Source organism: Salvelinus sp. IW2-2015, linkage group LG26 (assembly GCF_002910315.2).
Source record: "Salvelinus sp. IW2-2015 linkage group LG26, ASM291031v2, whole genome shotgun sequence".
NCBI classification, from domain to species: Eukaryota; Metazoa; Chordata; class Actinopteri; order Salmoniformes; family Salmonidae; genus Salvelinus; species Salvelinus sp. IW2-2015.
Window position 1 is genome coordinate 30178188 of NC_036866.1, and position 119494 is coordinate 30297681.

Genomic DNA, 119494 nt, shown 5'->3' on the forward strand with positions numbered 1-119494 from the left:
CCGAAAGAGGAGATGGAGAGAGAATCGAAAGAGTGACGATTTAGGGTCGAGCTGCGCCTGAACACAGAGAAAAGACAACCTGACAGAAACATTCCAGATTAAAAACAACAAAGTAAAAAGATTGAGGAGAGGTAAGAGCAGCAGACGGAGAGAGAGGAATAACGAGAGATGCATGAGTCAACGATACTCATGCTGATGGTAAGACTATTCTCCGTGAGCTGCACAATGTTTGACATAATTGCGTGAGTTGTTCTAGGACATTCTGGGTAGACACAGACAGACATCACAGAGCAGTAGATGTGAGAAGAGTGGCACCTGTGGTGGTGTCAAAGTGTTGTCAGCTCATACGTTGCTGCTGAGACTCTGGCGTGTGTATGTGTTTGTGGCGTGTTTTTGTGTTTGGGAGTGGTTGTGTGTGTGTGAGTGTGTTTTTTGTGTTTTGGTGTGTGGTTGTGTTTTCGTTGTGTATGGTCTGTGTGTGTTGGTGTTTGTGTTGTGTGGTGTGTTGTGTTTGGTGTGTTGGTGTGTTGGTGTCTGGTGTGTGTGTGGTGTGTTTGTGTTGTGTTGTGTGTTTGGTTGTGTGGTGTGTGTTGTTGTTTGGTTTGGTGGTGGTGTGGTGTGTTGGGTTGTTTTGCTGTTTGGTGTGTGGTTGTGTCGTGTGGTGTGTGTGTGTGTGTGGTGTGTGTTGTTGTTGCGTGGCAGGCAGGGGGATGCATCTCTATTTGTATGATTCACAGCCTGTGCCTTTCCCTCACGTGCCTCCTTCCTCTTCTCTATCCCCCCTGTCATTCCCTTTCTTCTTCGCTCTCGACGCTCTATTCTCTCCCATTCCTCCATGTCTCTCTGTCTCCTGTCAGTAACGTATAGCTAGTTCAGCATACATCCCTCCTACTGCAAGTTCGCAGGTCTCAGCACAGCAAACGAACCTCCTCTCCTTCTATTCCCCTTTTCTCCTTCTGCATAATTTCCGCCCCTCTTCCTTCCTCTTCTCCCTTTTTCTACCTCCAGTGGTGATCGTCGTTGTGGTGTCTATTTTCTAAACCCACGTGTACTGTGCACAACGCCACGTATACACACACACACACACACCACACACACACACCCACAACACACACCACACACACACAAACACACACACACACACACACACAACATCACACACACACACAGCACACACACACAACACACACTACACACACACACTTTAATTAATTGAATACACAATGAGAGTAAAGAAGAGGGAGATCAAAACTACATCAAATTAAATATAATCCATTACTTAGCAGGGATGCAGATGAAAAGAGGAAGTAAATGGTTGATGGACAGTTGAAAACACAGGTGGTATTCTCCTTTTAAATCCCTCCCTCTCACACTGGCTTTCTAAATGTGTTATAAACCTGACCTTGACCCATTGTCTGTCTCTCTCACAGGTAATCTCCAGAGTGTGTACAGAGCCACGCCCAATACACATGTCGCCACAATGTGACAGCGACTGTCTGACCACAGAGACCGTCACCTAGACAATCCACAACACTATACATTCCTACAGCACTGTAACCTGGCAACAGTAGATTCCTACAGCGCTATAACTTTGTAACAACACTGAGTCACTCACCATTGAATTGCTGCCGCTGAATCAACATCTCTGAATCAACTCCTATAGATCGACTCCTCTGAATCAACTCCTCTCTGCTGTGAGGATGCTGAGGGTGTCAATGGTCCTACTGAAGAGGCAGCTGATCCTGTGGGTGTGGGTGTCCAGTGCTCTAGTAGTCTATTCCCTGCCATGGCGGGTCTCCTGCCCGACAGGGTGTGTGTGTCAGATGAAGCCCTGGTTCTCCCCCCAGTCAGTGTCCTGCGAGGCTTCTACTGTGGACTGTAACAACCTGTTCCTAACCCAACTCCCCTCTCCTCTGCCCCCAGACACACACACCCTCCGTCTGCAGAGTAACCTGCTGTCTGCCCTGGAGATACCACTCTTACACACACTCCCCAACCTCACCGAGTTGGACCTGTCTCAGAACCGCTTCAGCTGTGTTAGAACCCTAACCTTAATCCAGCCCCAGGCTGCCTCCCTGCCCTCCCTACTCTCCTTGCACCTAGAGGAGAACCAGCTCTGGTTCCTGCCCCCTGCCTCCTTCTCCTCCCTGCCCGCCCTACAGGAGCTTTTCCTCAGCCACAACCGGCTGTTCTACCTGGCTCCTGGAGCATTCTCCGGCCTGGGCTTCCTGCTGCGCCTGCACCTCAACAACAACTACCTGACCTCAATTGAGCCCCGCTGGTTCACTCCCCTGCCCCGCCTCCAGGTGCTGATGCTGGGGGGAAACCCAGTGGAGGTCCTCCCTGACCGGGGATTCCAGGACCTGGGGTCTCTACACAGCCTGGTGCTGGGGGGCATGGGGCTGAAGGGGCTGACTGAGAGGGCCCTGGAGGGGCTGGACAGTCTGGAGAGCCTGTCCTTCTATGACAACCTCCTCACCACCGTCCCCACACAGGCTCTGAGGAGGATCCCGGGCCTCAAGTTCCTGGACCTGAACAAGAACCCTCTGAGTGTGGTTCAGACAGGGGACTTCAGGGACCTGGTCCACCTGACAGAGCTGGGTCTGAACAACATGGAGGAGCTGGTGGCCATCGAGAGGGCAGCCATGGAGAACCTGCCTGAGCTCACAAAGCTGGAGATCACCAACAACCCCCGGCTGTCCTACATCCACCCCCAGGCCTTCCTTCGGTTGGGCCGGCTAGAAAGTCTGATGCTCAACTCCAACGCTCTGAGCGCTCTGCACCAACACACTGTCCTGTCTCTGCCCAGCCTGAGGGAGGTCAGCCTGTACTCCAACCCCCTCCGCTGTGACTGCCTGTTCCGTTGGGTGGCTAAGGAGCAACCTCACACAGATACACAGATGCCGCAGGCTGTGAGGTTTATCCAGCCCCAGGCCACGTTGTGTTCTGAGCCTCCAGAGCTGAGGGCTCGTAGTGTGAGGGAGGTGTCAATCACCGAGATGTCAGCCTCCTGCCTACCCCTCATCCCCCCTGGTATCCTTCCTCACTACATGGGGGTGAGAGAGGGGGAGAGGCTGGCTCTGCACTGTCGCGCACTGGCAGAGCCTCAGCCCACAATCTATTGGGTCACTCCTTCTGGAATGAGACTAGGACCATCCAACCACACCCACAGCACCAAGCCTGCATCCAGCCAGACATCCTCTTACCATTCCCCATCACCCAGCCGAGCATCTGGTAATGCCTCAGTCCTCACCCCTTCCTCTCCCTCCTCCACTGCCTACCGGCTACTGCCAGAGGGGACATTGGAGATTGTCATGGTAACGGCCCGGGAGGCGGGTCTGTACACCTGTGTGGCTGAGAATACACTTGGGGCCGACACTCACAGTGTGACTGTAGGGGTGCAGGGGCAAGGGAGGGGGGGTTTGAGGCACCGGATGTTGGAGGGGAGAGGATAGGAGTTGAAGGAGAGGGTTTTGAGGGAGGTCAGGGCAAGGGTTAAGACAGCAAGCATGATGAGAAGCACACACACGAATAAAGCCTAGCTATATAAATAATTGATGATATAACAACACACACACTTACTTGCAGTCCAACGTTTCCAAAGATAACGGGTTATAGGATAGATACGGCTACCGCTCTTGGCGGCGGTACCATTGTAGGTGGTTGTGAAGCCCGATCCGGGAACCACATGTCCTGCCGGAGCTGGGACATGTTGGTTCTGAATCTGGAGCTGCTTGCGGGAATGGTTTGGGAGCAATGGGGCCTGTAAATAGAACATATGACAGGGCAGTGATGTACAATCAGATATGTATTTATATTACAGTATATATGCATACACATTGACATTGTTTGTGTTTGTATAAAGAGGACAATCAAACTGCAGTACTGCTTTCTATCCCCAGAACCTATCCACCTAACCCTAACCCAGCGATTGAACTTCAGGAGAGGACTCTCACCCTCTTTACTTACACTAGGGCACAGGCATTTTCTAAACAGTGCCGTTTTATGGTAGCCTATCCTTGCTTTCTTTGAGGTTTTGTAAATCAAAGTGCTTAATGTGAGCAGCCCTTTCTCACTCCGCCCCTTCCCTTGGCTCTCTATCACATGACTTTATTATTCTATCCAACTGCCTGTACATACCATGAACTACTTTTCCTACCCAGTATACCACTTCTCTTTCAAAGATGATTTAGATGTATTCAATTCTATTTTGAGCTATTATTAAAACATTTTGGACTGATATGCTGATGGTTTGTTTTCCTGACTATTAACCAATTCCCTTATCGCTGGAGGCATGTGCGGAGGCAGATGAGTGCAATAAATGATTCACTCTCCAAAACGGTAAGTTGACTACATTGAATTGACCACAATCTTTCTATCCATCTTCCTACGACAACTTAAATTCATATTCAATTACATGTATAACCTATACATTTCTACTGGCCATGGTATGTATTAGCAATATTTCCGGGGTAATTAAATACAATCTCAGATCATAACACCCTACATAATTAGTATGCTGTGCAGAAGAGCCATAGTGTTTATGCTGAAAAAGAGCACAAATACAACTGAAAGGCTCAGAAGTGTATTACTCCTCATTGAACACAGACACAACTTAACAGAGTCGATTGAAGGAGCTCAGTTGTTAGCCTCTCACCAGGTCTTTGTAAACAAGTCTCAGGAACAGCTTAATTATTATATAGCTTTTTCTCTTTATTCCTCACCAACAGAGTGCCTTTTACCGAGACAAGGAACTTTGCTCTTACTGAAGGCATTGATTAATTATTTTCTGAACAGTCCTGGTTCTGCTTCTGGGCCCATCACACAGTACTGCCAGTGTTTCCCAGGACCTTGTACTTGATGGGGTAGTAGGGGTAGCACTGACTGCTGTCAAACACAACAAAAACAGTAGGATTCTCCATCCGATTCACACAGGAGTCATAGTGATCCCGTCCAGAGCTTGTTTGGTTGGGGAGTCGAGGGGGGAGGGACGTAGTCCATCGCTCCTAATCAGGTTTTACCCACGTGAACCCAGCGTCTCGGCCCTCTGACGAAGTAGCGGTGAGCTTGCTGGGCAAAACGGCAAAGTAAATGCTATGGCTGTGACGGCTAGTGGGTCAAGCCACACGCGGTTTGAAGTTCTGTCCGGAGAAATCCTCGACGGCACTCTCTGAGGTTCCATGGAACAYGTGTCTCTGCAGGACTGTGCCAGGATCCACCTGCATGTGTTGCTTCTGCCAAGGGAACACACACAACACACTGTCGAAYATTTACTCACACACAGAAAATATGTGCATTTTGAATATATTTGAAGTGCTCAATGTTAGCGMGGACAAGTCTTACATTCTATACTTGTCCCACTGGAAGGTGTTCTGGACCTGCTGCAGGCTGATGATCTGGGCATGGCTCTCTGGCATTGTTCTGTAGAACTGGTCATGGACCGTCCTGTAAACCAGTGTCCCAGGGGGAACCTTCAGCATGCAGAAGGTGTTCCCTTGGCTCAGGCTCCAGACTGGGGAGTAGTGGAGGCTGAACACACCCACATCTGGGGGTGTCCTAAGAGATCACATTCACATTAATTAATGTCCTTATTAGTAATACTGGATATAATAATAAATTTTCACATTGTGAGGTAATTAAAGTAAAAGACAGTATGAACAACATCCACAGTGAAATGTGATATTAACTTATGTAAACATTACATCAACAATGTTTTTTAACAGAACAATTCCATATCACAAATGTAATAGTGTATTTTGAATTGGTTTGATTTGGTGAATGCCCTCCAGTATTTATGCTGCAGTAGTTTATGTGTCGGGGGGCTAGGGTCAGTTTGTTATATCTGGAGTACTTCTCCTGTCTTATCCGGTGTCCTGTGTGAATTTAAGTATGCTCTCTCTAATTCTCCTCTTTCTTTCTCTCTCTTGAGGACTGAGCCCAGGACCATGCCTCAGGACTACCTGGCATGATGACTCCCAGTCCACCTGGCCGTGCTGCTGCTCCAGTTTCAACTGTTCTGCCTGCGGCTATGGAACCCTGACTGTTCACCGACGTGCTACCTGTCCCAGACCTGCTGTTTTCAACTCTCTAGAGACAGCAGGAGCGGTAGAGATACTCTTAATGATTGGCTATGAAAAGCCAACTGACATTTACTCCTGAGGTGCTGACTTGCTGCACCCTCGACAACTACTGTGATTATTATTATTTGACCATGCTGGTCATTTATGAAAATTTGAACATCTTGGCCATGTTCTGTTATAATCTCCACCCGGCACAGCCAGAAGAGGACTGGCCACCCCTCATAGCCTGGTTCCTCTCTAGGTTTCTTCCTAGGTTTTGGCCTTTCTAGGGAGTTTTTCCTAGCCACTGTGCTTCTACACCTGCATTGCTTGCTGTTTGGGGTTTTAGGCTGGGTTTCTGTACAGCACTTTGAGATATCAGCTGATGTAAGAAGGGCTATATAAATACATTTGATTTGATTTGTATAACCATATCCACGACTCTGTGGAAGATAACCTGTGACTATGTGCATGCTACCTGAAGTGTGGTCTTGGGGGGTGTTGTAAGTAGGTAGCGGGTCTGCACCTGACCCGGCGCGTGGAGACTGTGGTGTAGTTCCACGGGGTCATGATGAAGAAGTACATCAACAGCCAGTGTTTCTGCAGCCAGAAGCTGTCCACACCCTGTCTATAGTTCGCCTCAATCTGATCAGTGCCCTCCTGGGTGGTACAGGGAAYTATGATGAAGTCAGGCCCAAACTACAGATCTAGGATCAGATCAGCCTCCAACTAGTCCTGAACATAATCAATAGGCTGTTGCAAAGATATCTGATCCAGTATCAGTTATTATGGGCAACTTCTACCTACTTCAAAGGAAGACATGTCCCAGCAATCCTGGAACAGCCACCTCTCCAACTATCATTTGCATCATCTCTGATTTTAAAGTACTCAGTAGGTCAAAGCGGTATGGTGGAGATCTATCTAGCGCTATCACTCATCTGGGGCCATCAGGGGAAGGAGGACAGGTAATCTACGGACTGAGGACTCACTCAGAAAACATTCTCTAGTCAAACAAATAAAACATTTCAGACGGCCAGTAACCTTCTATACATCAGCCTAGTTAATTTGTGTCAGAAGTGAAAACTGAATGAGGTGCGATAACTTTCAAATCAAATTGTATTTGTCACATGCGCCGCCCTTGTAGGATTCCCAGTAGAAACGACAGTGGTTTGCGATGTAGTTGAGCCTGCTGACTGCTGTCCACAGTGGAATTATCCACCTTCATTGTTTTAAAGTTCAATAAGATTTTTTCCTCAAGGATCCTAGAAAAAGAGAACATGCACGCAGTGCCTCAGCCAAATAATGGTCTATCTACATTCAGATTCAATCATTGCCATTTGCCACACAACCACAGGGTGGTGCTGTTTGCTTTAGGTTCTTATTTTTGTTTTAGAAAAGTCAGACAAGACAGATCATGACAAGACTGATCATTTACCCTCACTTCTTGGACAGACCAGAGCCTTAGATATGTAGTTTTAGAAACTGTTCTTCGTCCTGTAAGATTTACATGGTAACACATTAATGTTGATAGCGCACAGGGCTCCGGGCCAGAAGGTTGTGGGTTCGCAGACCACGGTGAACAACAGTAGGGTTGGTAAGATCTCCTTTATAGTGAAATCATTATATCAGTGATCGTGTTTGTAGGTCCAAGAAAACGTTGCCTTTTATAAACATTTTTACATAATTGTACATATTAGCAGAATATTTTTTAATACAACACAAATTACCGAAATTACAGGCTAAGAATGTACAGAAATATAAACCTATATTTGTTAATCGTATCATATTTCTCCAATGCCAAATCAGTGTGTCTTGTTGATTGCAACGAAACTGTTCTTGTTTGCAAATAATTAAATATGATATGTCATTAGGAATCTGAGCGTGGTACTTTCAAAAGTTAAACCAACCATTCCACCCCAGACAGAGTATGACGCAGAAAAATGTAAGCTACTTTTCTTCCGTGGTTTAACTAACCCAACGACAGAAGGTCACACGTGTTTCCCTAAAAGCTGTCTGGGTTTAAACATCTTCTACTGTACAGAAAGTGAATAGCTTAATCAATTGATAATGACAGAATTAGATTACTTCCCAAGCAAAGTCAATTGTTTGTCTCCTAGGCTATAGAAGGTTTTAGCTCAGCCTCTGAATGTCAAAGAAACAAAACAATGCTATCCCCATACGCATCCGAGTCATGTTTGTCCTGGGTATGTTGGCATGATTCTAGCATAAAGCATCGCCGACCAAACGCTGTTCACTTTATAAAATCGGARTTTCTTAAAAATCTTAATTAAGCTACCAAGGTGTATGCCTGTTCTTTTTTTCTTGAATAAAAAGTAGTCCTATTGCATTCCCTTAACTCGAGTCTTGGTTTTAACTTAACAGCCCTTCACTGACATGGAGGTAGACTATTTAAAGTGTATGGTGGGTGGAGGAACTGACCTACAGATCTATGGATATAGCAGCCCATAGCCTAATTTTGCCTGTCAAACAGGTAGGCCTACTTCTTATTTATTAAATAGGGAGAAATAGGCTCCAACACAAAGCCTTCTTGTTGTTAGTAAAGCATAATTAAAATGATGACGTTAACATTAATTATGCCTACTCGAATTTMCCTACTTTCAGCACCATGAGCTGTCCATTTCCAATTCATTGTGCTGCAGCTGCTTCAAGTTTCAGCAACAATGTAAGTTACTAGAAATCTGGCCTATTGTGAGGTCAATAGGGCCCAACAGTGGAGTCCTAATACCCATAAAACCTAGCGGTCAAACAGGGAAATGGTTCCAATCGTTTTTCCACCATAGATTTTTTTCCATAGGGGATTTTAGAAACGCTTAAAATAAGGGCTGTGTTTCGTGTAGGCTTACCCTGGCGTGACATTTTGATAAACATGTAAATATCTCTCGGACAAGGTGACGTTTATCAATATATTCGGTTCTATTTACTCTCAGATTCGAAAATGCTAATTAGCATTCAAGTAAACATCATGCAAAACTACAAATCCCTGCAAGCTTCTGCACGTTATCTCTAGCTGACACCTTTGCTAACAGGTATTGTGTCAATTTAAAAATCGCACAAGACAGTTCACAGAATTATTAATTTAAAGATATTTAGCCAGTTCCTTCATTACTACATTTAGCTAACATTAGTTAATCCAGAGATTCTTACAACTCGCCCAAGCCTCCCCATTTCTCCTTCACCCAAATCCAGATAGCTGATGTTCTGAAAGAGCTGGACCCCTACAAATCAGCCGGGCTAGACAATRTGGACCCTCTCTTTCTAAAATTATCTGCCGAAATTGTTGCAACCCCTATCGCTAGCCTGTTCAACCTCTCTTTCGTATCGTCTGAGATTCACAAAGATTGGAAAGCTGCCGCGGTCATCCCCCTCTTCAAAGGGGGAGACATTTTCTGCATTTATTGCCTTACCTCCCTTATCCTACCTCATTTGCACATACTGTATTATTGACTATATGTTTGTTTATTCCATGTGTAACTTTGTGTTGTTGTATGTGTCGAACTGCTTTGCTTTATATTGGCCAGGTCGCAGTTGCAAATGAGAACTTGTTCTCAACTAGCCTACCTGGTTAAATAAAGGTGACATTTTTTTTTTGCAGCCTCACCCAGATTATCATGGCATTTGTAGTTCTTTATGATAGCCACATTAGCAGCAATTAGCATTTCATTTTTGGGAGGGTAAATACAGGCAAATATATTGATATAAGTCCCCTTTCCCTAGAGGGATTAACACGGCTATCAAAACGTCACGCCAGACTAAGCCTAAACAAAACACCCCTTATTTTAACTATTTCTAAAATCCCCTATGCAAAAAATGTATGCTGGAAAAACGATTGGAACCAATTCCCTGTTTGACTGTTAGGTTTTATGGGTATTATGACTTGTACTGTGGTACTCTATAACTCTGATAAAGAGGCCTAAATCATGGGCAAGAAACATATTGTTTTTAATAAAATCTATTCTGGTAGTAGAAAGCTATCAAAGTTGACCACCGTCCTCATCTTCGCACTCTCTCTTCTAAAAACGGAACATAAGCTATAGGCTAGTCCGGCGTAAGATAGGCATAGTAAAAAAAAATGCAGTAATAAAAATGTTTTCTTTGAAGAAGCATTTGACTCTCGCCTATACAGCACAGCTATTGTTTAGGCAGCACAAAATAATGTTTTTGATCGGCAAGAGCAGTGCAGGCCAGGGCTAGAATATCCATTGCAGTGTGTGATGCAGCCTTTTATTTCCTCCATTACAGCAGCTATCTTAGAAATATAACTTTGCTCTGTGTTTCTCCGAGCATCCACTTAGTAGCCTATAGGTTATGGATAATTTGATTGAGACCACACTAAATAGCCTATAGGTTCACTTGATATTATGCACCCAGTGGAGAATCAGAAATGAGGGGAGGCATCGGGCACACATCAATATATAGCCTTATAAGCAACCAATTACAAAACACTGAGAAATATTGACATTTCATCAATTACATTACACTCCCCTGGACTAGATTAAAAAAAGACTAAACCCTCCAGATCACAACACTATCCACAGTGTCCATGTCAAGCTGCGGGGGACCTTGGAGCGGGGCACGGTGGCAGGGACAGGGGTTGTGAGGTTTGGTTAGGGGTGGGCGTAGGGTGTGGGGTTGGGGATAAGCGTGGTGTTTATAGGTGGGGTAACTGGGGTTACGAATATCGGTGGTGTCGTGGTGGGCTGTTCTAGACTCAGAGGCTGTGCTAGAGCTGAGGGTGGAGAGGTGTGGTGTTCTAGCCTCAGAGGCTGTGCTAGAGCTGAGGGTGGAGAGGTGTGGTGTTCTAGACTCAGAGGCTGTGCTAGAGCTGAGGGTGGAGAGGTGTGGTGTTCTAGACTCAGAGGCTGTGCTAGAGCTGAGGGTGGAGAGGTGTGCTGTGAGGGAGGTGAGTTCAGGACTACAGGGAAGGTGTTTAGGCAGGGCAGCAGGGGTTGCAGTTTGCCTGGTGTGTTTAGGTCCAGCTGGACGGGGCAGCTTGGAGCGGAGGAGGGTTGAAGTGTGTTTAGGCCCAGCTGGACGGGGCAGCTTGGAGCGGAGGAGGGTTGAAAGTGTGGTTTAGGCCCAGCTGGACGGGGCAGCTTGGAGCGGAGGAGGGTTGAAGTGTGTTTAGGCCCAGCTGGATGGGGCAGCTTGGAGCGGAGGAGGGTTTGAAGTGTGTTTAGGCCCAGCTGGATGGGGCAGCTTGGAGCGGAGGAGGGTTGAAGTGTGTTTAGGCCCAGCTGGACAGGGCAGCTTGGAGCGGAGGAGAGTTGAAGTATGTTTAGGCCCAGCTGGACGGGGCAGCTTGGAGCGGAGGAGGGTTGAAGGAGCAGGAGGGTGTGGAGAGGTGCAGCAGATTCAAGCAGGGGCTTTAGAGCATCTTCGGGTTGAGAATCGTGCGCTGGTGGAATGGGGCACTGGACCCTGGGCCGGTGGCTGTGTTACCGGTGCTGGATCCTTGTGTATGAGGGCTGGGCTCGAGATCAGTACCCTGGGTTTGAACACTGGGCCTCAGTCCCAAGCCTTTTCCTGGACAGATCACGACTGGTGGTTTTCTATCTGAGATCAACTTAATGAGAAACAGACAGTCAGTCAAGTCACTGGTCATGAAGAACCACTTATGCTTTGAGAGTTTGACGTATTTGCAAGTCTTGATTTCTGAAGTGATAATGAATAGCAACTGTATGCGGAACTGTGCCTGGCTGCTGATATGATTTAGGATTTTATTTTGAGGATGTCGGGGTTTCAGATCATTCAGAAATAAATAACATTCAGAACTTTCAGATAAATATTGTAGAAGCATACAAGATTCTATGGCAAGTGAACTTTTTTTTAAATCAGCAAATAGCCTATTTCTATTCTAAATATTTAAACCTGCTGAATAAGCCCCTCTATCCACGTAATACTGCTCGTGGTTTAGTGGCCATAAACGCTAGCTCGGGATAGTTCTTACTTGAGAGACCAACAGTTGTCTTCAATTTGGTCCAAAACAAAGAACAATTAGATTATGAAAAAAAGTAATAATCCAGTCTTCAGGCTGCCCACAATGCTGCACCTGCCAGCCCGGTGAAACTTACTTCCATGAATTTCCTGCCGTTTGCAGAAAGAAAAAGGAAATCGTAATGTAGCTAGCGCCCGCGAAGGTAAATGACTGACTAAAGGAAGATGACGGCGAAAATAGACAGCATGCGACGGCAGAGCGTGGAGGTCAATGAAAGTATGTTGAGCATAGCAGGAAAACAGAAAATTAAAAGATGGAAGAAGGAAACATCTACCACTACACCTGAGGAGAGATAGGATGGGTGGGAAGAAGATGACGACAAAGGAAGGGAATCCAGCAGGGCAGGAAAACAGAAAAAGGTGGAAGAAGGCAACATCTACTATTACACCTGGTGGTAGGTGTAAGACCCCAAGATTAAGCCTCGTCCTGATGATGATAAAGATAATTCTGGCACATTGGGTGTGAGTTTTTGGGGGGAGAGAATGGTGGTTCCATATGTGGTGTTAGGTTGGGTGGAGAAGAGGTTGGGGACTGTTGAGTTGGTGAAAGTAACTCGAAGTTGACGCATGATGATTTTTTGTTTTTCTACCATCCAGAGGGAGCGGGCGCTTCATACTAAACGCCTAGGGACAAGTACTGTGACTTGCTTTGTTCTCTGGAGCAGGGTGCCATTGAAAATAGTGATAACTGGGGTGCTGTTAAGTGTTGGGGAGGAGCAATTGYAATGGAAGATTCCCGGTGTCTGTGACGTCTGCCATTTGGTGCGACGCAGACCTGGTGGAGAGTGTGTTGAAACAGAGAAAACATTGTCTGTTCTGCTAAGTTTTGATGTGGAGTCTTTCACTGAAAAAGTTACGTTAGGATGTGTCAGTTACACCGTGAGGACTTTTGTCCTGAACCCATTACAGTGTTTTAGGTGCCAAGCGTATGGTCATGTTGCATCAGTGTGTAGGAGGGAGATTCCTAGATGTGAGAAGTGTGCAGGAGGGCATGAGACAAAATATTGTGTAGTACTGGTGGAAGAGGTTGTGTGTGTTAAATGTAGGGGTAAAAGAGAAAAGCAGGTTGAGGTTGCTACAGAAGGTGTSGTATGCTGAGGCAGTGAAGACAGTAATAGTGGCAGATGGGTCCAGGGTGAGGGATCCTAAGAGGATCCCTGTGAGTAGGCCGAGGCCAATAGAGAGTGATAGGAATAACATGTAGTTCAGTAAGATTGAATTCTAAGCGTTCATAGCCATGGTTATGAACTGTGCTGCAGAAATGGTATGTAAATCACAGAAAATAGATGTTGCGGTGGCAGCTGCAAAGAAGTACTTGGGTGTARYAGATTTAACTTAAGAAGAGTTACAAGCTGTGTTGAGCAGGAGTGTCCCATCCTCCCTGGCTGCCGGCCCGGTGTTGGATCAGATAGGGCCAAATAGTGGAATAGTGGTGTTTTTTTAATGGGTGTAGGGTTAGTTGGTAGGGCAAGTTTAATGAACGCACATTCCAGAACAGTAGGTAGAAACACAGAGCTAGATGAGAGGAATAGATGAATAGGGAGGCTGTGGATGGCCTCACTCTCCGGTACAGTAGGTGGCAGTGTATGCACCACATGGTCGCGATCTGTAAATAAAAATTTAAGAAGAAGCTAGCGCCCGCCCAGAAGACAGACACGTGCTGTTGATTGACAGATGTTGGGTGAAGGTGTTTGTTGTGTTGTGTAATAGGCTACTTCTTTAGCCTGCACTACATCACTCAAAGTTATGTAAACAAGTATTTCCCAGTCAGTAGCTAGAATTAGGCGGAATAATTAATACACGTGGATGCTCTGTTGCGGTTGTAGCCTACTACTCTTGCAACAAGTCAATTTGATGGAAACATCTCTGGTGGGAAAATGTGCATGTTGTTTTTATGCATATTTTTTAATATTCACATGAAAATCTGTCGACAATTGGATGGAAACCTAGCTAGTGAAAAGAAGGAAGCCTGTACAGAATACACATATTCCAAAACATACATCCTGTTTGCAACAATGCACTAAACTAATACTGCAAATAATGTGGCAAAGCAATTCACTTTGTGTCCTGAATACAAAATGTTTTGTTTGGGGCAAATCCAATACATCGCATTACTGTGTACCACTCTCCATATTTTCAAGCATAMTSYTGGCTGCATCATGTTTTGGGTATGCTTGTAATCGTTATGGACTGGAGAGTTTTTCAGGATGAAAAAGAAACAGAATGGAGCAAAGCACAGGCAAAATCCTAGAGGAAAACCTGGTTCAGCCTGCTATCAACCAGACACTGGGAATTAACTTTTCAGCAGGACAATAACCTAAAACACAAGGCCAAATGGAGTTACACTGGAGTTGCTTACCAAGAACACAGTGAATGTTCCTGAGTGGCCGAGTTACAGTTTTGACTTAAATCTACGGCAAGACCAAAAAATGGTTGTCTAGCAATGATCAATCACAAATTTGACAGAGCTTGAAGAATTMTTTAAATAATAATGGGCAAATGTTGCACAATCCAGGTGTGGAAAGCTCTTAGTGACTTACCCAGAAAGACTCATAGCTGTAATCGCTGCCAAAGGTGCTTCTACAAATGATTGACTCAGGGGTGTGAATACTTATTCAAATGAGATATTTCTGTATTTCATTTTCAATAAATTTGCAACATTTCTAAAATCATGTTTTCACTTTGTCATTATGGGGTTTTGTGTGTAGATGGATAAGAAAAATWATATTTCATCCATTTTGAATTCAGGCTGTAACAACAAATTGTGGAATAAGTCAAGGGATATGAACATTTTCTTAAGGCACTGCATTTGGGATGGAGCACTGTTAACTTCAATTCCTTACCTTTCACTCGAAATTGGAGAACCGGTTATTTGCAACACTGGAATATACTATAATAATATTCAATAAAACATTTTGTGGCACAATTCACTTTTAGGTCAAGAGTTCAAGACTATCTTGTGGAATTATGTTTCTTTTGTTGTCTTTTAATTTCTGTCACAATCAACATTTAATAAAGTCTTTATTTGTCAAACTATGCTGAACAAAATAGAAATATACATTTTCTTTGTGAGTCTTGGTAAAAAGGCCCTCTGTGCGTGAGGAAAGAGAAAGTCTAACTGTTCCTGAGCCTTGTTGATAAAGACCAGTTGAGATGCGAACAGCTCAGATCCTTCCATCAACTCTGTTGTGTCGGGGCTGCTAATATAAGTAATCAACTTTGTCTGAGTTTACACAGGCAGCCCAATTCAAATCTTTTGCCAATTATTTGCATATCTGATACCCATCTGCTCTTTTACCTAATGGGTAAACAGAAAAAAACACATGGAACCTGATCTTTGACTTCCGATTTATAACACCTCCATATGTGGATCTGAATCCTGTAACAAACATGATCCTCCATGTGACCTCTATGTGGACGCTCAGATCAGATATTTTTGCTCTGAAGTGTTTTTTTTGCACATGAGCATTACATATGTGTGCTACTTTAAATCAAATCMTATTGGTCACATACACATGGTTAGCAGACGTTAATGTGAGTGTAGCGAAATGCTTGTGCTTCTAGTTCCAACAGTGCAGTAATATCTAACAATTCCCCACAACTACCTAATACAAATAAATCTAAAGGGGTGAATGAGAAAATGTACATATAAATATATGGATGAGCGACAGCCGAGCGGGATAGGCAAGGTGCAATAGATGGTATAAAATACAGTATATACAGTTGAAGTCGGAAGTTTACACCTTAGCCAAATACATTAGAACTCAGTTTTTCACAATTCCTGACATTTAATCCCAGTAAAAATTCCCTGTTTTAGGTCAGTTAGGATCACCACTGAAATGTCAGAATAATAGTAGAGAGAATGATTGATTTATTTCAGCTTCAGCTTTCACATTCCCAGTGGGTCAGAAGTTTACATACACTCAATTAGTATTTGATAGTATTGACTTTAAATTGTTTAACTTGGGTCAAACATTTCGGGTAGCCTTCCACAAGCCTCCCACAATAAGTTGGGTGAATTTTGGSCCATTCCTCCTGACAGAGCTGGTGTAACTGAGTCAGGTTTGTAGGCCTCCTTGCTCGCACACGCTTTCTCAGTTCTGCCCACATATCTTCTGTAGGATTGAGGTCAGGGCTTTGTGATGGCCAGTCCAATACCTTGACTTTGTTGTCCTTAAGCCATTTTGCCACAACTTTGGAAGTATGCTTGGGGTATTGTCGCATTTGGAAGACCCATTTGCGACCAAGCTTTAACTTCCTGACTGATGTCTTGAGATGTTTGCTTCAATATACCACATAATTTTCCTGCCTCATGAAACCATCTATTTGTGAAATGCACCAGTCCCTCCTGTAGCAAAGCACCCCACAACATGATGCTGCCACCCCCGTACTTCACGGTTGGGATGGTGTTCTTCGGCTTGCAAGCATCTCACTTTTTCCTCCAAACATAACGATGGTCATTATGCCAAACTGTTCTATTTTTGTTTCATCAGACCAGAGGAACATTTCTCCAAAAAGTACGATCTTTGTCCCCAGTTGCAAACCGTAGTCTGGCTTTTTTATGGCGGTTATGAAGCAGTGGCTTCTTCCTTGCTGAGCGGCCTTTCAGGTTATGTCATATAGGACTCGTTTTACTGGTGGATATAGATACCTTTGTACCTATTTCCACCAGCATCTTCACAGGGTCCTTTGCTGATGTTCTGGGATTGATTTGCACTTTCCGAACTAAAGTACATTCATCTCTAGGAGACAGAATGTGCCTCCTTCCTGAGCGGTATGATGGCTGCGTGGTCCCATGGTGTTTATACTTCCGTACTATTGTTTGTACAGATGAACGTGGTACCTTCAGGTATTTGTAAATTGCTCCCAAGGATGAACCAGACTTGTGGAGGTCTACCATTTATTTTCTGAGGTCTTGGATGATTTCTTTTGATTTTCCCATGATGTCAAGCAAAGAGGCACTGAGTTTGAAGATAGGCCTTGAAATACATCCACAGGTACACCTCCAATTGACTCAAATGATGTCAATTAGCCTATCAGAAGCTTCTAAAGCCATGACATCCTTTTCTGGAATTTTCCAAGCTTTTTAAAGACAACGTCAACTTAGTGTATGTAAACTTCTGACCCACTGGAATTGTGATACAGTGAAGTTAAGTGAAATATCTGTCTGTAAATAATTGTTGGAAAATTGCACAAAGTAGATGTCTTAACCGACTTGCCAAAACTATAGTTACAAGACATTTGTGGAGTGGTTGAAAAATGTGTTATGACTCACACCTAAGTGTATGTAAACTTCCGACTTCAACTGTAATGTGATATGAGTACAGCCCAACACCGTGCAGGACGTTTGGCATTTGTCAGAGAACACCAAGATTGGCAAATTCGCCACTGGCGCCTGTGCTCTTCACAGATGAAAGCAGGTTCACACGCACATGTGACAGACGTGACAGAGTCTGGAGACACCGTGGAGAAGTTCTGCTGCCTGCAACATCCTCCAGCATGACGGTTAGGCGGTGGGTCGCATTGGTGTGGGGTGTCATTTCTTTGGGGGCCGCACAGCCCTCTATGTGCTCGCCAGAGGTAGCCTGACTGCCATTAGGTACGAGATGAGATCCTCAGACCCCTTGTGAGACCATATGCTGGTGCGGTTGGCCCTGGGTTCCTCCTAATGCAAGACAATGCTAGACCTCATGTGGCTGGAGTGTGTCAGCAGTTCCTGCAAGAGGAAGGCATTGATGCTATGGACTGGCCCGCCCGTTCCCCAGACCTGAATCAAATGAGCACATCTGGGACATCATGTCTCGCTCCATCCACCAACGCCACGTTGCACCAGACTGTCCAGGAGTTGGCGGATGCTTTAGTCCAGGTCTGGGAGGAGATCCCTCAGGAGACCATCCGCACCTATCAGGGCATGCCCAGGCGTTGTAGGAGGTCATACAGGCACGTGGAGGCCACACACACTACTGAGCCTCATTTTGACTTGTTTTAAGGACATTACATCAAAGTTGGATCAGCCTGTAGTGTGGTTTTCCACTTTAATTTTGAGTGTGACTCCAAATCCAGACCTCCATGGGTTGATGAATTTGATTTCCATTGATAATTTTTGTGTGATTTTGTTGTCAGCACATTCAACTATGTAAGAAAAAAGTATTTAATAAGAATATTTCATTCATTCAGATCTAGGATGTGTTATTTTAGTGTTCCTTTATTTTTTTGAGCAGTGTAGTTAGCTGATACGTAAAATACCTATCCGGGCGTTGTAAGATCTGTCAGGAGTCAGCAACACCTGGGCAGAGGAACAACCTGTGACTGACTAAAATATACATTTAAATAGGGGTCACATGTAAAATTTTGTGTGGACAACCAGGGGAAAAAAAATCTGATTTGGGTTCTTAGGGTAGCAGTGTAAACACAGCCGTTGTTATTATTTTAACTGAAAAACACAATTATGATCATCACATTCCATCTGAAAGAGCTTTTGTTCCCTCTTGTGGAGAAATAAAAACCACCATTTCACTCACTGGAAAGGGTGTAGCTAGACTAGAATTTAGGTCACAGGGGATAAATTACATCATCTTTATCCAGATTAAGAGATATTTTGTGACAGTGTATTGCATTTTTGTGCATTTTTCATATTCTTAACTCTGTAACTTGTGCTATCAATTCAGTTTGTTACTGTGATTTGCACACGTCTGCTTTGATCACTAGACATATTAAATCATGTGGATAAATAGTTATATTTAACGGCTCCAATGATTCTTGTAAAATTCCCAAACAAATTCCTTGTTTTTGCACTAAAAAACAAATGTGGTGTTCATAGTATTTACATTCATATTTTAGCCTAGAGAAAGGGAAGGACTGGGGGGGAGAGGAGAGAGGGAAGGACTGAGGGGGGAGAGGAGAGAGGGAAGGACTGAGGGGGGAGAGAGAGAGGGGGAGAAGGAAGGACTGAGGGGGGAGAAGGAGGATGAGGGGGGAGAGGGGGGAAAGACTGAGGGGGGAGAGGGAAGGACTGAGGGGGAGAGATGGTAGCTAAAAGAACTACGGTCAGTCAGGTGAATGAGTTTATCTTGACATCTTTATTCCTGCCCTGCTGTACATTTGCTATTTTGTTAGAGTAAATACATCTTAAATAGTTCAAACAGTTGATATTTTCACAATCAAACTTCCAAACCCACATCCTCTCTCGCTTATTCAAACTACAGTTTTACAGGGAGAAGCAAGCCCTTTATGTGATTTCAGTACTTGGGCAAACCCCCCCAATGTCCACGTTTTTTGTCCCCAAAATTGTCCCCTCCATTCAGACATGATTACCAGTGGCCTGCTGGTCTTGTATTCCGCTTGACGACAACTGATGTCCAGTTTGTAAGAATTTACCTTCAGATGTGTGTCCATAACTGCCTGTCAGTCAGTGTACAATATAGTACAGACAGACAAGGGAAATGGTAGAAAATAATTAACTGGCATATAACTGGCAACTATAGTTCAGTTAACTGTACAGTAAATGTCTTCTATCACCAGATGTTCACCTGATACACAAGTTACATAGCATGTCTGATTTGTTTAACATTACCCAGTAGATCACTATGTGGACAAAGATTTAAGATTGGTTATTTCTTTTTCAAAGTACAGAATAGATTTACTTTATATGGTTATGGAGTGCCATATATTAATAGAACAGTATTTTCTGTTAAAATGCACTTTTTTTTTCACAGTTTGATCAGTTTGACCCCCCCCCCCACACAAAAATGATTGAGAATCAACCTATACAGGGTCAACATCGTCCCAGTCTCAGAATCCCTCAGAGCTCCAGAATATAAWCTGTGGTCCACACAATGCAGTGGAGAAGTTATATCCAGACAGAGCCAGAATAAGTGTAGTGGCTGTCGTCTGAGGTTACGGTACCAAGCCTGTGTGCAGTGTCTTCATCCTTCGACCACAGCCCACCTCCATGACAGTTTGTCCATTCCCTGGATCCAAGGGGTCATATGAAGGGTAGCAAACCAGGAAAGGTGACAGGATCTGGGGGAGTCTTGTCTGACTGCAGGGCCCTCTCATGGTAGAGGGTGCAGGTCAAAAAGCCCTTATATGCCAAAAGGTGTTATTGTGTTCAGGCAAGATAGGGGGTAACTCAGCAGAGTGTTTGTTGGAGGAGGGGAGCTCCTGGAAAACCACATACAAGAGCACGTACTGTACATATGCTAAGGAACACCACTCACATGTATGATAGCAGCAAAAAGTCAGAGTGAAATTAAGCATTTCTAGAAACAAAAGAAAATGATTATTTTCCAACATTTAGGTCTATCTTCTATACAAGAGGTCAAGGGGTGTTGACTTGGCTTTGACAGAAGTCTAATGAGGCATCACAATGTTCTACTGTGGCACTGTGGCTGAACTATGGGGATAAGTACCTTCAAAAACAAGAGGAGGAAATCGAAATAAAGTGGCCCTTTTACAGTAAAAGAAACCCCAGAACACTTAATGAATTAAGATTGGAGTCACTAAACATACTTAGTTTGGACTAAAACACAAACAATCTAACTATTCAGACAGGGCATGCAGTAAAAAATCACATCTGGTTGGAGTGTTTCAGAGTTTGTTTGTGCTCCTTCTTTCCCTCCAGACATGAGGAAAACATTCTCCAATCGCCATAAGTCATTCACAACAACAGTTATCCACAGAGGAAAGCAGACACAGACCACCACAGAAACACTTGCTTCCGACAAACTTACTGCTCTAACATGTACAAGGCATGAAGTACTAGCTAACAAATAAGGCAAGTTAAACAGGACCAAGCAGTGTTCATTTGTATTGTCAGCCCTATGCTGACGTTAGTGTTGTAGAGAGCACAAAAGCTAGTAGTCCTACCTACATCATTCAATATTGAGAAAAATTACYAGAACCCCTGAAATGAAGAATGTTTTCCGCTGACTTTTCTTTCAATAGAAGTTGGCTCAGACATGACTATCTTAAATCAAATGATCTTCTCAGGGAACCAAATATCTTTCTGAGGCGGCAGTAGTGAGTAGAATGAGAGAGAGAAGGTTACTGTGGCCAAACAACCAGTTTTATCCCGCATATTAGCAGTAATTTAAGGCAGGTCTTGTGCATTACAATCTGTGAAGTTGAAATTCTGTCATTCTATCTTATGTTCCAGGATCAAAAGACGTGGCATTTCTGGACATGCCTATTTCCTGAGCCTTAATAAAAACACAGGGAAGACTGATACCTGCTATCTACAACTGGCAAACTATACTAAACACCATGAAGTTATTTAAGCAAAGGAACTTGAAAGAAATTAATGCCACCGGTAATCAAGCTCAAAGCACATTTTGTTCCACTTCCTTGAAAAGCTGTGCAAGAATCTTTCACTGCGTAACCATTCCATGATAAATAAATGGCACTGCATGGACCAAGCATTGACCTTAGTCTCCCAGCCTCCACCCACAATTCAGCCCAACCTTGAAGGCAACAGAAAGTAAAACATCACTCATGTACCACTCACTTCTCCACCCAAGACAGGTCTTAAAATGGCAACCTCCCATCACACAAAATAAACATCCTGACTTACTTTACAGCGCTGAGCATGACCACCTTCAATCACAACAAAAATCACATAGCAAAAACAATGCGTTTAAGAAGAAAAGAAAGTTAGGTTCGACGGCTGGACTAACCGTAAAAAAGGCACCATTCCTATGTGGTGTGTCTTGTATCATGCTCTGTCCCCTACTTGTATCCATAATAATGAGGTTTCTGCAGAGCCCCTCTAGAGTGGAACAGGGAGGCTGGGGGAGGTTAATTATGCATGGGGATATAGGCAACTACTGTCCACTCTTTTCAGGGGGTCAAATGTAAAATCTGGGTTGAGGTGTGAGGTGGTGGTGGGGGGACTCACCATGGGTTGGTGACACCCCCCTTTAAGACCAGTGTTGAGACTGTTAAACAATAACTTCGCAGGAACTCATTGGAGATGCTCGGCATGATCACACTGGAGAAAAACAGTCATTAGTGGTGTTGCTCTGGCAGACATGGACTCAAAAAGAGGGGACAGAAAGCCTAGTCTAGACGAGACTAGCATGGCACAGCCTGGCCTGGCAGGGGCAAGGTACTCCTCTCCCAAACGTCTATGGTACACAGATAGCTTGGTGATACATCTGCTTGCTCTGCCTTTCCTTGACCGTCCTCTTTAGTTTCAAAGTTTGTTGTTGTTGTTTCAGCTTCCACCGTCAGTCTTCAAGTCCATGCTGCCACTACGCGCCATAGGTCCACTCCTCACCGCGAATTGGTGAGCTGTGGGAGAGAAGGATAAATTATTAAGACATTGTGTAAGGACTCAGCGTCTCTGCTGTGAATAAATGAATCAAATGTATTTTATTTAAGTCATTTTAACAAATTGGCAGTTGTCACAAAGTGCTATACAGATACCCAGCCTAAAACCCCAATGAGCAAGCAATGCAGAAGCATAGTGGTTAAGAAAAATTTAGAAAGGCAGGAACCTAGAAAGAAACCTAGAGAGGAACCAGGCTCTGAGGGGGGCCAGTCCTCTTCTGGCTGTGCCGGATAAACTATATTGTTGATTATTCTTGAGATCAGATATGGGCAGTATTTAAATTACTTTTGAGTATTTTGTCATTTGTATTACACCGGGCTGAACTACAATGATTTTGTAACCAGATGCATTCGAGAGCTATAATTTACATATATTTTTTTATTACAGCAGTTCACAATTTTGTGTGCCCCCTTTCACCCTTCATTCGTATAATAAGTCTGATTGCACTATGGTGTGATCAAAGTGTCTGCTAAATTAATTAAATATAAATGTATATGTAAAAACGAACAACTGCAAAGCATGCTGAATATTATTCTAATGAGCCCTGCCCCCGAAACAAGGCCAAATAATAATACCGTGTGCTTTGGAGTTCATTTTGGTACGTTCATTTTCACATACACATTTAGGTTATTTACCAGAAATTCTTAACCACAGTGACTTACAGTCAAGTGTGTTCAACTAAGGTAGATAAAGAACAACAACTGACCTAGAATATGTGGACAACTACAAATACCTAGGTGTCTGGTTAGACTGTAAACTCTCCTTCCAGACTCACATTAAGCATCTCCAATCCAAAATMAAATCTAGAATTGGCTTCCTATTTCACAACTAAGCCTCCTTCACTCATGCCGCCAAACATACCCTCGTAAAACTGACTATCCTACCGATCCTTGACTTRGGCGATGTCATTTACAAAATAGCCCCCAACACTCTACTCAGCAAATTGGATGCAGTCTATCACAGTGCRATCCGTTTTGTCACCAAAGCCCCATATACTACTCACCACTGCGACCTGTATGCTCTCGTTGGCTAATGCTAATGACTGGAACAAATTGCAAAAATCTCTGAAGCCTTATATCTCCCCTCTAACTTTAAGCATCAGCTGTCAGAGCAGCTTACCGATCACTGTACTTGTGCTATTTACAGATTGGCTGTGTATATCTGACTACCTCATCCCCATATTATTACTTACCCTCTTGCTCTTTTGCACCCTAGTATCTCTACTTGCACATCATCATCTGCACATATATCACTCCAGTATTAATGCTAAATTGTAATTATTTTTGCCTCTAGGGCCTATTTATTGCCTACCTCCCTACTCTTRTACATTAGCACACACGGTACATAGATCTTCTCTGTTATTGACTGTACGTTTGTTTATGTGTAACTCTGTGTTGTTTTTGTCACACTGCTTTGCTTTATCTTGGCCAGGTCGCAGTTGTAAATGAGAACTTGTTCTCAACTGGCCTACCTGGTTAAATAAAGGTGAAATAAAAATAAATATCAGTCATAGCAAGTAAAACATTTCTGTAACCGTTACTGAGAATGTTGTTGCTGTACGGGCCGGCTACTTGCAAATGTATTTTAGTATTTTAAAATGCATGCATTTTAWATCAGATACATTACAAAATACAAGTATTTTGTAACTGTATTTTGTCATTTTTGCCCATCCCTGCTTGCAATAAAGTTGGTAATGGGCTGAGTCTATGACTGACCTCCATCAAGACACCACACAGCGGCAGCTCATGCAGTCCTGCCCGCTCTCGTCAGGAGGGTTGAGCTTCCTCAGCTTGTGTTGCCTGATCTCTCTGACTAGTGTGTAGAAGGCATCCTCTACCCCCTGCAAACACACATACACCTTCAGAACTACATCAATCTGCAAAGTGGGCATTACATATTATCAAGCTCATCAACATGACTTTCTCTATATTTGTTTGAGCAGTTCTTTAACAATGAAAACAAATGAAATCTCAAAAACTTGAGCTTTTCAAAGTCGGATCGGTATCACCATGGAAACGGCAATCACGTCGATGCAACCAATAGAACATTTGCAATGGTCGAAACGAGACAATGTGTGTGGAAGTGTACCTGTCGTGTCTTGGCCGAGGTCTCAATGTAGGGAATTCCATAGCTGCGGGCCAGTTCCTGTGCTTGCCGCGTGTCCACGGTACACGCCGGGAGGTCACATTTATTACCCACCAGCACCATCGGTACGTCGTCAGAGTCCTTCACACGCTTGATCTGTTCCCTACAGGAGGACAGAAAGACACTGGTCAGTACCTTACTTGGTCTAACCGGTTTCTCTTTTAACCTTCGTGTACAGGAATTAGTACCGTACTTCACATTACATCAACCGTATACCAGAGGAACTACCAGTAGAATTACTGGTGTAATGTCAATACCTTGTAGTAGAGTGGAATGCACTTGCAGCTATGGAGAACCTCGTCACGGTGACTGTAAACATTTTACGTAATTTTTTTMGTCATTTAGCAGACGCTCTTATACAGAGCGACTTACAGGAGGAATAAGTGCCTTTCTCAAGGGCACGTTGATAGATTTTTCACCTAGGATTCGAACGAGCGACCATTCGGTTACTGGCTTAACGCTCAATCGCTAGGCTACCTGCCGCCCTCTAGGCAAACACTATGCGACTGGCTGTACACATACCCACCTGTTACAAAGTCATTCCACAACTAATGCATTATGTAAAGTTGCCATAATCAATTCCCAATGAAGGCGCTCACTGCTCGTGGGTCATTTCACCCTTCTGTATAGGATCCTACCTCCCTCTCCTTCCCTCCTATAAACACCACCAGTCAGACAAACAAGGGGCTCTATGACACAGAGGAGCAGGCCTTGCTGTGCAGCACTGCTGGAGGGAGGTGGACAGCAGGCAGGTGGGCAGCAAACAGTATGACCTCATCTCTCCAGCAGCAATCTAGCTAGCAGGCCAGGGGAGTGTGAGCGTGTGAGGGGAGTGGGTCAGATCTATCCATCAACTCAGCTCGTGCCACYTCTCTATGTCCGTAACTCAGCACAGTCACAGGCAGGACAGCTAACACCAGGTGGAGGAGTTGTGGTGGCATTCCAGGCTGTCTTTATCCATGGTCGTGCTGTGAAAATAAAGACAACCTGGGCATGCTCAATCTCTATGGAGATGGATGGGAAAGGCAGGGAACATGAGCTCACCACTAAAACAGCCAGTCAGATGATTGTGTGACCGTGTGAGACCGAGGGTAATGGGTCAGATCTATATAATCACCCCCTTAATTTACCTTCATCACCTAGCAGTACACACAATAGCCAATGCAAACCCACCAACACCGATCTATGGTCCGTTTGGTGTGATTTGTAGATCAGTGACTCTGCATAGCGCTTTGGCCTTGTCGATTCCCTATATAGTGCAGGCCAAATGGTGGCCAACAGGCACGCTTCACCAATCCCACAGCTGGCAGCCTGGCATCAGAGCTGGAGTTAACACAGAGACACTGAACGAACTGCACCCTCCCTCTGTCTATCACATGAACAATACATCTTTAAATAACTTGACCAGTTTAACGCCGTAGTCATCCTCCATTCTGGCCCGGGATCTGGGATGGGGAGTATTATTACAGCATTGAGTGTCCGTCCATCTTTAGACAGTGATGTGGTGTTAACTGACAGCTTTGGAGCCTGGCACACCAGGTTGCCAGGAGTAAAACAGGGGGGAGACAAACGTGCTGTTAGCAGRGGCGACCCGTCATTCAGGGCAGGTGGGGTTTTGGGTTGCATGTTATTTTGGCATTAATACATGTCACATATCAGTTTACAAATAATGTGTAAAAAAAATAAGTTAATAAAGCCACATACACAAGAAAGCAAAAAAGAAACCATGTTTGTAAGGCAGCTCCAAAATGCAGGTGTTTCAGCCTATCTCAGTGCTTTCTGTGGTGGTGGGGCATCCAGCGGAAAATACGGAGCGTAGGGGGTTGGTAATGTTCTCTAGTTGTGCCGTGATTGGCTCAGTGTTCTGTCACTCATGGGGACACTACGTCACTGCCAAATCTAAGGGTAGAGTGCGAAAATTCAAGCCCCATGGGTGCTGCCATAGAGTTACATTAGAAGTTCCCATCCAAGAACGCTCGAGGCCACTAGCCGCAGATAAAATTACGTCAAATCACTTTAATTGAACAGTAGCTTTGATTGGACTTATGTCAACACCATACTTTCAAAATCTTAGCTAGTGGTCATCATCATGAATCAAGTCGACAATCTACTGGCAAATCCTTTTTAATCCTTGTCATATGAAGTGAAATAACGAAGAGAAATTCTAGATAAAACGTACCGGTGCTCATCGGCCATAAACATTACACAACAAGTTGTAAATCGCAAATTCGACAATGAGTGGTTTGGAAGTCATCAGTAGRTAACTGCAAGCATTGCAAAGCAATCACTAGCCTTCTATTCAGTGGAGTGGGTGTGTGGTGCCAATTCTGGGTTTAAGGGTCTCGTTTCCAAGCTTAAATATATATATWTTTTTAAACAAACATTGGCCATGCTGTCAATCCAGCATGATTTCTGCCGCGTTCAAAACAACTGGAAAATTCGGAACTGAGAAATCTGACTTAAATGAGTTCAAGACAACTGGGAACTTGGGAAAAAACGAGTTCTGACTGGGGAAATAAGTTTTGAATGGTCACCCAACACTAAATTGTAGGTTGGGAACTGGGGCCTCTTTCTAGATCACCGACTTCAACATTATTCAACCTTGTCCCCCCCCCCAGAGTTCCCAGTTGTCTTGAAAGCACCATAAATCCAGAGAAAGTCAGACTTTGATGACAAAACTTGCCCGCGAAGGATGGCTGCACCACCATGTTCAAGTGAGCACAGCACAAGGTGAGTCCAAAAATGTATTGTATGCTGCTGTATAAATGCTGTCTCTTATACACATCTAGATGTGTATAAGAGACAGATGTAATACTAAGTGTATGTTGTGTAGTAAGCTGTTAGTAGCCCATGTGCCTCACCCTAATCATTTGGTCTATTTTCCACTTTTAATTTTGCCTACTGTTCTGACTTGGTGGTGCACATGTAGCCTATAACCTGTTTTTAGAGAAATGTAATCATTGAATATTGTAAGAGCTTTCATTGTCTGCTTATATGCCCAGTTTATTTATCCTATGCTTCTGACTTGGTGTACAGGGAGAACACTAAGAACGGCCCATGTTCTGAATTCTGTCTCTGTACATTTCAAAAGTGCTGAACATATAGTTATTGACTACGTCCGTCCTAGCTCGCTCATTAATGTCTTAACCGGAATTTCGGATTGCCTCTTATTGTCCCCTTGTGCCATAGTTTGCACATCTCAATTATCAGTAGAAACGACATTTGTTTAAGCAAGTCAGCCATATCAGCTTTGTTTATAAAAAATAAAATAAAAGGTAGTAAATGAGGCTGAATGAACTGTTTCGCTGCCAGACAAGGCTCCGCTGATAGCCAGGTGTAGCAATGGTAAGGTGTTGGCCCTAACAGTTTGTGGGCACAGTTTGTCACCTTATAGTGCAATTCATGTATTGTTTAATGTTGTTTTGTGTCGTGGCTTTGCTGGCATGCATCCCCKAKWTTTTTTTTTAACATGCTAAAATCGCCACTGGCTGTTAGAGTGTGTGGTTCTGTTCTAAGCACGATCCCCAAATATAACAATCTTTCTCATTACCAATAAAACAAACAAGAGGGAGAGAGAAAGGTAGAGAGAAAGAGAGGCAGGGGTGGGGAGAGTGAAGACGCAGAATAGATTATCATCGTCATCTGGAATTCTTCCCTCCATCTCTCCCTCATCCTTGGGGGTGCTATCCCTCTCCTCTCCTGCTGCTCTTCTCTGGTCCAGTGTTCATTTGGCAGCTATTTTAGATTTAGTTATAGTCTTAAAATACCCTTTAGTCTTAGTGACATTTGAGTAAAGACTAAAATGCGGGACCATTTTTGTTTAGTTTTAGTCACAGACATTTTAATCACATAATAGTCTGCGTTTTTAAATAATGAATAATTAGGCCACCTCTAACTTCCATTATGTACATCCAGATAACCTTGTCCAACTAGGCCTACTATCCAGTAGTATACCTTAACTGGCAACATTGATAGTGGCAGATTGTAACCAATGCCAGCCATAATTAACTATATAGGCAACAAAAGTCTTGCCTACAGGTTAAACAATTTACAGCTCTGATTATCTCCCCAAAATAACCGCCAAGATGGGTAAATAACAGTTGTTTCCATGAAAAGGGGAGAATTTCAGCTTTACAAAAATACCAGAAGTTTCAAGTTTTAGTAGTCTTGTGTGGGATACAAATTGTATACATCATCCAACTAAATGCTTACTTGCAGGTTCCTTCGACAATGCAACAATAAGAAATAAACAATAAGAATACGAACATAAAGTAAATGGCTCAGTAGAATAGAATAAACATTTTAGCATAAGTATAATACAGTAAGGCACAATTTACAGTCCAATATTTACTTATGTATTGGGGAAGGGGGCAGTGTATAAACTAAGCAGRATAATAAGAGTCTGGTAGCAGCAGTTGTGATGTGTGTGCAGCATGAATATGTTTGTGTGTGTGTGTGTACACATATGTATATGCAGTTGAAGTCGGAAGTTTACATACACTTAGGTTGGAGTCATTAAAACTCTTTTTTCAACCACTCCACAAATTTCTTGTTAACAAACTATCGTTTTGGGAAGTCGGTTAGGACATCTACTTTATGCATGACACAAGTAATTTTCCCAATATTGTTTACAGACAGATTATTTCACTTATACTTCACTGTATCACAATTCCAGTGGGTCAGAAGTTCACATACACTAAGTTGACTGTGCATTTAAACAGCTTGGAAAATTCCAGAAAATAATGTCATGGCTTTAGAGCTTCTGATAAACTAATTGACATCATTTGAGTACCTGTGGATGTATTTCAAGGCCTATTTCAAACTCAGTGCCTCTTTGCTTGACATCATGGTAAAATCAAAAGAAATCAGCCAAGACCTCAGAAAAAAATTGTAGACCTCCACAAGTCTGGTTCATCCTTGGGAGCAATTTACAAATGCCTGAAGGTACCACATTCATCTGTACAACAATAGTACGCAAGTATAAACGCCATGGGACCACGCAGCCATCACACCGCTCAGGAAGGAGATGCGTTCTGTCTCCTAGAGATGAACGTACTTTTGTTCAGAAAGTGCAAATCAATCCCGGAACAACAGCAAAGGACCTTGTGAAGATGCTGCAGGAAACAGGTACAAACGTATCTGTATCCACAGTAAAACGAGTCCTATATCGACATAACCTGAAAGGACGCTCAGCAAGGAAGAAGCCACTGCTCCAAAACCGCCATAAAAAAGCCAGACTACGTTTTGCAACTGCACACGGGGACAAAGATCGTACTTTTTGGAGAAATGTCCTCTGGTCTGATGAAACAAAAATAGAACCGTTTGGCCATAATGACCATCATCATGTTTGGAGGAAATGGGGGAGGCTTGCAAGCCGAACACCACCATCCCAACCGTGAAGTACGGGGGTGGCAGCATCATGTTGTGGGGGTGCTTTGCTGCAGGAGGGCCTGGTGCACTTCACAAAATAGATGGCATCATGAGGCAGGAAAATGATGTGGATATATTGAAGCAACATCTCAAGACATCAGTCAGGAAGTTAAAGCTTGGTCGCAAATGGGTCTTCCAAATGGTCAATGACCCCAAGCATACTTCCAAAGTTGTGGCAAAATGCTTAAGGACAACAAAGTCAAGGTATTGGAGTAGCCATCAAAAAGCCCTGACCTCAATCCTACAGAAGATATGTGAGCAGAACTGAAAAAGCGTGTGCGAGCAAGGAGGCTACAAACCTGACTCAGTTACACCAGCTCTGTCAGGACGAATGGGACAAAATTCACCAAACTTGTGGAAGGCTACCCGGAACGTTTGACATAGTTAAACAATTTAAAGGCAATGCTACCAAATACAATTGAGTGTATGTAAACTTCTGACCCACTGGGAATGTGATGAAAGAAATAAAAGCTGAAATAAATCACTCTACTATTATTCTGACATTTCACTATTCAAAAATAAAGTGGTGATCCTAACTGACCTAAGACAGGGAATTTTTACTAGGATTAAAATGTCAGGATTTGTGAAAAACTGAGTTGAAATGTATTTGGCTAAGGTGTATGTCAACTTCCGACTTCAACTGTATGTATGTATAGATAGGTATACACACACACATCTATCTATCTATCTGTGTGGGTGTGTGCATGTGTGCTAAGGTGCAAAGAATCAGAGCAGGTGGTCAGTCCAGTTCAATTGTTCAGCAGTCTGTTGGCTTGTAGATAGAAAATGTCTGAGCCTGTTGGTATCAGACCTCATGCTCTGATATCGTCTGCCCCACGGTAGAGAACAGCTCGTGGCTGGGGTATGTGGGGTCCTTGATGATGCTGCATGCCTTCCTCGGGCACCGTTTCAAGTAGATGTRCTGGATGGGTGGGAGCCCAGTCCCAGTGATTTACTGACCCGTCTTCATCACCTGCTGGATGGTCGTGGACGGAGCAATTCCCGTACCAGGCTATGATGCAACCAGTCAGGATGCTCTCAATGGTGCAGCGATAGTATTAGGAGAGGACCTGGTATTACTGTACTCCTAATATTCAAAATAGCATTAATTTTTCCTATAGGAAAAAAGCTACCGCAACTCACATTTGCTGCAACACTGAAGATTGGGYAAAAAAACAGATGAAAAGGAGCTTCATGTGAAATTGAGTCTCAAGTGGAATTGTCACATTTGTCAATTAAAATTGTAATAGTTCACATTTTTCAAGGGCATTTCATCTCGTTATCGTCATAGTTTTAGTCAGGAAAAAGGTCGTTGACGAAATTAACACTGCTCTCTCTGGTCCAATTGAGTCAGGATCGATTTAATTGACAGCGTGCTGTAATCCCCTCAGTCACAGGCTAAGCTTTTTTTGTATAGCTTTGTATAACCCTTTGTCCTGACACACACACACACACACACACACACACCTGTACTGGTGGATGTCCTCAAAGGATTTGGTGTTGTTGATGGCGAAGACACAGAGGAAGCCCTCCCCTGTCCTCATGTACTGGTCCCTCATGGCACTGTACTCCTCCTGACCTGCAGTGTCCAGGATGTCCAGCAGACACGTCTCCCCGTCAATCACCACCTGCTTCCTGTACGAGTCCTAAAACAGGGGGAGGGACATCCTCCAGTTACACTGCTACAGACAGGCTGCCTACGTATTCTTTAACCAAGTGTGCACAGGAGCAATTATGGTTAAGTGCCTTGCTCAAGGGCACAGACAGATTTTTCATCTAGTTGGCTCGGTGATTTGAACCAGCGACCTTTCGGTTACTGGCCCAACGCTTTTAACTGCTAGGCTACCTGCCACCTTGTTAGGTTTCAGATGGCTGTAATCTGGAGGCGAAAGAAACGCACACCTTATTAGGAGAGGTGATGCAATAATTTAATAACCAACGTTGACAGACAAGCTGTCTTCATCATGATATAAAGACAAACACTGCAGGTCACTAGTTTATATAGTGTCAAAGGACACACACAGGTGTCTGTAATCATGGCCGGTTGTGGCCTGATATCATTGGTTAATTCTCAGATAAAAAATAACATACAAAACACATGAATGGATAGCATACGATCATATATACAATTTGGCTACATAGGAAACAAACAATAACAATAGCAAAATCCCAACAATGGCTTCAGATCAAGGTCTACGTTGAGACCGAGAGGAGCAAGGCAGCCTCTCGTTTTAACAATAAATTGTTGAGATCACCCCCTCTCCTAGGGAGGGTGACATGTTCGACGCCGATATAACATAGGGACAAAATCGAGTGGTTCACTTCCAAAAAGTGGGCCGTAACTGGGTAAGTCGAGTTCCTGCACCTAATGGTGCTACGATGCTCCGAGATTCTCACTTCKYATTCACGCTTTGTTTTACCCACAACATTTTTACCACGAGGACAAGTTATTAGATAAATAACTGCCTTAGTGGAGCACGTGATAACACCTTTAATTGGGATCTGTTTCCCTGTTTGGGGGTGTTTGAAGGATCTACATATATAAGTGCCATTGCATTGAGCACAGCCATTARACTTGTAGTTTCCATCCGGTCGAGGGCCAAATTGACGTTGTGCAGGGAAATTTTGGGGTGGTAAATTAGAGTTTACCAATTGATCTCTGAGCGCCGCGAGAATACCGATACTGTAATCGGATCTTAGAATGTTTGAACGATTCCTTTAATTTGTTCAGAGCACTTTGAATAGTGGGTAGTTAGAATGCAAGAATGCTTCTTTTTGCGAGACATGATCTTTTTCAATGACAGTCTCGATTTGTTTGGAATTTTCTCAATGGCGGTATTAATCGGACCATTTTTGTACCCCCTCTCCTTGAATTTTCTTTGCGTCTCAGCCATATTTCTGTCGAAATCTGATTGGGTTTTGCAAATTCTTTGCAAATAAATTCCATTGACTAAATTAACATACTAGCAATATGGAATGAAGTATAAGCTGAAATCCATTGATGCGTGTTCAATATAATAACTAAACATTTACACACGTCTCTCGACTAGGCCTAAAGCATGAGCCTGGGACCCACACATACACACACACACACACACACAGAGAGAGGAGTGTGCTGGTTGATATATACGCTAAATCCCTATGCTGTGTGACTGGCCAGGGAAGAGGTAGTGGTATCAAGAGGGCAGAGTAGCAGGGCAAATGTTTAGCGTCCCAACACACAGACACAAACATGTGGTGCAGGGCCTTTGTGTGCTAGTGCATAGGGGACAGGAATGCACACACACACAAAAAAGACATTGTCTGGCCAGAGGCAGGCGTGGTGAGAACGAGAGAGAGAAAGGGGGAGAGAGAGAGAGGGTAGTGGAGAAATCAGACAGACTCTCTCTCTCTCTCTCTCCAAATCTCTCTCCCGCTCTTATAGTGAACGGAGGGGAATGACATTAGGAGTAGCGGTGTAGTAAAAAAACAAAAACAGTTGGAGAATTGAATTGATAGTGAGTGGTCATATTTGGTAATGAGATTTTGTAGTGAACAGCAGGGACGGGACAATACCAGTAATGCAATAGTCGTTAGTGTCGTGGCAAGGAAACAAAARAAAGTGGTTTTAGGAAAACATCCCTAATGTTGGAAACAACATGTTGTCATCCAGAGTCACGTTGATTTATTTTCCAAGCTATAACACACTATTTTACATACAGCAGGTTTTAAACAGACCAAAGAGTAGTCTGCTTCGTGTTTTAATGGAAAAAATATTGCAGCCATAGTGAAGTGGTCTCTCCAACGAGCCAGCGGAGTCACACTAGGTTACTCTACTCCGTTCACTAGACCAGGGGAGGGGCCACATCCGCATGACATCACCCACAGTGATCAGCTGCAGACAGAAGCTCTGGACACATACCTCTATGGTGGGGTCGTATTCATCCACAAAGTGGTTCTGGATAAGCTGGATGGTGAGTGCACTCTTCCCCACACCTCCTGCCCCCACCACCACCAACTTGTACTCCGTCATCCTCACTGCTCCCCACACACACACACTTCTGCGAGAGAGAGGGAGAGCGTGAGAGAGGAGAAAGAAATAGCAGAGCAGCAAAAAAACAGGGAGTGAAGAGAAAGGTTAATACATGTTATGATGTTTTGTTATTCTTCAATGTACAGTATACATTTGGGGTACTGTATATTCATTGGCAGTATTCTGAGTCTGACATTAGCTTCCCTGAACTCCTACCTCACTATTCTGTTAACCACCACCTCTGCCCAGAGGTGAGATGTGTGTGTGTGTGTGTGTGTGTGTGTGTGTGTGTGTAGGGGGGCTGAGACCCCATAGGGGAATGTGAAAAATGTGCTGAAGGTACTCAATGTTTCCATCCACTCCCGCTCAACACGAGGGGGAGGGAGAGAGCGGAGGGSGTTTGACACTGGCAGAGTGCTCCTCATTGATGCCTTGTATTGCCTATCTCACAATCGGAATACTTTTTTTTCTCCATACAGCGTAAAGGTGCTGTTTCTCTGAAAGCCTGTATGTAGCCCATGCAGCTGTTGAATATACAGTACATGGTGGCACTGCAGCATTGATGGGCAGTGGAAAGGAGAGGACAGAGAAGGGGAGGCCCTGCTGTCAGGTTTTAGGACTACCATGTGGGTCCAGTTAACAGGCACAGCCATTACAAACGSCTGCCCTGCCAATAAATCATTGGCTCTCACTAAAAAACTTGGGTCGTATTCCTTAGTGCAAAACGTTTTGCAACAAAAGCAAGCGCTTCTTATTGGACAGGCATGTCCTTTTTTTGTCTTGTCTGCTTCCATATGGCTAATAGTAAATACGACCAGGCCTTATTCTCTTCCAGAACACATCCTTTCCTATTGTGATCTCACTTTATCTCTAGCCTGACAACTCACACTAAATTTTTCCGCTGCTCTGTCGTTCACTACATACTTTAGTGAAGTCGTTTGTGGTGATGAGGGGCATTGTACAAAACGTCAGCGATTGGATCATCTCTAACCAATCAGATTATCAAAGCTAATGACGAATTTTGAAACCGGCACTTTACGCACGTGTTCTGGCTCAACCCATCGGTTTCTGGACCAATCAGACAGCCCGGAATATGTTCACATTCGGTGAAAGATTGGGGAGGTACGTCCATGGGCGTGGCGCAGCGTTTGGCTGAAGCAAGGAGTCTGGGTAGCCAGGCAACTTCATCTCATCACTGATCTGACATGACTGGAGAGAGAGAGACTCAAAACAACAGGCCGTGGCAGGTAGGCGAGCGGTTAAGAGCGCTGGGCCGGTAACCAAAAAGTTGCTGGTTCAAATCCCTGAGTCAACTTAACCCTAATTGCTCCTGTATGTTGCTGCGTCTGCAAAATGTAAAAATGTCTGTCTTTAGAAATGCATTCTTTTGACAGGTGAGAGCTATAAYAAAGGTGGAAATCTACCATATCCAATCCATTCATTGATCATGAAGGAGAGGAGGCAAGGAAAGGGAGCCATAGGAGTATTGTCCAATACACAGTGAACTGTCAAGTGGAAGGGTAAACTGTCTGTACATATCCAATCGCTCACTGCAACAGATGGCAGAATGGAGTGTGTGAGAGGGATTCAGAGATAACCCACAGCATCAGATATGAATGTAGCCTTGATGACACTGGTGATGGTTTTGATCCATGTGTGTCACTACACACTAGCCCCACTAGCTCCAATCAGTGTGTCACCTGTAACTATATAACACGGTGTCAGACTAGTGGCTTACTTATAGGACATCAGTGCCGTAAAACAAAAAACGCTAACAGAAAGCTATCAATTTGTAATTGTCCCATAAGATCTCAGCACATGCATCCCAGGCCAGCCTTAGTAGACCGAGCCAACCAGTAAAGCTCTGAACTGACAGGGTCAAACCCAATAGGCCAGTGAACTGGGTGGCAGTGTAGCGTGGCTAAAACAGCCACACTGCTAAATTGTTGCCCCCTCCCAAAAAAAGATTAAACAAATATTCTTAAAAAAAATAAAATATATATCCACACACACACACACACAGTACTCATTCAAGAGTTTCTTTATTTTTACTATTTTCTACATTGTAGAATAATAGTGAAGACATCAGAGTTATGAAATAACACATATGGAGTCATGTAGTATGTGAGAAACCCAATTGATATGGTTTGGATGAGTTGGACCGCAGTGTGAAGGAAAAGCAGCCAACAAGTGCTCAGCATATGTGGGAACTCCTTCAGGACTGTTGGAAAGTTATTCCATGTGAAGTTGGTTGAGAGAATGCCGCGAGTGTGAAAAGCTGTCATCAAGGCAAAGGGTGGCTACTTTGAAGAATCTCAAATATATTTAACACTTTTGTGGTTACTACATGATTCCATGTGTTATTTCATAGTTGATGTCTTCACTATTATTATACATTGGAGAACGCAGCAAAAATAAAGAAAAACCCTTGAATGAGTATGTGTGTCCAAACTTTTGAAGAGTACTGAGATATTATATACACTCAGCAAAAAAAGAAACGTCCCTTTTTCAGGACCCTGTCTTTCAAAGAGAATTCGTAAAAATCCAAATAACTTCACAGATCTTAATTGTAAAGGGGTTTAACTGTTTCCCATGCTAGTTCAATGAACCATAAACAATTAATGAACATGCACCCGTGGAACGGTCGTTAAGACACTAACAGCTTACAGAGGTAGGCAATTAAAGGTCACAGTTATGAAAATTTAGGACACTAAAGAGGCCTTTCTACTGACTTTGAAAAACACCAAAAGAAATATGCCCAGGGTCCCTGCTCATCTGTGTAAACGTGCCTTGGGCATGCTGCAAGGAGGCATGAGGACTGCAGATGTGGCCAGGGCAATAAATTGCAATGTCCYTACTGTGACACTCCTAAGACAGCACTACAGGAAGACAGGAAGGATGATCATCCTCGCAGTGGCAGACCACGTGTAACAGCTGTACAGGATCGATACATCTGAACATCACACCTGCAGGACAGGTACAGGATGGCAACAACAACTGCCCGAGTCACACCAGGAACGCACAAACCCTCCATCAGTGCTCAGTCTGTTCTCAATAGGCTGAGAGAGGCTGGACTGAGGGCTTGTAGGCCTGTTGTAAGGCAGGTCCTCACCAGACATCACCGGCAACGTCACCTACGGGTACAAACCCACTGTCGCTGGAGCAGACAAGACTGGCAAAAAGTGCTCTTCTGTCGAGTCGCTGTTTTGTCTCACCAGCGGTGATGGTCGGATCCGCGTTTATRGTCGAAGGAATGAGCGTTACACTGAGGCCTGTACTCTGGAGCGGGATCGATTTGGAGGTGGAGGTCATTGCAGGCAATCTCAACATTGTGCGTTACAGGGAAGACATCCTCCTCCCTCATGTGGTACCCTTCCTGCAGGCGCATCCTGACATGACCCTCCAGCATGACAATGCCACCAGCCATACTGCTTATTCTGTGCGTGATTTCCTGCAAGACAGGAATGTCAGTGTTCTGCCATGGTCAGCGAAGAGTCCGGATCTCAATCCCATTGAGCACTTCTGGGACCTGTTGGATCAGAGGGTGAGGGCTAGGGTCATTCCCCCCCAGAAATGTCCGGGAACTTGCAGGTGCCTTGGTGGAAGAGTGGGGTAACATCTCACAGCAAGAACTGGCAAATCTGGTGCAGTCCATGAGGAGGAGACGCACTATAGTACTTAATGCAGCTGGTGGCCACACCAGATACTGACTGTTACTTTAGATTTTGACCCCTCCTTTGTTCAGGGACACATTCAATTTCTGTTAGTCACATMTCTATGGAACTTGTTCAGTTTATGTCTCAGTTGTTGAATCTTATGTTCATACAAATATTTACACATGTTAAGTTTCCTGAAAATAAACGCAGTTGACAGTGAGAGGACGTTTCTTTTTTTGCTGAGTTTATATAATAATTATACAAAAAATACATTGGGATGTAAAAAGGTCAGTGTAAACTTAAATGACTAAAACCAGATAGTGTTTAAGATAATGGAGCTATATATATTTWAAAAAATAAGATAATTGAGAACTAACAAATCACCAAAACAAAAACTAGACAGTCAGGGAGAATCAAAAATTCAAAACATGTCATGGCATGAGGCCCCCATTGATTTTGTTAAATTTTTTGACTCACTCGGCATAACACGGCATAAGCCATAGCAAAATGTGTAGAATCGTGTTTTGCAACATTATTTTCTGGATGTAACCAGGACCTCAGCTAACCACAAGATAATTTCACTGATGCTTCTTGGCAATCGCAGAACCCCTCCCTTGGTTACACAAATTCAGAGTGTTGTAACAGAGGACGTAGATCAGTGATATAGCATCTCAGAGCGGTTGTCAGATCTGTGGAGAGACTGGGGAAAACGTATAAACATTTCACTGCAAGTCAGGAGTGTGTGTGTGTATGTATGTATGTATGTCTCTCAAAAAGGCAATAAGCAGATGAGGAGACAAGACTGAACACACTGGTGGAATCAGTTCCAGTACGACACCCAATCCTCTGGCCAGCCAGCCAACCATCAAGAGGTGAAAGAAACGCACACCTATTTAGGCCAGGTGCTGGCTAGCGGAGTAGAACACTTTAAAAAATAAAGGAGAGCCGCACACTCTAGGAGTTCAGATGCAAAAATATTTATGTCCAACAGTTGACAGACAAGCTGTCTTCATCAGGGTATAATGAGCCAGCCAAACAACCCCTCCTACCTCCCACCACTGCAACCTAGTGTATGGATCTGCCCCACCTTTATCTTCTACTGTACCCACACAGATCACGTACAAACAAACAAACCCTGGATCTTCTACCCCACATATGCATACTCCTGTGGTAAGTACACTACACTCACCACAACCTTCTTGACCAACCAGCCACTGTACATCCTCACTGCACTCAGAAATATCTTTATTACGCAACAGCCCCATCCTACACTAACCTCCTGTCCTGACCTGTGTGTGCGCGGGCACGTGTGTGTGTCTGCCCCACCCTACCTCTACAGTTTGAGCTCCATGAAGCCCTGTTACTCCTCATGTGCTCATAAAACTGTACACATACTCCCTGTGTGTACACACACACACACATCTGCCTACACACAGCAGCTGCAGTGTTCCTAGAGGAGAGGAGTAACTAGTGACATCAACCTGGACAGTTTGATGAGAGCAGGATACATGAAAAAAATCCCCCAAAACAARCCATTTACAAYGCTAATGCAGTGGCGGGGAGTCAAAGGCAACAGAAACACACACACACCAAGTAACTCCTATATTTGTCTTGTGTATTAATAGATCATGCAACTCTGCTTCTTTGAGCCCCTATGTGTGTGTGTTGTCCAGACCAGGGGGACTTGTTGATTTTTATTTTTATTTTTTTTATTTCACCTTTATTTAACCAGGTAGGCTAGTTGAGAACAAGTTCTCATTTGCAACTGCGACCTGGCCAAGATAAAGCATAGCAGTGTGAACAGACAACACAGAGTTACACATGGAGTAAACAATAAACAAGTCAATAACATGGTAGAAAAAAAAGAGAATCTATATACAATGTGTGCAAAAGGCATGAGGTAGGCAATAAATCGAATAATTACAATTTAGCAGATTAACACTGGAGTGATAAATCATCAGATGATCATGTGCAAGAAGAGATACTGGTGTGCAAAAGAGCAGAAAAGTAAATAAATAAAAGCAGTATGGGGGGTGAGGTAGGTAAATTGGGTGATGAGCAGACTGACTGTTGGGTCACGGCAGGCTTCTTTCTGACAGAGCAACTGCCTTCTGCTCTGCTCCATATCAGACTTCCACAGGGTTTCATGGAAACAGGTAGCTCTCCAGATCGGCTAGACCATCACCAATGTCAACACTCACAGGCTTGTGAAAACAACTTGATGGCTATAATTCTCTCTCTCACACACACACGGCTATAATTCGCTGTCGCAACAGGAAGGGAATTACCACGACCTCAATCGTGTGGGCAAACATTTAGCTTCCTTCTTTCCATACTGTAAATAAAGTCAGTAAAAAACACACGTGCACGGAACATCCACGTAAGTGCATACATGCACGCACACTATTCTTGTCTATGCACACACAATGCACTAACATAACCAGTTAAATGCCCAGTATCTGGCTATTACAGCAGAGGTGGAGGACATGTTTTGAGGCGTCTCTTGGCTGAGCCTGGCCTGGGCTACCGTAGTGTTATCTCCTGAAGCAGGAGGCTGTAACAGAATACAAATCAGTGATTCATTCTATTGTGATAGAGGTCTGGTCCAGAGAGAGAAGCAGCTGCTTTGATCCATCCCTCTGAATCAATAGGGAAGATGGCTTCTRGCATACAGGCCATTGTTGCCTTTTCAACATGGAGATTTATAGCGGCAGATCTATCTTACTGGGCTGTCACAATCCTGACAGGCGGGTGGACACAACTACAGGGATGACAGAATAGGATGACATCACAGGAGAGGCACAACCAATCAACAGGATGGACTGGGCAGGTAGGTCAAATCAGGGAGACGGTGGAAAATGACAATTACTTCTCCTCACCTTCCCTCATCCGACTCCTAACCATTCCACTCCCTTGGTGCTCCCCCCCTCACCTGTTCCACCTCCGTTGTAATAAAATAAAACATTTTATTAAAGTAAATGTGAATAAATTATGGTTAATAAGTGATAAGCAGTAATGGGCAGTCGCTACCATCATGGGAATTGTAATTGTTAAATTCTGTGTTACAGCATTCAACCCACATATTGTATTTCATGTCTAAAACAATTCATCGAAACAGAAATCGAAAAGTGATGATCTTTTACCGAAACAGACCTCAAAAAGCATTAATTGCTCAGCACTAATAGTACCTTGTTTCTACGCCATATCAGGGATTGATCATGGATCGTTAAATTCTCATTATAATGAGAATAACAGTTTAACTCTGTAATGTGACATCTGTAGTCATATCATGACATCACTTTGAGGCGTGCCCACATTGGGAAGAGCCAATAGCGGCAGTCTAGGCAGATTTGAATTTTATTGTGGATGTTGGTAAGAGGAGCTGTCTATTACACACTTCTATGGGTGAGGGGAGACAAAGCCGTGCCATTCAATTACAATCTAGGCCACAGGTGTCAGTCATTCCATGTAGGGCCGAGTGTCTGCGGGTTTTCCCTCCTCACTTGTACTTAATTGATGAATTAAGGTCACTAATTAGTAAGGAACTCCACACCTGGTTGTCTAGGGCTTAATTGAAAGGGGGGAAAAAAATGGAAAAACCTGCAGGCACTAGGCCCTCCATGGAATAAATGTGACACCCCTGATCTAGGCCATGTCAGAGATTAATAATCCAGATATAAATAGGGAGATGATGATGATTTWAAAAAAATGTTTTTGCAGCCCTGCCTGCAGACTCCAGTACCACTTGTTGTCTGTAGGGATCTGTGCTCTTCTGTGGTGTTTGTCTAGGTACTACTGAGGGAGAACACTACCACGAGGGATGCCCCCCCACACACAGTTCCCTGTGCCAACCATACCCTCTCTCTCTCTCGCTCCTCTGACTGTTTGGTAATTAGTGCCACAACACGTTGGGTCTCTCTCCACCAGTCTTAATTAGCCCCTAAAGTACACGCATACTCCCAACACTACAGTACACAGACCGCAAATATAGTCACACACACACAGTCCAACCCCATCACTACAGTAAACACATACAGTCTGGGATGGGCACAGTGCTGGTGATCTTATATATAAATAAATAAAGATCACCAGCATATATATATATTTAGAAGCTTCCAAAAGCATTTGCTTTGGACCTTGCATCAGCACCTACATTAAATTCCACACAGCTCCAGAGGTCAAAATTGGAGGAGCAAACCTCATGAAAGCACTTTCCAGTGGGGACAGATAATATAGTCTACATACTCTGTCTGTCTTCGGCCACATCCCTGCCTGATGGCCTACTCTATACATGTGTAGGGTTATATATAGCCCACGGCCATCTTGAGCTGGGGGACATTAACAGTTTGTTTTGAAACCCTAGATCTTTGCCTAGACCATGAGAGTAATCTTACATGACAGTTTATTGAGGTTGGGAGCTGGGAGTCGCTGGACAGGGGGGGGGGGGGGGGGGGGGGGGGGGGGGGAGTCATCGACCTGAAACAGTCAGAGACATTCAACTTACCTTACTGGTATGCACTGCACCCCACGAGTTAGTCCTACATTTTGGACCTAGGAGGTAGTACTGCCTTACCAACACGTTCTGTTCATATACAGTGGGGTCTGAAATTATTGATACCGTCAATAAAGATTATTGCTAATTTCTGTATAAAATAAATAAAAATACTGAGCTATATTGTATGCTCCCCCCAAAAATTGGGAAATTATATTATTTTTAACAAATACAATTCCTCAGAGAGATTACTTGAACAACATTTTTTTGGAGGTGGGTCAAAATTTACACTTAAAGAATAAATAATTGCCATAAATAAAGTATTCAAAAATGTAGTATTTGTCTCAATGTTCCTAGCAAGTCATGTGACTCTGTAGAGTCACATCAAGCTTGTCACTCTACAAACTTGTTGAATGCAGTTGCAGTTCTTTTTGGATGTGTTTCAGATTGTGTGCCCAATAGAAATGAATGGTAAATAAGAATAGAATACTGTATGTTTCGAAACACTTCTACATTAATGTACCATAATTATGGATAATCCTGAATGAATTGAGAATAATGAAAGTTAGAGGGTCAAAGATCATATCCCCAAGAAATGCAAACCTCTCCTGTTATTGGTAATGGTGAGGTTAGGGAGGGAGGTTACTTGTTAAACAAAATCTCTTTCTCTGAGCAATTGTATTAGTATAAATTAAATAATGTAATTTCCCTTTTTAGCATACAATTTAGCTCAGTATTTTAATTTGTTATTTTTATACAGTTATTATTGCTCATCTTCACATCAAGGGTGTCAATAACTTCAGACCCCACTGCATAGAAACAGTACGCGCAGGCAGAAAATAAATTGTATTCAGCATTGATTTGATACTAGTAGGCTACTCTTTACCACTCAATCGAGTTTCTGATGAGAGGGAGACTACCTTTCATCCTGAAAACAAAGAATTGTCCTGCTGTCGGTCCCACCCATCCTATATCGAGGATGAAGAACTTAAGAGTGGACCTCCTGCGTCTACACATGCAGCCCCCTCTCTCAACTAAAGCACTTAAATTGGTTAAAGGATCCATATTGGCAGAGCCAAAAGCCCACTGCAGGGATAATAGATTTTTAATGGAGAGATGATTGTAAGGGGAACCTCTCTAGGGACGGATCACAATCGAACACAGCGACCACCATGGAGCCAAACCCCCCCCCCCCCTTCACACACACACACAAATGACTTCATCTCTGTAAATGGCATCTTTAGTGGGGCACTGGAGGAGACTTGGCTGCAATGCTACAACACAATGTAACCAAGCCTTGACACAATTTAGCTTAAGAAAATCCATCCATTTACAAAGGGAGATGTAACTAGCCAGGCCTTTCAGGTTTCTACACTAACTTTTTCCACTGGTGCTTGTCGCACAATTAAAAAAACTAAAACATAATGACCTGGCCTGTGTACCATAAATGTGCATGCATTCCATACAGAACCAGTGTTCTTACATTGATTTACTGTAACAGCAAAGTAAAGAGACTTTAAAATCCGCAATAAATAAATATTGCACTTTATTTTAAGAGCTTTGTGTTTTTTCTGCAAAATTGATACCACAGCAAAAAAATTATCAATAAAAAAAAGTGGGAAGGAGGTCTGATGTTTCAGGTTGACTCTCAAAATCACACTTATTATTTTTTTATAGAAAAGTCCACAACAATGCTTAAACCTTAAAAATGAGCAATTTTGATTTTTTTGGTGTAGTTAACCTTTAATTCAGGTGTGCAACAGCCAGACAGCTGTGTTTGGCTAGTGGCATGTCTTTAGCCACATGTGGAGTTTTCAAAACAAATGGCCATTGGATTGATGCAAATAACCATGATTATGCAAGGTTGGCATAGGCTACTTTGTAGTTACCTTTTAATTGCCTTTGCATCTAACCGAAAATGGTTATGCTATCATTAGCCACGCTAACGGCCACGCAAGTGGTAGACATGGTGGTAAACATATAGCAGGGCTTGATATTCCGGTAAATTTTCCAGTAGCACACCATGCCAAAGCTACTGGCCCCAAATGGAAAAAAATTCTGGCCCAGTTCAAGATCTGACGGGAAAGCGAATGATGCGCACATAACTTCAATAAAATCATCTGCTATCTTCCATTTGCAAACTGAGCAACTACTGGGTTCATACAGACATCGGCAAGTCAAATTCAATGACTGTCAAGGACTTTTTCCAAGCACTTAAATTGTAATTTTCGAGGACTTAACATGATATATTTCATTGTTGTAATAAGCCATTTTGTCAGGGAAAATGGCTGCACCCCTATCCAGTGATGTGAAATCAATAGATTAAGGCCTAATGAATTTATTTCTATAAACTAACTCAGTACAAATATTTTACATTGTTGCATGTTACGTTTATATTTTTGTTCAGTATAGACAGCATGCTCCAGACACAAACACACTAATGAAGCCTGTCCACATGTGGTAGCTAGTCAGTCTCACCATTTGGGATGTTGAAGAGTTATTGAGGGGTTACTGTATCATGTTTTAAAATCAGAAAGCGACCAAAACATTTTTTTTTAACACTATGGAAACCAAGTTGAAGCCAACATTCAATGATTTTACAGCAACATGCGCAACAGACTAGCACAACACCATTCAATTGAAACGGTGGTTAACAAACAAAAGCGCCTACCTCATAAAAACTGATGAGAAATTAAATCAAGGAATAATTATATTGGAGTAGTAGAACTTCTAAATCGGCTACCATAACATCCATGAATTTAAGGACTAAAGAGCCTAGAGGAAATGTCTGATTCAAGTTAGGCTTCCATGATGGTTGAATATTGACAATGGGCAATTCAGCCAAGACTTAGATTTTTAAATTTTTTAATAAATACCTGGTTTGCATACCCATTCTTGCCATAGCATTTACTGGTAGATATAACTTGGATCATATTCCCTACCCCTACCACTGTTGGTCTTCGCGCCACACAACAACCAGCTGTTTGAGAGCTGCACGCGCTCTCTGCCCGACAGATTAATAGGCTGTGTGCAGTGCGCTTGTGATAAAGAAAAACATGACAAAAACGAACAGCGTCGGAAATCCATCCGTTTTTTAAAAATCAATTATTTAGCCTGGATTATTGAGCCCTGACAAACAGGAAGGGGCATACCCGTGCAGTTGTTGCCTTTTCAGAATGTTGGTTTATTGTGAAACAAAAACTAACGTGACCAGGTACATTTTCACTGGCACGTTGCATAGGGCTGGGAGATATGGCCTAAAAATGTTCCTTAAAAAAAAACGTCACCCACGTGGGTATAACCAATGAGGAGATGGCACATGGGTACCTGCTTCTATAAACCAATGAGGAGATGGGAGAGGCAGGACTTGCAGCGCGATCTGCATCACAAATAGAACTGACTTATATTTTAGCCCTTGGCAACGCAGACGCTCATTGGCACGCGCAAGCAGTGTGGGTGCAATAATGGAATAATATAGATTTCTACACATATTTTGCAATGCTCACGCACGGTGTAGTCAGGGTATAAGGTTGTAACGTAACAAAATGTGGAAATAGTCAAGGGATCTGAATACTTTAAGAATGCACTGTATACCTTGATTTGATTTTTTCCCCCTAAATAAGAGTTGTACAATTAAAAGGTCAAATACACCAGATTTTAAACAGTCAGCAATAATCTAATGAATTCAGGGCTTGTGAAGTTATACCTAGGCTGAATATAAGCCTTCCACAACCTTAAGACCCACTAATAATTTATTTTTCAATAATCACTGATCTGGCTTTCAGGTCTATGAGAATATGATTTTTTTTTAAACAAATTTAACTAGAACCACGCATAATGCACATTCACTAATAATGACAAACTTTTTGTAGCGGGTATTGGCTTACAGAAAATGAACACAGGTCTCATCAACAATCAAGCTCACGGGCTAGTGATTAGCCAGCTAATCTTTAGCCAACTTGGATCTATTTGCTAGCTAACCGTATCGAACCCTATCTTTAGGGATGGATAATGGGAGCACTAGATGGTGAGTAACCCCATTACATTCATCGCTCATCCATTAGAACACAATGTGAAGATAGAAGCCTGCATCTCCTATGAATAGGGTCACAGTTTTCAGTCAGTCTTGATTAGTTATCAAGATCCTTGGAGTCAAAAAAGCAGGGGGGGGGGTTAATGAGTGAGAGTGCAGTGCCCTCTCTCTTCTTCCCAATAAAACACTGTGTGTAGAAGAGAATAGGGCCCTAGCCTCAAAACAGTCAGCCTCTTAGCAAAATATGACATTTTTACTCACTGGGTCCTCCTTTTAGGTTGTTAACCAGGGATCATCTCACACACACACGAGACCATCAGTGCACAGAGTCTCTCTCAATTCAGCTCTGACAATAGAAAGCAGCTAGAAGACCAACCATTCAATCCATTAGTCAACAACCCCTAACACAAAGCAACATGCCCAAGCATTAGAGGGGCCTTGTCCCTCAGGTAGCTTCGGCTACCCCTCATCAAGTGTAACAAACCACCTTAATGCCCGTTATGTGAATGGAACCTTTTATAAATCTGACCGTGTCCATATCAATGGTTTATCAAGCTTGAGTGTAAATGAGTAGACCTTCCATTGGAATCATTACTTTTTGTATTAACCTGTTACTCATGGGGTATTGATGACATGAGTCATGCTTCTTGAAATCATTCTTTATCAGCACTGATTTGTCATCCACTCATATTTTAGTGTACTGTATTACTAAGCACTGTATTACTAAGCACCACTAGGCTACTGTATTACTAATAAGCATCGACATCATAAACAAAAATAGGAAGTTATCATCAAAACACCCGATGACTGACAATGTGTGAAACTGACCTGCAATGAATGGCATGTATGATTATACAGTGTGAAAATATATCATCCATAAAGGTCTCTATAGACATCACTCCAGCGATCAACATGCCTGCGCGTGCATGGGCGGAGTCAGATTTTTTGGGAGCAGCGTGCACTTCTGCATTCCACCCAGAGAGGAAGTCTGCCTTGTGTAGTGTATATCTACTAGGGGGCTTGGGATGTCAGAGTAGCTTACCAAGCAAGAGGGTCCGAGGCACTCTGACCGTAGCTAGTGATGACATTTGAACTTCCGGATCCGGTGTTATGTGCCTTTTGTTTACAAATACTAGCTAGTATGGTGTTCTATTTTGTACTTTTTACCAATCCCCCCCCAATTTCATGATATCCAATTGGTAGTTACAGTCTTGTCCCATAGCTGCAACTCCTGTATGGACTCAGGAGAGGTGAAGGTCGAGAGCCATGCATCCACCGAAACACGACCCGCCAAGCTGCACTGCTTCTTGACACACTTCTCGCTTAACCCAGGAGCCAGCCGCATCAATGTGTCAGAGGAAAAACCATACAGCTGGCGACCTGAAGTCAGCGTGCATGCGCCTGGCGCCCACAAGGAGTCGTCGCTGGAGCGCGATGGGACAAGGACAAACCAGCCAAACCCTCCCCTAACCCGGACGACGCTGGGCCAATTGTGTGCTGCCTCATGGGTCTTCTGGTCGCGGCCGGCTGCGACACAGCTTAGGATCGAACCCGAAAGCAGTGCCTTAGACCACTCCGCCACTCAGGAGGCCCAGACACTTCTTAAGGATTTAACTAGTTACAGAAGCAAACATGTCACTCTACGAATTGGAAGACCTTGAACTGCTCTTACTACTCTGGAGGAGAAATAAAWAAAAAAAGGAGAATGGAATGTTTGTCCAGTGAACACTACAAGGGACAAGCTTGTCCATAGCTAAGTGCTGCAGAAAGGCTGGCTATGACCCTTCGGTTTTTAGCGAGTGGCAGCACACAAAGTATCGCAGCAAGTTATAAACTAAAATATCAACATTTTGTGCCATAATCACAGAAGTGTGCCAGGCTAACTGGTATGTCCTGAAGGAGGATTTTGTTGCTCATCCCTCCATGGAAAAATGGGACGAAATCGGCTGAGTTTTGGGATCGTTGGAATTATTAGTTGTGTGCAGGAGCTGTCGACGGAACACTCAGGCAACGAGTACCACAACTACAAGGGCTTTTTCTCAATGGTACTGATTGCAGTTTGCGATGAAAGTACGGCTTCATCATGATCGACATGGGTGCATATGGTTAGGAGGGAGACGTGGGAATCTTCTCGCAAAGCAAGGTCGGCTCCCAACTCATTGCAGCTACCAAGGCCGGAGTGCATACCGGGGACCCAAACACAGAGCACATATGTCTAAGTGGGAGACGAGGCATTCCCAGAGTAAACCTGATGTGACCATATCCATGTACTGTAGATACACTAAATGCATATGACTAATTATATATGGTGTGAAAATTATACCAATATAGAACTTGTAATTATATGCCTCATAAAAGTGATCTAGCATCCCAATAAGAGGATTGGGGCCTATGTCCAAAGCATAGGCCACACAGTTGTTACAGTACACAATAGTATTGAACGGGAACATGAAGGCTAACGGAAACACTTATTTTATTCAAAAAGGTTCTGCTGGCCTTGATGTGCGCAATAACATAAAGGACTACTTCCTCATACCAGCCGGTTGAGTGTCTTTCCAAGATGCTGCCATCACACGTGGCACCCTACAATAAATGTAAAAAATGTTGGTGTGGTACGGAAAACATGGGCGCACATATGTTCTCTTCCTCTGGGTGATGTCTGTTTCTAGGTCATGTTGTGAGCGACACACTTAGCTTCACCGTTTGGATTTTGGCCGTTATCTTATTCACACTTTACTAATCACAATAAAGAGTACAATAATGAGTCACTTCGCCCTCGTGTTGTTTTAGTTTGTCATATTCTTTTAAGGCTAGACCCACAAGACAATTACATGGCCATGTACAACCTTGTGTTATGTGTAGTGGCCTTTCAACATTTCAAATGAGAACTTTCCTACTATGGTAAATAGGTGAGAATGACTGTCCACCAGTATACAATAAGGACAGACCCCCAAGACATTAACCTCATCTACTTCACATAGCTCATGTGCAAAGCAGTACAAGTTGACTGAGTGGCTAATTAAGAAAACAGAATTGTTTTCTGTCACAAGTGCCAATAACCAGACAAAGACATTGTCAGACCTTTTGCGCTATATTTTTTATTTTTTCCCCAGGTGACGATCACAAGAGGACATAATGTCAGTGTCCTAAGGATCCTCCGCTGTCATCCTCACACAGCCACTGGAGCTGGGTAGAGTTTGATGGAGTGCCAGGACAGAGAGCAAGGGTGCACCTGGGCGGAGCATTAGGCGTTAGTGAGAGGGTCCCGGGGACGTGATGAACTAGGCCGGGGAGATGATGAATCAATGGGCGATGAATCACCTGTAGATGGGCCCTCGGGGCTCAGTTCTGTCTACAATGCAATCCCTCTCCCAATGCCTATAAGTAGCAATCTCCATTGGCCCATTTTGAGTTAAAATGCTCACAAAATAACTGATTTCATAAACATCTCAATCTAACTAGCACACACAGTGTCTGTTTTCAGATGTTTGAACTGGCCCTGCTAATCATTATTATAACAAAAATAGGCACAGGATATTTCCAACTTACAATTTCTCCCATCCAGAAACGAGATGATTTCACATGTTCTAACTAGGTCTGCTAAACATAAGATACAAATATACACTGTTCAAAAGTACTCAGCTGCATGACAAGAGTACATACCATATCTGGCATATTGGCGTAGGTCTGACGATGATGTTTCACGTAAACACGAAGCCACACTCCTTGTCTCCTTCACCTTTTTCTGATTGATTCGGGACCGGTATGTTCGCATACTCCATTTTTCTTTGATATCAGTATCCGTGTTCCAATTTTGTGATATCTCCCTCCAGCGGTTATCTTTTACGTTCTTGTCCGAATACAACTGTACTGAAGGATTGTAGAGGTTATCGTATCGTCTCACCTCCTTGCAGACGCTCCTCAAAACTGGACAGGCATAATTGCGCGTAGCAAATGTTGAAATAAAAGCACAAAAAAATATATAGTAGAATAATAAGTATAATAGCAGTTGCAGCGAAGTAGCAGCACTTCCATCTCTGTGTTTATATCTGAAGGGATGTGATTTAGATACAGGGCGGGACTTCCATTGTAAACCTCACTCAATACTGCCCCTCAAGTCTTTGCAAGGAATGATATGGCACTTCTCAATTTCCAGTTAGCAAAAAACTGTGTCAAATGCCGGAGCGTATTACAAGGAGTCGCCGCTTTTGTGACAAAAAACGACATTACAACACTGCGCTACACTCCGTAGCTTCCGTCGCTGTAGTGTGGATTTACCTTAAATCTCTTGGTCAAATGATGTCATACCCCACTGAGGGGCAGTGAGAGGGTCGTCATTAGTTACTACTGCCAAAGTCATAAACCCAGCCCACTTGGGTTGACTTTAAACCTAACCTCAACCACACAGCTAACTTTATGCCTAACCTTAAATTAAGACCAAGCTGTTTTTAGGAATTTCTATTACATAGCCAATTTTGACTTTGTGGCTGTGCTATCTAGTGGAAACCCGATGAGAGTTGCTACACTTTGGCAGGCATAGATAGGGAGTAGCAACGTTGTTGAATGAGCGTTATATTTAGCCTTGTGTGGGCTATATATAGACTACATGCAATACCATGCTTTTCTTTTGTTTCAACGTCAGGCTACTCAAAAATATTGTTCCACATGTAACTTACTCCATGCCTAAACTTTGAATGTCAGCTAGGCAACATAGACAAACTTGTGACATTTTCGTCTGGTAGTTAAAAAGGGCCAATCATGATATCAGTGATCTTCAGGTTGAAAAAAAATAATTAATAAATCGGAGCTCTAGAAAGAAGCCAGAGTTTCTGATTTGGAATTCCGAGTTGGTTGCAGGCCCCCCAGTGTCCGGTCTGGTGCGTGGAGTCATGAGCGCTGCTGGTCGGCTACTGCGTAGCAACCTAGCAGTGCCAAAAGCCCTGGTCTGCCCTAGAAAGCCGTTGTAAATTACGATCACCAGAAAGGCCCCCAAAAAATGTTGGATGTCCGTTTTCGGATCTAAAATTTGTTTATGATCAAGTTCGATACCCACAGTGAATTATTTTAAAGTTTGCTACAAATCAAGATATTTAATTAAATAGTGATCCATTCTGACAACAACATTTGTCATCATACAAGACCACATGTTGATGGACCAACCACAGGCTGGCATGCTATGAGGAGACGCCATTTAACTCTCAGGCAGGATGAAAACGACTACATTGACCATGATCCTTTGCTAGTTACGGCCACTTTCACCATAACCCTTAGCAATMTTTGGGTGCCATTCAGCAATATGGCTCGCTTAAAATTCAAATACTTCCGTATTCATGCCCGCCGGGAGATTTCCATAGGAATACGTGGATGATGTCAGCGTTATCCTATCTACTGGTTTTACGGTGCTTTCAAGACAACTGGGAACTCTCAAAAAAACAAGGTTAAATCATGAGATCTGATATCTTCAAGTCGGAACTCTAGAAAGATGCCCAAGTTTCCGACTTGGAATTTCGAGATGGATGACTATTTAAAAAGAGTTCCCAGTTGTCTTATACTCACAGAAGTCTAAGATTTCCGAGTTCCCGGTTGTTTTGAACGCTGCATTAATGTCTATAGTTTGGATGATCATTCATAAGTATTTTTCCCAGTCGGGGCTAGTTTTTTTTCTCCGAGTTCCCAGTTGTCTTGAACGCGGCATAACCTACTGTCTCTAGCCTAGAAATCAGTTATTCCTGGACCATGACCAAGCACGTCGGAATGGAATCGCGTTCTTAATCAAACGCCTAGTAATGGAATGCAACTTCCGCAGTGCTCCAATTCGGTTTTCACTGTGACTGGGCGTCACCCGTGTCTGTGTGGTCTACAAACTACAGACGCAGGGCGGCTGTGGAGCGCTCATTGACTGGCCATAACATACAAAAAAATGGCAACAGCTTAACACTTGAATTTCTTGACAATGAAAATGTGCTTCCATGGTTTAGTTTACATATCGGCATTAAATTATCCTCCCTGTCCGTGAAGTTTAGGCGGCGAGCCAGGATTTTGCCTACGAACTAAATATAGCCTATATGAGAAAATAGTAGTAAACAAATTATATAGCAATATGTTGAGTCTATGATCACGGAAATAGCAGTTTGTTTGGCAAAACGTTAGGCTACACTTCCCAACGAGACAGCCTGATGCAGGCGTGAATAATGTCGTAAAAACACAAAATGTAAAGGTGCGCCGCAGTGGTGGCGGTGTGAACGAGCTCGAGCAGTTGTAGCACATTTTGGTCCCCTGTATGGGTTCCCTGGTCAATGCACAAACAACGTTGAGCGACACATTTCAAGAATCATACATTTGTGTAAGAGGTGAAAAATATGCACGGAATACTTACAATAAGCAGAGCTCTACCCTAATTATCAAGAGGGCGAGGTGGTCTACTGGAAACAATGTATTATGTATTACTCAGTAGCAGCTGAGCGTTCCAAGCGTTGACGTCCAGATGGTGTTTCCTCAACGAATGTCTCAATAGTTTCGACAACAGAAAATGTATGTTGTTATTCCAGATACTGCAATTTTAAGTGAAATTTATCAAAGCATTCGTTCAGTGCTGTATACGAGGTTAGCTCACGGCGAACAATGTGCTTCGAATAGGGAGAGGAGACTGTTAGAGCCCACGCCCAGCCCTGTATGAACCGCCCCGGCGAGAACAGTTCAGTTGCCTGTTTTGACCATCGTTAGTTGGCACGTTGGGCGGTTTCCGTATAACTGCAAAATATAAAGGGGCAGTGTGGGCATAGAGAATTACAACTACAAATTCCGTAGTAGCCTATCTTAACGTGATTTATGCAATTCACATTTTCGAACCATAGCCCAGTCAGATAAAGTAAACCTGGGAGCTTTAGTATTGTATGTTTAATATTAATGTTTGGCTGAATATGTAGACTAAAATGTGTGTTAACTTATCATCGTAGTGTTGTTATTGATCATGCAATAAAAAAAATACACTTTAGACTACATATCCCAAGGGGCAAAGCTCCCTTTATCACCGTATCCAGGAAGTCATTTGCCGTTGTCAAGCAAACTTGTGCCTGTCTTTGCAAATGCTCTCTGAAGAATGTGCACTTCACACGTTTACGAATGTAGCTAGCTATCTAAGGTAAGATAAAATACGACATTGGATATTGGTGGATAACCAAAATGAAAAGTCATTTGTGATTCCATTTGGACTTTTAAATGAATTTGTTATCTGCAGCCAATCAACACGTCAAAACATTTGTATGATATTGAGATGTTAGCCAGCTTCTTTTCATACTCAAGCCAGCAGAGCCAACCCCTAAGTGTGGGATGTCAGCTAGCTGACTAACAAGGCTAACTAACCAAATAGCCAGATAAGCGACTTCTTCTGACAATATGCCTCAAATAGAATGTCTTGTTTAGGAATTTATGCAACAAGTATGTTAGATACACCAGTAGAAGTGGTGCTAGCTAGCAATGCCAAATGTTATATGCTTTGTTTTTAGTATCCTAGCTATATTCTTCAATGGTTTCCATTGCAATTACAGTAGCCACATCACACTAATTTACACATACCAGCCATCTCACACACATAAATATGTTGACGCTTTCACTAACATATTATTATTATTATTATTCACCTTTATTTAATTGCTTCCAGGTGTCCGTGAGTGATGAGTTGTTCCCGGGACTCTGTACCTTTGGCACGGCCAGGCACAGAGAAGGTACTGGTGACTTAGCTGAGTGGGTCTGGTCAGATGAACCCATCCCCTGCTGCTTACAAGGACTCTGACATGCTGGTGGAGCTCTACTTCGCTACAGAAAAGCTGGTGAGGCTCTTATTGGGAAGGGATGTGTGGCCCTTTATGGGATATGGAAGCATGCTTCTTGACTAAATTTAGGGCATTAAAACAATTATATAATTGTAGTTTGCACAAAACCTATACATTACTATATTCGTATGCATTTAAAGGACAAGCATGTGACTCCACAAATTAGCTAATGTTCTTAAACCATTAACATGCTCCATGACCTTGATTGCTGAGTGGACATATGGGGGGGGGGGGGAGGGGGTATTCATAAAAGTGTCACAAGCATCAGAGGTTGATGACTGGCACACTGGACGCTCAGGATGTAGGCCTAAGCACAGCATTAGAGAACATAAATGACACACAGCCTCTGTCTATGTACGTAGAAGTCTTCATATTTAATACCCTGATATCAACAATAAGGCTAACATCAATAAGATAACGTTTTTTTTGTAATCTCTCCTTTGCAGTGTTTAAAAAAAAAAAATGGTTTAATCAAAATGATTAAGCAAACTCTCATTGCCCATTCCGTCAGCGTCACTGTTGAAATAATTTGGTGGGCTAGTTTATAAATGAGGCTGTGGTGTGGTTGTCTGGTGCGAAACGCTATTAGCCTCTTCAGTGAAATTGGTCTCTGGAAAGGAGGAGACAGCTGGGTGCAACTAGTGAGATCTGGCCATTAAAGCTTTTGGGGAGATTTGGATTTATCTCTGGTGTCTGTGCATCGTTGTGAGTATGCTAAGCCAAAATGCATGTAGTGCAAACACTCCCATCCATAATGATCTGTGGTGTGCAGTCAAAAACGAGATTTTCTTGTGTTTTATATGTATTTGGTCATTCCATGGTCACATCACCATGCGGCAAATTAGTTAATAGAACAATAAGAAATAGTTCCAAACCTCTCTGCCTATAAAAGCTAGTTTTCTGTTTCTCCCTCCCCACTCAGACAGTCTTAGCAAAATTCTTGCTTGAGAAATGGCTCTTTGCTAAAAAGCAATTTTTGTTAATTTTTTACAATTTGAATTGAAAACAATCACAGTAAGGTACTTAGTTGTTACCCACCAATTATTTGATATTGAGATATAACCATCTGCATTGGACAGTTTTCAGCTGTGCTAACATAATTGCAAAAGGGTCTTCTAATGATCAATTACACTTTTAAAATGATAAACTTGGAATAGCTAACACAACGTGCCATTGGAACACAGGAGTGATGTATGCTGATAATGGGCCTCTGTATGCCTATGTAGATATTCCCTTAAAAATCTGCCATTTCCAGCTACAATAGTCATTTACAACATTAACAATGTCTACACTGTATCTCTGATCAATTTGATGTTATTTTAATGGACAAAAAAAATTGCTTTTCTTTTAAAAACAAGGACATTTCTAAGTGACCCAAAACTTTTGAACGGTAGTGTGTGTGTTTGTGTACATATATATATATATATAACTCAGCAAAAAAAGAAACGTCCTCTCACTGTCAACTGCGTTTATTTTCAGCAAACTTAACATGTGTAAATATTTGTATGAACATAACAAGATTCAACAACTGAAACATAAACTGAACAAGTTCCACAGACATGTGACTAATATTAATTGAAAAATGTGTCCCTGAACAAAGCGGGGGTCAAAATCAAAAGTAACAGTCAGTATCTGGTGTGGCCACCAGCTGCATTAAGTACTATAGTGCGTCTCCTCCTCATGGACTGCACCAGATTTGCCAGTTCTTGCTGTGAGATGTTACCCCACTCTTCCACCAAGGCACCTGCAAGTTCCCGGACATTTCTGGGGGGAATGGCCCTAGCCCTCACCCTCTAATCCAACATGTCCCAGACGTGCTCAATGGGATTGAGATCCTGGCTCTTCGCTGACCATGGCAGAARACTGACATTCCTGTCTTGCAGGAAATCAGGCACAGAACAAGCAGTATGGCTGGTGGCATTGTCATGCTGGAGGGTCATGTCAGGATGAGCCTGCAGGAAGTGTACCACATGAGGGAGGAGGATGTCTTCCCTGTATCGCACAACGTTGAGATTGCCTGCAATGACAACAAGCTCAGTCCGATGATGCTGTGACACAGCTCCCGAGACCATGATGGACCCTCCACCTCCAAATCGATCCCGCTCCAGAGTACAGGCCTCAGTGTAACGCTCATTCCTTCAACGATAAACGCGAATCCGACCACCACCCCTGGTGAGACAAAACCCCGACTCGTCAGTGAAGAGCACTTTTTGCCAGTCCTGTCTGGTCCAGCAACGGTGGGTTTGTGCCCATAGGCGACGTTGTTGCCGGTGATGTCTGGTGAGGACCTGCCTTACAACAGGCCTGCCTACAAGCCCTCAGTCCAGCCTCTCTCAGCCTATTGCGGACAGTCTGATCACTGATGGAGGGATTGTGCGTTCCTGGTGTAACTCGGGCAGTTGTTGTTGCCATCCTGTGCCTGTCCCGCAGGGGTGATGTTCGGATGTACCGATCCTGTGCAGGTGTTGTTACACGTGGTCTGACACTGTGAGGACGATCAGCTGTCCTCCCTGTCTCCCTGTAGTGCTGTCTTAGGCGTCTCACAGTACGGACATTGCAATTTATTGCCCTGGCCACATTTGCAGTCCTCGTGCCGCCTTGCAGCATGCCTAAGGCACGTTCACGCAGATGAGCAGGGACCCTGGGCATCTTTCTTTTGGTGTTTTTCAGAGTCAGTAGAAAAGCCTGTGTGACAGTTTTATAGGGATGATTAATCCTACGCAGTCGGCTTGTGTACTGTAGTCTATCATGTAGAGAAGTGGCCTCAGAGCCCAGGTATACAGTAGCTTATTNGAGTACAGGCCTCAGTGTAACGCTCATTCCTTCAACGATAAACGCGAATCCGACCACCACCCCTGGTGAGACAAAACCCCGACTCGTCAGTGAAGAGCACTTTTTGCCAGTCCTGTCTGGTCCAGCAACGGTGGGTTTGTGCCCATAGGCGACGTTGTTGCCGGTGATGTCTGGTGAGGACCTGCCTTACAACAGGCCTGCCTACAAGCCCTCAGTCCAGCCTCTCTCAGCCTATTGCGGACAGTCTGATCACTGATGGAGGGATTGTGCGTTCCTGGTGTAACTCGGGCAGTTGTTGTTGCCATCCTGTGCCTGTCCCGCAGGGGTGATGTTCGGATGTACCGATCCTGTGCAGGTGTTGTTACACGTGGTCTGACACTGTGAGGACGATCAGCTGTCCTCCCTGTCTCCCTGTAGTGCTGTCTTAGGCGTCTCACAGTACGGACATTGCAATTTATTGCCCTGGCCACATTTGCAGTCCTCGTGCCGCCTTGCAGCATGCCTAAGGCACGTTCACGCAGATGAGCAGGGACCCTGGGCATCTTTCTTTTGGTGTTTTTCAGAGTCAGTAGAAAAGCCTGTGTGACAGTTTTATAGGGATGATTAATCCTACGCAGTCGGCTTGTGTACTGTAGTCTATCATGTAGAGAAGTGGCCTCAGAGCCCAGGTATACAGTAGCTTATTGTTGCGTCTCCTTTATGACCTACACTAACTACAGCTGAATGAGAGGGAAACAGAAAGTACAACACTCTGACACACACACAGTATAGAGACGGYGGAGATMTAGGTATCAGCACTGGGGAGGACCAACACATCTGATTCAACAGTCAAACCATTTTCAGACCTCTTCTATTCCTCCTATCGAGATACTCGACTGAACAAACCACTTCAGCATCCCCTGTCTGGGCCCTAATACACTCAGCAAAAAAAATTAAGTACGCCTGAAATTGATATATACAGTGTATTCACAACCCTTGAATTTTTCCACAAGCTTTGCCCCATTCTGAAGTCCTGACCACTCTGGAGCAGGTTTTATATATAGCCAAATAACTTCACAGATCTTCATTATAAAGGGATTGATGAGAGAAAAAAAAAACGATTTAATCAATTTTAGAATAAGGCTGTAACGTAACAAAATGTGGAAAACTTCAAGGGTTGTGAATACACTGTATATATCAATTCCAGGCGTACTTTATCAAAAGCCTTTTCAAAGTCAGCTATGAATACCAGGCCTGGTTTCCCAGATTTTTTATAGCGTTCTATTGTTTCCAGTACTTGTCTTATATTATCTCCAATGTATCGTCCATGTAAAACACCTGACTGATTAGGATGAATAATATCCAGCAATACCTTTTTAATTCTATGTGCTATGCATTTTGCTAGAATTTTTGCATCACAACACTGAATTGTAAGGGGCCTCCGATTTTTAAAATGGACTGGATCTTTATATTTACCACTTGGATCCTGTTTCAGTAATAATGAAATCAGACCTTCATGTTGAGTATCTGTTAATCTATCATTTTAATAGGAATGGTTCAATGCTAATAATGGTCCTCTGAGTACATAAAAAAGGTTTGGTATACCTCAACTGTTATTGCATACAGCCCTGGAGTTTTCCCTTGACTTAAAGAGTTTAATTGCATCAAGAAGTTCCTCCTCTGTAATTTGGCCTTCACACGAGTCTTTCTGTACAGCTGTTAATTTTACATTATTAATAGAAATAAATCCTTACAATTAACTTCAGTTAGTGGAGATGGAGGAGACTGAAACAAACATATGCTTTAAGTACTTTGCTTCCTCTTTCAAAATATTGTTTGTTGAATCTTGGGTCACTCATTTGTAACAAGTTTCAGTAAATTATTTTTGGTAGCATTTCTATGTTGAAGATTAAAGAAGAATTTGGTGCATTTTCCCCATATTCCATCCAGTTTGCTTTATTTTTTATAATATAATACACTTGATTTTTCTTGAATAAGTTCCTCCATTTCTTTATGTTTTTCCTCTAACATTCTGTGCCTCTATGGTACAGTTTTGTATTGCTATCCATCTCTACTGTTAGTCTGTAACGGGGTGAGTGACTGGTTGCCGTGAAGTCAGGCACAGGAGAGCAGAGATGGGTGATAACAGGAGAACTTTAATATACACCCTGGCCCAAAGGCACAGGCGAGGCAGCACAAAGCACAACCACGGTAACATGAACCGGATTAAACAAAACAAACAAACCTAGGTTTGTAACAAACCTAGCGCAAGCCAGCCTGTAGCGTAACACCCTACACAAAGAACAATTCCACACACAGACATGGGGGAAAGAGAGGGTAATATACATTTAGTCTGATGAGGGAATGTGAACCAGGTGTGTGGGAAAACAAGACAAAATAAATGGAAAATGAAAGGTGGAGTGGCGATGGCTAGAAGACCGGTGACTTCGAACGCCGCCCGAACAAGGAGAGGGACCGACTTCGGCGGAAGTCGTGACAGTACCCCCCCCTTGCTCCAGCAGCGCGCCAACACCGGCCTCGGGGGCGAGGTGCAGGGCGATCCGGACGAAGACGGTGGAACTCCCGCAGCATAGAAGGGTCCAAAACGTCCTCCACCGGGACCCAGCATCTCTCCTCCGGACCATACCCCTCCCAGTCCACAAGGTACTGAAGGCCCCTCGCCTCGAATCCAGTATGGAGCGAACGGAGTACGCCGGGGCCCCCTCGATGTCCAAAGGGGGCGGAGGAACCTCCCGCACCTCAGACTCCTGGAGCGGGCCAGCCACCACCGGCCTGAGGAGAGACACATGGAACAAGGGGTTAATACGGTAATCGGGGGGAAGCTGTAACCGGTAACTAACCTCGTTCAGTCTCCTCAGGACTTTAAATGGCCCCACAAACCYCGGCCCCAGCTTCCGGCAGGGCAGGCGGAGGGGCAGGTTTCGGGTCGAGAGCCAGACCCGGTCCCCCGGTGCGAACACCGGGGCCTCACTGCGGTGACGGTCTGCGCTGGCCTTCTGGCGCAGCACGGCCCGCTGGAGGTGAACATGGGCGGCGTCCCAGGTCTCCTCCGCGCGCCTGAACCAGTCGTCCACCGCAGGAGCCTCGGTCTGACTCTGATGCTAAGGCTCCAGAACCGGCTGGTACCCTAGTACGCACTGGAAGGGCGAGAGGTTAGTGGAGGAGTGGCAGAGCGAGTTCTGAGCCATCTCGGCCCAGGGCACGAACGCCGCCCACTCCCCCGGCCGCTCCTGACAATAAGACCGCAGAAACCTACCCACATCCTGGTTCACTCTCTCCACCTGCCCATTACTCTCGGGGTGAAAACCCGAGGTAAGGCTGATCGAGACCCCCAGATGTTCCATGAATGCCCTCCAGACCCTCAAAATGAACTGGGGACCCCGATCAGACACTATATCCTCAGGCACCCAGTAGTGCTGGAAGACGTGTGTAAACAAGGCCTCCGCAGTCTGTAGGGCCGTAGGGAGACCGGGCAGAGGGAGGAGACGGCAGGACTTGGAAAAACGGTCCACAACGACCAGGATCGTGGTGTTACCCTGTGAGGGAGGAAGATTGGTGAGGAAATCGACCGAAATGCGATCAAGGCCGTTGTGAAACGGGTAAGGGGTGTAGCTTACCTCTGGGCAGGTGTCTCGGAGCCTGACACTGGGCGCACACCGAGCAGGAGGAAACATAAACCCTCACGTCCTTTGCCAAGGTGGGCCACCAGTACTTCCCACTCAGACAGTACACCGTCCGACCGATGCCTGGATGACCAGAGGAGGGTGATGTGTGGGCCCAATAGATCAACCAGTCACGGACAGCAGATGGAACGTACAGAAGCCCAGCGGGACACTGGAAGAGGGCGGGCTCTGCACGTAACGCCCGCTCAATGTCCGCGTCCAGCTCCAAGAGGCAGGAGGCCAGGAATATGGGGGTAGGATCCATGGGCCGCTCCTCTGTGTCATACAGCTGGGACAGTGCGTCTGCCTTAACATTCTGGGAACCTGGTCTGAAAGAAAGGGTGAAAACAAAACAGGTAAAAAACATGGCCCACCTTGCCTGACGAGGATTCAGGCTCCTTGCTGCCCGGATGTACTCCAGGTTGTGGTGGTCAGTCCAGATGAGAAAAGGGTGTTGAGCCCCCTCAAGCCAATGTCTCCACGCCAACGCCTTCACCACAGCCAACAGCTCCCGGTCCCCCACATCATAGTTTCGCTCCGCCGGGCTGAGCTTCTTCGAGAAGAAGGCACAGGGGCGGAGCATCGGTGGCGTACCCGAGCGCTGAGAGGGCACGGCTCCTATCCCAGCCTCGGACGCGTCCACCTCCACCGTGAACGCCAAAGAGGGATCCGGATGCGCCAGCACGAGTTAAACAGAGCCCTTAGGTGACCAAAAGCCCTGTCCGCCTCAGCCGACCACTGCAAATGCACCGGGCCTCCCTTCAGCAGTGAGGTAATGGGAGCCGCTACCTGACCAAAACCCTGGATAATCCTCCGGTAGTAATTGGCAAACCCTAAAAAACGCTGCACCTCCTTTACCGTGGTGGGAGTCGGCCAATTACGCACGGCTGAAATGCGGTCACTCTCCATCTCCACCCCTGAGGTGGAAATGCGGTATCCTAGGAAGGAGACGGACTGCTGGAAGAACAGGCATTTCTCAGCCTTGACATACAGGTCATGCTCCAACAGTCGACCAAGCACCCTGCGCACCAAGGACACATGCTCGGTGCGTACAGCGGAGTATATCAGAATGTCATCAATATACACCACTACACCCTGCCCGTGCAGGTCCCTGAAAATCTCGTCCACAAAGGCTTGGAAGACTGATGGAGCATTCATCAACCATACGGCATGACGAGGTACTCATAATGCCCTGAGGTGGTACTGAACGCTGTCTTCCACTCGTCTCCCTCCCGGATACGCACCAGGTTGTAAGCGCTCCTGAGATCTAGTTTAGTGAAGAAGCGTGCCCCGTGCATTGACTCAATCGCTGTGGCTATGAGAGGTAGCGGGTAACTGTACTTCACAGTGATCTGGTTAAGGGCTCGATAGTCAATACACGGGCGCAGACCTCCCTCCTTCTTCACAAAAAAGAAACTCGAGGAGGCGGGTGAAGTGGAGGACCGAAAGTACCCCTGACGCAGAGATTCGGAGACATATGTCTCCATAGCCGCCGTCTCCGCCTGTGACAGGGGATACACGTGACTCGTGGGAAGTGCGGCGTCTACCTGAAGGTTTATCGCACAATCCCCCCGACGATGTGGTGGTAATTGAGTCGCCTTCTTCTCAGAGAAGGCGAGAGCCAAATCGGAATATTCGGGGGGAATGCGCATGGTGGAGACCTGGTCTGGACTTTCCACCGTAGTAGCACCAATGGAAACCCCCAAACACCTCCCCGAGCACTCTCGCGACCACCCCGTGAGAGCCCTCCGTTGCCATGAAACAGTGGGGTCATGACAGGCTAACCAGGGAAGGCCTAGCCCCATGGGAAACGCAGGAGAGTCAGTGAGGAAGAGACTGATTCTCTCCCTGTGACCCCCCTGCGTCACCATGACCAAAGGAGTGGTGGCCTCCCTGATAAAGCCGGACCCTAATGGTCGACTGTCCAACGCGTGAACTGGAAAGGGCCTACCCACTGGAACAAGGGGGATCCCTAAACTATGGCCGAATGCTCTGTCGATAAAATTCCCAGCCGCGCCTGAATTGACGAGCGCCTTATGCTGGTAATGCGGGGAAAACTCAGGAAAGCTGGCTTGCAAAAACAGGTGGGCAACAGAGGGCTCTGGGTGAGAATGGTGCAAGCTCACCTGGGATGACGCCAGAGCGCTCTGCCTGCTGCCTCGACCCCCAGAGGAACCAACCCGACACCGACCGGCAGTGTGACCTTTGCGGCCACAGATGGAGCACGTGAAGGCCCCCCCTCCGGCTTCCCTGAGCGCAGCACCCTCCAGCTCCATAGGCACCGGAGCGGTGGTGCTGGGAGATGGAACTGACAGAGCCGCGTCTGAACGTCCGCTGGTGACCAGCAGGTTATCCAGCCGGATGGACAGGTCCACCAGCTGGTCAAAGGTGAGGGTGGTGTCCCTGCAGGCCAACTCCCGACGGACATCCTCGCGCAAGCTGCAGCGATAGTGGTTGATCAGGGCCATGTCGTTCCATCCCGCTCCGGTGGCCAGGGTCCGGAAGTCCAGGGCGAACTCCTGGGCGCTCCTTGTCCCCTGCCTCAGGTGGAAGAGACGTTCGAAGTGGTCCAGCGCCGCATCTCCTTCTACCCACACGGCGTCAGCCCACTCCAGGGCTTTCCCCGAGAGGCACGAGACGAGGGGACACACCCTCTCACATCCCGAAGGAGCCGGGTGGACGGTACCCAGATACAGGTCCAGCTGCAGCAGGAACCCCTGGCAGCGTGCCGCCGTCCCATCAAACTCCCTGGGAAGGGCGAGACGAATCCCACTGGGACCGGGTACAGGGGAGGCGAGTAGTGGAGACCCCTGTTGTGCTGGTGGGGGCGCTGGAGGGACTCCCTGTCTCTCCCAGCGGTCCATAGTCTGGACGACGCGGTCCATGACAGCGCCGAGATGGTGAAGCATCGCCGCGTGCTCCCAGATGCGCTCCTCTACCCCCACAATGGGGCCATCCGCTCCTGCTGACTCCATTGGTGGTGTGGAATTCTGTAACGGGGTGAGTGACTGGTTGCCGGGAAGTCAGGCGCAGGAGAGCAGAGATGGGTGAGAACAGGAGAACTTTAATATACACCCTGGCCCAAAGGCACAGGCGAGGCAGCACAAAGCACAACCACGGTAACATGAACCGGATTAAACAAAACAAACAAACCTAGGTTTGAAACAAACCTAGCGCAAGCCAGCCTGTAGCGTAACACCCTACACAAAGAACAATTCCACACACAGACATGGGGGAAACAGAGGGTAATATACATTTAGTCTGATGAGGGAATGTGAACCAGGTGTGCGGGAAAACAAGACAAAACAAATGGAAAATGAAAGGTGGAGCGGCGATGGCTAGAAGACCGGTGACGTCGACCGCCGAACGCCGCCTGAACAAGGAGAGGGACCGACTTCGGCGGAAGTCGTGACATAGTCCCTCTATTTCCTTTGTTAATATAAATTATTTTGACCTAAGTTGCTTTTGTTTTAAAGATGAGTATTTAATTGCATGGCCTCTAAAGGCACATTTAAAAGTGTCCCACACAATAAGGGGATCTGCTGTACCTATGTCATAAAAAACAAGTTATACATTCTTGATTCAATTTCCAATATCCTCGCTCCCCAGTGAAAATTCTGTAAGAGTAATGTATATGCCAATTATTTGATGGTCCGACAACATTATTTTGGTGCCATCGCAGAATGACATAAGAAAATAGTCAAGACAACTAGCTTGATTGAGCCTCCGCCATGTATATCTCACTAGTTCAGGATATTTAAGCCTCCATATATCCACTAGTTCCAATATATCCATGATATTCGTGATTTCCTTAAGTGCATAAGGGTGATAGTTTGTAGTGTGATTTCCTTTACCGTCCATTGAGGTATTTAAAACCGTATTATAATCTGACACCATAATAATAGAGTATTGTATTGCTTGTAGGCTTGATAAATTATTATATATATTTTCAAAGAAGCATGGATCATCATTATTTGGACCGTATAGATTAATGATCCAGAACTGCTTATGGTCCAATAACATATTTAAAAGAATCCATCTACCTTGAGGATCTGTTTGGACAATTTGCACATTCGGGTCAAAATTATTGATATCATCACTGCTTTTTTAGTTTCTTTGCCAATAGGAGAAGTATATCCTGCCCCCCAGTCCTTTTTCCATACAACTTAATCTAAAAGTGTTGAATGAGTTTCCTGTAAACAATAGATATTATATTCCTTCTCTTTTAGCCAGGTAAATACTGATCGTCTTTTATTATCGGTCGAGCCATTATAATTATAAATGGCTATACTTACTTCACCATTTACCACAATGAGATACAAGTTTCAATTCTATTTATCATAATATATGTTTGTAAACTTGCCATTAAATAGTACCATAATGATTGAATGTCCAAATAGCTGTACCAATGTCCAAATAGCTGCACTACTACTGAGTAAACCTCCAATTGTTCTCCACTATTCCACCTGCTAAAACCTCCCCCCATCACAGGTTGGATTGTCGTCCCAGTGACAAGCAGACCACCCCTGTCCACCTGTATCCTATGGCCTTTGCGAGATTGAGACCTATCCAGCACTGTTACATACTGTAGGCTTAGAGAAACAATGTAAAAAAAGACCATTACATATTTATATCTGACTCCACAGAAAGCCTTGTCTGGAACAGAAGACCTCTGTTGGGTCACCTCCCTAGAAATGTGTGTGGACACTCGGGAGAGTACTCTGGGGAACTTTGGTGAGAGACAACCACTGGCCAAGAAGCATACACCACCCTCGCAGTCCACTATATGTGTAGGCCCATACTGTATTTGTATTGTATTACTAATAAATATACAGGTAACTGCCAAAATAATGGAAACACTTGAGTAAATGAGGGATGCAAAGTACATTGAAAGGATGTGCTTCCACACAGGTGTGGTTCCAGAAGGTGAAGGAAGCATGGAGAGGTCAGAGTTAGCCTGACTTGTAAAATGGGCTAAGGAACAGAAGTTTGGTTTTGGAGAAATACCATCAGTGCGTGCTCTGCAAGCAATGCAGTGGATGAAGGCGCGGCAAGAGCATGGTGAACAGATAGATGTGATAATGCACAGCGAGGAAGAATGAGAAGAGCCAAGTGTAGTGGGAAGATGCGTGTTGAGGAAGAATGGCGTCAGACATGATAAAGAAGAATCTGGACCAATAGGAGTGACATTTTGGGAGAAAGTGGACCCCTGCCTATTGGCAGATCCATTTGTGTTTCAGGGTGGGTGAGAAAGGAGTTGGGGGCAGTTGAATCAGTGAAGTAACCTGTAGCGGACTTGTGATATGTGTTTGTGTTTTTTCTGATCAGAGGGAGCAGGCGCTACCGCATTGTTTCTGGTGCAATGGTCATGTTTCAGCAGTGTGTAGAAGGGAGATTCCAAGATGTGGGACGTGTGCAGTAGTGCATGGGACAGAGGATTGTGTAATTTCGGTGGATAAAGTTGTGTGTGTCAACTGTAGGGGTGCCCATGTTGCTGGGGATGTGAAGTGTCCGGGGCGACAGAGGCAGGTTGAAGTGGCCAGAGTCAGAGTAGTGCAGAGGGTGTCATATGCTGAGGCAGTGAAGGAAGTGGAGGGGGATGAGTCAAGGGTGAGGGATCCTGAGAGGATCTCAGTGAGTAGTAGATTTGTGCCAGCACAGAGGGATAGGGTAACGAGTGTGTTATGCTTCAGTAAGGTTGGCTTCTTAGCGTTCATACTGTAGCAATGGTTATCAACTGTACCACAGAAATGGAATGTAAATCACAGCGAATAGATGTTGTGGTGGCAGCTGCAGAGAAGGGTATACGAGATTTGACTTCAGAAGAGTAACAGGGTGTGTTGAGGGGTGGTGGCCCGTCCTCCCAGGCCGTCAAAGTAGTAAAATGGGGTAGTGGGTTTTTAATGAGTGTAGGTGGCATCTGAAAAGAGGTACCTGGGTGTATGAGTTAATGGGGTGCTGATTTTAATTTATATGAAATAGTGGTATATAGGTATAGGGTTAGTTGGTGGTGCAAGTTTTTCCTTTCAGGAACAGGAATAATGAAGATAATTTAATTTTACATTACATTTACATTTACATTTAAGTCATTTAGCAGACGCTCTTATCCAGAGCGACTTACAAATTGGTGCATTCACCTTATGATATCCAGTGGAACAACCACTTTACAATAGTGCATCTAACTCTTTTAAGGGGGGGGGGGGTTAGAAGGATGACTTTATCCTATCCTAGGTATTCCTTAAAGAGGTGGGGTTTCAGGTGTCTCCGGAAGGTGGTGATTGACTCCGCTGACCTGGCGTCGTGAGGGAGTTTGTTCCACCATTGGGGTGCCAGAGCAATGTTAATGTTAATGTTGGTAGGTAGTGACTGGCCTCACATTTTAGTACAGTAGGGGGCGGTGTATGCACCTTTAAGTTGGATTCGATCCGCCAACCCAATCCCAAAGAAGAAGGTGTGGTTCCGGAGTTAATTAAGAAATTAATATCTATCATGCTAGGGTCATGTATGAAAATGCTGGGCAGGCCATTATGTTGGCTACCATGGCTTTGCCCCCATAGGATGACAATGCCCCCATCCACAGGGCACGAGTGGTTTTTAATGGTTTGATGAGCATGAAAATGATGTAAACCATATGCCATGTCCTTTTCAGTCACCAGATCTCAACCCAATTGAACATTTATGGGAGTTTCTGGAATGGTGCCTGAGATAGTGTTTTTCCGCCACCATCAACAAAGCACCAAATGATGGAATTTCTCATGGAAGAATGGTGTCGCATCCCTCCAATAGAGTTCCAGACACTTGTAGAATCTATGCCAAGGTACATTGAAGCTCTTCTGGCTCGTAGTGGCCCAGCACCCTGTTAAGACACTTTATGTTGCCATTTCCTTTATTTTGGCAGTTACTTGTAACATACAGTGAGCTCCAAATGTATTGGGACAGTGACATATTTTGTTGGATGCATTTGCTGTTTGTTTTGGATGTGGTTCAGATTATTTTGTTCCCAATAGAAATTAATGGTAAATAATGTATTGTGTCATTTTGGAGTCACTTTTATTGTAAATAAGAATAGAATACATTTCTAAACACTTCTATATTAATGTGGATGCTACTACGATTTCAGTGCTGGAGTACAGAGCCAAAACAACAAAAAAAGTTGTGTCCCAATACTTTTGGAGCTCACTGTATTGTTGCAGTATTTGCAATTATAGGGGACTATGTACTGTATATTTTACTGAATATGACGTATATGTGAACAGTACTGTATGTGAATCCTTGTTTTAAACAAACATGAAGTGGGCATTATGCAATACCTACTGTATGTGTGAAAATGTACAGTGTTGACAGACTCACACATGATGAGTTCATATTATGTGTATTGACTCATAGTATGATAAATTAAGACAATCACAATCTACACAGACATGGTTTACTGTTAAAGGCCAGACACAGATAAAGGCCAGACAAAAAACATACCGTGGCTGTGTGATGCACACAACCAGGGGTTGGAACCGGTGCAGGGAACAGAACAGAATTTGAGGAAAAAATATGTTTTTCAAGGAACAGAATCAGAACCGGGAACGAAAGTGATCTGTTCCGGAACAGAAACATTATTTTCAAATAATGGGAATTGGTTAATAACGATATTTTACGTTCCGGGAATTTTTTCCAGTCCCACTAAAAATTGCAACATAGCCCCTACGCAAAGCCCTCACTGTCACTCAGAAACGTATTCCAGTGTCTGCCTGCCAGCTGAAAATCTTTGCCAGTGTGTGTGTGTGTGTGTGTGTGTGTGTGTGTGTGTGTGTGTGTGTGTGTGTGTGTGTGTGTGTGTGTGTGTGTGTGTGTGTGTGTAGGCTACCTGACCCTTCCCCTCCGAAACATAGGCTACTGTAGCCTACTGACGTTACAACCGTGATTCAGAAATTAGGGAGAGAGATTTAATTAGAGAAGAATTGATTAACCTTTTCAATACTAGTTAAGGATACTGTAGTTATCACATTTCATATTGGATTTATTAACTACAAAAAGCTAAGACGTGTTTTTATTTTAATTCTGGTGCCGCTCTGCACACACAAGCTTGTTAGCTAGCTATCTAGCTAGCTTCTCTGGTCTAACATTAAGCCAACTCTCTGGAGTTCAAAAACATTCAAAGTTCCTTCATAGAAGCTGCTCCTCCATAGGTATAATTCTGTGAGCCTAATTCAAATAATGCATAACAGCAAGATTTCCAGCGCTTCAAGTCAAGCTCCTCCTCCACCTCCACCCTCGCTTTCCCGCTCCATAGCAAGCTGCTCTATCCGATTAGTTATGTAATTTAATGTCAAGCAAAGAAAAATCGATTTCAGAAGTTTAAAAAGGAACCATTACTTTTTTGGGGGTTCGAACTGGTTCAGAACTTTATTTTGCTGGTCGGAACAGTAGAACGGAAAAAATAATGGTTCTGTTCAGAACGAAACGATGGCAATAATTTAGGTTCCAACCCCATGCACAAAACAGAACATGCCAAATTCACACTCAGGTTTGTACTGTACCATACATAGCTCTCTCACTGAGCACAACTCCCTCCTGCTCTTCTCACTGCTTTAACAGATAAGGACAGAAAGAACCGCACCATCATGCTCACCTATGTCCTTAAGAAAACCTCAATTGCACAACTTGTGCAGGCATGACGGAAGTTTGTCTGCACAGGGGTGAATCACTAGCAGCAGACTCTGTCTCTCTCTCTCCGCTAATGAATGGAGATTATAGGTCTGTTAAGGCGTGGCTGGGAGGGAGCCAGCCAGTTGTTTAAGACCCAATCGAATCAAGTCATCGGCCCTCTGTGACGTGTGAGGAACGTCTCTCTCTCTTTATCTTATCATCTTGCAGGTGCCTACTTGCCCAAGCTGGTGCAGCTGAAAATTAACAACAGTATGATAACGTCAGTGGGGTAAGCGGAAAGTCCCACTATAGTGCTCTGTCTCTGTCTCTCTGTCTATTGTAGTTATGTGTTGGAATTTTCTGTTCAATAAAGCAAAGCATTTTCTGCTCTGAGTACTACAAACACTACTACTAGCAGCAGCTAACAGTAAAAAGGCAGGTAGACCTAGATGCTCTATTCCTATGATAGGGGACAAAGCAGGAGACCCACTGTGTGTGGGTTTCCCATCCTCCCACAAAGAGAGCTGTAATTGGAACCAGAGCTAGTGTCGTCCCATGGGGATCACTGTGACGCTTCACCCTGGCCTGGCTGTCTGCATCAGGAAAGGCCCAGAAGCAGAAGGCTCTGGAGGCCCGCAATGTGGTTAAGAGCTAGGCTTTGAAGACCGAGACCCCTGGGTCCTGCTGGTAGGCTATGGGATAGGAACAAACACAGTACAGGTGCAGTGGCTTTATTTCCACTAAGGCAGGCCGTAGGGATCTGTAACACTAGGGCGAGGGGGAACAGCAAATCTGACTGAGGGCCTTTGTCTGTGGAGAAAGAGGATGCACCCGGCCTGTAAATCGCACAGCAGACAGACAGACTGTAGCCTGTTTGCCAGATCAATTTTTGCTTTAGCCAGAACCTCTGTCATTCGCATGTATAACAGCACAAAGCACACAGATTTGGCAACCAGGCAAGGCTGACAAGGTGCTGCTGGAAAAAGCCTGTCGTTGGAAGATGAAGCCATTGTGCATCTGGGTAAGTGTTATACAGGAAGCAGAGGATGCGAGAGGAGCAGAGGGGAGAAATATCTGGGTTACATGGCCTGAATGTTCTGTAGAGGGAGCGAGGGATAAGAGAGGAGAGGGAAGGTAGAGTGATACAGGATCAAGGGATAAAAGAGAGGAGAGGAGCAGAGGGGAGGGGAGATAGAGAACTGTGTGACCCACCCTGTGAGGAACAGCCAAGGGCCGGCCGGACGTGAACAGCCTCGATAGCATTTCCTGCTCTGGGCTGCGGAGGCTGATGAGGAGAGAGTTTGTTAGGGAGGGTGGTGGTCAGGGACAACTGAATACTGCGCCTGCTGGTGTTGTGAGGAGTCAGGAGAGAAAGTAGGGAGTGTAGAGAAAGTAGGGAATGTGCTGTTGGGGCTAAGGTTGAGGGGACCAGCTTTTAAAAAATATACTGAAGTTGGGGACTGACCAGAAGTCATAAATAAACAAGGCTTCAAAAGGGTTTCCCATGGACCTGGGATTGGATGCGGGGGCTGGGTAAGTGTGCAGAGAGTAGGGATAGAAAGTCCAGAGGGGTTGTGGAGAATGCAGTATGCTGGTTGGGTTCTGGAGGCCTGTCGGGGGACTGTAAGGAGTGTGCTAAGGTCCAGAGGTACTCATAACAGAGGCTGATGAGAGAGGAGAGAGTGTGCAGGGGAGGGAGGGCTGGGACTGGCAGATGGAGGTGTCAAGTGGGGACTGCTTCGGGAAAAGGGCTAGTAGGATCCTTTCAGATGTGATTATTGTTCCTTATCATGAATTCCACATTTTCGGACCAATACTATGTCTTACAACTGTTGCTATTTTATTATCGTTATTAATGGACAGGTGGCCTTTGGTCTAAAATGCAACCATTTTGGTCGCATAGGCCTATGCTCTAAATATTTCTGCTGTGCTAGCTGGAGTATTGATAATTTGGCTGGTAGCACTTAGTCTCACGTTGCCATACCTCCAAAATCACATCGTGGTCACGCCTCCCTTGGCGGTCTTTAGAATTTTGTATTGCAAAAAAAGGTTGAACAATACGCTGGCTCCCAGTGGCAAGATTTTGATTGGATGTTACATTTCAAGAACCCTCCCCCACATGCCCATAGAAGGGGTGCTGTGTGTTATGTGCATCACTGTTTTCTGTCTGGGTAGGACACATTTTGTAGAGTTGTTGCGTATGCTAGTTTCAATTGTGGCCGACAGTCTGCGATTTATATTTATTGAAACTGAATGTGGGTTATGCTGGTAAAGTCAAAAGTCCCAAAACATTCTAAACTGATTTGGTGACAAACACACTTTGTGCCTTGTCTCCGTAGAGCCCCACACTGGATATGTCATAATATCCATAAAACCTAGCGGTCAAACAGGGAAATGGTTCCAATCGTTTTTTCACCATTCATTTCAGAAACACTTCAAATAAGGGCTGTGTTTTCATGTAGGCTTACCCTGGCGTGACGTTTTAAAAACCATGTAAATATTTTGGACAAGGGGACTTTTATCAATATATTCGGCGCTATTTACTCTCAGATTAAAACATGCTAATTAGCACAAATCAGACATCATGCAAGACTACAAATTCTCGCAAACTTCTGCACATTGTCTCTCAATGGCAACTTTGCTAACAGGTACATTTAAAGAAATGTAGGGGTAGGGTAAGCCTACACAAAACACAGCCCTTATTTTAAGTGTTTCTAAAAACCCCTATGGGGAAAATGAATGGTGGAAAAACTTTTGGAACTGTTTCCCTTCTTCTTAGGTTTAATGGTGGTTGGCATCCATTGTTAATGGTGCATTACCGCCACCGGCTGGACGGGGTATTGAATAAGAAAAAAACATTCCGGGAAAGGGGGAAAATGACATCGTACATAAAAAAACACGTCAACTAACGTAATTTTTTTTTTTATCATACTTTTTCCAATCACAGTCCACTCCAAAATACATCCCTACTGTGATGGGGCTARATTCACCGACAGGATTTCTTGCACCGCCTCGGCTGTGAAGTCACGAAGTCCCAAAAAACGTTCAGCAGCATTCAAAATGATTCCAATTTTCGTATACTTTTTCTCCGCTTGTGCTGTACAGTTTATGACCATTACAATAAATAATACAAAGTCCACCTTTTTACCATGTAGCATTTCACTGTCCATTGGTTGATAAGAAACCTTCACCGGTCTTGGTGGCTCTACTACAATTGCTTCTTCCCCGCTACTCGTTCCTTCTAATTTTCTCACCGCCTCCAGATAAGAGACACGCTGGACACTCCTTACCCTTGCCACCTCATTCTCCTTCACCCTAACAGGGCACTCCAAGAATTCAGGCGCATGTTCACCTCCACAGTTGCAGCATTTCCCTTCATCTGGCATACAATATTCTTCCCTTCTGCACACACTTGACACATGACCAAATATTTTACATTTATGACACTGAAGGGGCTTGTGCACAAAAGCTCTTACAGGGTATCTCATGAATCCTAACTTTATATGAGAAGGGAGAGACTCTTCATCAAAGAACAGTAGCATGGATGAAGTGAACTTCTTTTCTCCATCCATCATACAAGTCAATCAACATGCACCAACCACTCCTTCGATGTCTTCAGTTATATCCTCCGCCTTTATTTCTTGCGCCACCCCAGAAATAACCCCCTTGATAGGCGCCCTGCTACGAAAATCCACGCAGGAAACATTCCACTCCGATATCTTTTTGAGTCTTAACACTCGCGTCTTCTGCTCCGCAGACACACAAAAAATCTAAATAAGACCACTTCTTGTGACTCTCACCGACTCCACACTTTCTTCCAACACATTCCAGATTTTCCTGGATACGTTAAACGTATTTCTCAAGTAGCATTCATCCAAAACCCTGACACTGACCAAAAACAAGTATAGTGGTTTCCTTTTTTCCAACATAGCTTTACTTCTCGTTTACCTTTTTCTTCACCACTGTAACCCACTCATTCTCACTCCGTACTATTAGCTTCACTCGACTCACTAACAGTTTCAAACAAAACCTCAGTTTCTGCAATCATCCTTCCGTAATCCTAGCTACCTGAACTATTTCCCTGTTTGTCCGCTAGGTTTTATGGGCATTATGACTCATGCAGTGGTACTCTATTCGTACACATGGCTGCGCTTTGCTACCACAGGTAAAATCTTCAAGATTGCCCATTATTTCGTTGTAGTAAGGACCCGAAAAAACAAAGTGAGTGGGAGAACCTATTAAAGTAAGTACATGCATTTAGAAAATGTAAAAAAAAAAAAAGTATTACAGTACTAGTAGTAGGCCACTTTGTAGGCTAACTCAACTGAGCTGCTAGCTAATGTTACACATTGTTTAGCTAAGTGAATTAAATGTCATCAGCTAGCTAACTTTCTATTAGCTAGCTATCTTGATGTAATTATTGTAAATGAAAAACACAGTCTCCAAATGCTTTTGTAGAAAGCAGTCATGAAGAGGGGGAAATTGCAGCTCCAGCTGTCAGAAAAGGGAGAGTGTAGGCTACTGGATAGCGCAGGTAACTTTGTGGGGGGACATTATGAAAACATTCTCCAGTTTCAGACCCAAGAGAGAAAAACCTTGAGGACAGAGAGATAATAGCGACATAATATTCAGTGCGGTCTAATTTGAGTATAATGAAGCCTGTTTCTTTGTGATGTTTTCTGTCCTCAGATATAGAAAGCCTGTGTTTGCAAATGAAGAGAGGGGTCCCAATGAATGTTCCAAAAGACTAATGGTGCATTTCCATACATGATTTATCCCAGTGTTTTACCTATAAGGCTCAGACTTTTCGGTTTCCATCTACGCAGGCCGGCACCCTTGTGCCACTACGCCATGTCTCCGGCGGACCTGCTCTTACRTGGGGCCAAAGCCAAGCCACTGGTACTTTGCAGTTTAATTTACATAAAAGGCTAACTGTGAACTAACACCTTCTCACAAACCAGCTGTATTCTTGTATACAAAATGTTGATAACATAGGTAGGCCTACCTATATGCCATGGGTTATATGTGTATGCCTACTTATGTTAGCACAGGTTGTATACAAATATACAGTTAAACATTACACACAATGTATAAACCTATTACAATTGGGGCAGGCAAACCCTGCTGGAGGTCTGCTGGGTGTGCAAGATTCTGTTTCAGCCCAGCAATAACACACCTGATTCAACTTATCAAACCCAATGAGTTGACAATCAAGTGTGCTATTTCTGGGCTGTAACAGAAGTTTTCTCACTCACGGATCAGTGGAGCAAGGTTGTGCTATCGCTGGTATGGTGTTTTTTCTTTTGTTCACCTGAAATGATGCTTTAGTAATAATAGTCTACTCCTCAATGATCTATTGTTGTTTTGACTAAGATGTCTAATCTTAACATACGAGTTATCTTATTTTATAGGGATGAAGTGTTGATTCCTTCAAGGGAAGTGTTTTAACTTGTTTTAATTGTTAAACAATTTTATTCTAATGAACTAGTGTCAATGTTGATTAATCACGTATCACAATCCTGCAATAAAGAGGGGAAGGGTTCTGTCTCTGTGTCTGTTTCTGTTGAATGAATTGTTTTCAGATGGTCATACCAAGAATCATTTAGCTATTTGATTTTGAATAGTAAGACCCCTTGAAGTATCAAAAAATATATTTAAAGAATATTTGTTGAAAACAATGTTTGGGCCTTACTGCTGTTAGCACATACAAATGCATTGAATAACAGATTCACTACATGGAACAACAAAAGGAAGTTTGTTCTGAAGTGTCTGTCCTATATCTGAGAGATATAAGAAAGATCAGGAAATATATACATATATTTTTCTTTACATGTATTTAGCCACTTATTTTTGGCACTAAACAGTCTAAGACCTGTCTAAGCCAGGGGGTGGGGGGGGGGGGGGGGTTCTACTAAGCTATTTAGAATACCAAGATCATTTAGCTATTTGATTTTGAATTTTAAGACCCCTTGAAGTATCAAAAATAATTATATACAGAACCAGTCAAAAGTTTGGACACACCTACTCATTCCAGGGTTTTTCTTAATTTTTTACTATTTATTACATTGTAGAATAATAGTGAAGACATCAAAACTATGAAATAACACATATGGAATCATGTAGTAACCCAAAAAGTGTTAAACAAATCAAAATATATTTTATATTTGCGACTCTTCAAAGTAGCCGCCCTTTGCCTTGATGACAGCTTTGCACACTCTTGGCAACTCTTGTAACATAACAAAATGTGTAGCAAGGGAAGGGGTCTGAATACTTTCCGAATGCACTGAAGGTGGATGCGGTGGATTGAGATGCATCCAATGCAAAAACAAAACCATATCTCTAGCTTAAACTGATGCATTTTTATGGGGATTTTTTATTATGCTAATTCTATTCCTGTGGGTAAGTGGACATCGACCTTAGGGGGTTTTAAGTGACGACATATAACATTGGTTAGTGCAAATCCAACCTTTAAAATGTAGGTACAGTATGAAAATAATATTGGTCAATAATATCCTTTTTTTATTAACATTTTGTTAGCTTTATAATCATGAGAAATTGAACTATACTGAACAAAAATATGAACGCAACACGCAACAATTTCAAAGGTTTTACTGAGTTACAGTTCATATAAGGAAAACAGTCAATTCAAATAAATTCATTAGGCCCTAATTTATGGATTTCACATGAATGGGAATACAGATATGCATCTGTTGGCCACAGATACCTTTAAAAAAAGGTAGGGGAGTGGATCAGAAAACCAGTCAGTATCTGGTGTGACCAACATTTGCCTCATGCAGCGCGACACATCTCCTTCGCATAGAGTTGATCAGGCTGTTGATTGTGGCCTGTTGAATGTTGTTCCACTCCTCTTCAATGGCTGTGTGAAGTTTCTGGATATTGGCGGGAACCGGAACACGCTGTCATACATGTTGATCCAGAGCATCCCAAACATGCTCAATGGGTGACATGTCTGGTGAGTATGCAGGCCATGGAACAACTGGGACATTTTCAGCCTCCATGAATTGTGTACAGACCCTTGCATTATCATGCTGAAACATGAGGTGCTGGCGGCGGATAAATGGCACGACAATGTGCCTCAGGATGTCGTCACAGTATTTCTGAGTTCAAATTGCCATCGATAAAATGCAATTGTGTTCGTTGTCTGTAGCTTATGGCTGCCCATACCATAACCCCACCACCACCATGGGGCACTCTGTTCACAACATTGACATCAGCAAATCGCTCGCCCCCAAAAGACACCATACACGTGGTCTGCGGTTGTGAGGTCGGTTGGACGTACTGCCAAATTCCCTAAAACGACGTTGGAGATGGCTTATGGTAGAGAAATGAACATAAAATTATCTGGCAACAGCTCTGGTGGACATTCCTGCAGTCAGCATGCCAATTGCACGCTCTGGCATTGTGTTGTGTGACAAAACTACACATTTTAGAGTGGCCTTTTATTGTCCCCATTACATAGGTGCACCTGTGTAATGATCATACTGTTTAATCAGCTTCTTGATATGCCACACTTGTCATGTGGATGGTTTATCTTGGCAAAGGAGAAATGCTTGGGATGTAAACAAATTTGTGCACACAGGTTCCTTGACGAACCTGTACCCCACACATTTACTCAGTACCAGGCCCCCTGTATATAGTTTCGTTATTGTTATGTAGTTCTGTGTTACTTGTTATTTTCACTTTATTTAATTTTGGAAATATTTTCTTAACTCTATTTCTTGAACTGCACTGTTGGTTAAGGGCTTGTAAGTAAGCATTTCACCTGTTGTTTTCGGCACATGTGACAAATAACAATTGGTTTGAATTTGATAGAAATAAACTTTTTGTGCGTATGGAACATTTCTGGGATCTTTTATTTGAAACATGGGACCAACACTTTATATGTGGCATTTATATTTTTGTTCATTGTAGCTAGTTATACCTAGGTAGCTTACAATGTTAGCAGATTTTTCTCAAAACGTACTTCATTGTGGCTAGCTTCTTCTTGGCCCTAATGTTAGCCTGTACAGCCAAATATCACTCCAGATTWTTTTTTTTTTTTGATATGGCCAGCGTTGTAGACCATTTCTCCCCTCTTGCTGCACCTTTAGCTAATCTCGAAATATCTGTAATGCGGCGAAAACCAGCGTGCTGCAAGCGTTCTGTTGTCATCGGTGCTTGTTTTTAGTCAAAAAAATGTATCCTACGTCACTAATCTGGTGAGGACCTTTGGCAAGGCATTTGATTGGTTTAACGTGTTACGAGTCGTCACTGATTAACACCCCCTCTTTAGCAGATTTCCGCAGTGACACTTCCCCAGGTTTCCCGTTTTACAGATGGCAAAATGAAGGAGGCTTTTATATTATTAAAAAAATTGCCTCCTATTGGTTCAGGCCAGGGACCAATCACAATGGGAATACAACACAAAACATACTTTGATTGGTCAGATTGTGGCAACTCATTTACCAATGAGGGGATTCAATTATCTGGCTCGGGTTACCCTGGTGGGYGGAGTTTGCAGCGGTTGAAAAGTGATTGCATTAGTTTTGGAGGCGGTGTTATGATACTAATAGTTTGTCGAGCCTGGTGGTTAGTATGGTTGTAGCTACCAGTACAGCTCCATCTAGTTGTCACGTTGGGGATAACAGTTGTGGACAACTGTAGCATTTTAGCTAAGCCTAACCCTAAACCTTTTCCTAACCTTAACCTCATTCTCCTAACCAGCTACGTAATGTCACTTCTGTCCGTAGCTGGGTTAGGCTTAGCTAAAATGCTACAGTTGTCAACAAACCATCAATCTCGACAAACCATCAGTATCACCACAGGGGCTCCAGGAGATGAGCTTCAAAACATGATTCATATAGGCTATCTAAATACCTTTAAATCAATATATTACTCTGGTGCTCGTTTTAAAAGTTGGGTACACCAGTGCTACTAGTACCAATGAACAAAGCCCTGCCGGTAGCCTTTTTCCCTCCTGATGTTCTGTTGTGACAATTCCACCCATGCCTCTGGATCATGGCTGTGTAGGGACCTGGGAACCACGCTGTCTCACCTTCAGGTGCTGTGGATATCTCACTGCAGCCTGGTAGACCTGGATGCTCTCCCCTCCTCTCTCAAGGTAGAGTTTGTAGTGGAAAACCTTTGCAGTGTACCATCATGAACTACAGTCTACAAGACCTGTTACTCCACCTGGCTTCTATCCACCTCGCTCACCTGTGAAAACCTCACAATTCAACGTTTTATGTATTTGACTATGTAAAAGTTGAGTTCCACTAAACCTGAGCCTGTGTTGGTATGTCCTCTCCCTACGCTAGGAGCTGTATGTGGTCTACAACAGAGTGTCGAACCTGAGTCAGGTGAGCATGCTGGAGAATCTACAGCTGTTGGACCTGGAAGGGAATGATGTGGATGACCTGGTGCAGGTGCAGTACCCAGACCTGCGCTCCCAACTCCGCACGCTCACCCTAGAGGGAAACCCTGTCTGTATGCACCCCCACCCTAATGCCACAGGTATTTACACACACTCCTACACTCCTAACCCTAACCCTCACCACAACCACAATCATGTATATTATTGTATATATTACTGAATCTGGATTTTAGATACTCCAAGATGCATGCATATATGTATGTGTGTGTGTGTGTGTGTGTGTGTGTGTGTGTGTGTGTGTGTGTGTGTGTGTGTGTGTGTGTCGTGTGTGTGTGTTGGTTGTTGGTGTGTTGGTGCTGTGTGTGTGTGTGGTCCAGGCATGGAGTGTGAGTGTTTGAGTCTGGTAATGAGATTATCCAGAATGACTGTGCTACCATGGCTCTGCATGCTGGGCTCAGGCTGTGAGTCATACTCTCCACAATGTCCCCCATATGGGCCCAGATGATAATGTCCGCATCAGGCAGAACAGGGTGGGACTGGAGAGCAGGGGACAGGGAATTGGTGTTCAGAGCAAAACAGGCTTTGCTTGTGTAAGTAGGGATGCTACAAGCTGTGTTGATGGTTAGTATAAACATTGCTCAACTAGGCAGGGTGGAAAATATACTCTCTTTAGCACAGGTGTTGATATGGGAATGAGCCCATATTAAAGTGGTGTATTAGGGTTTCACTATAACGACGTGATGCAGTGTTGAAGTGGTATGAATGGATGAGTGAATGTGTTTATTTTTGACCCACCCAACCAGCAGCAGGAATTAGGAAACTGGGGCAGTGAGGGAGGGAACGCTGTCCTGAATATGCATTAGGCTTGGTCCAAGCACTGAGAGAGGGGTCCTTGGGTTTGCTTTTTTTCTTTCTTTCTAGACTCTGGTTGTCTATACCCTTGGTGGAGCACAGAAAGTGTAGCTCTCTCTCTCTCTCTTTCTTCTCTCTCCTCCCCCTCGATCTCGCCTCTCTCTTGTCTCTTTCCCTCTCTCTCCCCCCTCTCTCTCTGCTGGTTGGTGAAGGGTGAGAGTARTCCGCTCTAATTTGATCTCTTAGCAGCAGCATAGTGCTTTTACTGGTCTCTCTCCCTCCTCGCTCTCCTCAGTGCTGATAAAGGACCAGAACACAGTACAAAGTGCAGATTATTGCCATTATTGGCACTCAGAACCATTTTCTTTGTCTCCTCCTTTGAACATAAGTTACACTCATTGTGGCTTAAAGCTCTTCTAACAGGGCTATGTTCTTTTACAGTATGTTATTCTGGTGTTAAGGGGTGTGTTTGGCGTTGAAAGGATAACTTTGAAAGGTTGGACATTCCTTGGCCTTAATCGACCATTAAAATCACAACCAAAGCACAACCTTGGACCCTTTATGCAGTCACCTATCATATTTGTATCACCTAACATACTGAATCGACTGTGTAGTTCAGAGGTAGGCAACTCCGCTTCTCCAGGGCTGCACTGGATGCATTATTTCAAGTCCTGTTTTAACACACCTAGCCTAATTCAACCTGTCATCTGCTTATATGGACCTCGATTAGTTGAATGAGGTGTGTAAGTGCTGGGCTGGAACAAAAGCCTGCATATACTGCAGCTCTCCAGGACTAGATTTTCCCCACCCTCCATGTAGTACCCTTTGACTGGGCTGGTCTTGTGCAACTGAAAGTAGTTGGAGTGGATCTGTTAGCGTCTCTTTTTTTATGTGCGGGTTCTCTTCCTTCAAGGTACCCTCTCGTGTTTCTTCATCCTGCCTTCTCCTTTCCCTAGTCCAAGGAGGAAAAGGGTTACTGCTACCGGTCGGCGGGAGGGGAGCTGGTCCCACAGCTGCATTACCTAGACTACATATGTGCAGAGGAGAAGGCAGGGCCTGGCTGCACCAGCTCCATGGGGGAAGACTGGGCCCTGCTCAGAGAGTCCATCAAAGACTGCAGCTGCGCAGAGATGGCACAGGGTGTGTGTGTGTGTGTCTTTTTGCTTCTATAAGGCCATTAATACTACTCTGTATTGTACTCTTCTATATTTTCCCTCTTCCCTGTCTGGCCATAGAGGAGAGAGCAGCCAGTGTGAGTGCCTACTCCAGACCCAGCTCTGGCCAGCGCCTAGCTAACAGCCTCTCCAGTTCCCGTCCCTCCAGCCGACCGGTCAGTGCAAGGCCCCTCTCAGCAGTTGACTCCAGACCCCTTTCTGGGTCGTGACCCTTATCAGGGGCTGGGTCCAGAGTCCTCTCTCCTTCCGGGTCCAGATCCGGTTCTGCTGATGTAGGTCCAGCCTCTGTGGACCCAGACGCTAGCGTTCTGACGCACGGTGAGATACTGTATTGGTGTCCTACCATCTCCACATACAAGGCCCCACTTTTAGTAACTGAATATGGCCCATATAGTGAACCAGGCTTATTGTTTTGTATCCTTTTTGTGTGTTATTCAACAGTTTCTAATGTATTTGACTTATTTTCAAAACGTAGCATCCAAATGTATAATTAGTCAACACTGCCACCATGAGGACATGTTGTAACAGTGTCTGAAGATTCATCATGTCGTTTTAAATCAGAGATCATTGATTTTCTCACCCCAGAAATCAGGCATACTATGCCTTTATCCAGTTCCCTAATTTCCCAAGTTGTGACAATCGCCATCCCTGATTAGCTATCCTCCACAGTAATGAAATGTTTTTTGTTTCTCTCCAAGTGCAGGGAAGATCTTGTTCTGTGGAAATCCTGTCCAGGCCCTCAGAGCCAGGTGACAGAAGATGAGGGTATGTTGACCCATCAGTGGGGAGAAACTGTAAATACTGAGTTCTTACTCATTTCTGGCACATTGACCACCACAGCAGAGATTTGACAGTTTTCCAGCGCCAATGGAAAGTGGCCCAGAGTGAAGGTGGAATAGTTATGTGTTGTGACAGGCCATTATGGCTGGGTGACATCGCCTCCGTCTCTCTGTGATGTCAGGATGAACAGAAGAAGATAATTATCCGAGAGAGGAGGGGAGGGTGATGGAGCGATGCAGCTGTGGCCTAGGTGACATGACAGACGGAGCTCCCTGCCAACGTCAGACGATCTGTCATCTCTACACTCTGTCACTCTCTCTTTTATTTTCCTAATTTCTCTTTCGGTTCTTCACTGTATTTCTTCCTCTGCCTCCATCCATATTCTATATCTCCGTCCCTCTCACCATTCCTGTCCCTCCCTCTGATTCCCTCTCTCTATTCCCCTTACCCTCCTCTATCTCCAACCTCATCCATCTCACTCTCTCCCTATGCAGGTGCCACCCCCACCTCTGTGTAAAGCTCTGTCTTTAACTTCATAATGTCTCCCTGCCTCTCTCTCCCTACCTTTGTCTGCAGACTGCGGCCCCCTCACCTGTGTTCACTCCGAGCGCCCCACCCCTCCATGTTTTGGAGCACACATATGACCTTTCGGAGTAGGACGGACACCAGCGCAGCGACGTGTTCTCTGAGCTCAGGGCCTGGAGGGAACAGCATACCATGTACTGACCACTTAGTCCTGTGTCAGTCAGTCAGCCAGCCACTCTGAACTGACTTTTCCCTCTTTTCTATGACTTTGTGTTCCAGATGTCTATTAGCCATGGAGGGGGATGGCCTCAGATACTGCCCATCCTCCACAGTGATGAAGAGAAGGATGATGAAGGAAGTCTCAGCATTTTCAGTGGCGAGGAGGTGGGTGGAAAAAGAGACGGGTCGAGTCACTGGGCAACTTACCTTTCCAGTCCCCCTCTTCAGGTGAGTCTCTCTCACCTCTGGTTTACAAGGCCATCAAACATGTCAAACCTATTCAGTATATGAAATATAAAACCAAGAAACCTAAATATAAATCCAAGGATTTTAACACAGAATAATTTGAAATCACACTACCACAATGCAACATCAAATGTTCTCTAGTAAACTATGCTTCATTTACAGATGTGTTTCAGATAAAAGCCAAATCCCTTGAGGTGGCCTGTATCTCCCTGTCCTCTGAATCCACTCTGACGCCTTCTCCCCCTCAAAACGCCACATCAGACCCTGGTGGCCGGAGGGTGTTAGAGCTGCGAGCGCGCAGACTGAGGCTTAGTGGTGGGGTGGCTGAGGCCAGAGCTGGGACTGCTGTAAAGCCTACTGACGACCACACAGAGCTAGGGCCAATTAGAGGAGACCCAGGCTTGAGGAACCAAGGGCTACAGGAGTCTATGAGGCCCAAAGTCCCTGTGCTTCCCCAGGCTACTCCCCACCTGCCACACAGCCTCCATCCCCCTAGTCCAAGGGCTCAGTCACCGACAGGCAGAGCTTCTGTGCAGTCCAGCAACGGGCATCAACCAATCCCCTCGTACAGACCACCAGAGAGGATGACCATCATGTTTAGGGAAGAGGACCCTGGGGGCTGGATTACATCCAACAATCACCTGAAGAGTGGAACATAGGAAGTTCACACTTGGATTCCATAGATTCTATCTCAGTGTATTGACTCCCTCTGCTGGACAGTTATAGAATCACTTGCATCCCTCTTTTCTTTCCCAGCTCAGAATTGTACAGTACTGACCTCACAGTGCCTTTACTGAGGACAACAGCCCTTGTAGGAGTGGGGGGGCACAGTCCCGAAATTGCATTTTTTGTAGCCCACTGTTTTATCATTGGAATGTGATACAAAACAAGGCAACGGTGTGCTTAAGGACCATGTGGACGACCTCCGAGCGGTCGGATAGGCTGTTTGGAGTGTTCATCCGACTGGATTAAAAAAAGTAATAATAATGTCCCCCCATCTTCTAAAACCAAAGTTGTGCCCCTGATCATAGCAAAAGTAATGAAGACATCACATGGAGTTTTCTAAATGAAATAGTGTATGTGCATATAATCAGACTGTGTCAGAGTGCTTTAGGCTAGTACTAACACTACTGAAGCTTTTTCTGAATATTTGGGGAAAGTTAGTTGGCCAGTGTTCCTGCTTAGAGAAATACCCCTGAGCTGCTGGATCAGGACCAGTGCTATTGTGAAGCTTACAATGGAAAGGTCAGGACCAGAGAGAGGAAAACTGATCCTAAATCAGTTCCTATGGGTAGAATGAAATTTAAGTGCTGTTTGTTTTGACTGGAGAAACTCTGTGACACCCTCCTCTTCATGTGGCGTCCCATGTCGACAACAGCTGAACAATTTTAAACCAAGCTGACATATTTGAGCAAGCCCAATCCTGTTCCGGGAGACCGGGAATCCACACACACATACACACTCACACAGCAAACTGAGGGCCTGATTCCAGTCCACATGCCTGTCAGTTCCGCTTCATTGCGGTCTCAGGCAACAGGACACAAATAAAGGAGCAATAGAATAACAAAACATTGTCTGTCATCACAACCACAGACTACTGTTAGATTACTTACTACCATAGAAGACTTGTGTGGGATTAATGGATACACAGAAACACAGAAAATACCATACGAAGGTGCGTGTTTCAACCACGAGACTGTCCTTACATAACAAGAAGAAGCTGTTGGTTTGACTTGCCTGAATAACCTGATGCATTTTGCTGCCTCCTGTCTGAGCCCATCTGTGCAGCCGTTTCCCAACACGCACCTGTGCTCTCACCAGCCATGTCTCACATGATCTGTATAGCTGGCACCCTGTTGGGCCTTCTCAACTGCAATGCCTACTTACTGCTCATCTCATTTAACCAGAGAATTTAATTCTCTGAGGTTAACACTCTTGGCAAAGGGCAATCATCCACACTGCCTGCTAGTGATGAGAGAGAGAGAGGGAGATCTATGCAGCAGACATCTGGAGAGGGAAGCTCAGTCAGGGGTCCAGGTAGTAGGCTCATTTAACAGGTTTATAATTTGACTGTGGAAAGACAGACTCCCAGCTGGTGGTGACTGACTGGAATTTGGATTGTAGAGAGCTTGGCCCTGCTCACCAGTCATTAGTCTGTAACCAACCAGGTGCACTGTAAATGTAGCCTGCAGGTTGTATATATCCTCTCCCACCATTACACCACACACTGAAGTCTACTAGCGTTATCATAAAACGAGAAAATACCTTCACCACTATACAAGGCTGCTATTTGTAACCAGCTGACCACTACATAAAGATGACAGACCACATAGTAAAGGGCCTGGTAACAGACTATGTCAGGGTGTGGGTACATTGGTTGGACCCTTCTGCCCCTGGGTTACTGTGAATGGAACACTATCATTACAACCTTGTTGGGAGATGATTGACACTGTTGGTATGGCAGCAGGTGGAAGGAAGATGCTTTTTCTTTGATATCAAATTAAAAAGACAATTATACCACCTCACCACTCCTCCCCAAATCTGCCTCTTGATTCCCAAGAGATATCTTTCAACAGAACATTCATGCTCTTCAGAGGGTGGAGGAAGGGTGTTTAGGCTCAAGTCAAATTTTAAAAAAAGTAAACAGTACTAATTATAATGTCACCCGTTTACCAGACATCTGAAACGCAAACAAGATGCCAAGTGGATGGATGTTTATCGTATCATTCAAAAATGTAGATTCTTTCTTAGAAGTAAATTATCTTATAGGAGTCTCTGAGAGGAGATGGGGACACCCCATTCCTAGCTTCAGTGGACATGCAGCATGCAAACATAAACCGGTGTTCTTATCCTGACAACAACATACCTATAGTGACGGCCCACACATAGAATAACTGAACACAGCATTCTGAATAACAGAATATCTATGGGCCCATACAAGTTTGGTACTAGGGGGTAACTAGCCCCCTCCTAAGAACAATGTCTAATTGCTGACACAAAAAAAGCAACGTTTGGAGAAAAAAATGGTATGTGGATGAAGGTCATGGTTAGACAAATAAACTATAAAGGGAAATAAATGGCTACAATTTACACTTTTTTAGTTATTTCATAAAATGTTGTTCTTAGAAAAAAAATTAAGTACTGGGGTAACTSCCCCCCCCCCCCCCCCCCCCCAACACACTCATCCAACATATTACTTTATTCAAAAATAATCAACATTTTTCTCTCTGAACAAGTGGATTAATATGACTACACAGTTACCCCAGGGGGCTAGTTACCCCCTAGTACCCTACTTTGACTGTAATGTAAACAGTGTCAGCACAACATACATACTAGCTATAAAAATAAGGACTCAGAAATAATTGGGTTTGGATGTGATTTACGATCTTGTCAAGTAGGTTTCAGTTAAACTCACAATCCGACAACCTCAGTCATAAGAGGCAGAAGAAGAAGTGATATAACTACAGTAGATGAGTTACAATATAAAGTTAACAAGGCACAAAATCGCAGTCTGAGCCTGATGCCAAGCAAGAAACGTGTAATTATATAACAGACATGCATTCGCTGACATAGACACCTTGTCAAGTGTGAGCAATTAATAAGACAACTATTCGAGGAAACTGCCTGCCTTGTTCTGTTACTTTAGGTGGAGGCATGTCAGTTTTCCATTCTAGAAATGATAACAAAGCTCAACTGGGTCCCAGTGTTGGAACAGCTTATGGGTTCAGACATGTACAGTATGGAACAGAATCCTGCCCACAGCAGTGTTCATTTTGGCACTATTTTTTTAGATTGAGTCTACTCTTAGTCAATTTGACTAAAYCATTTTTTTTGTCATTTAAATAATGATTATGTCTAGTTATTGGCAAAATGACAAAAACAGTTGGCCATTTTAGTCAACTAAATGCCCTTAGATTTTAGTCACATTTTAGTCACATTACAAATGTTGTATTGCCTCATTAACTTATAGTAAACATAAATAATTGACTTAAGTGCAGAAACATATATAGTCTTGTCCTACCAACATATCTTTTTGCATAACATCCTACTCTCTTCCCAACAGCAGACAAACATACATACATGTACAGTTGAAGTCGGAAGTTCACATACACTTAGGTTGGAGTCATTAAAAATAGTTTTTCAACCACTCCACAAATTTCTTCTTAACAAACTATAGTTTTGGCAAGTCGGTTAGGACATCTACTTTGTGCATGACACAAGTCATTTTTCCAACAATTTTTTGCAGACAAAATATTTCACTTAATCACAATTCTAGTGGGTCAGATTTACGTACAGTTTACATACACTAAATTGACTGTGCATTTAAACAGCTTGGAAAATTCCAGAAAATGTCATGGCTTTAGAAGCTTCTGATAGGCTAATTGACATCATTTGAGTCTATTGGAGGTGTACCTGTGGATGTATTTCAAGGCCTACCTTCCAACTCAGTGCCTCGTTGCTTGACATCTTGGGAAAATCAAAATAAATCAGCCAAGACCTCAGAAAAAAAATTGTAGACCTCCAAAAGTCTGGTTCATCCTTGGGATCAATTTCCAAACACCTGAAGGTACCACGTTCATCTGTACAAACAATAGTACGCAAGTATAAACACCATGGGACCACGTAGCCGTCATACCGCTCAGGAAGGAGACGCGTTCTGTCTCCTAGAGATTAATGTACTTTGGTGCGAAAAGTGGAAATCAATCCCAGAACAACAGTAAAGGACCTTGGGAGGATGCTGGAGGAAACAYGTACAAAAGTATCTATATCCACAGTAAAACTAGTCCTATATCGACATAACCTGAAATGCCACTCAGCAAGGAAGATATCACTGCTCCAAAACTGCCATAAAAAAAGCCAGACTAAGGTTTGCAACTGCACATGGGGACAAAGATTGTACTTTTTGGAGAAATGTCCTCTGGTCTGATGAACCAAAAATGGATCTGTTTGGCTATAATGACCATCATTATGTTTGGATGAAAAAGGGGGAGGCTTGCAAGCCAAAGAACACCATCCCAACCGTGAAGCACGGGGGTGGCAGCATCATGTTGTGGGGGTGCTTTGCTGCAGGAGGGACTGGTGCTCTTCACAAAATAGATGGCATCATGAGGAAGGAAAATTATGTGGATATATTGAAGCAACATCAAGACATCAGTTAGGAAGTTAAAGCTTGGTCGCAAATGGGTCTTCCAAATGGACAATGATCRCAAGCATACTTCCAAAGTTGTGGCAAATGGCTTAAGGACAACAAAGTCAAGGTATTGGAGTGGCCATCACTAAGCCCTGACCTCAATCCTATAGAACATTTGTGGGCAGAACTAAAAAGGCATGTGCGAGCAAGGAGGCCTACAAACCTGATTCAGTTACACCAGCTCTGTCAGGAGGAATGGGACAAAATTCACCCAACTTATTGTGGGAAGCCTGAGTTAGGCTTGGGACTGGGTCCTATCAGATGCATAAACAAGGACAGCCAGGGCCTTCCTCCAGGTACGGTGACAAAGGCACAGATGGTCCTGGACAGAGGGAACCGCAACCTCTTGGGTGGGGAACAAGGGGGATTGGTAACCCAGAGCACACTCGAAGGGTGACATACCTGACGAGGCGTTGGTGAGGGTGTTGTGGGCATATTCAACCCAGGGTAGCTGAGCGCTCCAGGAAGAAGGGTTAGCAGAAATCACGTAGCGTCGGGCAGTCTCCATCTCTTGGTTTGCCTGTTCGGTCTGGGGGTGATATCCAGAAGAAAGACTGACATTGATACCAAGAGCTGAACAGAAGGATATCCATACCTGGGAGGTAAACTGGTGTCCTCTGTTGGAAACGATATCAGTGGGATGCCATGCAGATGAAACACATGGGATACTAACAGGTCTGCAGTCTCCCTGGAGGATGGGAGCTTGGAGAGGGGAATGAAGTGAGCCATTTTGGGAAAACCTGTCAATAAGGGTGAGGATGACGGAGTTACCGTTAGATAGGGGAAGGCAGGTGACGAAGTCCAGAGCTATGTGTGACCAGGGGCAACTGGATATGGGAAGAGGGCGGAGCAGACCGGAAGTGGGTTTGGTGGAGGTTTTGTTCCCGGGCACAAACCGAACAGGCTGAGACAAACTCCCAGACATCTCTCCATGGTGGGCCCCCAAAAGTGCTGACGCAGGAAGGCGAGGGTCCGGTTCATACCAGGGTGACAGGTGAGGTGGGTAGAATGGCCCCACTGAAGAACATCAGAGCGAACACAATTTGGAACAAACAGAGCATTACTAAGACCGTTACCCGGGTCAGGCTGGTTCTGCTGAGCTTGGCGGATACGGGACTCAATCTCCCAGGTYACAGCGGCAACGATGCAGGTGGATGGCACAATGGCTCCTGGCTCGGTACCCGTGTTGTCGGTGGTGAACTGGCGAGAAAGGGCATCAGGCTTGGTATTCTTCGAACCGGGGCGATAAGTGAGTGTGAAATTGAATCTACCGAAGAACAAGACCCACCTGGCTTGCCGGGACTTCAGACGTTTGGCGGTCTGGAAGTAGGACATGTTTTTATAGTCAGTCCACATGATGAATGGGGTTACAGAGCCCTCCAGCCAGTGACACCATTCCTACAGAGCCAGCTTAACTTCCAGGAGTTCCCGGTTTCCAATGTCAAAGTTCCTCTGCACGTGAGAGCTTACGGGAAAAGAATGCATATGGTGGACCTTCTGATCAGAGGGGGAACTTTGAGACAGAACAGCACCTACTCCGGTGTCAGAGGCGTCCAGCTCCACGATGAACTGGAGTTCTGGGTCGGGCTGAGTAAGGACCGGAGCTGAGGTGAAGCGACGCTTGAGTTCAAGGAATGCTGCCTCTGACTCAGGAGTCCAGTGGAACGAGGTGGATGTCAGAGTGTTGAGAAGTGCAGCCAGACGGCTGTAGTTGCGGATGAAACGTCTACAAATTTGCAAACCCCAGGAAACGCTGTAGCTGCTTCAGGTTGGAAGGCCAAGGCCACTGACTGCCATGACCTTGGCGGGGTCCATACGCAACTGTCTCTGTGACAAAAGGATCTCAAAGTGGTTACCTTTCCGGCGGTCCAGTCAATCTGTGGGTTGTGTAGCTTTAACCAAGGATGGCCAAGAACCATGGGAGAGTAAGAACAGTCAATTATGTGGAAACTGGTCTTTTCCTGGTGATTTCCAGAGAAACGCAGGATGACAGGGACGGTTCTCTCACAGACAGGGGCGAGGAGCTGACCATTGAGAGTGTTGGCTTCGAGGGGTGAATCGAGTGGGACAGTGTCCGGACCCAACTGGGTGACGACACCTCGGTCCAGGAAGCTCTCATCGGCGCTCGAATCGATGAGAGCAGACATAGGAAAAGCCTGGCTCTGCCACACAAGGTTGCCTTCAAGCAGGGGTCTGGGAGAAGATGGGCAGGCGATTTGGCTCAACAGCCCCATTACTGCCGAGCCCCCTATTTTGCTGGATGCAGGGAACAAGTGGAGACAAAGTTACCAACCGGGCCACACTATAGGCAGCTCCTAGCGCTGATTCGTCATTGCCTCTCCTCTGGAGAGAGACAGGCCTGGCCGAGCTGCATGGGTTCAGGATCTGCATAAGCCTGGGGATGGGATGCAGTCAGAGAAGGATGACAAGGCACTGAAGCAGATGTTATGGGACATGCAACCCTACATACCCTCTCCCTCGACACTCACAGAGACAGTTTTCGATGCGGATAGTGAGAGAGGAGTTCATCAAGTCCATCAGGCTCATCCCTGGACACCAACTCGTCCTTGAGGGTCTCAGTGAGTGCATTCTGGAATGCTCCCTGAAGGGCCTCATTCCAGCCACTCTCAGCTGCGAGGGTGCAAAACTCACATGCCATCTCAGCAACACTATGGGGGCCTTGACGGAGGGACAGGAGTTGTTAAGTGGCATCCTTACCGCAGATCGGGTAGTCACAGACCTTAATCTCCTCTGATTAGAAAGACCTTAAATCTGGAGTAGGAGAAGCAGATGGGGGACTGTCTCTCCCACACCCCCGGGGCCCAGGAAAGCACTGCTGCACGGAAGCAGCCAATCAGAAAGGACATCTTGGCCCGTTCGCTAGCGTAAGAGTAGGGCAGTTGCTCAAATAGTGGTGAACATTGTACGAAAAAGGCACTGCAAGCTCCGAGGTTGCCATCGTAACGCTCGGGAGTCAGAACAAACGGCTCCCGGAGCGGAGGASAAGGACTTGGAACTGGTTGTGAGCTCTGGGCAAAGGGTCGGCCCTGTAGGTCAGACAGGCTCTGTGAAAACTCCTTGGTGTGCTCCAGAAGGGTCTTCAGGGCTTGGTCATGTTGCTCGAGCAGGGCGCCTTGGCCGATGAGGGTTTGGTGGAGAGTAGCAGAGTCTGCTGGGTTCATCTCTTTTGGTGCTAGATCGTACTGTTATGCGGAGTGGAACAGGGGAACCCAAGAGCAGACTCAGACAAGGAGACTGGGATGAAGTAACCAAGGTATTTATTGACACACAGGGGGGAGATGGAGTGCAGGTCAGGGGAAGCTCGGGCGTGTTGCTGGAAACCAGGTGCGGAGGCTGAGGCTGGAGCGAGAGGGGTTGAGACAGGGTAAGCAGGTCCGGAGGGGAATTCAAGGGAGTAGTAGAGTGGGGAATCCAGGACAGAGTAGCAGGATGACGAGATGTGGGACTGGAGACAGGGGCCAGAGTCAGAGCGGGCAAAACTGTAGTGGAGAGAAAAACAGCATCAGGCAAGGAAAACAGGCACGGAAAACATGCACAATAGGATCTGAATAGCAACAAACGGCTAGAAACGTAGACTGACTGAGCAGAGATTATGATCTGTCAGTGTGGAAGTGGCAGGGCTGAGTATTTGTAGAGGTCTTGATTATGGAACAGGTTGCAGCTGGTGGGATCTYCTTTGACTCCAGTACACCTGTCTCCGCCCACACAATCACACACACACAGAGAGAGGGAGAGGGAGAGGGAGAGAGTACTGGGGGAGTGGCGGCAAGTCAAGGAGACACAGGATGAGCAGTAGAGGGCGTTGTAGGAGCAGATGTGACATATTTTGAAAGTGTGGGTACAGCTGCTCCGTTTGCTCCATTGCTCAGGCGCCTATGCAAGTGAGGAAGGTGTTTTGAATTCCATTCTCTGTGACACCATCCCTGGTCCATGTAAGCCTATCTCATCTGGGCCTCTGCCCTAATCTTTGCTGTAACAATCTAAGTGTATGCTTTGCCTATGCATTAAAAACTGAGATCAAGAACATGTTCATTGATGTAGCCAACAAGCCAATGCATGTGTAGCTTAGCTTAGTGCTGCTAGAGCTGCTGGCTAGGGTTTAATATTTGCAAATGGAATTTACAAAAGATGCCTGCCAGATACCATTTAGCTTTGAACATTTATATAACAAAAAGTGTAGGCTATTGCAAGTTGCTACAATTTGATTTCACAGACAACTCACTGAAGCATTATAAAACTTTCAGTTTGTCATTGTGAAATAACTAAAGTAAGGTAACCTACATAGAACTGATTTGTTGTCACCAAATTGTGTCACGTTAGTTGTTGTTAGCACCATAGACAATATTTAAGTGATAATGGCCGAGTGTTTGGAGTATATATTGGCACTGGTGTTGTTAGGCCCGATGCGAAGTTGAGGTATCTATGTAGGTATCATACAGGTATCATATAGTATCTATGGTTAGCTTAACCTCTGTAAGTGTGGGCCTACATGGAATCTGATTATGTTGGCGATGTGAAGTGTTTTTCCAAGGCCGTTGTTTACTGTTGCTATGAGCGATGAGACCATTGGTTTATTGGCATAGGCAGGAAAATATAAATAAAAATGGGCAGAAGAAGGAGTGAACCTGTTGCTCGGAGAAGTTAGTGGAATGCTGTTAAAGGAAGGGGAGCTGATATGAGAACAATCTGTTGTTTTGTAGTTCAATAGAAATATGCCAACTTTAAGACATTAAATCGCACTTAAAGTAAAAACTTACTTTCAAGAAAAGGAAATAAACGGCATACGTCAGCCTGGACACGAGTCATCATAATCATCAACAACTTTTTTCATACATGTCGGCCAAATTCTCCGGACACTACCCCTTTCAGATGTCATTTAGACTGTTGTTTACACAGTGGCCTGGGGTGTCACGACTTCCGCCGAAGTCGGTCCCTCTCCTTGTTCGGGCGGCGTTCAGCGGTCGACGTCACCGGCATTCTAGCCATCGCCGATCCACTTTTKATTTTCCATTTGTTTTGTCCTTGTCTTACACACCTGGTTTCAATCCCCCAATTACTTGTTCATTATTTAACCCTCTGTTCCCCCATGTTTATTTGTGAGTGACTGTTTATTATTGCGTATTGCGGTCCGTTATTGTGGTCTTGGATTCATTTGACGTGTATTGTGATTATTGTTGAGTAAAATTGCGTACATTACTCATATCTGCTGTCCTGCACCTGACTCATCTACACCAGCTACACACAGACGCATTACAGAATCACTCACCTGAAATGGAGGCAGCAGGAGCAGACGGCCCCCCTTTGGCGGTCAAGGAGCGCATCCAGCAGCACGCGACCATGTTGCAACGTCTGGGCACCGCCATGGATCGCGTGCTGCAGACGATTGATAGATGGGAGAGAGAAGGAGGTCTTCCAACGCCTCCACCAGCCCCACTACAGCAGGCCCCACTGTCCACCCCTCCTTCACTCGGTCCCAGCGGGATTCGGACTCCCGAGGAAGTATGATGGGACGGCTGCCGGATGCCAGGGGTTCCTACTCCAGCTGGAACTCTACCTGGCGACCGTCCACCCGGCTCCTTCGGGACGTGAGAGCATGTCCGCCCTCGTCTCCTGCCTCTCAGGCAAAGCCCTGGAGTGGGCCAACGCCATATGGAGTGAGGGAGATGCTGCGTTGGACCATTACGCAGAGTTCACCCGCCGCTTTCGGGCAGTTTTCGACCACCCGCCTGAGGGTCGAGCGGCGGGTGAACGTCTGTTTCACCTGAGGCAGGGGACGAGGAGTGTGCAGGATTTCGCTTGCGGACCCTAGCCGCCAGCGCGGGATGGAACGACAGGGCCCTGATCGATCACTATCGATGCAGTCTGCTCGAGGACGTCCGTCGGGAGTTGGCCTGCCGAGACACCACCCTCACGTTGGACCAGCTGGTGGACCTGTCCATCCGGCTGGACAACCTGCTGGCTACCCGCGGACGTCCGGATCGGGGCTTGTCAGTTCCATCCCTCAGCAACTCCGCTTCGACGCCCATGGAGCTGGGAAGTGGTGTGTTTAGGGCGACCGGAGGAGGGGTCACTCCCTGCACAATCTGTGGCCGCAGAGGGCACACTGCTGGTCGGTGCTGGGGGGGTTCCTCAGGGAGTCGAGGCAGCAGGCAGGGCACTATCGTGTCACCCCAGGTGAGTCGGCACCAGGCTCACCCAGAACCCCCTGTTGCTCACATGTATGTGTTTATTAAATTTCCTGAGTTTTCCCCGCATTCCCAGCATAAGGAGCTCGTAGATACAGGCGCAGCTGGGAATTTTATTAACCGTTCATTTGGCCATAGTTTAGGGATCCCCCTTGTTCCTGTGGATATGCCCTTCCCTGTGCACGCCCTAGWTAGTCGGCCATTAGGGTCAGGGCTGATTAGGGAGGCCACCGCTCCACTAGACATGGTGACACAGGAGGGTCACAAGGAGAGAATCAGTCTCTTCCTTTTTGATTCTCCTGCGTTTTCCGTGGTTATGGGCCTACCCTGGTTGGCCTGTCATGACCCCACTATTTCGTGGCAACAGAGGGCTCTCAAGGGGTGGTCACGAAAGTGCTCAGGGAGGTGTGTAGGGGCTTCCATCGGTGCGACTACGGTGGAAAGTCCAGACCAGGTCTCCACCGTGCGCATCCCCTCAGAATATGCAGATTTGGCTCTCGCCTTCTGTAAGAAAAGGGCGACTCAATTACCACCCCATTGACGGGGGGATTGTGCGATAAATCTCCTGGTAGACGCAGCACTTCCCAGGAGTCACGTGTATCCTCTGTCACAGGAGGAGACGGCGGCAATGGAAACATATGTCTCCGAATCCCTGGGGCAGGGATACATTCGGCCCTCCACTTCACCTGCCTCCTCYAGTTTATTTTTTGTGAAGAAGAAGGATGGAGGTCTGCGCCCGTGTATCGACTATCAGGGTATCAATCAGATCACTGTGAGGTACAGCTACCCGCTGCCTCATCGCCAGTGCGATCGAGTCAATGCACGGGGCGCGCTTCTTCACAAAATTAAATCTCAGGAGAGCTTACGACCTGGTGCGTATCCGGGAGAGGGACGAGTGGAGACGGCATTTAGTACCACCTCAGGGCACTATGAGTACCTCGTCATGCCGTACGGGTTGATGAATGCTCCATCAGTCTTCCAGGCCTTTGTTGACGAGATTTTCCGGGACCTGCACGGGCAGGATGTAGTGGTGTATATCGACGACATTCTGATATACTCCGCTACACGCGCCGAGCATGTGTCCCTGGTGCGCAGGGTGCTTGGTCGACTGTTGGAGCATGACCTGCACGTCAAGGCTGAGAAATGCCTGTTCTTTCAGCAGGCCGTCTCCTTCCTAGGGTACCACATTTCCACGTTAGGGGTGAAGATGGAAAGTGACCGCATTTCAGCTGTGCATAATTGGCCGACTCCCACCACGGTAAAAGAAGTGCAGCGGTTCCTTGGGTTTGCCAACTACTACCGGAGGTTTATCCGGGGCTTTGGTCAGGTAGCGGCTCCCATTACCTCTGCTGAAGGGGGTACTAGTGCGACTGCAGTGGTCCTCTGAGGCGGACAGGGCTTTTGGTCACCTGAGGGATCTGTTTACTTCGGCTCCCGTGCTGGCTCATCCGTATCCCTCTTTGGCATTCATAGTGGAGGTGGACGCGTCCGAGGCTGGGATAGGAGCCGTGCTCTCTCAGTGCTCGGGTACGCCACCGAAGCTCCGCCTCTGTGCCTTCTTTTCGAAGAAGCTCAGCCCGGCGGAGCAAAACTATGATGTGGGGGACCGGGAGCTGTTGGCTGTCGTCAAGGCTCTGAAGGCGTGGAGACATTGGCTTGAGGGGGCGAGACACCCTTTTCTCATCTGGTCTGACCACCGCAATCTGGAGTACATCCAGGAGGCYAGGAGACTGAACCCTCGCAAGGCAAGGTGGGCCATGTTTTTTTACCCGTTTTGTGTTCACCCTGTCCTACCGACCATGTTGCCAGAACGCTAAGGCAGAAGCACTGTCCCGGATGTATGACACAGAGGAGCGGTACATGGATCCCACTCCCATACTCCCGGCCTCTTGCCTGGTGGCAACGGTAGTGTGGGAGCTGGACGCGGACATCGAGCGAGCGTTACGTACAGAGCCCACTCCTCTCCAGTGTCCAGCTGTGAGTCTGTACGTTCCGTCTGCTGTCCGCGACCGGTTGAACTATTGGGCCCACACGTCACCCTCCTCTGGTCATCCTGGCATCGGTCGGACAGTGCGCTGTCTTAGTGGGAAGTACTGGTGGTCCACCTTGGCCAAGGACGTGAGGGTTTATGTTTCCTCCTGCTCGGTGTGCGCCCAGTGCAAGGCTCCCAGGCACCTGCCCAGAGGGAAGTTAAAACCCCTGCCCGTTCCACAACGGCCGTGGTCGCACCTGTCGGTGGACTTCCTGATGGATATTCCTCCCTCACAGGGCAACAACGCGATCTTGGTTGTTGTGGATCGGTTTTCTAAGTCCTGCCGTCTCCTCCCTTTGCCCGGTCTCCCTACGGCCCTACAGACTGCGGAGGCCCTGTTCACTCACGTCTTCCGGCACTACGGGGTGCCTGAGGACATAGTCTCTGATCGGGGTCCCCAGTTGTACAAGATCTGACCAATAGTGTGCAACTGCAACCCGCCATTCAGGGAGTTCCTGCATGTGGGCATTTATGCATCTGCAGGAACGCCCCCCCCCAGCATGCCCATTGGTTCTTCATGAACACCACCCCCCCCCCGCGATCATCCCATTGGTTCCTGCATGATTGTCCGCCTACTGTGTATCCAAGAAACCGTGCCGATAGGCGGAGAGCGAAGGACACTGTCTAGCCGCAGGCCTCGCAATTCCAGTCCTCGGGGGCCTGATTGGTGTCACACTTTTTCCCCATCCATAGCAACAAGCTGATTTTAAACTAATTGCATTTTAACTGAAGATCATGATTAGTTGATTATTGGAGTCAGGTGTGTTAGCTGGGCTGGGGAAAAAGTGTGCTCAGCTATCCCCATTGAGACGTGTCTGTGCCTCGACCTAGGTTGGGCAAAACTAAACATGGCGGTGTTCGCCTTAGCAATCTCACTACGATAAGACCTCCTCCATTCCTGCCATTATTGAAAGAGATGCTGATACCTCACATTCAAAATAGGGCTACTTAATGTTAGATCCCTCACTTCAAAGGCAGTTATAGTCAATGAATAATCACTGATCATAATCTTGATGTGATTGGCCTGATGAAACATGGCTTAAGCCTGATGAATTTACTGTGTTAAATGAGGCTACCTCCTGGTTACATTAGTGACCATATCCCCGTGCACCCGCAAAGGCAGAGGTGTTGCTAACATTTACGATAGCAAATGTTTTTGAGCTTCTAGTCATGAAATCTATGCAGCCTATACAATCACTTTTATAGCTACTGTTTACAGGCCTCCTGGGCCATATACAGCGTTCCTCACTGAGGTCCTGAATTCTATCGGACCTTGTAGTCATAGCAATAATATCTAATTTTTTGTGATTTTAATATTCACATGGAAAAGTTCACAGACCCACTCCAAAAGGCTTTCGGAGCCATCATCGACTCAGTGGGTTTTGTCAACATGTCTCTGGACCTACTCACGGTCACAGTCATACTCTGGACCTAGTTTTGTCCCATGGAATAAATGTTGTAGATCTTAATGTTTTTCCTCATAATCCTGGACTATCGGACCCATTTTATTACGTTTGCAATCGCAACAAATAATCTGCTCAGACCCAACCAAGGAGCATCAAAAGTCGTGCTATAAATTCTCAGACAACACAAAGATTCTTGATGCCTTCCAGACTCCCTCTGCCTACGCAAGGACGTCAGAGGACAAAATCAGCTAACCCTAACTGAGGAACTCAATTTAACCTGCGCAATACCCTAGATGCAGTTACACCCCTAAAAACGAAAAACATTTGTCATAAGAAACTAGCTCCCTGGTTACAGAAAAATACCGCACTCTGAAGCAGCTCCAGAAAATTGGAACGGAAATGGTGCACACCAAATGGAAGTCTTCCGACTAGTTGGAAAGACAGTACCGTGCAGTATCGAAGAGCCCTCACTGCTGCTCGATCATTCTATTTTTCCAACTTAAATTTATTTTTGATACTGTCGCAAAGCTAACTATATAAAGCAGCATTCCCAAGGAGACGATGGCTTTCACTTCAGCAGTAATAATTCATGAACTTCTTGAGGAAAAGATCATGATCATTAGAAAGCAATGACGGACTCCTCTTTAAATCTTGCGTTTCCTCCAAAGCTCGCTGTCCTGAGTCTGCACAACTCTGCCAGGACCTAGGATCAAGAGAGACACTGAAGTGTTTTAGTACTATATCCCTTGACACAATGATGAAAATAATCATGGCCTCTAAACCTTCAAGCTGCATACTGGACCCTATTCCAACTAAACTACTGAAAGAGCTGCTTCCTGTGCTTGGTCCTCCTATGTTGAACATAATAAACTGCTCTCTATCCACTGTATGTGTACCAAACTTACTAAAAGTGGCAGTAATAAAGCCTCTCTTGAAAAAGCCAAACTTGACCCAGAAAATATAAAAAATCTCGTCTATATCGAATCTAACATTCCTGTCAAACATTTTTGAAAAAGCTTTTAAACTCGGACAAAACAGAGATGCTTGTTCTAGGTCCCAAGAAACAAAGAGATCTTCTGTTGAATTTGACAATTAATCTTGATGGTTTGTACAGTTGTCTCAAATAAAACTGTGAAGGACCTCGGCGTTACTCTGGACCCTGATCTCTTTTTTGACGAACATATCAAGCTGTTTCAAGGACAGCTTTTCCATCTACGTAACTTATGCAAAATCAGAAACTTTCTGTCCAAAAATGATGCAGAAAATTAATCCATGCTTTTGTTACTTCTAGGTAGACTCTGCAATGCTCTACTTTCGGCTACCGGATAAAGCACTAATAAACTTCAGTTAGTGCTAATACGGCTGCTAGAATCCTGACTAGAACAAAAAATTTGATAATATTACTCCAGTGCTAGCCTCCCTACACTGGCTTCCTGTTAAGGCAAGGGCTGATTCAAGGTTTTACTGCTAACCTACAAAGCATTACATGGGCTTGCTCCTACTATCTTTCCGATTTGGTCCTGCGGTACATACCTACACGTACGCTACGGTCACAAGACGCAGGCTCCTAATTGTCCTAGAATTTCAAAGCAAACAGCTGGAGGCAGGGCTTTCTCCTATAGAGCTCAATTTTTATGGAATGGTCTGCCTACCTATGTGAGCGACGCAGACTCGGTCTCAACCTTTAAGTCTTTACTGAAGACTCATTCTTCAGTGGGTCATATGATTGGAGTGTAGTCTGGCCCAGGACTGTGAAGGTGAACGGAAGGCTCTGGAGCAAGACACGCGCCTTGCTGTCTCTGCCTGGCCGGTTCCCCTCTCTCCACTGGGATTCTCTGCCTCTAACCCTATTACAGGGGCTGAGTCACTGGCTTACTGGTGCTCTTTCATGCGTCCCTGGAGGGGTGCGTCACTTGAGTGGGTTGAGTCACTGACGTGATCTTCCTGTCTGGGTTGGCGCCCCCTTGGGTTGTACCTTGGCGAGATCTTTGTGGGCTATACTCGGCCTGTCTCAGGATGGTAAGTTGGTGGTTGAAGGTATCCCTCTAGTGGTGTGGGGGTGTGCTTTGGCAAAGTGGGTTGGGTTATATCCTTCCTGTTTGGCCCTGTCCGGGGTATCAATCGGATGGGGCCACAGTGTCCCTCTGACCCTGACCCCTCCTGTCTCACCCGCCAGTATTTATGCTGCAGTAGTGTATGTGTGGGGGCTAGGGTCAGTTTGTTATATCTGGTATTCTCCTGTCTTATCTGGTGTCCTGTGTGAATTTAAGTATGCTCTCTCTAATTCTCTCTTTCTCTCTTTCTTTCTCTCTCTCGGAGGACCTGAGCCCTAGGACCATGCCTCAGGACTACCTGGCATGATGACTCCTTGCTGTCCCCAGTCCACCTGGCCGTGTTGCTGCTCCAGTTTCAACTGTTCTGCTGCGGCTATGGAACCCTGATCTGTTCACGCGGACGTGCTACCTGTCCAGACTGCTGTTTTCAACTCTCTAGAGACTGCAGGAGCGGTAGAGATACTCTTAATGATCGGCTATGAAAAGCCAACTGACATTTACTCCTGAGGTGCTGACTTGCTGCACCCCGACATACATGTGATTGTTATTATTTGACCATGCTGGTCATTTATGAACATTTGAACATCTTGGCCATGTTCTGTTATAATCTCCACCCGGCACAGCCAGAAGAGGACTGGCCCCTCATAGCCTGGTTCCTCTCTAGGTTTCTTCCTAGGTTTTGCCTTTCTAGGGAGTTTTTCCTAGCCACTGTGCTTCTACACTGCATTGCTTTGCTGTTTGGGTTTTTAGGCTGGGTTTCTGTACAGCACTTTGAGATATCAGCTGATGTAAGAAGGGCTATATAAATACATTTGATTTGATTTGACACCAATCAGGCCCCCGAGGACTGGAGTTGCCCAGGCCTGTTTGCCCCCGCCTCCCACTGGCACAGCAGGCAGGAGGCTGGGGCGATACAGTGTGCAGAGCAAGGCTTTACTAGATTCCACGCCCACTTTACTTCTCTTATTTCCCTTCTTGTTAGCCACGGCAATCCATTCCTTCTCGCATCTCCACTCGATGAGCCATCAGTTTCAAACAAAACATCCGCCTCCGCCATCTTCTCCATCCTTCTGGCCACGCCTAGCTGTACTGACACCTGCCGCTCCTCCTCTCTGACAAGGTTAAAAGGTAAGGGTGATATATTTATGTCATCCTGTGAGACCAGTTTTAAACTGTAAAGAATGTTACCTTGATTTAGTGTGACATCCATTACATATACGGGTTTGTGCTTGTCTGAAAGATAAAGACTTAGATAAATGTAAACTATTTATCAGTGCATCATAGCTGTGGGAAGTAGATGCAAAAAAACTGAATTGAAAAAAAATATTACTAGCAAAATATACACAGTACCAGTCAAAAGTTTGGACAGCTACTCATTRCAGGGTTTTTCTTGATTTTGACTATTTTCTACATTGTAGAATAATAGTGAAGACATCAACACTATGAAATTACACATGGAATCATGTAGTAACCCAAAAAATTGTTAAACAAATCAAAWTATATTTGATATTTGAGATTCTTCAAAGTAGCCCTCTTTGCCTTGATATCTTTGCACACGCTTGGCATTCTCTCAACCAGCTTCATGAGGTAGTCACCTGGAATGCATTTCAATTACCAGGTGTGCCTTGTTAAAAGTTAATTTGTGGAATTTATTTCCTTAATGCGTTTGAGCCAATCAGCTGTGTTGTGACAAGGTAGGGCTGGTATACAGAAAATAGCCCTATTTGGTAAAAGACCATGTCTATATTATGGCAACAACAGTTCAAATAAGCAAAGAGAAACGACAGTCCATCATTACTTTAAGACATGAAGGTAAGTCAATCTGGAAAATTTCAAGAACTTGAAAGTTTCAAGTGCTGTCGCAAAAAGCGCTATGATGAAACTGGCTCTCATGAGGACCGCAACATGAAAGGAAGWCCCAGAGTAACCTTTAGAGAATAAGTTCATTGGAGTTACCAGCCTCAGAAATCGGTAATTAACTGCAGTGGCGTCCCGTCATTCAGGGCAGGTGGGGCAGAGCCTGTTTTGAGCCCCACATTATTTCCCCCCAAAATAAATAAATAAATAAAAATGTATTTATTTTATTTTGGGGGGTGGCCTGTTTTGCATGTTATTGTGGCATTAATACGTGTCACATATCAGTTTGCAAACAATGTAAAAAAAATAATAAATTATTAACATAAATATACGTGGTGTTTTCGCTGTAAAACATTTGAAAAATCCGACATGTTGACTGGATTCACAAGATGTTTATCTTTCATTTGCTGTATTGGACTTGTTAATGTGTGAAAGTTAAATATTTCTCAAAAATATTTTTTGAATTTCGCGCCTTTTCAGTGGAATGTTTATTTATTTATTTATTTATTTATTTTTATTTCACCTTTATTTAACCAGGTAGGCTAGTTGAGAACAAGTTCTCATTTGCAACTGCGACCTGGCCAAGATAAAGCATAGCAGTGTGAACAGACAACACCAGAGTTACACATGGAGTAAACAATAAACAAGTCAATAACATGGTAGAAAAAAAGAGAATCTATATACAATGGGTGCAAAAGGCATGAGGTAGGCAATAAATCGAATAATTACAATTAGCAGATTAACACTGGAGTATAAATCATCAGATGACATGTGGCAAGAAGAGATACTGGTGGCAAAAGAGCAGAAAAGTAAATAAATAAAAGCAGTATGGGGGGTGAGGTAGGTAAATTGGGTATTTACAGATGGACTATGTACAGCTGCAGCGATCGGTTAGCTGCTCGGATAGCAGATTTTTAAAGTTGTTGAGGGAGATAAAAGTCTCCAACTTCAGAGATTTTTGCAATTCGTTTCCAGTCGCAGGCAGCAGAGAACTGGAAGGAAAGGCGTCCGAATGAGGTTTGGCTTTAGGGATGATCAGTGAGATACACCTGCTGGAGCGCGTGCTGCGGGGGTGGTAGCCATCGTGACCAGTGAACTGAGATAAGGCGGCACTTTACCTAGCATAGCCTTGTAGATGACCTGGAGCCAGTGGGTCTGACGACGAACATGTAGCGAGGGCCAGCCGACTAGGCATACAGGTCGCAGTGGTGGGTCGATAAAGGTGCTTTAGTAACAAAAACGAATGGCACTGTGATAAACTGCACCAGTTTGCTGAGTAGAGATTGGAAGCTATTTTGTAGATGACATCGCCGAAGTCGAGGATCGGTAGGATAGTCAGTTTTACTAGGGTAAGTTTGGCGGCGTGAGTGAAGGAGGCTTTGTTCGGAATAGAAAGCCGATTCTTGATTTGATTTTGGATTGGAGATGTTTGATATGAGTCTGGAAGGAGAGTTTGCAGTCTAGCCAGACACCGGTACTTATAGATGTCCACATATTCTAGGTCGGAACCGTCCAGGGTGTGATGCTAGTCGGGCGTGCGGGTGCAGGCAGCGAACGGTTGAAAAGCATGCATTTGGTTTTACTAGCGTTTAAGAGCAGTTGGAGGCCACGGAAGGAGTGTTGTATGGCATTGAGCTCGTTTGGAGGTTAGATAGCACAGTGTCCAAGGAAGGGCCGGAAGTATATAGAATGTGTCGTCTGCGTAGAGGTGGATCAGGAATCGCCCGCAGCAAGAGCAACATCATTGATGTATACAGAGAAAAGAGTCGGCCCGAGAATTGAACTCTGTGGTACCCCCATAGAGACTGCCAGAGGACCGGACAACATCCCTCCGATTTGACACACTGAACTCTGTCTGCAAAGTAGTTGGTGAACCAAGCAAGGCAGTCATTAGAAAAACCGAGGCTACTGAGTCTGCCGATAAGAATATGGTGATTGACAGAGTCGAAAGCCTTGGCCAGGTCGATGAAGACGGCTGCACAGTAATGTCTTTTATCGATGGCGGTTATGATATCGTTTAGTACCTTGAGCGTGGCTGAGGTGCACCCGTGACCGGCTCGGAAACCGGATTGCACAGCGGAGAAGGTACGGTGGGATTCGAGATGGTCAGTGATCTGTTTGTTGACTTGGCTTTCGAAGACCTTAGATAGGCAGGGCAGGATGGATATAGGTCTGTAACCGTTTGGGTCCAGGGTGTCTCCCCTTGAAGAGGGGGATGACCGCGGCAGCTTTCCAATCCTTGGGATCTCAGATGATACGAAGGAGAGGTTGAACAGGCTGGTAATAGGGGGTGCGACAATGGCGGCGGACAGTTTCAGAAATAGGGGGTCCAGATTGTCAAGCCCAGCTGATTTGTATGGGTCCAGGTTTTCCAGCTCTTTCAGAACATCTGCTATCTGGATTTGGGTAAAGGAGAAGCTGGGGAGGCTTGGGCAAGTAGCAGCGGGGGGGGCGGGCTGTTGGCCAAGGTTGGAGTCGCCAGGAGGAAGGCATGGCCAGCCATTGAGAAATGCTTGTTGAAGTCTCGATTATCACGGATTTATCGGTGGTGACCGTGTTACCTAGCCTCAGTGCAGTGGGCGAGCTGGGAGGAGGTCTCTTGTTCTCCATGGACTTTACAGTATCCCAGAACTTTTTGGAGTTAGAGCTACAGGATGCAAATTTCTCTGTGAAAAAGCTGGCCTTTGCTTTCCTGACTGACTGCGTGTATTGGTTCCTGACTTCCCTGAACAGTTGCATATCGCGGGGGCTCTTCGATGCTATTGCAGTTCGCCACAGGATGTTTTGTGCTGGTCGAGGCAGTCAGGTCTGGAGTGAACCAAGGGCTATATCTGTTCTTGGTTCTGCATTTTTTGAACGGAGCATGCTTGTCTAATATGGTGAGGAAGTAACTTTAAAGAATGACCAGGCATCCTCAACTGACGGGATGAGGTCAATATCCTTCCAGGTACCCGGGCCAGGTCGGTTAGAAAGGCCTGCTCGCAGAAGTGTTTTAGGGAGCGTTTGACAGTGATGAGGGGTGTCGTTTGACCGCGGACCCGTGGCGGATACAGGCAATGAGGCAGTGATCGCTGAGATCTTGATTGAAGACACAGCAGAGTATTTGGAGGCAGCGTTGGTCAGGATAATGTCTATTAGGGTGCCCATGTTTATGGATTTAGGGTTGTACCTGGTGGGTTCCTTGATGATTTGTGTGAGATTGAGGGCATCAAGCTTGGATTGTAGGACTGCCGGGGTGTTAAGCATATCCCAGTTTAGGTCACCTAACAGAACAAACTCTGAAGCTAGATGGGGAGCGATCAATTCACAGATGTGTCCAGGGCACAGCTGGGAGCTGAGGGGGCGGGTAGCAGCGGCAACAGGAGAGAACTTATTTCTGGAGAGATTAATTTTTAAAATTAGAAGTTCGAACTGTTTTGGCATAGACCTGGAAAGTATGACAGAACTTTGCAGGCTACTCTGCAGTAGATTGCAACTCCCTCCCCCTTTGGCAGTTCTATCTTACGGAAAGTGTTATAGTTGGGTATGGAAATCCCAGAATTTTTGGTGGCCTTCCTAAGCCAGGATTCGGACACGGCAAGGACATCAGGGTTGGCAGAGTGTGCTAAAGCGGTGAGTAAGGCAAACTGAGGAGGAGGCTTCTGATGTTGACATGCATGAGGCCAAGGCTTTTTCGATCACAGAAGTCAACAAATGAGGGTGACTGGGGACATGCAGGGCCTGGGTTTACCTCCACATCACCCGAGGAACAGAGGAGTAGTAGGATGAGGGTGCGGCTAAAGGCTATCAAAACTGGTCGCCTAGAGCGTGGGGACAAAGAATAAAAGGAGCAGATTTATGCGGTGGTAGAATAGATTCTGGGCATAATGTGCAGACAGGGGTATGGTGGGGCGCGGGTACAGCGGAGGCAAGCCCAGGCACTGGGTGATGATAAGAGAGGTTGTATCTCTCCGGAGAGTGGAAACTACAGGGGGGCCATTGCCAAACCAAAACAATGATAATGATAACTAGCCTGAACACAGTATGCAAGGCATATTGATATTTGAGAGAGACATACAATAAGGCATAAAGTGATTGCAGGTCTTGATTGGGAGAGCTAGCTAAAACAACAGGTAAGATAACAGCAGCAATAACAGGGTGCTAGTCTAACACAGCAACAACAGGTAAAAATGGCGACGACTAGGCAGAGAGGGTCGGATTAACTACACACAGATCCTGAGTTAAAGCACAGTTAAAGCACAGAGCCGAATGTGGGCTAGACAGGTTAAATGCTATTTCTGACTAATTGTACTGCGCAACAAGGCGGATATTTCTTTTGGCTGGTTTGGGCTCTGAGCGCCGTACTCAGATTATGCTTTTTCCGTAGTTTTTAAAAGAATCTGACACAGTGGTTGCATTAAGGAGAAGTGTATCTAAAGTTCCATGCATAACACTTGAATTTTCATCAACATTTATAATGAGTATTTCTGTGAATAGATGTGGCTCTCTGCAAAATCACAGCATGTTTTTGAACTACTGAACATAACACACCAATGTAAAATTAGATTTTTGGATATAAATATGCACTTTATCGAACAAAACATACATGTATTGTGTAACATGAAGTCCTATGAGTGTCATCTGATGAAGATCATCAAAGGTTAGTGATTCATTTTATCTCTATTTGTGCTTTTGTGACTCCTCTCTTTGGCAGGAAAAATGGCTGGGTTTTTCTGTGACTTGGTGGTGACCTAACATAATCGTTTGTGGAGCTTTCGCTGTAAAGCATTTTTGAAACCAGACACTGTGACTGGATTAACGAGAATTTTATATTTAAAAGGGTGCCTAATACTTGTATGTTTGAGAAATTTGATTTCTGAGATTTCTGTTGATTTGTATGTGGCGCCCTGCAATTTCATTGGCTGTTGGCGAGGGGTTCTGGAACCCCAGTCCTAGACAGGTTAAGCAATAAGGCCCGAGGAGAGGTCGTATACGCAACGCGGAGTTCCTGGACAAAGCTCTTAGCCGTGGCCTGTTGACCATATATCACAAACCCCTGAAATGCCTTGTTGCTATTATAAACTGGTTACCAACATAGTTAGAGCAGTACAAATAAATGTTTTGTCATACCCATGGTATATGGTCTGATATACCATGGCTGTCAGCCAATCAGCATTCGTGGCTCGAACCACCCAGTTTATAATTAAGAACAGTATCTTGCAGGATTCAATAGATGGATTTGTAAGAGTTGTTGCCCAGTCCCTTTCTCTGCCATTGTCATTCTAATAGATGTTGCAAAGTTATGGGCAAAGACACAAAACATCACATCAAATTAACACATTTCTTGATCAAATAATATGGAAAACAACCACTTTTTGTGCTGTATTAATTTACCATCCTTACAAAACACTTAATGTAAATGTACATTAATGTATTGAACTTAGGCTAGTCATCTAGGTTTGTACCTGTAGACTTTCCATCACCATGAAGTAAAACAATGTACAATACAGCAATTGAGTACATTGAGACATCAAGTGGTTTGGGATGATGTGGTGATGTGGCTCAGTTTGAAGCATGGCACTTGCAATGTTAGGGTTGTGGCTTCAATTCCCACGGGGGACCAATACGAAAAAGTATGAAAATGTGTGCACTCACTACTGTAAGTTGCTCTGGATAAGTGTGTCTACTAAAATGGAAAAGGAATGAATAGACCATTTCAGCTTTCACATAGAAATAAGTTGCATTTGCAAAGTATTTCAAGAAACTGGAAAAAATACAGTATTTCAAACAGGTATTTCTATATTCCACAAGTATTATCAGATTAACTGTTTTGTACAGATAGGTATCAGACTCAAGTTACAAATTCTGGTAAACATATATACATTTAGTAAAAAAAAAATCACAAAACTAGTGCACTGGGCCTTTACTAGTCCTGTATTAGCAGACTGATATAGACATCTTCAGTGCAGGCAAAAAAATCGCAGCACACCCAAACTACTTCCCGCGGCTATGCAGTGCATGATGTTGCTGCTTTTTCCTATGAAATAAATAATCTGCCATAGCAGTGTGAGAGTGCCAGCTGTTATAGTGTTCTGTGGGAAAACAGCAGTCCTTATAGTTGTGTGTCTAATGGTACGCCCAAGAGCAGTCAAATCAAATCAAAGTTTATTTGTCACGTGCGCCGAATACAACAGCTGTAGACCTTACAGTGAAATGCTTACTTACAGGCTCTTACCAATAGTGCAAAAAAGGTATTAGGTGAACAATAGGTAAGTAAAGAAATAAAACAACAGTAAAAAGACAGGCTATATACAGTAGCGAGGCTATAAAAGTATCGAGGCTACATACAGACACCGGATAGTCAGGCTGATTGAGGTAGTATGTACATGTAGATATGGTTAAAGTGACTATGCATAGATGATGAACAGAGAGTAGCAGTAGCGTAAAAGAGGAGTTGGCGGGTGGTGGATGGCGGGACACAATGCAGATAGCCCGGTTAGCCAATGTGCGGGAGCACTGGTTGGTCGGCCCAATTGAGGTAGTATGTACATGAATGTATAGTTAAAGTGACTATGCATATATGATAAACAGAGAGTAGCAACAGCGCAAAAGTGGTGTGAAAATTATTTAATGTACTAATTAAGTCCTACTTTGTAAGTCCTACTTGGGCTCCCAAGTGGCGCGGTGGTCTAAGGCACTGCATCTCAGTGCAAGAGGCGTCACTGCAGTCCCTGGGGGGCATCACATTAGGCCGTGATTGAGAGTCCCATAGGGCGTCCGGGTTTGGCCGGGGTAGGCTATCATTATAAATAAGAATTTGTTCTTAAATCGTTTTTTGGGGTATCTGTATTTTATTTTACAATTTATATTTTTTTAACTTTTACTTTTACTTCACTACATTCCTAAACTAAATATTGTACTTCTTACTCCATACATTTTCCAAATGTACTCGTTACATTTTCAATGCTTAGCAGGACAGGAAATTTGTCATTCACCTTATGAAGAGAACACCTGGTCATCCCTACTGCCTCTGGCCTGGCGGACTCACTAAACACAAATGCATCTTTTGTTAATAATGTCTGAGTGTTGGAGTGTGCCCCTGGCTATCCATACATTTTAAAAACAAGAAAAGGGTGCCATCTGCATTGCTTAATATAAGGAATTTTAAATGATTTATACTTTTACTTTTGATACTCAAGTATATTTTAGCAATTACATTTACTTTTGATACTTAAGAATATTTAAAACCAAATGTAAGATGGCGCCGACAGATATGGCAGCTCTGCTTCAAGCTTCTAAGCAACTTTGCAGTATTTAGATTTTTTTGTGTTATTTCTTACATTATTAGCCCAGACATTTTTTGTGTTATTACATACAGCCGGAAATAACTTTTGGATATCAGAGCGGCGTTAACTCACCAGCATTACGACCAGGAATATGACATTCCTGAATTGGATTCTTTGTTCGTACCCCCCAGGGCAATTGAACTTATTCCAGAGGCTGCTCCAAAACACAGCCGGCGGAGAAGAAGTATTCGGAGTGGACTTCTAGTTCGACTCAGGAGGCGTGCACACCATCCACCGCTTCTGAGTATATTAATCACTAATGTTCAGTCTCTGGATAATAAAGTAGATGAGCTCAGGGCGAGGATCTCCTTCCAGAGAGACATCAGGGATTGTAACAAACTCTGTTTCACGGAAACATGGCTCTCTCGGGATATACTGTCCCCATCCATACAGCCAGCCGGGTTCTCAGTACATCACGCAGACAGGAATAAAGAACTCTCCGGGAAGAAGAAAGGCGGGGGTGTATCTTTCATGATTAACTACTCATGGTGTGATTGTGATAACACAGAGAGATTCAAGTCCTTTTGTTCACCCGACCTAGAATACCTCACAATCAAATGCCGATCGTATTACCTCCCAAGAGAATTATCTCCGGTTATAGTCATAGCCGTGTATATTCCCCCTCAAGCCGATACCATGACAGCCCTCAAAGAACTACACTGGACTTAATACAAACAGTGTAGTTATTCCCTCCGTAAGGCAATCAAACAGGCAAAACGGTGTCGCAATGCAACCGCTCAGACACAAGACGTATGTGGCCGGGTCTACAGACGATCATGGACTACAAAGGGAAAACCAGCCATGTCACTGACACCGACGTCTTGCTTCCGGACAAGCTAAACACCTTCTTCGCACGCTTTGAGGATAACACAGTGRCACCTACACGGCCCGTTACAAAGGACTGTGGCTCTCCTTCTCTGTGGCTGATGTGAGTAAGACATTTAAGTTTGTTAACCCTCTCAAGGCTGCCGGCTGAGACGGCATCCCTAGCCGTGTCCTCAGAGCATGCGCAGACCAGCTGGCTGGAGTGTTAACGGACTTATTCAATCTCTCCCTATCCCAGTCTGCTGTCCCCACTTGCTTCAAGATGTCCACCATTGTTCCTGTACCCAACAAAGCAAAGGTAACTACCTTACCTGACACCCTAGACCCAATGAAATTTGCCTACCACCCCAATAAATCCACAGATGATGCAATCACCATCGCACTGCCCTATCCCATCTGGACGAGGAATACCTGCGTAATAATGCTGTTCATTGACTATAGCTCAGCATTCAACACCATAGTACCCTCCAAGCTCATCATTAAGCTTGGGGCCCTGGGTCAGAACCCCGCCCTGTGAAACTGAGGCCTGGACTTCCTGATGGGCAGCCCCTAGGTAGTGAAGGTAGGAAACAACACCTCCACTTTGCTGATTCTCAACACAGGGGCCACACAAGGGTGCGTGCTCAGCCACCTCCTGTATTCCCTGTTCACCCATGACTGCTTGGCCACGCACGCCTCCAACTCAATCATCTAGTTTGCAGATGACACAACAGTAGTAGGCCTGATTACCAACAATGACGCCCTGGGAGAGTGATGCCAGGAAAATAGCCTCTCCCTCAACATCAACAAAACAAAGGAGCTGATCGTGGACTTCAGGAAACCGCAGAGGGAGCACGCCCCTATCCACATAGACAGGACCGCAGTGGAGAAGGTGGAAAGCTTCAAGTTCCTCGGTGTACACATAACTGAGGATCTGAAAGGATCTGAAATGGCCCACCCACACAGACAGTGTGGTGAAGAAGTTGCAACAGCGCCTCTTCAACCTCAGGAGGCTGAAGAAATTTGTCTTGGCCCCTAAAACCCTCACAAAACTTTACAGATGCGCAATTGAGAGCATCCTGTTGGGCTGTGTCACTGCCTGGTACGGCAACTGCCCACAACCGCAGGGCTCTCCAGAGGGTGGTGTGGTCTGCCCAACGCATCACTGGGGGCCAACTACCTGCACCTGATGTCACAGGAAGGCCAAAAATATCATCAAGGACATCAACCACCCCATTCACGACCTGTTCACCCCTCTATCATCCAGAAGGCGAGGTCAGTACAAGTGCATCAAATTTGTGTCTTTTTAGCCATTTTCATGTAGATGTGATTGTGTGTTTTGGATCATTGTATTGCTGCATGACCCAGCTGCGCTCCAGCTTCAGCTCACAGACGGATGGCCTGACATTCTTTTGTAGTATTCTCTGATACAGAGCAGAATTCATGGTTCCTTCTATTAAGGCATGTCGTCCAGGTCTTGAGGCAGCGCTGTTAGTCAACTCTTTGGACTAATGATTACACCCCAGATCAGCTAGATGCAGGCAAGAATGTGCAAGGTGGTATTGGATGTGTCACTGTCTGTCATCTTGATTACTCAAATTTGTCTCTCGACCTGTGCACCTACATTATAAACTATAATTTGTAGGTTGTAGAAACCTCATGATGGGTATAGGGCAACTTCGAGTATCATGTAGTAGCCTAAACCTATCGATGGGTGAATGGAATATGAATGCCAGTCATCCAATATGGTGTAATAGACATAAGGCCCCCAAAAATCTCCCTAATCTTAAACGGCACCGACCGCCATTGTTGCTGTGGAATGCCATTAAAGTATTTCAGCATGAACTTAGTTAGCGCTATGTTTGTATTTTAGTCTTTTTGTTAGTAAATATCCCATCCCCCTGATCTGTAGACTAGTCCTTCCATTCTGCTCCTCCTCAACTCCTAATGGTGGAAGTAACAGTTTACTTCRGCAATCTAAAAACTGCAGTGCAAAATAAGCCACATTTGCATCTTTCTATTTCTTTGGGAGCTGCACTTCAGTGAAACGCAAAAACATAATTTGGTATGTTCATGGTGTATTTTCCCATGATATGAATACATTCCCTCCCCCAGTGTCTATTGGGTCTTATCATATTGTTGTAATGAAACAAAAGATGTGTATCTAATTGTAGGTCTGCCCCCTCCTTGCCCTCCTCCCCCCCTCCTCCCTGAAATCCCCCACACTGAATCATCCGTCCAGCTGCTTTTCCATTGGAAAACAAAAAGGCTTGTGTACCAGCTGGAGATAGCACTTTACACACATCACCCACACACATCACTCATCCTTACACACTGTTAGCTCTGGGGTAGACAGAGTGCATTCCGTTCATGGGCATGACCCCAAGTAAACTACGTACTCCCACATCAGTCCACTCTCCAACACTATGAGGTCGTTGTTGACCAGTCACCCAGAAAGATCCATAGAGGTACTCCCTGTTCCCGTCACCCCAATTAGGCTACTCACTTGGTGCATCTCAATATACACTCTTCCTCGGTCCCAGTCAGAACAGTTTGAAGTGTTAGTGTACTTAATCCTGCCTGTACTCCTGCAACAGCCTAATCAGAGCTGTGACTCACGTGTTCTCCTCTGATTGAAAGGGCCATAAAAACATAACTTAGGCTACTTCTGGTTCCTCCTGTCAGCTCCAGGTTATCTCTACAGTCAGTCAGTCAGTCACTATTATACTGGAACACAGTATTTACAGAACATGCTGCTCTCTGCTCAAACACAATGCCTCATTGTTCAGTCTCTGATTATGGGAATCTATGATTTTGAAATGACTGTCATACTAGGATGTTATAAGGCTACTTTCGTTAAGCTTACAGTAGGCTATATCCATTCAAAGAGCATGCCAGAACCATAGCTATTAGGCTACAGTGCAATAGGTCATCAATTGTTCATTTTGGGGATAAATCTCATTTTCAAATATGCTAGGTGATGTCTGCCTGCTGCTGTATGTAGCCTAAATATCTGTGCTAAACTGAGATCTATGGTATAGATATTACCAAAAGCCTAATTCAGCAGCCATTACAGGGCTATCACAGAGCAGTTTATTTCCAGTCAAAACTCTCCATTACCCACTTCAAATAAATCAATCCTAGACATTTAGACCTGTCTGTTCTCTCTGTGGTGTGTACCCCCCTTTGGAGAGAGCATTTTACCGCTGAAGGAGCGTCATTTAGTGAAACAGATCATGTGCTCAAGTATTGCTGAAAAGGTGAGGGATGTGTGAGCGCAAATATACAGCTATCTTTTCTGTTTAGCCCGTTTACATGTATTTCACTCTCCCTAGTCCCTACACGTTAGCTGTTGTTGGGAAATCAGGGCTATTCTGCACTGCGCTTTTACAGCACTTCAGAAGCCAGTCACATTCTTATCAAATCACACGGTACACCAGCCACCTGTGACAGTGTTATCATCAGCAGACCAGTTGACAACACCAGAATGGTGTCAACAACAGATGATAATGTGGAATATCAGCTGTTTCCGAACGTAGGACCAACTGAAGCTGTAGCACTTATCGTCAGGCTCACACAGTGGTGGAGAGAGCATTGATCCTCTCAGCCGTGGGAAATACAGGGAGGATATGGGACTATCCTTAACCACTGATACAGGGTCAGATATTTTCCCACCCTCCTAATAGTTAGGCCTAAGGTTTGGATTGGGGGAATGGGGTATGCTGGCCTGTGGTTAATGGCAACTTCTGCCTCGAGCACAGTAGGGGTGTTAGCAGGTCAAAGGGCGTAATGGCAGGCAGGGAGTTAAAGTTTGAGCTGGACTAGAATCTGCTCCCCCCCTTGAGCAGGGAGGAGGAGGAAAATGGGGACAGGACTTGGTCTGGTGGCCTCTTCAGTGTCTGGCCCCCTTTTGACTTCCATTCCATCCCCCTTTCTTTCTCTCTGTTTCTCTCTGTCTGTTTTTGGATTATTCTCTCTCTGTCTCTCTCTCTTCCTCTGTCTTTTTCATCAAATCTTCCCTGTCTCTTTTCTTATTTTCTCTCTCTCTCTCGCACCCTCTATCTCTGTGTTTTTTGTGTTAAGGGAACTGCAGTCATGTGACTTTTTTGTCTCAACACAATCGGCAGTGTTTGTCATTGGTCGATTTCTTTGAAAGAGCATTGGTCTCCAGGGCGACAGAGAATGGCGGAACCACTTTACTTTTCTCTCCTGCTCCCACCCCTCCCCTCCACATCGCGCTGAGTGTGTGGGGGGCTCTTATTCACTCCACTGGATCAGGTAGCAGTGTAACACACTCTCACAGTGACAGGGCTGTTTCTCTCTCTTGCTCTTCTTTCACACCACCACAGAGACCCAGACAAACGGTTGAAGTCTACTAAAAAAAGTGAGTAGTTGTTGGGTTTTTGTCCCATGTTTTGCAAGTTTGCTCTGTGTCCTTTTCTGTTGGCTGTCTTTGTCAAGCTGTTGCTTTCAGAGTGTTTTAATTCATGTGAAGTAATAGACGTTGATGTCGTTCTAAGGCAGATTGTGACAAAAAACAATTGATAAAATCAGTCTGCAATTGAACTTTCTTTTTGTTTGCTTATGTGGCATTCACATTGTCTTCTGGCAATTGACTGATGYAAAATGCTCTTACCAGTAGCTTATCTATTAAAGACGTTACCATGGTAACGACAAGAGCAGAGCAATCACTTGAGTGTCTAAAGGTGAATGCAGGTCTAACATTGGCACAAATGTCTTGTCTTCATACCAGGTGAGGGTACATTTTTCAAAGCTTTCATGTAGGCTATTTACATTCTGAACATCTTTTAGGAGTCATAGAGTTATGTTGTTATTATTGCATGCTGACTAATAATCAATGAGTATGATTAATTTTCTGGCTAGATTGATGGTGGATTTCCTTTCCATGGGAAATAAAAATTGACAGGTAATTTTGGTGTAAAGCTGCATTAGCCCTAAACATGGACCTTACAGTTAGTTGTCTTAATTTCAGTGAAAGTCTATGGAAAGATTTTGTATTTAAACTGATGGCGTGACATTTGTGTCTGTGGTCTCAAGATTTGTGTTCTTAAAATCATTGGGTCTTATTGGTCGTGCAGTAGAGAAAGCTGCGATCTGGAGACTGCAGCTGTGAGCTGTCTGTGTTCCTCTGGCCTTGTCCCGACACAATCTTTGGGCTGTGTCTGTGAATTAGGCCACTTTGTCACATTTTGGCATGGCAACCGCCTTCAAGTGTTGTCCTCTTTTGGCTGCCCTGCTCCGGCTCCACCAACCCTATGTTTGGTATCCGTGACAACGCCAGAAGCAGAGCTCTCGGCCACTCCCACAGGTGCACTCTGTCTAATGGCCAGAGGATCTACTGTTACACACACACACACACACTGCTCGGTTGACCTGGCTGTCCTGTGATACTTGACCTGCGCAGATCAGTCAGTTATCAGTTCCTACACAATAGAGCAGACATACCAGGTTCATTTCAGCATCTCTTTAGCCAGGGGAGACCAGTCAGGGGAGAGGTTATCTCTCATACTCAGAGCTGGGTTGCTGATATGAGAGACTGTATTACTTGTCTGTGTCTTGTATGGGAAGGCTAATGTACGGGAGGCAGACTGGCTGGATCTAGACAGGGAGGCTAATGTACCGGAGGCAGACTAGCTGGACAGTTTGGGAAACAGCTGTTCTGTGACGAGTGAATAATTGTTTATCTACTCAGGATTTTAAGTGTGTTTGTTTGTGTGTGTGCGCCCCCATGAGTGTGAGTGTGTGTGTGCTCACAGGAAGCTGTGGTGGAGTGTGTCATGGCTTTATCTATCCGTAGACATTAATACTTGACTAAGAGGAAACGGGGATTGGGCCGCGTTGTTGCTCCCTGCTGCATGGTGCTTTGTATGATGTCACCGCTGGTGGTGTTAGGCAAAGCAGTGTTTCTGTAGATTCTTTAGGCTACTAGATTATTTTTATGCCAGGTTCTGATGAGCCCTTTTGCAGTAGCACTCTCATGAATATGAGACGTATTGTGTGAGGATATTGTGACGCATATTGTGAGGATGATATCTATAAAATAAATGTGCAGTAGAACAATACAAGTCCATTATGTGAGAGGAGACAGTGTCGTGTTCCCCAGGCAGGCGGTTGTGTGCAGAGGGAAGGGGAGGGTGAGGGTGGGACGTACACTGACTCAACCAGCCAGCCCACTGCACACACAGCAAGATGAATCGTTTGATCCACGGAAGAGAAAGAGAAGTGGAGTGAAAGCCATTGAGACGTATTGTTCTAACAATAGATAGCCCTTTCCCCAAACATCAGAGAGAGCGAGAGAGAGAGAGAGAGAGAGAATGGCACAGACAGACAGACAGACAGACAGACAGACAGACAGACAGACAGACAGACAGACAGNAGACAGACAGACAGACAGACAGACAGACAGACAGACAGACAGACAGACAGACAGACAGACAGACAGACAGACAGACAGACAGACAGACAGACAGACAGAAATCGAGAAAGAAAGAAAGAAATCGAGAAAGACAGGGAGAGGGAGAACCAGACAGAGACAGGGCGTCAGTGCCTGCATTAAGGGACCTCACACACTCTCTGTTAGGCTTACTCTGTGTTTTTGTTCACCACTGACCTCTGACCTCTAATCACCTGACTGGTCCATTTGCCCTAACCGGGAGTTCATGCCCTTCCACTACCAAAGCACATGCCCCCCCACATGTGGATCTGTCTTTTTCAGCCATCTATTTCCTGTGTTTGAGGGGTGCAAAATCCACTTGTCACTTAAATCTGGCTGGATTGATTGCTTTCTTTTTATTCCTACGACTCTTTCATACTCTTGCTTGTGTTGCTTTTTCTGCTGAAATGTTTGTAATGACCTGTCATACACACCCCGTTAATGGCTGAAATGGGCTGAATGGAATACATTATCTTTCCGTTGCATCTATAAGAATGCTAAAGCTTGGTCAAGGATTTAACGCATTGTCTTGACACTTAGATGAAAAGAAAGGTTCCCTTTATTTTGATGAGTGTTAATTTTTTTGTGGACTTGAAAAAGTAATAATTCAATACAGTTGAAGTGTTTACAAATTAGATGCGCTGAAATGAAACCACCCCTGTAAATGAACACTTGGATTATAGTTATATTATGTCTGATCTCGCAAACAATGTAAAGTATGTATATATAGGTGTAATCTAGAGCCAAGCCTGTTGATTTTTAATCTGAGGGTATCCTGCTATTGACACACGTTGAATTTTGCAACAACAACCGTAATTAATGAGGCAGTCTATCAGGTGAGTGCAGTAGGTCTAGACAGAGCAGGTGAGTGCAGTAGGTCTAGACAGAGCAGGTGAGTGCAGTAGGTCTAGACAGAGCAGGTAGAGTGCAGTAGGTCTAGACAGAGCAGGTGAGTGCAGTAGGTCTAGACAGAGCAGGTGAGTGCAGTAGGTCTAGACAGAGCAGGTGAGTGCAGTAGGTGCAGCCCTGTTCCACCCCTTTATATTAATTAATTCATATATGCAAATATACCCAGTATATTTATGCAAATGAGGCACATATAATTTTCTTTARTTTAACACAAAATATTTAAAATATCCTGATACCATTAGAAAATGTATATATAAGCGCATTCTTAGACAATAAAAGTGAAATTTTTCAATACATTGAATGCCTGAATTGTTAACCAAAATCACTGAACTCGATTCATTATTTGCCTGTGCCAATAAAATGTTTCATGTGCTATAATATAATATCTGACAGATTTTTTAAAAATGTAAAAAGTTTACCTCTGTCTCTCTCTCTGTTTCTTTGTCTGTCTGACTGTTTCTCTCTGTCTCTGCCTACTCTGTTCATCTCTCTCTCTCTGTCTCTCTATATGTGTGTGTGTGTGTGTGTGTTTATTTGATCATCTGTCTGTCCATCTCTGTCTGTTTATCCATCTTTCTCTTTCTCTCTCTCCCTCACTTGCTTGTCTTTCTGTTTATCTCTCTGTCTGGCCTGGCGGTTTGTTATCCCACCCACCCCCACCACTATAACTCCCACAATGCAGAGGAGCTGAGGGTTGGGGCTTGGGGTCAGTGTGTGATTTGAGCGTACTGTTGACTTAAACCCTGACAGGCTTTTGTGTTCCACACTGAGGTGCTCCATGCATGACTGAGAGAGAGAGAGAGCCCTTCCCTGCACTGGCTGTGGGATGACACCGAACTGGTCTAGACTGGATGACAGCAGAGGAAGAGATACAGGCTACCAGGTTCGCTTCTCTCTTTCCTATTGTTGACCTGGTATATGAAACGTTTTAATGCACAGACAAGACAATGGCCTGTTGTAGTAGTACAGATGAAATGAGGTGGGATTATTATTAGGGATGCACGATATATCGGTGAACATATCGGAATCGGACGATATTATCTAAAAATGCCAACATCGGTATCGACCCGATGTCTAGTTTAACGCCGATGTTAAAAACCGATGTCAAAGCTATCGTGCATACCTATATAATGTAGGTACATGACGTAATAACGCCACGTAAAATTTTGCGCTACACGTGCAACACAGCATTCCTAACCTAGCCCACACAATGTCTGCTGTGTGGATAGAGCAGTCAACAAGTCGAGCAGTCATTTAAAAGAGTAAGAACATTTCAGCGAGACAACTCAAAGGCGAGATCATGGAATTCATTGCCCTTGTAAATCAACCATTCTCTGTCGTGGGTGATGTTGGCTTTCGCCGACTGGTCGAGCACCAGTACACACTACCAAGTGCACTGTTTTTCAGATGTTGCACTACCGGAGTTACACAGTAATAGCGTCACTGCTATTAGCTTCACGACATACATACTATGGAACGCCGTATGGGTCATTGCATGTCAAAAAAGATACAGTAACACTGTCTAAGCTGTACAAAAAAGTCTGCAAACAAGCAAACACCGGCCACAAACGATGTGTTTACAATACCGCGTTGGTAATAAAGCATTATTTGTTCGACCTCAACTTCTGGGGTAGCTAGCTTTAGTTTGGTACCTAGCTATCACCAATACAACCAGCCTGAACACAATGACCAGTAGAAACTGCAGTTATTTTCATTATTCTTAGCAATGATTTAGGAACGAAAATAAATAACTAGCCAGCTACTTAACCCTGTTGCCCAAAGTGAACGTTATAAGCAGCCAGCTAGCTTCATCTGGCTAGTGAGACTCGACCGGATCGGGATATGTGTTGTGAAGCTAGCCACAATAAGGATTAGGCACAATAGTGGAATTTGCGGTTTGCCTTCAAAGTAAAAGTATGTCATTGACAGTGATGCAAATGAATACAAATATTATAATTATTTTATTTTGAAGGCTAACCGCAAAGTCCACTATTGTGGCTAATCCTTATTGTGGCTAGCTTCACATAGATGGGTCCGACCYCCATTAWTCAAATAAGAACTGTCTTATAAATTAGGGTTATTTTAGATGATGACACCTAGCTATATACAGTAGTTAGCTCTAGCTAACTATATAGCTACTGAAACAGATTATGTCATGTTATTTGACCCAAACGGAGTTCCATAGAAATCCTGGTTGAGAATGAACTGACTGAACAAATGAACAACAAAACAGCACAGCAAGTAAGTGAAAGAAATATGTTTTGATTATGTTTTACTGGTAATGGGGACATACAGTTAAAGTCGGAAGTTTACATACACTTAGGTTGGAGTCATAAAAACTAGTTTTTCAACCACTCCACAAATTTCTTGTTAACAAACTGTAGTTTTGGCAAGTCTGTTAGGACATCTACTTTGTGCATGACACAAGTAATTTTTCCAACAATTGTTTACAGACAGATTATTTCACTTATAATTCACTATCACAATTCCAGTGGGTCAGAAGTTTACATACACGAAGTTGACTGTGCCTTTAAACAGCTTGGAAAATTCCAGAAAATTATGTCATGGCTTTATAAGCTTCTGATGGGTTAACTTCTCACGAGTCACAAACCCGGATCCGGGATCCCCCCATCAAAAAAGCTTCAAGGCATTGAGCCAGGTTTCAGGGCATTGAGCCAGGTTTCAGGGCATTGAGTTCCAGCGTTTCAGGGCATTGAGCCAGGTTTCAGGGCATTGAGCCAGGTTTCAAGGCATTGCAGCCAGGTTCAGGCGGCATTGAGCAGGTTTCAGGTCATTGAGCCAGGTTTCAGGGCATTGAGCAGGTTTTCAGGGCATTGAGCCAGGTTTCAAGGCATTGAGCCAGGTTTCAGGGCAGCATTGAGCCAGGTTTCAGGGCATTGAGCCAGTTTCAGGGCATTGAGCCAGGTTTCAGGCATTGAGCCAGCGTTTCAAGGCATTGAGCCGTTTCAGGCATTGACAGGTGTCAA

At 44.7% G+C, this 119494-nt stretch overlaps 3 protein-coding genes and 1 pseudogene across 6 annotated transcripts in view; 3 read left to right on the plus strand and 1 right to left on the minus strand.

Moving 5' to 3' along the window:
• The first annotated feature begins 1403 nt into the window (after positions 1 to 1403).
• LOC111952212 (leucine-rich repeat neuronal protein 2-like) lies at positions 1404 to 3455 on the plus strand. The gene has a single exon (XM_024134603.1). The coding sequence runs from the start codon at positions 1701 to 1703 to the stop codon at positions 3453 to 3455; it is 1755 nt and encodes a 584-aa protein (XP_023990371.1). The 5' UTR covers positions 1404 to 1700.
• Positions 3456 to 19134: 15679 nt separating this feature from the next.
• On the minus strand, positions 19135 to 52883 carry LOC111952380 (GTPase HRas). Of its 2 annotated transcripts, none has more exons than XM_023970988.3 (6): positions 52549 to 52883; positions 33881 to 34019; positions 31447 to 31625; positions 24493 to 24652; positions 24120 to 24244; positions 19135 to 22364 (listed from the first exon to the last, which is right to left on the minus strand). In XM_023970988.3, the coding sequence occupies exons 2-5, from the start codon at positions 33989 to 33991 to the stop codon at positions 24125 to 24127; spliced, it is 570 nt and encodes a 189-aa protein (XP_023826756.1). In that variant the 5' UTR covers positions 33992 to 34019; positions 52549 to 52883; the 3' UTR covers positions 19135 to 22364; positions 24120 to 24124. The 2 variants fall into 2 exon arrangements, with proteins under 2 accessions (XP_023826756.1, XP_023826757.1); XM_023970989.3 differs by lacking the exon at positions 52549 to 52883 and adding an exon at positions 49836 to 50230.
• Positions 52884 to 53845: 962 nt separating this feature from the next.
• Positions 53846 to 84794, plus strand: LOC111952314 (leucine-rich repeat-containing protein 56-like; annotated as a pseudogene).
• A 28427-nt stretch (positions 84795 to 113221) lies between these two features.
• rassf7a (Ras association domain family member 7a) overlaps positions 113222 to 119494 on the plus strand; it is a 55425-nt gene continuing 49152 nt past the window's right edge. Inside the window, exons 1-2 of one of the 3 annotated variants that reach the window (XM_023971425.2) lie at positions 113222 to 113528; positions 117258 to 117390. The gene's annotated coding sequence lies outside the window, so the exon portion shown is untranslated. The remainder of the gene's footprint in view (positions 113529 to 117257; positions 117391 to 119494) is intronic. The other 2 variants (XM_023971424.2, XM_023971426.2) reach the window with 2 other exon arrangements.

Coding starts and splice junctions, on each gene's coding strand:
- LOC111952212 (XM_024134603.1), top strand. CDS start 1,701: ATGCTGAGGGTGTCAATGGTCCTACTGAAGAGGCAGCTGATCCTGTGG.
- LOC111952380 (XM_023970988.3), bottom strand. CDS start 33,991: ATGACGGAGTACAAGTTGGTGGTGGTGGGGGCAGGAGGTGTGGGGAAG. Junction 31,626..33,880: donor AATACGACCCCACCATAGAG/GTATGTGTCCAG, acceptor CCCCTGTTTTAG/GACTCGTACAGGAAGCAGGT. Junction 24,653..31,446: donor GAGGACATCCACCAGTACAG/GTGTGTGTGTGT, acceptor GTCCTCCTGTAG/GGAACAGATCAAGCGTGTGA.